The sequence below is a fragment of the Dermochelys coriacea genome, chromosome 18 (assembly GCF_009764565.3).
Source record: "Dermochelys coriacea isolate rDerCor1 chromosome 18, rDerCor1.pri.v4, whole genome shotgun sequence".
Lineage (NCBI taxonomy): Eukaryota > Metazoa > Chordata > Testudines > Dermochelyidae > Dermochelys > Dermochelys coriacea.
In genome coordinates, this window is record NC_050085.1 from 13,126,125 (window position 1) to 13,236,519 (window position 110,395).

The following is a 110,395-nucleotide window of genomic DNA, read 5'->3' on the forward strand; positions in this document are numbered from 1 at the left end:
ACAGCTAAACCACAGCTCTGCCAGCCAGGAAGCAAATAACCAGACGAAGAAACCCAGCTGGCTAGGTGGCATCCTGCCTGGACACCTTCCTAAATGTTTCGTGAATGGCACTGTTACTGGGCTCAAGGTGGGGGAAAACCAAGGCAAATTTAAAAAAAAAAAAATCAACTTTTCCTTCACCTGTGGGGAAGTAGAAGGGGAGGCGGGATGGTTATGGGGAAGACCACCTCCAAACTCAGAGCCCGAGTCAGTCATCTCTCTCGGAGGGAAGACTATGTCAAAGACGAGCAGCAGTTGGGTTAACCCTGGCGTCTGGCTTCTTTGGCACCACGAGGCATGTGGTTTGAAACCCCGTCTGCCTCCCTGCTGAACAACAATGCAAGCCGAGCGAGAGAAAAAACCCCAAATTCCCTTAAAGGAAGCCAAGGGCCAGATGTTCTCGGTTTCCTGTCCAATGCTGCCACAGCTGCCATAGCCTGTGGTTGTGGTTTGTCTGTCTATGGCTTGTATGTGAGAGACTGAAACAGCACTTTCTGGAAAGTCCCGCAGTTCTGGGGCTGATCAGCTGCACTGATACCTGACAGGCGCCAGATTTGCCACAGCCAGGGCGCTCTGTCTTGGTGGCAAAGGAAGTTCTGCTCGTTGTGTGCTTAAGCTTGTTGATGATTTTAGTGCCGGGGAGGGTGTTGCATTGACAGCTGTGGAGACCTACTGCTTGCCACAGAAAAACTTTCAACTTTTGCCCCAGCAAACCTTCAACAGACCAGGCCGCAAAAGTTCCCCTGCCCAGATGCCCCTCCCCTGACCAGCAGGGACCATCCCCGGCCCAGGAAGATAGTTCACTTTCCATGGCCATTCACTCTTCGGCTCCTTTGCTGGCCAATTTGTGATGGTGGTTTTGATGATGTGGACACCAGGGGCCAGATCCTTGACTGGTGTAAATTAGCGTAGCTTCACTGAAATCCATGGAGCGAGGCTGATTCACATCATCTGAGTCTCAGCCCCCAGATTCAGACAATAGGCCATGTTCAGTCTCATTGTATCCATTGACTTCAGTGGTGTTTTGACTAAGCACAGGAAATTGCCCATGTGAGTTGCAAGCATCACTTTGAATATTCTAATCATAATGGTAATAACTCAGTTGTATTTGGAAAGCCCCACAAGGCACTTAGGATGCTGCAAGGACAATTATAATGCAGTAATCACTATAATTAAAATGCCATGAAACACACCACACAAATCCCAAGCAATGTTTAAGAACCCAAAACTCAGCATCATAAAGCAAATAAGAGAGGGACTTAAGGTAAGAGCTGCCCTATTTGAAATACTGAAAAAGCTGATTTCTAACTTTCCAGATAACACAACCAGCAGCAGTTACAGTGTATAATAATCTTAGACTCTTCTCCTAGAAAGGAATCTGCATGGACAGTCCCCTGTGTCTGCATGTAACCTTATTGATGGACGCTACAGAGAGCTCAGTATAGGCTCAGAGTCCTAGAGTGTTGGGTAATTATTCAACCTATACACATAATAAAATCTGAGAAAAGCTCCGTTACCCAAGACCTGGACACACACGAACCTTTTCTGTTGGTCAGCTATACTGGTGTAAATCCAGAGTAACTCCCCTGATTGGAATGGAATTACTCTGAATCTCTGCTCTCCCTGACGCCAGCATAGTTGGCAACCATAATGAGCTGGTTCCAGATGGAAAGTACTCAGAAGAATGCCCGGGACAGTGACAGCCAATCCAATCAGGCATAGGCTGTCATACTACTACTTTACGGTGCACCCTTCACCCAGCTTGGTTATTCTATATGTCAGATCATAGCTCTAAATCTTAGAGCCCAGACTGGTAAGAGTGTTTGGGTGTTGTTGCTATTGTGCCTTTCCACCTCCTCAGCACTGATTTGGGCTTGACCCTGCTTGACCCAGGCAAAATTCAAAAGGAGGTTGGACTGAAAACAGTCTATGGGATGGAGCCCTTTAAGAGCTGCCATTTAAGAATAATAGAAAGAAAAATAAAATCCAGTCTGTTTCCAACGACAGAAGGAAATGGAACAAGGGGACCAACAGAAAAATCTGCTTGCACACCACCGCTTGCCACCATCCAGCTTTGCTAAGGGAACCTGGCTGGGGCTAAGCTACGCCAACAAAATGTTTTAAATTAAGGCATCTACATGACCTGACAATTCTGGTACCTGATCTGTAAAACTAAGGCTGCTTGGGGTAGTTACAGATCGTGAGCCTTTGTGTGGTATATGGGCCACCCAGCTCATTGCAGGAAAACTATTTTTCTACAGACAGCCCAATAGAGAGGAACATTAGAGATTGTCTACATGGGGAAATAAGTGTGCAATAAGCGAGTGTGTGAATTTACATCACAGCAGTGACTGCGTTAACTCCTCGTGTGGACACTCTTACTCTGCCCTACTAAAGGTATGTCTGAACTGGAGCTGGAGTGTAATTTACACTCTGGTAGACATACCTGCACTAGCTCTGATCAAGCTGGCATGCTAAAAACGTCTGTGCTGCCTGGAGCTAGTCAACCTGAATATGATCCCGTCTGAAACCCTAGATATGTGCTGGGGCAGCTAGCCAGCCCCACCGCTTGCATCATTGTGACTACACTGCTATTTTTAGTGCAGTAGTTTGATCAGAGCTAGCGTGCGCATCGCTACCCAAGCTGGAAGTTACAGCTCCATTTGAAGAGTGCCTTTGTGTGCTTTAGCTTACTACTGTTCCAAAGATATTAACCCAACCCAAAAGGCACTCTTAGTGGAGAGCAAGGGTGTCCACCCATGGAGTTAGTGCAGAGTAGTTAGTACTAGTGCACACGAGCAGCTCTGCCCCAGCAACCCAGGGCTTTTTTCCCTGTGCTGACAAGCCCTTAGTAACAGGTTTTGAAGATGGCTAGAATGAGGCACGTATTGGTTAAGCAATTTGCCCAAGGCCTTGCAGTGAGTCAGTGGCAGGGTTAAAACTAGAGCTCAGAAGTTTTTGATTTCCAGTCTCTTGTCACTCCCTTCCCATCCCCACCCTGTACAGCACACTGACAGAAAGAAGGAAAATGCCAGACCAGTAGGATACAATGAAATCAGCAAGAGGCAGTGCTGATCATTATCAGCGTCTGTGGCAATTAACAAGCACAGTCTCCTCTGACAGTAAGTTCCGGAAAACTCTCCTAAGCAATCCAAAGATGCCTCAGGAAGTGCCAGGAATGGACGTCAGCCCCATTCACTAGCATCCATCTCTGATGCCAGGACTGCGTAAGAGTTGCAGATGGAATATATCTGGCAACCATGCCAGCTGGCCAGTGCTGCGCCTATTTGCAGCTATAGCGCTAGCAGCAAAGATGGCCATCGCAGGCTGTACGCTGCTCTCTGCCTCGCTGGTGCGCTGAGGAAACATGCAGGACCTAATTCAGTGCACGTCAGGAAGAAGGATGCTTCTTTGGTAACTAGATGGATAAATGGATTCCCCTGGGAGCTGCAGCACCCCAGACATGAAAAATTCCTAGAAAAGAGAGAGAAACAGGAGTCCCTTTCAGGCAATACCCATTCCACATGTTAGCTTTTACTACACACAAAAGGCAAACCTCGGCTTTCCGCTTGCCAGACTTTCTGATTAAGGAATATCAAAGAACTAAGGCTTCTTAAGAGAATGCAGAAGCCTGTGTGCCTCCTTGTAGTGTATAGGAACAGCATAGCATCCCTTTAAATATTCTGTGAGCCCTCTCGTGGCGCTAACTGCGTTGTGTGATGTAGAAGCTGTCAGAAACCAACCAGAGCAGCAGGCTGTATCTAGCTAGGCCTGCCATGTTTGTGTATATTTAGTAAACATAGTTGCCCCATCACCCCACCCTCAGGCCCATGAGGGATTGTTTTGTTGTGTAAAGAACAAATGACACATCACTCTTCCATCTCAACTGAACCGAAAAAAAAAAATGGCAGCTGCTTCTAGCAGAGAGCAAAAGGAATGCAAATTGTCCGTACACAAAAAACAAACATACCCGTTGCATAGGAGATTCTGGCTAGTACAGTGTAGGCAGGGATTGGTCCAGGGATGTGCGCATTTCAAATTACCAGCCACACCCTATTGCCCACAATTCCTCCAGGACCCAGAGTGCAGAAACGAATTCAGAAATGGGGAGAGTCTAGGACAGTCTGCAACAAAGATAAATCAGAAGAGTGAGAGGGCAAGATTCCCCAACATATCAAGATGCCCTTTAGCCCTTGAGGAAAGATATTGATTCTGACACTTTCCACCGGGCTGTGTGTCTTGGTGTGGCTGTGGAGGGCCGACCCGGAGTGGCAGCAGTGGTCTAAATAGTTCAAATCTAGGATTGGAAGTCAGTGGATCTGGGTCCGCTTCCCAGTTCCGCCACTGACTTGGTGTGTGATCTTGGGCAAGTCGCTTCACTGCCCCGTGCCTCAGTTTCTCTACGTGTAAGATTTGTATGTATTTGTTTTTAAACACTATTTGCCATGGATGTTCTCAGGTTCAGTCTACTCATGTTTGTAAAGTGCTTGGGGATGCTTGGGTGAAAGGCACCAAACCAGGGTGGAGTGGGGTTATTATTTAACCCATATTAGCCCCTCAAGGAGCAGGGGGACTCCCTCCCCCCCCCTTCCCCTTCCCTTCCCTCGGGCAGCCTCTCCGCCTTTCTGTCTTTTATTTAATCATGGTGTAATCCTGATTAGTTACAGCCTGCTCTTTTTCCTCCACAAAGCCATGTGGGCAGCACCACTCACGCGCCGCTGTCTGCCTGAGCTCTCTGATGGTAAGCCAGAGCAGGAGGAATTAACCACTGAGCTGTCTGGCCACATCTCCAACAGGAAGCTGTTCTGCTTATGGCCCAGACAGCGGGCTTCAAGGTGCCTGCAGGAGGATGTCATTGTCTCGACATGTGGGGTAGGGGAAGGGGGGCAGCCATACAGGGAAGAAAGGGGTGGGAGAAAGAAAAAGTGCATAGCAAAAAAATAAATAAATAAAAAGGAGGAGAGGTAGGAAGAACAGAGAATCCAGTCGTTGGCACTAGCAACTTCAGAAAGGCTGAAATAAACCAGCCGAAAGGAGCAGGCTCAACCCATCCATTGACTGTAGTGGAGTCCCCCCAGGGTTGTCCCATCAGTGATCCACATTTTGTGACCATCTGAAAACCAACTCCGGCTGCAGCTGCAGCAGCAGCAGGGGCGTTGCTATGTTCCCTTGGCCCAGGCTAAGGGACTGAGTGACAGATGTGGCACGCATAGGTAGGCTTGTCGGGGTGCCGTATCACATGCATCCACATCTCCCACTGAGCATCCAAGCTGGGAGCATGATTCTCTACAGCCGTGCGCGGGCACTTGCACCGGGGTGAAGTGGGTATAAAATGCCACTATTGCCCTTAAGGGCTGGAGCCAAAGCCCCGTGAAGTCAATGGAGTTATGCCAGTGTCAGCTGAGTAGGGGACTCTGATGTAGTAGCCTCTTTTGCACTCAATTTAGCCCTCTGATGGTGAGCCACACAAGGTGCAAGGTGGGAGAGAATCAGGCCCTCAGCTGTGTGCTGAGTGTGTGCTCCTTCACACAGGTCCATGAGCAAGTGCAAGGGAGGGCTATGGTTTGCTGTGTGCTTGCAAGCAACACGTATGGATGTAAGTGTGCATTACATATGCCACAAGTGGAAATCAAAGAAGGGGCTTAAAGGGGAGGTAAGACTTGAGCGTGGCATTAATGGTGGTGTCAGCCTGCAGCCAAGCAGTCTGAATCCATTTTAACAGGGCTTGGGATTCCTGCCCTCTCCTAGTACCATGTTCTGTCTAAGAACAAGCGCACCTCTGAGCGCAGAACCAGACCTTTGGTTCTGAAAGAACTATGCAGCCCTGCATGGTACACAGCATTGATCCCAACTCCCCCTCCTGCACCCTTTGGTGCTGGATTTTAAACCTAGAAAGATCACCTTTTGATGGGGAAAGCCTAATCGTGGGGAACCAGAATGTGCATAGCCTGTGTAGTGTGCCAGGAGTTATCACCCAGGCTATCTTTGGTGGAACATTGTCTTCTAAAGGGAGAAAGAAACAAAAGGAAGACAGAGGCATAGTAACAATATAACTTTGGCCAGCTAAGCTTCTGCAGGCGGCCCAGAGCCAGCTGAGCTCTCCTGAAGTTCCCACAGCCAACTCTGCTTGTGGGAGAGTCCTGGGTCTGACCTGTCTCTAAAGGACCTCAGAGCAGCTCTGTCCTTTGAGGGCCTCAGAGGCTCCAGCTCCTACCTTTCCCATCATTGAGGACATACAGGGGAACTTACACTAGCCTGTCTATGTCATGCTGAGGAAATGATTTGCTAATGAAACATGACATTTTCAACTTATGAAGCCTACTTAATCAGAATGAACTATTCCACTTTCAAGTGGTTTGGGCTGCAATGAGCAGTAATTAAGGGGATTTTCCAGGCCTGGTCCTCTGCTTTTCAAGCCAGGCTGACTTCTCTCCCTCTCTTGTTTAGCTTGGGTGACATTTGGCCACTAGCTGTGAGCAGGTAGCACCTGTGCATCCAGCAGTACATGGGCCTGTCCTGTGCTGACTGAATTGAAGGGGGAGCTGTAAGAGGTTTTAATAGTTATGGTTCTCCCCCACCAGCTGTGTGATTTGCCCAGTGATTTACCCAAACCTACAGAAAAGCTCCTGGAGCAGATCCTGCTCTCAGTAACATCAGTATAAATCTAGAGCGTCTCTCTTGCAGCATTATAACACAGTGCCTGAGAACAGAACTGGACACTGGAGCATTCTGGGGACTACTCAGGGCCAAAATCCTGGTCATCTGGATACACTGTGCTGAATCATGCATGCAAGCACATTGTTTTGGGCGTGGGATTGACATTATCCTTTCCTTCAGACAAGGGGCTGGGCTAGGCATGGCTTTTAGGGACCTTGTGACAAGCCAGTCTCATCTGTAGACCTCACAAGGCCATCAAATCAAACCCAAATTGGAATCCAGGACTTGCTGGCCCAGCTAGGGTGCCACAGAAGGGTGTCATGTAGAAAATCTAGCATTTGGAGCAACTGTGGGATGCATGGGAGAGAGATGTATCTAAGCCTACTTCTACCAACCGATTAGGATGCATTTGATTTCTGAACTGGAGGGGGCCAGACTGGGGACACAGAATGTGAACAGACACAGAATGGTGCTCAACGAGAAGATGACGTGGGGAGAGGATTGGAACAAAAGAGAGGGGCCTACATAGCTGCTCCTAGCCATGAACAAGGCACGTAGCCTACTGGGATCTGAACTTCCCTACATACCGACTGTTGGCCAGTCCTCTTCCAGTAAGAACTCTGGCTCCAAACCCATGCCCATACTTTGTATCCCGGGCTGAGCTTTATGCCTCTGGTCCACAAAGAGAGCCAGACATGGGAGCCTGGCCTATGGTTTGCTCATGACAGAGCACAGCTGCCACTGCTCTCAAGTCCGCCCCCAGCTGTGCCTGCACGTTGTGAATAAAATCTCCACAAATGCCTGTGAGCTCAGCACCAGCCCTGGACGAAGAGAAACAAGTGCTCAGCAGGTTTCTGATAACAATGGGTGCAAGTCTGAGCCTGAGCTGCACCTGACTGTTTTACATCAATACAGAGATTTCCTCCATGCACAGCCTGTTTCCACTTAAAGGAGGGCTGGGGCCCTTTGAAGGTCCCCTATTGCAACACAAAGAGATGTGGGAGGGTCTGATTTGTGCTTTCACCTGGATCTGGGACTAACTCTCTTCAGTCCACCAACACCACAGACTTGGGCCTGCCACCCTCCCCCAGCCTTCTGACTTCACGTGGTAGCGTAGGGCTGTCAGGCAGTCATTCAAATAGGAGCCTAGGACTCAGACTTCCTGGGGTACACATCCCTGCTGCTGACTCTGCGTGAGGTCATGGCCCTGCTCTGTGCCTCGTTTCCCCACCTGTAGAATGGATATAATGATTCTTTTGCACCTCGGCGATGTGCTTTGAGATGCTACATGTGCAAGAGATGAGATTAAGGCAGTGCTAATGTGATTTTCGGAAGGGAAAGCACCCACAGCTCCCATTGGCCTGCAAAGGGAGCTGGGCATTCTCGGCACCTCTGAGAATCAGGCCATAAACTCACTGAAGGACACCTCGTACGCTGGGTGGAAGTAGACCCCAAAAAGAGTCTGAACCCAGCTGATTTGCATGAATTTATGTGAAAGCAACTGTATCTTGTAACAGAGCAGCAGCCAGTCCCTTGGGTTTACAGAGACTGCCAGCAAAACACGTGACATTAAAGACGCAATAAATGATAGAAGTAAAGGCCCCTGCAGCTGCTCCCCATTTCTGGAAACACGATCCATCACTGAACTTCTGGGCAACATGCACTCATCGCTGTTACCTTCACCAAATACCCAACTCCATCGGCTCTTCCTACGTGGCCAGGATCTGTGCTCTCATCTTTTAGCGCAGCCTCTGTGTATCTCTGTCTCATCTGTCCTCATGACTTGACCACTCTCTTGCATTCTGCACGCTGCCGTGACCCATTATTTCACTCCTGCACAGCATCTTGTGAGGAAACTGATGTGACAGGCTGGAGGACTCGAGGCAAAAGAGAAGTCGCACCATGGTGCCCCTCTGCTGGGTTTTCTCCTCTCCATGTTACAAGCCAGCAATGAGGTTGGGAATTCTCCATGCCATGAAAGACAAGGAGGGAAAGGTGGAGGAGAGCAGGACAGGTCTTCATCGCAAACGAGGAGTGAAGCTTCTTACAGTGGTATCTTGGACATTGCTGTGAATGGTTTGGGTCCTCATCCCAAGTCCATTGCAGCCAACAGAAAGCCTCCCACTTACTTCAGCGGGCTTTGGATCAGGCCCCCGATGAGCAGAAAAAGCTGTGTGGGGAGTATTTCTGCAGCCACACAGGACAGTTCAGTACCAGCTTGTTACTGAATGATGCTACTTGCCCCCCCCCCCCCAGTACAAGGTTCAGGAGCAGCCATGGTTATGGAGACCTCCTGTTTGGCCCTCGGTTCCCTCTGAATACACGGAAAACAAGACAAGAAAAGCTTGAGAGAAAATAGTGTAAACAGTAATGAAATGAAACGACGTGAAGCAAATTGAAATGGGCCAAAGCGGTGATGTTCCAATGCAGATTTGAACTTTCTTGCGTCTGACAGCAGGGTCCATTCCAGCAACCAAAGGGTCACACAGTTCTGACCCACAGCCGAAACGCCACCGAGTCTGGGGACAATCTGAATGCCCCAGCTCCAGCTGTAGGAAAAGACTTATTTTGATGATCAAACTTGCAAAGCCGCTAGACTGAGTCACAGGGATGAGACTCCCCGGTTCCCTCTAGCCACCAGACTGGGCTCATGTGAACCCCCTCACTCACTGGGAGAGCAAGCGCAACAGCAAAGGGAGCAAGGATGAGGCACCAGGCTCGAAGTCAAGCACCCTGCAGCTTACTTGCTGGGTGACCTTGGGCACATCACTTACCAACTCCGTGCCTCAGTTTCCTCTCTGGAAAAATGGGGATACTAGCATTTGTCTCCCACACAGGAGCTGAACTTGTTACCATTTGCCAAGTGGCTAGAAATCCTCCAAGGGATGTTGCTGCATGGCATGAGTGCAAAGTATTCTGACCGAAACACTGACAAGCTGAGGAAATGAAAGAGTAACCCGCAGAGCTCAGCACCTCTCTAGAACTCGACCTAACGAAGGAGAAGGCTTTGAAAGGGAGGTGAGAAGTGGGCCTATGCCAAACCCAGTGAGCGAGTCCTGGCAGAGGGAGGGCTGAAGGAATCCATTCTCTCCCCCGCTTGCCTGGTGGCACACAAACACAAGCGAGGCAGCAACAATCCCGCATGGTTGGAATAATGCGGCTCCCTGTAGCCTGTCCAACAACAGCCCAGGCGGATCATAAAACAGTCTCTCACGTCCATGTGGTTTGCGCTGCTAGGAGACAAGGCACCAAACACAACCTCACGCGGGCTCAGTAAAACCTTATATCCCCTCAAACCCGGAGTTCAGCTGAAGAATTTGCATCACCTAATTAAAACCAAGCCAAGTTTGCAAAAAAAACACCCAACCCCCCAAGGTCCCCCCCACTCCCTCTCCACAATTTCAATTACACTAAAACTTGAAAGCTGCCTTCCTGGCCTCTCCCCGGGGGTTTCCTTGCAGAAGCTTTGCTGGCAGGGCTCAGCTGCTAAGAACATTTGAAGGCTAAAGTCACTTCCTTTGCTTGGTGCCCAAAAGGCAGGTGTAGCCCTTTCTCTGGCCTTCCCAGGGAGAAGAGCAAACAGAGCTCCTGGGAAACACAAGGAGGCCTTGAAATGGTTATTCTGGGCTTGGCTGCCATAGGCGGTGACAGGGTTGTTTTTCTGCAAGGAGGAGGCGGCACTGATCTCCCCTTTACAACCCAAGATGAGCTTGTTCGGTTTATTTTGGTTCACTTTTTTTTTTTTTTTTTTTTAGCAGCTAGAATAAGGGGCACTGTGGCCAGGTGCTCTGCCAGCTCCTCCTCCTCATCACCTCTGTAAAACAATCCCCATCTTGGCTCACTCCCAACCAGCAGCCCCCTGCTCTCCCAGTCCTGGATTCCCCCACAGGTCTGCTGATGCACCTCACTGCTCCCTAGCAGCACCCCATGCTGCTTGGCCTCAACCTGCAAACCTGTCACCTGCAGCAGCCTTTCCTCTCCCAGACATTCTACACTGCTCTGCTGACTCCCCCGCACCTCCCTTGGAATGGCCCCCTACTAACCCATGCATGGGCCTCTGGTGAGCCAGACCACAAGACGTGTCAAGTGTCATGCTAGTTTTATGGCAGCTGGAGAAAACCGAGGCCAGATGAAAGCAGAACAACCCCAGCCAGAGTTCACTTCAGAGTCCCTGTGTCCAGAGGCAACTTCTCCATTTTCTGGCTTCCTAGGATTGTGTGTGTCTTGGGAAGTTCAGTGTATTAGGCTCTCATCTGGTCATTTTTTCCCTTTGCAGCAGTCAATCCGACTGTTGGGCTGGGAGGTCACTGCCAAGCAAATCTGCTCTGGCTCCCACCCCCACTCTGCTGCAGGGTGCGAGTAAGAAGTGCGAGAGGGTGAGGATGATTTGTGCAGCTTGTGTCCCCTTTTCAGCAAATCCAGATCCTGCCCATTCACTCCTTTCCCAGCAGCTGGCTAAGGCAGGGACTGGCACAAAAGCAAACTGTGACTCAGCTCAGAGGTGCTGCCCTTCATCTCAAGATCTGATCTCAAAGCACGCTGCAAACATTAATTAAGCTTCAAGGCCACCCTCAGGTAGCTGAGCCTCCTCCTTCCCATTTTATAGAGGAGTAAATGAGGTAGAGAGTCTCCCGAGCCTCCAAAGCAAGTCAGTGGCAGAGCTGGGAACAGAAGGCAAGAATCCTGAATCCTCGTTTCCTCCCCCCCACCCTAAGCACCGGGCAACGCTGCCCATCAAACCACCTATGTGAGATCAGTGTCTAGCCATCTGATTTTGCACAATGCGTCACTGGATGTTTCCCATCTATCACATTAATCAGTGACCCAGCTCCCTGGTGGGAGTTCCTCATCTTGCCAGGCCTCCTTCATCCATCACACAGCAGGACCTCCCCATCTGGTGCTGAAGAACAAGAGTGGGGGAGGCCTGTCGCTAGGTAGCATGGAGCTGGTCCAGCCCGGCCCGCCTTGAGGGCGGGTAAGTACCAGGGGAAGCATTAGAGGGGCCTTTCTTCAACTGCCTGACACCTCCTGGCTTCAGGTTTCTGACCGCTGGAAGCCTGTGTGGGGCTGGCAGTGTGTGGGCCAGGGGGCAGCACTCTTGTGAAGTTTGGAGACATTTTTGGCGGCTCACACCCTGTGATTTCTCCTGGCCCCAGTCCCACCTCTGTTTGATGTGCCAGTCAGAGTAGAAAAATATGAACTGGCCCCGAACAGTTCCTTGAGCAAGATCTATTTTTATGCGGGGGGTGGTGGTGCAAGGATTACTCACCCATTCTGAGCTGCTTTGTTGTTTGAACCGTCAGATGGATGCAGCCTGCTGGCTAATTGCTGTCCAGGCTCCCCTTGCGAGCCGCCTGGCTTGCCTTCCAACACATGGAGATGGCAGCCATTCCAGAGCGGTTAGAGTCCTCGCATTGCCCTGCACTAAAGGGCTGATGCAGTGGAAAGCAGCTGCAGGAGGGGAGTGTGCTGCCAGGACAGGCAGCTGGCAAAATAACTCGCCCTTCCCTCCCCTTTTTGCCCTTCGCATACACCCGGGAGAGAGAAAGGAAAAGGTGCCTCTACCTCAAACAGCCGGGGAGAAGCGAGAAGAGCTGGGGCTGGGTTTCCAGGAGGAGCTGCCAACTCACTTGTCCTCTTCAGGTCATGGAAGATGCGAGAGGGCGGGTGCTGCATTAGTAGCTGCAGATCTACTCTTGGATTGCTACAGTGTGGCCGGGGCAGAGCCTCAGTGACCCCTGGCACTGGCGTCCTGCCTCAAGAACAGTCAGTGCCAGCCAACTCCCTGCCCGCGACGCCAGGGATGGTCACCTGGGTGACATGCCTCCCCGCCCGCAACTCTTGCCTATGTTCAAAGCCATTGGTACCAGGCTGCATTATAGTGGTACAATGCGGTATGGTACTGGTTACATCCCCCTGGGGCATGTCTAACACAGTATATGATGCTGATGGTGCAGTGGCTACCCTACAGGTACAATATACCAGCGGGGTGCTTTTGTATGTCAGAGTAAGGCCAATACAGTACATCACCCATGAACTGCTACGGCACCAATAACGTGCATCAGTGTAGTGCTCTTATGACCTCAGGATAACACCACTACAGCTCCAAGATAGCATGCTGGCATGGTGCCCTGCCTTGGCCTCTGGCTGGCACATCAGGATAGCACTGATGTAGTACAGGCTGATACAATACAGACACCACAGTGATAAGCACAGGAGAAATATCTAGAGGGCAAGGGTGCAGCACGTCAGCGCTGCACCCCGGGGCACACATCCTGTGCCCTTGTAACATACCACTTGCTCTGCATGGGCAGTGGAGCCTGAGTCAAATCCAAGGGCTGGGGAGGGGATCTTAGTCAGGGGCATATGCTGGAATTGTGGTTTGGGCTTATAGTTTGGCTAAGTAGGCTGTGACGAATGTTCATTCCTAGTGGGTGTATCACAGCCAAGGCTTCCGGAGAAAGCAGCCAGTGGAACACAGAGACAGGTCCATGAAAGGGAGGGCCATATCCGCTGCAGTCTGTACACTCAAGAGGATGCAGCTGTATCCTCCATGCCAGACCTGTGCCTGCATTTTCCTTCATCAGTGTTAGAGAGCCCCACGCTCCCCTCCCTTCCCTGTGCAAGCTGAAGATTGACCTTCGCTAGCTGCCCCTGTGCCTGCCCTCTAGAAGGCATCAAGAGTGGGTGAGAAAGGGAATTAGACTTGTCCAGATTCATGCAACAGCCTTACCTGCCAAGATCCTTCGGTCACCTCCAGTGGGACGCTGGGGCCGCCAGGTTTAAAAGGAGAGTTGTCACAGCTTTGCTTCTGCCATCAGACCCAGGTAGATTCAGTCTTTTAGCATGATGAAAAGATCCCAGTAAGGCGCAAATGTCAGGCGAGTCCCGTGGATACCAAGTGCATCACTAAGCACAGTGAAAAGAAAAGGAGTACTTGTGGCACCTTAGAGACTAAAATTTATTAGGGCATAAGCTTTTGTGAGCTACAGCTCACTTCATCGGATGCATTTGGTGGAAAATACAGAGGGGAGATTGATATCAATCTCCCCTCTGTATTTTCCACCAAATGCATCCGATGAAGTGAGCTGTAGCTCACGAAAGCTTATGCTCAAATAAATTTGTTAGTCTCTAAGGTGCCACAAGTACTCCTTTTCTTTTTGCGAATACAGACTAACACGGCTGCTACTCTGAAACCTGTCACCAAGCACAGTGAGAGGCAATAATCTCAGGGAGGGAGAAAGAAAAAAAAAATCCCAAGGACTTGCCCTGCCATTCGCTCAGGGGATGAGAGGGGAGGAAGGTCAATCACTGAAGCTGTGGCTCCACTCCAACCCATTGTTCCGAGGGAGACAGTTGCTGGGCTTTCAGCAGGTGCTACCCGGAAAGTCCCTCGCCTCTCCTATTCCTCAGCTCTGGCTGCCAGTAGGAGTGGAGACATTCCTGAGACAGCTGTAACAGCGCCAGCTTTCTGGCTAGTTTTGCCTCACCTTCATAGAGGAAAATCAGCCAAGCCTACACATTACCAGGAGAAGGACCATGCCTAGGACTGCATGGTGCTGAGGGGGGAGATCATGCAAAAGCCAGCTGGGGGGGATTCCGAACGGTCTCTGATTTTTCTGGATGTTCCAAGCCTTCTGTGGAACCCACCTACTGCATTGATGGGCGCTGTCTTGGTCCGCAGAGAGCTGCTGGGTGTTGGGCCATCAGCCACTCTGACCCGCACAGTAACAAATACCACCCATTAGAAACACAGCTCTCTTCCTCTCCTCCATTCCTGTCTACCACTGCCCTCTATGGTGCCTCCCAGAGAGGGGGCAGCCAACTTCCTCATCTCACATAAGAAAACACTGTGGAATGCAGACCTTCTCCCTGGCTTCTGGGCCAGCTCCCTGTGCATTGCTAAGGTAGGCGGGACAGAGTCCAAAGCTTCTCCAAAGAAACTAGGAGCCTTCAGAGGACCCCCTAAGTGACTGCAACAATAAAATATGCTTCAAGGTCTTACTGATGCCAGGGGCTATACCCAGAATCCAGTTCAGCCCAGAGCTCTAGTTCAGGACTTCTACTTTCTCACCTGGACTGTAACCCAGGGAGAAGGAAGGTGAGAGACCGAGAGCTGCTCAAGAAGAAGAAGGATGACTCAGAGGTTACAGTGCTAGCTTAAGACTTGCCAGACGTGGATTCACTGCCACAGACTTCCTGTGAGACCCTAGGCTCAGATCCTCAACGGTATTTAGGTTCCCAACTTCCATTGAAATTGATTTCAATGGAAACTAGGAGCCTGGGCCTCTTTGTGCCTCAGTTCCCCATCTGTATAATGGGATTAATAGCATTTCCCTCCCTCACAGGGGTGCTGCGAGGATAAATGCATTTCAGATTGTGAAGTGCTCAGATGCTATGGGTGGTATAAGTACCTAAGAGACAGATGGGTGATTCTCTATCACATCTGTTACTGCCCTGCTGGTACAGCAGTCCTTGAAAGGGGAAATTTATGCCGAATAGGCTCCGTTGAGTGCAGATGGAATTACCAGCCTTTTCCATAGAATGCATAATTCCAAATCCTTGAGACCCTGGCCCCCTGGAAGGGGCCCAATGGGGGATCACATTTAATAGCTTAATATGCAAGTGTTGTCCTATGGCTTAAAGTGCTCTCACTCAGGGTAGCGACAGCAGGAAACAAGCCCCGCCAGATTATTCATGAATCCTTTTTGCTTCCATTTCACCTTAGAACACCCTGAACCTACAGAGAATTCTGACGGGAGAAGCAGACAACCGCAGGATAATTAAACTATTACGACAGTCTCTATCTTCTTGAGCAGACAGTTTTAAATATATTGCCAATTCTCTCAGCATGGCACATGCACTGTGCTGGGCTGTCACAGCAGTCCGGTTCTGGCTGATGTTGCTGTCTGCCTGTGCGTTGCACAGGGACGCACAGGCAGGGACACTGGTCAACAATGGGAAAGGGGCATTTTTCCATTCAAACTTCTTTTTTTAATGGAAAATTGGGGTTTTGACTAAAAGATTTCAGGGAAAGTGCCTGGCTTTTTTGAAATTTGTTGATATTTTGCCAAAAACATAACCAAAAATCATTTTTAAAAGTTTTCAGATGCTTTTTTTTTCCCCAATGAAAAATCAAATTTTTCTGCAGGGGCTGAGCTGGAGGAGAACCATTTCCTGACCAGTTCTATTGCCCACCTGCAGTTCTTGTCTACTTAGATAGTAATCCCTGGCCTGAAGAGCAGAAAAATCACAGAGCACCATGGGATACGTCCCCGCCCCAACATGGGCAGGCTAAGAAACAGCGAGGACACCATAACTCAGCTTGGCCTTTGCAGTGGAGATGCTCATGCCTGGGCTTGGCTAACCTGGCTGCCCAGACCCGGGCTAACTGTGCAGTGAAGACATATCTAGAGTGGCAAATGACTTGCCCAAAGTCATATAGTAAGTCAGCAGCAGAAGCAAGAAGGGATCCCAGATGGCTTGCTATCTGATCCAGAGCTCAGTCCACTGGACCACACTTTCTCTTTGAAATAATTATACTGAAACAGGAAAAGAGGAAGGAGGCGGCAGGGGAATGTAAGGAGAAGAAATAGTGGGAAAAATGGGGAGAGAGAATGGCAGAAAAGGAGAGGGAGAGATCCCTCATGCACGGTGGCAGATTCTAACTGTCTCACATCCTGTCTGTCTGAGCGCTCTGTCCCTTAAGGGTAGGTTTGTCTATCTGGTTTTTATAAAGGACAAATCCTATTTCAGATTGGAAGCAAACATGTTCTGCCCACAGGCTGAGAGCTGATGAAGAGAGAGAGAGCCTACATCTGTTTGAGAGCACAGTATTTTCAATTGGACGCCATTCTGGCTCCAAGCCTGCTCTTTCAGCAAACTCCATCCACTGGACTAAGCAACAAATTCCATTACTTCGATACAAATTAGTAAAGATGAGGGAGATATTCCCTCAATGCAGCATCCAGCTGACTGTTCTTTCTCTTTAAAGAACCTCCTGGGTTTGAGGGCCTTGAGCTCCCCGTAAAGAATTAGTGCTCCAGGGAAGAAATGGTTAGGAGACTGTAAAAGTGAGGAATACGAAGAACCAAAACACACAAGAAGAACGAATAAGGTTGGACACAGCCTTTGTGTGCAGGGCTAAAAGAGACCAATAAAAGATGAATGGGATATTATAAAGCTTAGGGTTCTTGGACGGGATCACTGGCTATGAACTTTTACTTGAGTCATTACAGTAACGACTCAAGTTTTAGCTCTAAGTGAACTCCCAGTACTTCCTCTTGAAGGAGATCACAGACTGTACCCTGCTCTCCTGCAGTCTATAACTCAAGAGACATCTGCTCCACCACACCTGCCTTCTACATGGCAAAGTCTTTGGCACAAAACTCAGACCCTTACATCATTAGCCATCTACAGCCTTGTTTTCTGACCCCATCACTCCAGACTAAGTCAACTGGAGCTTCAGCTGCTCAGCACCCCTGGAAGTCAGACCCTGTAGTCTAATTAAGGTATTTCTAAGTGACCATCATCCTAGCATCTAACACCTATGGAAGGAATGACCTCTTTCCCAGTGATTCACTAACAGTAGACGACTGATGGCTCGAAGAGCTGGCTGGTCACATGGTGCTGGTTTCTCCTTTTTGTCTCCAGCAGCTAAGTCACTTTAGAGGCCACCAAGAATACATTAGATACTTTCCATGTAAACAGTTGCTGTATGCGACACAGGGAGGCAGGCCATGAGCAATCCACAATCATGAATGGGAGAGGGGGCACTACCGAGACCACCTTGCTAAGATGACGTGGTCCTCAGCATGAGAAAGTCTGAGAACCCCATATCTAATGTTTGCAACTGTAAGAGTATGGACTGAATATTCCCCATTGGAGTATTTGGGGTTGCCACCTAAGGTCATGTCTAGGTGCCTGGACTCCCCTCTAATGTTTCCTAACATGTTCTCAGAAGCTGAGAAAGAAGTTGCCCATTGCAATCTGAAAGTCATTGTACAGTGCTCCCCACCTTGTACCGGGCACTTGTGTTCTCTATTGATTGTGTGTGTATGGGGAGGGAAGGGTTCCTGTAGGAATGCATCCTTTGATATTCCCCATTGAGTATTGGGGGCATTCCTCGTGTTCTGGTTGGGTTTTGTGATGACAGGGAGGGAGTCTGCTGATCCTCCCTTGATTCTTTGGGGTTCCCTTTAGTATTCCGGCAGGATTCTAAGGACTCCTTTCCATTATCTTGCTTTGAGTTCCCTTTGACATTCTCCATGTATCTTTCCATTTGGAAACCATCATGGATGAAAGCCACCAGTTCACTTCTGGAGGCACAACTATCACTGCCTACACCAAGGATGACCATTTAACTGAAGGTAGGAAGTTCCTATGAAAGCCATTTGGACAACGTGAGATGTCACTGATCAGCACAAACTGACTACTTTGTTCACATAAAGCTGCGTTCAGATGCTTTAGGGGAGCTCTGTCTAGCAAGAAGTAGACTGGGATTCTGAATATCTGCACAAGCAATCCCATCTTTTTTGGAAAGTGAGGTTTCATTTTTTAAGACACCCAGGACCCATAAGAATTCTGGAGGCCAGTTGATAATGGGTAGGCCCATGGGGAAATACATTGTATGCATAGCTAATCTACTTAAAATATCGTTGTATTATGGTTACCACATCCGCCTTCTACCCATTTGTTTCATCCACCTATTACTGCCTGTCATTAGGGCAGGAACAATCTTTTACAACATGCTTGTACAGTTTCTAGCACACTACGTCTCTGCTCCCTGCCTGGGGGGTCTTGGTGCTATTGTAATATGAACAATTACAGTACTTTAATTTGATTTATCATTCCCTTATTTCTGCAAATAGAAGGGATGGTTTCCTGTTCAGAAACAGTGAAAGGGAGCCAAGAAGTGAAAGGCACATGCAACTCCCCCCCTCCTCCTGCAATCACCACTTCAGTGCACAGACTCACAGGGACACATCCTCTCACCCACAGACTTCTCTGCAGAGATTCTAACAGACCATAAATCAGCCCCACTGTGAAGTAGCTGGAGAATAATAAAAAAACCAAAACTGAACAGCTGAGGTGCTTTAGAAAGAGAGAGAAAAGCAGCATACATCTCAGCAGAAGGGCCTGCAAATGCTTCTGGGATGCAAGAGGAAACGTAAGGAACTGCACATTGAATTTAGCAGAATGAGGACACGCGTGGTCCCTGGTTTTTTGGAGTGTTGTAGTTCGTTAACATGCAGGCAGCATTTGAGTGGGAGCCATTACTGGAGAGGATGGCTCTGTGATAATATTTACAGACCGTGTTCTTCTGCGGGCGCAGCTCTCGCCAGCTCCAGGTCTTTGTTCCAAGCAGCCCTCCTGCGGGCTGTCAGCACTGAACTCTCCAATCTGGAGTACCGAGAACATGGGTTTTAGGAAGTTGGCTGTGATCCTTTCTTAGCAGCACAACTGCTTTGCTGCACCAAAGCCCTGCCTGATCCCTCTGGGAAACACTGACCAAAGCTTGGAACATAAATGGAATTTCAGGCACTATTGGGGATTGCTCCAAGCGCTGTCTGTCCTTAAAAATACATAGTGCAATGTGTTTAAAAAACAGAGGAATTTGCTCCTGTATAATAGCCTAACACTGATTGGTGGCAGCATCTGCTGTACAAGCTTCCATCTTATAGCCCGACCAAATGCACCTCAACCTTCCCATGTAGCATCCCCTGATTTTTCAGTCCTGCATTCTTTGCTGCTGCATTTCAACCCCAGAGAGGCTGAACAAGTGTCCCAAAGCCAGCTGAGAACATACAAATGTCTCCCCTTGTAGATCGTAGACTTAATTCATGCATTGCCAACAGCCCATAGGCGTACACATGGAAAGAATGTGATTGACAGTGGCAATGCACGTCTGGATCTGTAATCCATTCCTTCAGCCCACAGTGCACTTGGGCATTTGCAAAACAATCAGAGAAAGGGGTGGATCTCTGAGCTGTACAGATGTCCAAGTAGCCAGGTGCCATTCTGATTTTAAATGGCATAGAAAAAGGAAAATTAGCAAGAGGACCCTAGACATATGAGAAATGATCTCTGCCCATGTAGAGGGAGTCTAGCCTCATGGAGGAGAAAGACAGGACTCCCAGGTTTTATTCTCCCTTCTAGTATTGACTCACTTTTTGAGCATAGATGAGTCATTTAACGTGGCTATGTGCCTCAGTTTCCCCAGCATTATAATATACGTCTCATTGGGTGTCAGGATTGCAAGCCAAGGTATTATTTTTAATGTGTGTGTGCAAAGTGCTTTCAGATCCTCCACTGAAAGGAGCTGTTAATATGCTTATTAGAAAGGGACTGGAGAGGAAAGGCTGTTAAAAGGGTAGAAATACAGCATCCTCCTAGCTGACTGGAGTTACTCGTATACATCGTAAACAGGCTGTCATTCACCACAAACAGCAGGTACCTTCTTAGAACTCTGCTGATTAGATCCCACGGTAAGGCAAGGGAGCATCAGCCTTCATTAGAGACTGGAAAAGAAAGATGCAGCACTGACAAAGACAATCCATTATTGTCCATATCCCAGACAGGCAGACGTTCCCAGAGAAGAAAGATAACCCACTGGCAAGGCCCAGCTATGTAGTTAGCACAAGGCCAGGCGACGTCCAAGCAGAAGGAATAGCCATCTCTTATTGATTGATAAGGTTTGGCTGCTTAAGATTTCCATCAGCCAACTTCTGGGGTAAATGAGTTCACTCACCCCGACACAGCAAATCTTTGTACTGGACTGTTGGCCATCATGTGCACTCGCAGTGAGAGACAGACTGGGACTCCCTTGCCCCCACTGATGAGCGGTTGCACACACAGACAGTCCCCCTGACGACAGCGGGACTATTTGTGAGAGTAACCACTCACCAAGCTCAGTGAGAGGTTCACAATCTGGCTGTGAGTTTGCACAGATTCCCTAACCCGAATTTAGCTGCCTCTCTCTAGGCAATTCCGTATAGCGAATGAGTCCTATTCATTCCTACTGTGATTACAATGAAGGTTACAGGGGTTACACCAGGGATAATGCGGCCCATTTATCCCCATTTACTAAGCAAACAAGTTCCCAGGAATTCTGCAGCTCCCTTGTGGCCCCTGCACTCCTGGGAAGGGAAGAGCAGAGGCGTGAATAACTAAGCCCCTTTAGTCAGAAAAGGAGGTGGCAGCTGCTGGAAAGGGTCCAAACCACACCCCTCCACTCCCTCTGCCAGGGAAGTTGCTCTTGGTACCAGGAGATCCAGCTCCAGTGAGGTGTGTTAGCTGCCCTGGTTTCTTATAACAGAGTTGGGAGCCAGAGTCTGCATGCCTTACGAGGATGATTACTGGCCCCTGGTGCAATTCTATACTCCCCTTTAACTCAATGGCAGCTAGTGGTTTCTACTCTTCAACCAGCAGAACAGAAGAGGAGTGGCTGAAACTATCCAGCCCCACAGCCTCCAAACATGGCAGCAATGGGACCTGCTGCTCTGGAGGCAGCACCACAAGTTCCTCTCTCATTTGCACGGGCAAGTAGAAGCCACAATTCATTGCATGTCACCCCTTTCTTCCTCAAGTAGCTTCCCTTGGCTAATGATCAATGAGCACAGTGGTATTGTCAAGAGAAGGCTGTAAACCCTTATGCATAACAAATGTGCAAGATCATGGAAGTAGGATCCAAGGGACCTACAAGATGCATGGAATGTACAAGAGTATCCTCAGCTGGGCAGGACTCTTCCCATTCTTGCATTAAATCTTGAGTTGGTCCTTGCATCATCCATGCATGATCCTTGCACCTTTGCTGGGATAGACAGTTGGGCCACAGGGACTTTAGCGACAATCACAGCAAGTGAAAAAACAGGTCCACACATAAGGAATTGTATAGGGAAGAGAACACTGGTCAGAGAAGACCCCTGCACCTCCTTCAATGCCCCAAAGAAGTTACCACTTTCATGTAGTGCCCTGTTCCAGAGCAGGCCCTTCCGCCACGACTGAGATGCCTGAACTCCCTCATTCCATTGTAAGCTTAGGGAAAAATTGCTCCAGCTCTTACTTGTCTGCAGAACATACTGGAGTTCCAGCTGTGAAGATCTGCACAGAACAACTCAATGCCTCTGCTCAGCCACAACGAAGAATTGAAGTAGCTAGAACCATTGTACTTCCGAAAACATGTGAAAAGCTGACAGGAGGAGCTGCACAGAGGAAGCCATCTGCAGCACACAAGAAGTTTCATTGGTCCCACACAAAACCCAATGATACTGTGTAGCCTTGAGTGCTATCTGTTGGCTCCTTATCTGTTAGTTATTTGTCTATCTACGGATAGAGAGCATGCTCATGAAACCAACTACCCAACACAGTGCCATTCCACTTGTTGAGAGATGGCAAAGGATGTAGGACCAATGCACCCTCTGTCTTCACACAATCAGCCCCCCCCTCCCTCCGTATCCTTTTGTTTCCAGGCTGACTCTGGCAAAAGAATGAAAAAAACCCCGAAAAACCCAGGACTTTTTATTTATGGTTGTGTCAGTGGCTGCTCCGTCTAGACAGCTGGTATTAGCATCTCAAGCCGTTCTGGAATTTGAAATACCATTTATTTACCAGGAGAAATAAAAACCCTGAGATTAAACAGTTCATAAAAATAAGTTGGGAACTGACACCAGGCCGGAGGAGACAAAAGGTAACAATGTCTAGGGCAGGCGTCTTCGTTTGTTTTGGCCACAGGGATGTTTTTACAGAAAAAAAACAAAACAAAAAAGTCAGCTTGGCTTCAGCGAAATGTCCTCTCTCTCTCCCCTCCCTGCCTTCACTCAGCTGCTCGCAACATGTCCCCACAAGGAAGCCTCGGTTCACTCAATTGAAAAGGAAGGATGGACAGAAGCAGGTCCACAAGAAGCCTGGGGACCAGCGGTCACTCTGTGTTCATGTGGAGAAAGGGACTAGGGATGGCCAGCTAATAAGTTACATGCAAAAAGAGGGGAGAGCTGGAAGCAGGAGTCCTCAACCTTCCTTATCTGCTGTGGCGGTTACAGGGCAATCCATGCCTGCCCCATTTTGGAGTGGCACTTTTGCAGGACTCTGCACCTGCCTGCCTTCAGATAACACCCCGTTTCCACTCCAGTTTACAGATCCCAGGAGGTTTCCAGTCACAGCTTTTAAAATTCAGCATGGACAGAGCAAACTAAATTTCTGGATCCCACCCTCTCCCTCTCCTTGAATGAGCAGCACAATCTCCCAGGGGAACGTATAAAGAGAGTTTGATGGAGCCACCCCATAATTTTAACAACAGGTGCAGAACTTAAAGAGGAACCACATGAAGGCATGAGACCACCCCTCTTACAAAGAGCTACGGGCTCTGTGTTGAAGCTGAAAGCTCATATTAATATAAATGACTCATTAGGCCAAACACACAGCAGCTTGGCTGGAAAATTACTCCAGTTCTCCAACGACAGGAAGATTTTAATAAGTAAAGGAGAGGCCACAGGACAGAATCACAGCGTCAGGGCTGAAACTAGCAGGGCTTTGTGCGGGTCAGACAGAGGCAAGAGTTAGCGTTCCAAAATTGAAGAGGGGGTAAAAATCTGAAAAAACTGATTGGGTAGAAAATAAGGGAGGGGAATTTTATGCAATTAATAAGTACCAGAGCCTTGAAGGTCTAGAAAGAAAGGAGAAACAACAATCTGTAATGGATCAAACCACATGCCTGCTGCAGGCCATGTTAGTGGTATCCAAGGACAGCGAGAGCAGTAATAGCCTGTAGGTGTTTTTTTTTTTTTTTTTTGTTTTTTTTATTAAAGTCTTGATAATATATAGGTTTGGAATCGAATGTGGATATTTTTAAGGCATCTGTCCCTGTGGTAACTGAGCACTCTGCTTCTGAATGCAGAGCACAGTACATGAATCCTGGATAATGAATGACACCCTGCAAGTGAAATCTGCAGCCTACTGTTTCAAAGTACTAACCTCCAAGGAAATTTGCCATTTAAGGCCAATACAGGCAGGGAGGCAACACGCACCAGGTGTTGATAAAGTGAACAGTCCTCACAATTATTTATGAGAAACCAGGGTACAGTAAATAGTTTCAGTATGTTTCTATTCATTGTTCTATTCAGCAAAGTGACTCAAAATGAGCTTTATAAAGCCAACCACTCCAGCCATACTTCAGAGCTTGAGAGGAAGGATGGTCTTGTGGTGTACTGGGACTTGGGCAATCTGGGTTTAATTCCCAGCTCTGCTACAGACTCCATGATTGGCCCTGGTCAAGCCACTTATTTCCTGGACTTCAGTTCCCACCTCCACCCTCCCTGCTGTGAAATGCAGGTGAGGTCACTTTCCCAGACCCAAAGAAGAGCTTTGTGTGACTAGAAAATTTCTCTCCCCCCCAAACAAAAGTGGGTCCAAACAAATATTTTACTTCACCCACCTTGTCTCCCTCCCCCTTGTCTACTTAGAATGTAAAATGTAGACCAAGGGTTTTCAAAATTCATTACACTGCAACCCCCTTGTGACAAGAAAAATTACTACATGACCCCAGGAAGCCGGGGGGGGGGGAGGAGAAGCCTGAGCGTGAGGGTGGGGGGAAAAGCTAAAGCCTAAGCTACACCGTCCCATGTGGGGTGGCCAAAGCTGAATCCCAAGGGCTTTTGCCCCAGGCGGGGGACCTGTAACCTGGGCCCCGCTGCTCAGGGATGAAGCTCTCAGGCTTCGGCTTCAGCCCCTGGGGCTCAGGCTTTGGCCCTGGGCCCCAGCAAGTCTAAAAGTCAGCCCAGGCAACCCCATTAAATGTGGGTCACAACTCACTTTGGGGTCCGGACTCTCAGTTTGAGAATCGCTGCTCTAGAGACTCTCTCTTACAACACACACAGACAGCACCTAGCACAATAGAGTCCTGGTCTCTTTGGAGCCCCTTGGTGTTAAACACAATTCTATATAACAAATATGCTCCTTATAGTCCTCTGGCTATGGCCACATGGCTATAGCAGCGCTCAGCTGTGTAGAGTTCAGGTATTTTCTGCAAAGGGTGATTGGATCCAGTATGGCCAAACCTATCTTACTATGGAAACACTGGTGAGTTCAGAGTCTGAAGAGCCAAATTCTGTAGTACCGAGAGGAAAGGATGTTTTCTTTTCTGCTGGACAAAACATCACATTACTGGCAGGCGTGAGCAGGGACTGAACACTGTGTCCACTTTGGCAATATCCCGAATTCCTGGACGGACACAAGTGTGTTTTTACATGCAACACGATTGCGTAATCCATCTCCCTCCACTCCCTCTGAAGGAACTTGGCAAAAAAGCATCCACGAGACTTTGGAAATTAAGAGTAGCCTGGAGCATGTTGAATCTCACTCCGTTCCTAGTGCTCCTCGGTATGGCTGCAGAGCAAACATCACACAAATAAACCAAGCCACCTTAACACTGCACAGTCTGTAGCTTGGCTGCACCCAACCTGTCAGAGGTTCAATCATCAAAGTCCAGATTTTCTCTCTCACTACATCCAATAAAGCTACATACTAAAAATCCAAGGGCCATGAACTATCTACGCCAGACAGCACCAGTGAAGAACCTGGAAAACCTTGGTTTTAGTGTTGGGGTTTCCTGGCTTGTGACCTCACCTTCTCATGGGCTCACACACAGCTCTATGCTTGCTGCACAGGAAAAGGCCACACACAAATGAGAACACAGTTAACTAACTCTTATGTGTATTCAACTCACCCATGGGTCCAGGGCCAGGCTATCTGAAATATACAGATTATGTTTGGAGTAACAGCCATTACTCCTCAACCTTGTCTGGCAGACCTCACAGACTGAAGGAGGAACAGACCCTTTCAGCACTTGGGAAGAGACATCCAAAGGAAATACCCCTGGGTTATTGGGCAGCACTCAGCCTCCAAGGAACAGTGAGCCACTGCCCAACATGGTGCTAGAGAATGCCATTGCTGAGGTGCTTGCTTTGGAGAAGAAATACAGCAGGACTCTGGCCTCACAATCATTCTTCTTTTTGCAGGGGGCAGAAAAAGTAATCCTCGGGTCCTTGTCAAATGCCAGTTTAGGCCGGCCTGTACTATGAACTGGATAGCATATTTGCTTGTGTAGGTCCTGAACTGGGGTGAAGTCCTGCTAGGACCTGCTGAATAGTACTTACTGCCCAGGCAAGAGATGATTACAGATCAGGGGCAGAAGAGATTCCCATACGAACAGGCACTATAACGAAGCACTTTGTGGCCTTCAGGACAAACAAAACATTTTCTAGAAATTTATACAGCAACACCACCCCCACTCAAGCCTATATCCCTCTGCTATTAGATACCCCAACCAGCTCTTTCCTGAACTATCACCATCTGTTGCCTGAACAGCTTGACCAAGAGGATGCCTTAAAACACTCAACCTACACGTATGCTGGGGGAAACACAGTGGTGGGCGAGTGGGGAGAAGTACTGATTCTACACACTTTTTAGAGGTAGAGATTAAAGTCCCACTGGGCTAGCATCAATGGACACTCAGAGCCAAGGCTTGATACCCAGTTACCCATCTATACTTACACAAATGGATTTTCACTTAGTTTGGTTTTCTTTCTAAGGCACTTGCACTGTTTTCCCCCCATTCTGTAATATTATCCCCATTTTACAAATGGGTTCCCGGAGGACGGAAGAAGTTCTAGACCTCAGGCCAAGCTCACAGCTAGTCAAGCAGAGCCGCTGCTCACAGCCAATTTCATCACAATCAAAAGGTTCGGCAGGAGTATGCTGACGTCAGCCAATCTTCTGATGGAAACCAGGCAGCATTCCTGCCACGTTGCCCACCTGGCAGGCTGCTGCAGAGCTGGGACCCTGGGAGCCCCAGCTCGAGCTGGGGCTGTCAGGACTTCCAAGCTCCCAGCTTATTGGTCACCCCTCCAGGCAAGCCGCCAGGCAGCTCAAGGAGCCGCATGAGTTTTGTTTAGAAAAAGTCTAAATGAAACATTTTGATTCTTCAAAAACTGGAAATTTCAGGCGGTCTCTGTTCCGCAGGAAATTCTGAAACCAGAGTTTTGTTCCAATGCAGAATTATTATTTTTTCAGTGATCACAGAATTTCCTGCCCACTGGGGATTCCAGATTTCGACCAACCCTAATATTCGGTGCTAGTTTATTTAAGGAAGAGCAGACCTAGGCCAGGCTGTTCCCACATGACCCAGTTGCCTTTACGAATGGCTGTAAGCGACCTTAACATCTATGTGATACTGTAATGCATGAATGGAGGAACGTGACTGAACCGGGTGAGTTCTGTACCCCTCGAGATCAGAACCGCAAGTGAGGCAGTAAATGTGCATTACCGTATGCTTGCGTGATGAGCTCTAGCTGGTATCTCTTAGATGCTATGTGCGTCTGTGGTTTGGGTGGGAAACAAGCATTTCGAGGCAGCAGAACAGAATGCACCAGGGCAGCTTGAACTCTGGCGGGAAGAGCATTGCTAAACAGTAAGCAAGTTGTAAACCACCAGTCAGACAAAACATCTGGCAGCTGCTTCAAATAGTTCTCTGTCTGAAGGGCGGACAAGCCTGCAACAGACTCATAAATCAAAACAGAGCCCCGGGGGGGCTTTGTGCAGCCCTAGGACGAGCCTCTCCCCCTTTTGCACCACTTTCTGGGCCAAGGAAGTTTTAAAAACAAAATAATTAAATAAATCTCCAAATATTTCCCTCTCCAATCAAACTCAAGCCAACCTTTGGCACGGGATCAAGATTATCAGTGCAGTATAAGATGGGGGAGCACACAAGGGGATCCTTTTCACTCCTAGCTTCAGAACAGCTTCATTCCCTCTATAGAGAAGACCCGTTTGCACCCAAATTGGAACATTCACTGCATCAATCAGCAGAGGAAGGCTGGTTGTGGTTAAGGCATGGGGCTGGGTCTCAGGAGATCTGCAGTCAGTTCTCAGCTCTGACACTGGATGTCCTTTGTCACTTTGTGCAAGTCACTGAATCTGTGCCTCAGTTCCCCATCTACAACAAGGAAATAGGGTTACTCCCTTTTGGCCGAGACCCTACCTTGGGTTGCCCACTTTCTAATCGCACAAAACCGAACACCCTTTCCCTGCTTCTTTTCCGAGCCCCCGTCCCTGCTCACTCCCATCTCCCTTCCCTCCATCACTTGCTCTCCCCTGCCCTCACTTTCTTTCACCAGGCTGGGGCAAGGGATTGGGATGCAGGAGGGGATGAGGGCTCTGGCTGGGAGTGCAGGCTCTGGGCTGGGACCAGGAATGAGGGGTTTGGGGTGCAGAAAGGGGCTCTGGGCTGGGGCCAAGGGGTTCAGAGTGTGGGAGGGGGCTCAGGGCTGGGGTGCAGGAGGGTCTCCAGGTGGGAGCTTGGGTGTGGGAGGAGGCTCAGGGCTGGGGAAGGGCATTGGGGTGCAGGAGAGGGTTCTGACCTGGGGCAGAAGGTTGGGGTGCAGGCACCAGTCAGGCGGCGCTTACCTCAGGTGTCTCACGGTTGGTGGGGCAGCAGGGCTAATATATCTGATGAAGTGAGCTGTAGCTCATGAAAGCTTATGCTCAATTAAATTTGTTAGTCTCCAAGGTGCCAGAAGTACTCCTTTTCTTTTTAGGAGTAAGACAGGCTCCCTGCCTGCCCTGGCTCTGTGAGGCTCCTGGAAGCAGTTGGCATGTCCCCATGGTGCTGAAGTGGAGAGGCCAGGGGGCTCTGTGTGCTGCTCACAGGCACCCCCCCCCCGCAGCTTCCATTGGCCATGGCTCATGGCCAATGTGAGCTGCAGAGCCGGCACTCAGGGTAGGGGTAGCACATGGAGCTCCTGTGCCTACAAGCCAGACATGCTGGCAGCTTCTGGGAGCTGCGCAGAGCCAGCGAGCCTGCCTTAGCCCCACTGCACTGCCAACTGGACTTTTAATGGCCCTGTCAGCAGTGCTTTTCAATCAGGCTTTCCAGTCGAAAACCAGATACCTGGCAACCTTACCCTAGGTGCGTATGTGAAACAGCTAACCCAGCCTGCTGCTTGCACTGCCACTAGGGTTGCGAACCGTCCAGGATTGTCTTGGAGTCCCCAGGAATTAAAGATTAATCTTTAATAAAAGTTTGTCATCTGATGAAACCTCTGGGAACACATCCAACCAAAACTGGCAATCCTAAACACCACAGCTACACTTCTAGTTCTATTGTGGAGCTCAGTCAGAGCTAGTGCAGGTACGTTTCCTTGAGCTGGAAACGACACCTCCAGCTCAAGTGTACACATGCACTGTGTCCCCTTTTCAGAAGCTACTATGGCACTTAGAAACCTAAACCCCACTGAAAGTCAGTAGCTCTTCAGCTCCTAAGTCACTTTTGAAAATGGGGTTTGGGAGCTATAGCAGCTGGGGGGCCAGGTGGTTAAAGGTATCTTAGGCATCTTTGATTTCAATGCATTAGGTGCCTAAATACTTTTAAGACTCTGGCCTGCGGGCATGTTTGAAAAGACTCTAAAAATGACAGTAAATCGAAATTTTTGACCCAGCTCCTATTTATCTAGGTTCCTTTCTGCCATGTGGGGAGGCTGCCTGGTGTAGCAGAAAGAACACTGATGGATACCCAGGCCTGGGCTGTATTCTCAACTCCACCCTGAATCACTATGACCTCGGGCAACCCACACCCCCTCTGCACCTCCTTGTGGATGAGACACAAGCTTCCTTTCTAAAGTAGCTTGGACATCGACAGCTGAAGCCCTGCATCTGTGCCATAGCCACCAAGGCAAAACACCCCCCTTGACTTGTTACTTCTGGGTTTGTTTGGGTTTTTTTTGGGGGGGAGGGGCAGGGGAAAGAGGTTATCAGGATACCTCAGATTCTTTCAGAGACCACCACAGAATGTCTATGGGGAGAGAAGCATCAGATACCTTGGATTGTGTCACTCAGACATCAGAGCAGGATAGACGGCAATAAAATGGAAAGGCAAAAAATTCCATGCAGATGAATGTGGTTAGTCAGCAATAGAAGGGAGGCAAGTGATATTGTCCAGCAAGCCCGGATTGGCCTTAAAGGAGGCCCTGATGCAAGTGGGACTTGTAATTTTCACGCTCCCCTTGGCTGCTGCGGGCCAGCATCCAAGCCTATGCGACAGCAGGGGAAACAGGGCTCCACTGATTCATTAGGATTTGCTAATCCGTGACATCATTTGTTGATTCCATCAGGTCCAGGCCACATCTCATAACTTTCTGCATGGTTGCTAGGGCGATGTACATAAACACTGCAAACTCCAGGCCCCGAGCAGGTCATTTATTTCAAATATTCCCAGCAGCTGGAACATGAGCCTGTTTGGGTGTCTGGAGCAGAGCATGAACAAATTTCTCAGTCTTTGGCACCTGCCCCACCTTCTGTCCCCACAACCCCAGCCCACTGCTGGGCTCCTCCCCATATAGTTTATGGCTCACTCGAGTTCACATTCCATAGAACCATTGATGGGACAGGCTGCAAGGGAGGCAAGTTTTGCCCACATATGGTCAGAAATTAATATTTCTCTTTGAATCCCTGCTACCTGCAGCATGAGAGAGATGCAGAGATTAATTGCTACCATGTGTGCAGGCTGCCTTCACTTAGCACCATTTCATTAGCGCTTTCCTTTAAGTATAAAGAAATGGCACTGAGGGCTCCCCCCCTCACTTATCTTACATTTATTTGCTCCTTGCCCAGGCCAGAAGCAGTTTCTGGTCTATTGCAACCTTGATTTGAGCACGGTTTTACAGACCCTTTCCGCAGGCTGGAGTTGTCAGAGTTTTCCTCTTGCACACACCCCACCCAGTTAGGTAGCTGGAACAAGAGGGTGCGAGGCTTCCCCAGAGTAGTAAAGGTGCGCTCAACCCCTGGCCAGTAAGTTGCATACACACTAGTCTACCAGGGAAAAACTGCAATGTCAGCTAAGGTCACTCTCTAGCCATTATAGAATGCTACAAAGGACTAGACAGAGCAACCACCCCAAACACCACAGCATTGGCATTGCAAGATGTGACTTCTGGGACCATAGAATTACCTTCTTTAGGCAGGGCCTTCTTTCCAAGACGTGAAACCTCTCCCCAAAGCCTCTGTAGTATTATTTCAAATAGTCACAGGGCACTGATCATCCCAACTGCATCCCTTTTAGTGCTTCAAGCCAAAAATCAAAGCAGAACGGCTAGGACTGGTGAAAGATGCTAGGTTAAGAGCCCTGTAGCTAAAAGGCCTCAGTGTATTGTGTGGGCAGAAGTAGTGTAAACTTCCACTCACTGCCCCTTGCAAATGCTTCAGCCTTAAACTGGAGGACCACCAGGCTGAAGAGGGTTATTCAGATTCCTCCACCAAATTAAGTCTTTGGCTTCCAACAGCCAACTGCAAGGACATCTGTACCATAGAACATCAGGGTTGGAAGGGACCTAAGGAGATCATCTAGTCCAACCCCCTGCTCAAAGCAGGACCAATCCCCAATTTTTGCCCAAGATCCCTAAATGGCCCCCTCAAGGATTGAGCTCACAACCCTGGGTTTAGCAGGCCAATGCTCAAACCAGTGAGCTATCCCTCCCCCCCAAACTGAGACCTAATGGCAAATGGTCTCAGTTCATCACCACTAGGTCTGACCTAGGTAGGAGTCAATGGCCTAGATGGAAGAGGCTCTGTGCATCCCACTACAGATTCCAGCACCATCAGGGGCATGTGCTACATTAATCTACAGGGGCAGGGTGGTGCTCTTTGGCTTTCCCACCCCATCCGAAAGACCCTCATTTAAGTGAATGAGGAGAAACAGGAATCTCACTACTTCATGTAACCCCAAAACAGCCTGGCTGGAATAGGCCATGATCTCCTCTATTTATCCAGTTCCCTTCCCTCATTCCATTTCCTCCTCTGTGCCTCTCCCAATCCTCTCCACTTTTTCTTTGCAACTTTCAGAAACCTACTCAAGTAACCCAAAGGAAAAAAAAATGTTTCCATATTTATGGTGTATTGCCCATTACATTTTGTTCATATACACTGCGATTCTTTACCCTTACACTACAGTGTGAATAAGGCACACATTTTAAAAAGAGTGAGGCGAGCTAGCCATTGGAACTTAAGGAATGAGGTGGATTCTCAGTCACAAAGTCCAAGTCAAGATTGCGTGAGTCTAAAAGATCATCTTTCCTCATGCAGAAGTTATGGGGTTGATACAGGAATCACTGGGTAAAACTCTCTCTGGCATGTGCTATGCAGGAAGTCAGCCTAGATAACAGTCCCTTAAGGCCTTAAAAAAAACAAAACGCATCTATGAGTGAACCTGGGTTCATTTTAAGGAACTAAGTACAAGGCCAGTAACAAGCCTTCCCTGCCAAAACCGCCATCTCATCTCAGAGATATTCATTCCAGCCACATGTGCAGTAGAGATTTCCAGGCATGACTGGCAGATGTGGGTCCCATAAGCATTAAGAAGTTAATGAGGTTGTCTAAACACACTGTTAGCTGAAGATCCCCAATGCTTCATGGAAACAGAAGTGCTGCAAGTCTCATACATCATATCCCCATTCTCTAGGCTTGCTTCCTGCTGCCCTTCTCCTATTCACTATTCGGAAGGAAACTACATGTAACGAGAGGGCTGCAGGCTTGAGCCCAGGTGACAACTGTGGAGACCTGAACTCAAACGGTACCTGCTGTCACAGGTGGAAATAGTGCAACACCACCATAACCACAAGCTACTAAAGGAAACTGTTGATTCTTGGAGTCTTCAATTCAAAGACTGGATGCCTTTCTGGAAGATCTGCTCTAGCCCATCACATTGTTGGTTTCAATAAAGGGGTAACAGGGTAAAACTTCCATGGCTCATGATATGCAGGAAGTTAGACTAGGTTATTTAATGGTCCCTTCTGGCCTTACAATATATTTAAAAAATAAAAAAAAAAACTGAGCCATCTCAGCCTATAGATGTCCATTATGTGCTTCTGCTAGGAAGCATGCAATGGATTGCAAGGAGCCCAGAGTCTGGACAACAGGGTGACGGGCTCCAATGGTCAGATGGAGACCAGATCCTATGCCCCAGTGCCACACTTTTCTTCCATTAGCTACAAAAAGATACTCCGGCCTTTCACCAATGCCACTTCAGAGTCCTATCCATACACCCCTGTTCCCCAGTCATCTCTACGTCTCCTCCAACACGGCCAGGCACCTAGCTTTCAGAAGGGGAGCACCACCACAAGACCACACCAGATGAGCTTGCATAAAAGCACAAGTGCAACTAGTAATGACAGCTCTGCATGTGAGGGGGGAGGGAAGAAGCTTTTCAGCCTGAAGAGCAAGGATGGTCTAGCGGTTATAGCCTTAGAGATTTGGGTTTAATTCCCAACTCTGCCACAGACTTCTTGGATAGCCTCAGAATGGGCTGTGTAAAATGGGCATAATCCATGCTCTCATCTTTGTTTGTTCTATTCAGACTAGACTCTTTGGGGCAGGTCTCTTGGTCTGTATATGCAGAAACCTGAGCACAACTGGCCTCTGATTTTGGCAGGGCCGCCCTAAGCACAAGTAAAACATGACTCCTGCTCAATATTTAATAAACTTTATTTCTGTATTGGGTTACTGAATATTATTTACAGCTGTAAAAGAGAAAGCAAAGAGTTTAAAACTGTACAAAGCAATGCACTAGGGACAGCAAAGAGACAGTGGAGACAAAGGGGGCGCTAAAAGCACAAAAACAACAGGGCAGAAGGTGGCCACTTCCCAGAAGTAGTGAAAGACACTGGTAGCATTGAAGGCAATCAAGTGAGGCTCTGTACACGCTGAATTCTCTTGTGCAACTTTGTATGTGTCCCACCCTGTAATAGAAGCTTGTATAAATCCCTACATAAAAATCATCCAGGTTACATTAAAAAAAGAAAGAAAGGGGCACTTTGCACCCCCCACCCAGTCTTGGCACCAATTCTGTGCTTTAAAAAATATACTATGCCAGTAGATTTTTTTTTTTTAAAAAGGTACCCTACAGCAGCTGTTTAAAACAGGATTATACAAACACCACAAATATATATTAAACATTTTCAACAAACTCATTTGTACCTGTACAAAACAGAAGCAAAAAAACACACATTGTTTTTCAAGACAAAAAAGAAATGTGCAAAATAACCCCAGAGAAGGCAGCTTAATAGCCTGCTATTTGGAGAGGCCAGGAGAGAGCAGCTCCTGTTGGTGTGGGAGTGGGTCCTCTCTTTTTGGCTACTGAGGTGAGAATCTTCATTTGGGATGTGCAAGGATTTTGCCTTTTTTAAAAAAAAAAAAGTCTCACAATGGTGGTTCTTCCCCTCTTTCCTTGACTGTAATTCATGCTAGTTCCCTTTGCTGTCCATGCAAAGCATCAAAAGAGCACTGTCAAGCCTCCAGTCAAACTACTTTCCATCACATCACCTTCTAGATGTCTGGCCTGCTGACATACTGTAAGGCAGAACATGCTGTTCACAACCTTCCTCCTCGGTCATCCCTCTGTCCACTAGCAGGGATGAGAGAGAGGGTCGTTCCTGCCAGAGAGCAAGGAGGAGATTATCTTGATGGACAATGGCAGACTGAAAAGCTCTGATGTGAACTACCCCAAGCAGCTTATCAAAGCAGAAGATTCCCTGGCAGATCCATTTCAGGGGCGCTAACATGGAGTGGAATATGCATGATTCAGACATGGGAAAGGAGAGATCTATGGTTGTAAAGGATCTGCAATCGACATAAATCGGTCTGGAGTGGCTCGCTCTCCATGGATGATATTGCATACCAATGCATCATGGCAGGGGGAAACTCACCACCAATGGGGGGGGGGCAGGATGGCACCTTATTTCAAAGCTACAGGTTAAAGTGAACACAAGGAAAGAGGGGGGAGATGCAGACAGAGGGGCTGCTCAATGGATTGGTTTCCCCTTCTACCACAGACTATCTGCCCCTAGCATCACAGCCAGTAAAAAGGAAGACAGACAAGATGCAGGAAAAATGGAGTGAGGGATGGAGAGTGATGGTGAAAGAAATGAGATTCAATCTACATAAAGAAACAAAAGACAGGGTGAGACAGTATCGCGACATTGACATCAGCTACATAACCACTGTATCCAAGTTAAAAAAAAGCGTTCATGTGGAGTTTTTTTGGTGTTTTCACTTCCCATTGAAGTGTTTTACATCCTTATTTTTCAGAAGGCTCCCCATCTCGTGCCATTCCACATCTAGCACCTGGCATTCGACATATTGCCATTCCCAACACTTCCCCGTCCAAGCTTCATGTACTCTCCTTCAGCCGGCGTAAGGGGCAGAATTTGCTCCTGGACTGCAGGCCTTCAAAGGATGCTCTACAGCGGTTTGCCAGGAGCTGGGAGGAAAGCAGCAAGGGATGTGCAGAGAGATTCTGCAAGGTTGTATTTTTGGGGCTTTTTTTTGGAAGCATGCAGGAATGTGATGTGACCTTCATCAGCAAAGGTCATCTTAGTTGTGAAAGAAGGATACTTGAAAACAGCCATTTAAAAGGGCATATTTGGTTTTGGCATTGGAGGAAGGTACTTGGGCCGAGGATGTCCATCACTAGTGATGACGGGGAGAGGCTGGCAGGACCACCGTTCAGTGGGTCAGCACCAAATCGTTTGCCACTGTTTCAGTTCTCTCAGCATCCTGTAGGTCATTGGTAGAGAAGGTAGCTCTTGAGGGATGCTGGCAGTGGCAGCGCTTGGATCTCGCTCAGTCGATCCTTGCCCAGAGCCAGCCGCACAGAACGCCGGCACAGGTCCATCAGAGGCAGTGGTTCGGCTGCAAAACAAAAAACCCACACGTTAACTCCGAACACGAGTTAAGAGCCCGGTGACTGCGGTGCTAGTTACAGTAGCCGATATTCTCAAGAGGAGCGTGAGAGAAACTGAGGCCCTGGCCTGTTCAGGAGCCCGACTATTCATTACCCTCAGCAAGTGAGGCAGCAGTTCTAGGTTACTATGCAGAGGGTCCCAGCAGGCCATGTAAGCTGTGAACTATCTGCAGCAAGCATCGAAGCTGATGCATGCCCTAGAAATACCAATGGTAGAGTAAGAAATGAGATCCTGGAATCCCCCATAAGTAATTAGGGAGGTGTAGCAGCATTCAGTTAAGGTGGGAGATCCCACCTTTTTAGACACCACAATGTGGGAACCTTTGCGAAAGCTGTTTAAACACAGGACTGCATCTTGTAGCATGATTTTACCATTTCTAGGTACCTCAAAGCAATGTACTGTTCTTCACATTTCTAGGCACCCCAGAAGCCTTCACATGCTTACTTCTGACCTCCCCACCCCCAAAATACAGACAGGCCAGCTCCATCAAGCTTCACAAGTCACTATATTTGCCTGCCTCAGCAGAGATTTCCCCTTTAACCTGAACCCTGATCCAGCAGCACCAGACGGGACTACACACCTGCACCCATTAGTTCAGTATCCATGTTGCAGGTTTCATAGCCCTCAACAGTGAGCCAGCTTTATTTAGAGCTCATACAGCCTGTTCTACTGGGGTGTCTTTCTATGCATCCTTGGTAGATTGGGCAAGTTCCTTGTGCTAGCACGGCATCCCCCATGGTGGGCCTAAAGAGTTCCTATTCAGTTGACACTTCCTGAAATGCAAGTGCCATGCGATGAAGGGTGCTGGTGTCCTGGCTGCTAAAGTCAGTGCTTGCACTGAACATGCATCACTGATATGAGTAATAGTTTCTCTTCTGCAGTCAACCCTGCCCACCTCCCCACCCACCCCCAAAAACCATCATTGCAGCAGATCTCTAGCCAGTTTCCCCTCCAGGGAGATTTTCCAATGAGGTAGCTCAAGACCTCAGTCTCCATCAGAGGCTAATGGTAGCCACCCTGAGAAAAATCCAAAGCCTAACATGAAGTCACCCCCAAAAAGCAAGTTGAGCTCACTTGCCTAGGTCAGGACTTCAGCATCTAGGGGGTAGATGAGAACCAAACCATCTACAAAATGTGTCCAGCAAACCAGGCTTAAACACCTATTTTTAAGGGGGCAAGCTCACCTCATAGACCCTAGAGAATGTTCCCAGAGAGTGTCCCCCACTGGGGACAGAACGTGCTCTACTGGAAGATTTGCAAGTACGATTCTTGCAAAAATGCTTTAATATTACAGAAAGGAGCAAGCGCAAGAGTGGCTGGCTTCACTAACCAGGATTAAGACCCATGAAAGGGGAAAAACAGTAGTCAAAAGCTCAGCTTCATTTTAGCTCCAAAGTTACATTTTCAGGCAAGGTTTGACTGACTCCGGCAGTACCCCAGCAATAAGGAGCTGGGGAAAATGTTTTTCATATCAAATGACTGCATCTGCACCTAGGGCTCCATACCTGTCCATGCAGCAGGGAGCTAATTCTCTAATTCTCAGGAAGAGGAGGATTTACAAAGGCCCAGTTTTCAGCACAGTGAGCACAGGAAATCGAGATTAAGATTTGATATTTTAGAGAAAGAAGATCCAAATTGCCATCTCCCTACCTCCCAGGTTACAATTCTGCTACCTAAGAAAATTCATAGCCCTGAAAAAGTTTGGGATTCTATAGGCCAAACTCAAGAACGCTTTGCATTCAGATGCATGAATAGCAAGTAGGAGATGCAATTTAGCGTGCGCAAGTGGTCACACAGACTAATACAAATTAATATTGACTAAGACTATTTCACTGCTCTCCAGAGGAAAGACTGGTTTCTTGTGCTCTGACGGAGCAGACAGCAGGAACCAAAGTTACAGCTGCACACAAGGAGAAGAATCTGAATTTCAGGAGTTTTTCTTGATGAAGTTTTTCAAGCTCATCTGGACAACACTGTAAATAAGGGTCAAAGGTTTTCAAAAGGGACTAGGCGTGCCTCAGTTTTGGGCTGTCTCACTAGACACTTAAGAGGGTCTGATTGCGGAGGAAAAAAAAAAAAGCTCAACAGGGTCTAAAAATCCAGGTTCCAGTTGGAAACCCAAAAAACAAGGACTTTGCAAATCTTGGCCAACAAATGCCAATTTTTCAGGAATTGACTACAGATTAATGCCAACTCTGGAACAAGCCAAAATTAAGCTGTTCATCCTGCTGCCAGATAGGAAGCAAAGTTTTTTTTCCCCAATTTTCTGACCCTAAGGGTCACTGCATTCATGCTCCCTTCCAAAATCATTCCAGGGAAGAACAAAACAAAACAAATCAACCAACCAAATGAACAACCCTCTTGCATCTCTCCTCCAACTCTTCTCACTCCTTAAGAGTTTTAAGATCCATTCTTCCCTTTCTGTCCAGAGCAACACTCTCAGTCAGGTCTCCCCCCACTCCATTTTCAGATTATTGTAGCCATTGCTTCCACCTTTTAGCCTCCCAATACTCATCTCAATCCATTCACAGGACAGCTTGTTACGGTCACCCTCTGCTTTCCCATGGACAAAACTGAGGTAGAGTTTTCCTAGCAGCTCGGTTAGAATCCCTTCACAGACTCCAAGGCCAGACAGGACCACTGGGAACATGTAGTCTGACCTCCTGCGTAACACATGCCAGAGAACTTCCCCGAAATAATTCTTAGGGCATAGTTTTTAGAAAGGCATCCAGTCTTGATTTCAGAATTCAGTGTCCCACATGTCAGATCAAGTTCAAGATTCCAACCTTTCCTTCCAAGGTCCTACACATCTCAGTTCCACCCCATAACACAGCCTCTCCGCCTAGCCAATGATGCCAGCCTTGTCCACCGATTGGTCTCTGCTCTTTCCACTAGAATCTACCCCTTCGTCCATGCTGTCCTCTACATATGCAAGGGCTTCCCTGCACTAAGCCCGAAGGTCCCTCTCTTTCTCTTGACATGCAGCGCAGCTGCAGTGCTGATAAATCAGCTAATTAATGGCTGAATGGCGAGGCATATGGGGACATGACTCTTTATAAGTCATTTTAAAAGGCAAAGGTGCATACTGAATTTGAGTCTCTCTACTTCCTGCTTCAGGGCCCAACCCATTTGCCCCTTTGCCTGTAAGCTCTTCAGGGCAAGGACTGGGTCTTTGTTTATACAGCATTCAGCACAATAGGGTCCCAACCCTCCTCCTCGGGGCCTGTGGCATCACTGCAATAGAAACATGCCAATGCCATGGTCTTCAAAGAAGCTTTGGATGCAAACTAATTCAGCTAAATCACATTAACAACATTAGTTTGGATAACCCAAACAGTCCCATAAAGATGACCCAGCTTCCACAGGAGCGAGCTTCTGTTGGCAGGTGAAAGGAACACCCAAAAGAACCACCCATGCTTGTATCTGAACCACTAACCCAGAGAACGCAGGCACTGCTCGTAGAGCAGGTTCATGAGCATGGTGTCATTAGACCCAGGATCATTACTAAGTACTCCAGTGCAACTACACCCAGGAGCTGTTCCATCTTGCCTGGTAGCTGATGTCTGACCATTTCTGACCCTGTTACTATTCTCCACGGTCAAGGCTAGGCTCCAGTAGCCCCATATCGAGTATGTTACATCTTGGAACCCACTCCAACTGAAGCAGAGACAGAATGTGACTGTTTGCTTGCTATGTGGAGTTCTGTGCTGAGAACTCCAATCTATATAGGCTACCTATTGGCTTCACCCCTATGGTGCTGAATGGTTTGAAACCCAGCTACCTGAGCAACTGTCTCCCCTAGGCCATACTGGATAGTAGGTGTGCTAGAGCTGGAATCCTTTCTGGCTGAGTGGTAGGGCACCATTGCCAAGAGCTCTCTATTCAAAGGCTTGATCCCATGCCCTCCAGGGTTGGGCACCCTTCAGGACCCGCTCCAAGCCAGCCTGTTTAGAGACAAGGATGCCGGGAGGAAGCAGCTGCTGCGGGGCCATCTGGTTTTTAGGTGGTAGTATTTGGCTGTGGAAGGCAGTCTATATGGAAAGCATTAACATTGTGCATTTTCAGGTTTCAGCACCAGCATCCTGAAGGGGCACCTAATGCTGGAGGTTAGACATCCAACCTTTACCCGGTGCCTTCCCCTACTTCACACATGCATCTGCCCTATGCCTGGACCGTCAGAGCTAGTGCAAGTGAAGGGCTCTTGCTCATTTGTTAGCCTGTCAAGTAAATACAAAGCATTCCCAACCATTGCCTCAAATTTAGGCCACCTCAAAATTAGACCAATCTAGTCCCATCACTGTTTAGGAGGAGAGGGATACAACCCTGCCCGTCTGCTCCTGGATGTAATTTGAAGTGCCTGTTTTGTCTTACCTACTTCTGCATGGTTTGGGACCTAGATACCTAGAAGACCAACCATCCCCAAAAAGTGCTGCAGCACCAGCTATCAAGCTTAGCTGGAAAGCTCTCTCCAACCAATGGCACCTGGAAGTGAGGAGTGAGTTTTGGGGAAAGGGTCCTGGGCCATGGAATTCTCCTCGCTGATGTGCAGGGCAAAGCCCTTCCTTTGAGCTAAGCATTTGCTTGACATGGGTCACAGCTAGGTCAATGTTTTGCTGTGATATGTACTTGAGTGGCGGGGGAGGGAGGGTCGGTCATTAGGGAGATCACACTTTCAGTGCACTGAAAGTGTAGAGTAAAAATACGTGAGTTTGGATATGTTTAATCCGCAGCTGTCCCTGTAGTCATGTAAAAGCTCAGAGCTTGCTACATACCCAACTGCACCACTGGCCAGGTTTGCTCAGAGCCCCTCTGCACTAAAATCGAAAATCAAGACACTCAATGGTAGGTGTTTACAGCAGGGTAAATTAGGAGAATTGAGACTTATCACACACACCTGCAGAATAAAATTAAAACAGGCAGGCCAAATGTTTCACTCCAATGCCTGTGACTCAGCACTAGCTCTGTCTCAGGCCAGGAATACCCTACTGCATGTAGATGGGTTGCCAGGTTTGGCTAGATAACAGAGCAGCAGAAACACCAAAGCCGGAAGATTCAGTCTCTGCAGTCCAACCTAGGTAGCAAAAACTAGGAGGAGTTTTAATGCAGAGTGAGAACAAAAATACCCCTTTCACTGTTCAAAAACATTGTGCCTTTTGGTCTGTTTGTACAACCCCTAGTACAACAGAATCCTGCTCCCTGACTGGGGCTCCCGCGGGATAGGGGGGACTACAATACAAACACCACCCATTGCCTTAATTTAATAGCTACAATGGCAAGGAGAGTCAAGTCTGCAGTATTAGGCACTTGCATTTCATTCTACAGAAGTGAACTATACTGCTTAAATAATGCAATTGTAATTAATACTATACTCAATTCCAAAAGGGCTCCATCATTGCACTGGGTGACCTTTGCACAGCTTCAATGAAGAGTAAGTATATTTACCCCCAAGTACAAGAAGAAAGTATTCTACAACACCTTGCAACAATATAAGACAGATGTTACTCTGGGACTTGGGGTGAACATGCAATCCCTTCCCTTATTAAACCTGACAAATTTCAGTAGCAGCAAACACAGATTAAGTCATTCCTCCTAATGGACTAATTCACATTCTGGTGCAATTGGGAACCTCTGTCCCAAAGAGAGGGAGGCTTCTTTTCATGACCAGTTTGAACTTGGGAAGCTTGTACTAAGCTTGGTGACCAATGGCCATCCTGAGTTTACACTGAGCTGTCAGAACTACAAAGGTTTTCCTGGCTCCCAACCCCACTTAACAGCATTCTTTAGCCTTGAAGGGAAAAGGACAGAAAACTAGTTGCTCAACAAGGTGGGGTTCCAGGCTAAGGACTGCACAGCTCCCTACACACCTGTCTGCAGAGCGAGTTTAAAACTTGTTTTCCTGTATAAAAGGTACATGGACAAGAGGTCACCTTTCAGGTAAAGTGCTACAGGATTTTGCCTCGTCCATTGGCCTAAATCCATAGTAAGGCACTGGAGACCCTGACAGTAAGGAGGAAGAGGAGAACATCAGCTTTCCAGATAGACTTAATGCAGATAGCTGGAGTCCCAGCAGTAGGTTCTCTCTCCGCATGGCTGCCCAAAATCCAGTTTCCACCCTATACACAGTCACCTAGTTGCTATCAAGCTGCATTCCTAATTTGAGGCACTGTATGCTGATGGGTAGCCAGACCAGTTGGGATTATCCTGCTATAGGGACAATCTGGCTGACTGGTAACTGCACCAGATCCACTCAGAAACAATACTGCTCTTTCCAAAGACAGCCCATCAGAAGAGACTAATCTGAAGTAGAAACCCCATCCTCCCCCAAACCCTTTGCTGCCCTAACAGACCCTGTGTCCTAACAGTAATTTCAGTTTACACGAGCCAGAGTTTTCAGGTACCTAGCTATTGGGAAGGGAGTGTGGATATGCGGTTCAATCTCTTTAGCGGGGCTAGGAAGGCATGCAGAGACCTGCATTTTCAGAACAAGCTGCCGAGGGTTATACTCACGATCAAGCCCGTTCAAGTAGCGCATGCGTATTTCGCAGTGCCCCCACACTGCGCTTACAACTGGATACAGTTTTTTCCCTTTAAGTCCCCGAAAAGCAACACCCATGTATTGCCCATCTACAATGAAGCTCAAGGTCCCATCATCCATGTCCAGGACCACCAGGAAAGAGTCTGGCACAATGAAAGTCTCATCCGGTTCTAAGAAGGCAGGGTAGGTTTTACTCGGCTGGTTCTTGCCGTCATGGTACAGTCTGTTCCGCCCAAGGTCCCAGCCCCAGGATTCATGGTTATTTCCTATCAGGGTCGTGTACCCTACAGAATGCAAGGGTGCGTCTGACGTAGCCACTCCTACCACGGCATGCGTGCCCCGCTGCCTCATGGCCCACGTGATCTGCCACACATGCAGTCCCCTTGTATATCCAACTTTGCCTCGGATGGCATCTGTGCTCTGAGCCACCGGATGCCGGTGAAATATTAGTTTGTCGTCCTCTTTCACAAAGACATTCAGCGAGCGGTCGTCGTTGTTCCACGAGTGCAGCAGCTGGACCTCGTATGAGACCGGAGGCATATCCAATAGCAAGTCCAGGCGCGTGGGCTTGCAGTAGTCTAGCCCCTGGAGCTCCTGCTTGAGTGGCCTGTATGCAGGGTCTCTCATATCCACAGTCTTTATCCCGCCAGTGACCTTCTGACCCATCTTGTGTTTTGAATTCACGTGTTTAAAAACTCCCAGGGCAAGCTCATCAATTACCCTCCCGCTGTCATTCAGCCCTGCAGAAGAGGTTGCTAGGAGACCTTAACAAGATGTGCACTGGTCAATATTGCCTAATGGAGGGAAAAGAAAAACAAGGAGGAGAGAGTTAAACATTAGCACGCAACCTGTAAACAAGATTTCCAGCACCTGGTTGTCTGGGCAAACAGACCAAAGGTCACACTTAAGTGGTCACATGCACCCTGCACAGACAGACAGGACCACTACACACTGGAAGGTGCAGCGTGTTCTAGAGGGAACCTTTAAGTTCTGTCTACACTGCAGGACTAGGTGTGACTGCAGCATACATTGACCTACCTGAGCTAGCTTTAATCTAGCTAGTGAAAGCACCAACAGCAGTGAAGCCACAGCAGCACAGAGGCTTAAGCCTGTCTGGGACCCTGGATACTTACCCAGGCAGTTAGCCAATGCTGATGTCTTTGCTACTGCAGCTTCACCACTATTGGGACTTGCGCTAGCTGAATTAAAGCTGTCTCAGGTCCGTCTCCACATGATGCAATTTCACCTCTGACTGCAGTGTGGACATACTGTAAGCGCTGGGAGTTTGCCAGGCAATTCAGGTGGGTGAAGTTTAAATTTTTCCAGCTTCCTTATTAAGCACACCCAGCCTCCCACGAGCTACAAGGAGGACACAACTCTACGTACTGTGATGTACGATGCACAGAGAAACCCAGACTTTGACCTTTTGTGATGTCATTAAAACATTGACAGGTTTCAGAGTAGCAGCCGTGTTTGTCTGTATTCACAAAAAGAAAAGGAGTACTTGTGGCACCTTACAGACTAACAAATTTATTTGGTAATACTCATCTTCAGTGATCGCTCTCTTGTTAGTGTGTATGGTAACACCCATTGTTTCACGTTCTCTATGTATATAAATCTCCTCACTGTATTTTCCACTGAACGCATCCGATGAAGTGAGCTGTAGCTCACAAAAGCTTATGCTCAAATAAATTTGTTAGTCTCTAAGCTGCCACAAGTACTCCCTTTTTTTTTTAATTAAAAAAAAACACTGAAGTTGTGGTTTTCCCTTGGGTTACATGGACCAGACCATGATAAAGCTTTTAGACACAAGGCTTCTCTAATACGCTGCCTCCCCATAGGTATCCCCTGCATTTAATCCCCAGTCACTCCTGCTGAGTACTCTATTGTATGCTGCATACATAGGCACAAAAGTTACAGCTTGATACAAGGTACTGGCAGAGAAAGAAATTCCTTGATGGCCCTGAACAGGCAATTAGTTGTAGCAGATGCAGCTTTTAGCAAGCATAGCCTTGCTTCATCTCAGCCCCAACTGATACTCTCATAGATGCAAGCTGCACGAGACACCCCAGCCACTGCCAGGACCATCCACCTGTGTGTATCTTTCCAGATACTTGTAAAGGCCCTGGAATTACATTCCAACTGGACAACAGTCAAAGCAATCTCTACAGTTGCCCAGAAAGGAGCCAACACACACAAAGCATTTAACATTCTGCGAAGAAAAATCCCTGAACAGCCCCAGACAACTACTGCAGCTACTTGAGCCCTTGTAGCAAAGCAATTCCCAGAGGTATGCCCAAGTTCAGTTGCCTTTAGTGCCTAGGAGCAGCTTGCTTTCATCTTGCAGGGTGAGACTACTTTGGTGGGAGAACTGAGCTTGCTTATTGGGACTTGGTTACTGAAGCTTAAAGGCAAGATTACTGCAGGTTCGGTATTTAGCTTGTTCTTAGCCGCACAAGCCTCCTGTATCCCGACCCCCTGGTATTATTTTGCAATAGATAAGACAGAACCAACCTCCAGACAGAGGCAGTCGCCACTAAATAATAAAGGTGGCTGAAGACTATCCCAATCTGTGAAGATGTCTAGCACTTGCTGGGATATTACAAGGCTGGCTGGATAAGCCTGCTGTCTATGCTACCCTGCAGGATTTTCGCACTTTGGGTCCCACTCACTGGTTCAGTAAGGGTTGAGAGCATAGCAGAGGAAGCACTCGCTCATGTGAGGTGGGGAAGTGACTTGCATGGATTTCCCTGGAGTAGCTATAGCTGGCCAAGGGCGCCGGATCCAGCCTTCCTTGGCTGGCTGCCGTAGGTGACAAGGCTCTGGGGTGGGAGGGAATCCTCTGGGCTCTAAGCACCCTCTGGAGAAAAGATTACACAATGCAAACACACAGGCCAGGTTGGCTCGTTGCTCTGGTACAGCCTCGAATAGCTTTTCCTTCCTCAGCTCCACACTGAAACGCGGCTCCTGAAAAAGCTTTAAACATGGCTACTTCCCAACAGCAATAAAGCTATTTCAGTGATCACACAAGGGAGAGGCCAGGCAGTAAGGGAAAACCCCAGATGGCTACAAACCATTCGCTGAACAGTGGGTAGAGTTAAAGAGCGTACCCTCCGCTGGGACAGGTCTGGAGAGGGATCTGTCGCCCGGGCCCCCGGCACTTCCCTAGTCCGACCCCTCAATACTGTGAAGTACCTTGGAAGCGTCCTGATTTTGCAGAGCTGAAGGAGCAGGCAAACAGGCTCGGCCCAGCCTCAGGAGGCCCACATTCCAGCAACGCTTGGCAGCAGAGCTCCCATTGAGTTACTGGAATCCAGACAGCAGTTACAAAAACCCTTCTTGTACATTTAGTCTCAAATTCTCTGCATCATTGGGGCAGCTGCTCTTCCCAGGGAGACAGAAGCAGACTCAGAGTCTGGAGAAAGGAGCAGGATTCTTCGCACAGCTTAAGTTTCCTTCCAAGGTTCAGACACTAATTTCGAGAGGAGCCAATCTGCTTAGAGACCAGCTACCTTCGTGCACTGCTCTGTGGCCTTGTGTCCACCCAAGCAAATCTGCTCTAACTCAGCTACACAAGCAACCCTCTGTTTATGAGCCGCCAGAGCAGGGGCAGCTATTAGGAAAATAAAAATATGGGAAGGGAGGGAACAAGCTTTCTAAGAAAAAAAAAAAAGTGTTGTTTTAACATTTCCTGGAGTGAGGCAATCACCCAGAATTCCTGTCAGCTACAGTCACAACGGTTACTCATGACCAGGACCTCATCTGGCATGGAAAAATCACGGTGCATGAATCAGATCTTGTATAAAAATATATAAGGTTACCGGACATAAGCGGCAGGACTTCAGTTAGAGGCAATGGGGGGAGGCTGTAACGTGCATAAGCATCACCATGGACAGACTGATCAGCTTCCTCTAAGCTTTATGTTAACAAAGTTGCCGAGACTACTCTGCTATTTTAGGTGCCTGTGATGCAGGGGTTGCTGCAGTTCTGTGGCTGTTTGCCTAGTTTGTGACCCCCCCACAACACCCCCCACGGTTTGTCAAGCTTTCTGACACTAACCAAAGTTCCACCTCCAAGAAGTTAGTGCCACAGCAGTACAGCTGGCATAGTACACTGGCTATGAAGATCTTACACATTCTCTTCTGCCTTGGACCAGCGAGCTGAATGTCAGACTCTTGGAGGTGTGCGCTTAGGGAACAAACCACTCCCAACCAAGCCTGCCCTAGTCTGTTAGACAGTGATGGAAGAAAAACCAGCTGCCTCTGAGAATGGTTTCCACCTTTAGATGCACAACCCATTTTCTGCTACTGCTTTGCAGAGGCCACATGCTTCACCATTTAAGAGACCGTGTCAATGAAACAACAAGACCTATCCTACATCTCAAGTACTATACTGGGCTCTCGTCAGGGACCTCTGCTCTATGGGACAGAAGTGCTTTTACAAACTCCAGTCCTGTAGACCAGGGCTGATAACATTGGTAATAAAAAACAAACAAACTTCTCAATGCTTCTCTTTAAAATACGTGCCTATTCTTCGCAGGAATCTCATTTTGATTATTTTAAAGCATTCCCCAAATAGGTCCAGAAGTTTCACAACAATTTATGCGAAGTCCGAGAACAAAGTTGAACTACTACACTCCAGACAGGCTATGAGGAACCCCACAGATTCACAGACATGCCCCACCCACTCCATTCTTCAACCCTCTGCGCTCTCTTGTCATGAGCTGTGCAGTGCATGATAAATGTTAAAACCTGGGCCATCTGAACAACCAGGAGGAGAAGTTCTCAGGAAGAGAGGCTCTCACCCAAGAGGTCCTCCCACCAGCTCTCCCTGCGCTGTCTAAAGCCAGAGGACTGCTCAAATGGCAGTGTTATCACATAGACGAGTCGTTTCAGGTAGTCACATTCCAAACCACAGGGGGCTTTAAAAGGTCAAATCCTACGACAAACTTCACCCAGAAGCTAAGTGGGAGGCAGTGCAAGTCTGCAGAGCATTAGCATACATAGGCTCTGCACAAAGCTTTACAAAGGGGTACAGAGACACTGCTGGTGCCACTGCCCCAACCCCACCTCAAACTGCGGTTATCGAGTTTGCAGTAAGTCCTGCCTGGAGCTCTCAAGGGTTAAAGCCAATATTAAAAGACGTATTGAGGAAAAAAAAGAACCTCTCCACTTGGTTTGTCTCCACTTGCTCTGGGACCAATAATGTCGCCAAACATGGAAGCAGCAGGAGGGGATGTTTGGCCCCCTACAATGCACTCACTGCATGGAGCCCTACAGCAGGGTCACACTGGCGTCAGTGCAGACAAGAGATTGGCACTGAAAAGGTACCAAGCCCTGCAGAAAGGGAAAAGCCAAAAGGCACCTCTAGCCAGCTCTGAAAGGTTCTGGACAATTGAAGTTGAAAGCCACGCACAGCTGCTCTGGCCTCTGAGCTGCAAAGCAATGGACGACACCTCCCAGATCACCAGGCGCAGAGGTCCCAGCATCTTTTCTCCATTTCCTGGCTTCCCATGTAAGTTTTGCTCTATGGTTGTTGGTTTGAGGAAGAGTTTACTCTGGCTCACTCTCTTCCCACAGTATTTACACAGAGTTTCTATGGGGGAAAAAGGTCAGGCATCTATAAAGCACCCAGAGCAGGAGGAGAAAGTCCTAGCACCACCCCAAAGAGCTTAGGATCTGGAGACCCCATACAAAGGGGCAGCGGGAGAGGAGATACTGTGCATAGCCACTTAAATCATTCTTTTAAAATCTTGGTTAACTGCCTGGTATTACCCTTGTCATCATTCTTTAACCCTGGCTTATGTCTTAAAAAAAAAAAAGGAATCTGATTTTGCAAGTCCTTTTGGTTTGTTTTAGGGACTAAGTCAACACTGTCCCTCTTCCTACTTGTTAGAGACCTGGAACTCATCACGACCAGAGCACTGGACTGGCATGTGGAGTCCTGGTTCTAGTCCCAGCTCTGCCCCCAATCTGTCCTTTGGGCAATTGACTCTCCTCTCTCTCTACCTGCAATTCCCCTATCACTCCTTTGTTTTGGCCAAGGCCTCACTGTCTGCACAGTGCCTAGCACAATGGAACCCTAGTTTCAACTAGGGCTTCTAGAAGTAGATCTACACACCTGCTGACACGGGCCAGCGGCAGGTGGGTGTTTGCCATGTAGACATGCAAAAGGGCTACTTCAATTCAAAGCGACAATAATCCTTCCTTTTCTCAGCAGTCAGCACCATCCAGGAGCTCAAAACCTCTGTTACGCTGGACTGAAAGTGCAGCCAACTGTAGTAATACTTTAACCTGAAGGGAAAGCACACTACTCAAGTTCCCCTGTGAAACTAGTGCAACTGAAATCTGCACAACAGTTTTAACTTTCTGCTGAGATCAAAGCTTATCAGCACTGTTTTTATTCTAAGTCTACTCACAAAAGGGGATCAGAGGGCAACCTCAGGGGAGAGAGTCCTGCTGCTGCTTCCCCAATGCACAGACACCCCCTGCACTCAGAACATCTCCGGAGGCCCAACTACTGCCGCCAACAATCAATCAACTCTTTGAAACAGCAAGCTCACCTACCTGCCAGAAAGAGCCTTTGCCTGCTGCCCTGGAAGCCAGTCGGTGTGCAGCAAGCACTAGCCAGCCCCAGAACTTGGCTTGGCATCTGCTAAGTAGCACACAGGGACTGCTGCATTAGTAACCCGGTTTACGCTAGTTTTGAAGTGTTGCAAGTCAGCCCAGCAGACATGGGTAGGCACAATCATCACTGCCCGGCACTAGTTTTTGGCACTGGTTGCTGCCCCTCTTCAGTCTTGACTCACAGACCACAAAAAGAGGTTGCCTGAGGGGGCAACTTCCCCCAACCCCACTCATTAGCAGAGGCAGCTTGACGAGGAAGGTTCAGTTGCTGGAAAGGCTGTTACAGTCCCTCTGCAGAAAGTGAAACTGCCTTAGCATGTGAGAGGAGGAGGAAAGCAATAGAGAGATGGCACATGTCCTGGCAGACAGACTGAGCATGGAAATCCTCTTCCAGAACAGAGGCCCTGACAAGCAGCTGTATTCTACAGATCTGCAGGGGATGGGGAGAACAAGCCTCTTTACAGCCTAACAGAGCAGTACTCCGCCAAAAGCAATGCTGGCAACCCATGTTCCTAAGCCAAGCACCAGATTCTTCTGCAAAGTTATGGACCCTATGCCTACAGACTTCTGCGGCTACATCCCAGTTCTTCTAGATGCTGAGTGAAAGATGTACCTACCCTCATTCCTCTAAGAGAGGTCTCTACTACAGGTACGAGGAGGAGTATCTTTTCAGAAAGACCCATTTTATGGCACTGCTAGGATCTGGAGCAGTTTAAAAGCCAGCTGTTCTACAAGATGGACTTTTTGGAAAACCCCTGCTCAGAAGATGGCATAGGAACGGTTCTCCCAGCAGCAGCTTTGCAAAAGGAGTGCATTTTGGGTAGCACGTGAAATGCACTGCAGGCATCTCACGTGCTGTGGTTCGTTCTCCAACTGTTCAATTCTCAAAACACAATCATAGCAGGGTTGTGAACTTGAATGAGCCAATGCCCTGAATTAGCTAAGCCCACCCTTGCACCCATCAATGTCTCCATAAAACCACAACTGAGGAACCACCTGTAGGAATCCAATCTCCAGGTTAAGTTTCCACTCTCATCCTACCCAACGCAGCTGTTATAAATATAAAGGGAAGGGTAAACACCTTTAAAATCCCTCCTGACCAGAGGAAAAACCCTTTCTCCTCTAAAGGGTTAAGAAGCTAGGATAACCTTGCTGGCACCTGACCAAAATGACCAATGAAGAGACAAGATACTTTCAAAAACTGGAGGGGGGGGGGCGGGGGGAGAAACAAAGGCTCTCTCACAGTGTGTGTGATGCTTTTGCCAGGGATAGAACAGGAATGGAGTCAAAGAACTTAGTAAGTAATCTAGCTAGATGTGTTAGATTCTGTTTTCTTTAAATGGCTGAGAAAATAAGATGTGCTGAATGGATATTCCTCTTTTTGTGTCTTTTTGTAACCGAAGGTTTTGCCTAGAGGGATTCTCTAGGTTTTGAATCTAATTACCCTGTAAGGTATTTACCATCTTGATTTTACAGAGGTGCTTCTTTTACTTTTTCTTCTATTAAAATTCTTCTTTTAAGAACCCGATTGCTTTTTCATTGTTCTTAAGATCCAAGGGTTTGGGTCTGTGTTCACCTATGCAAATTGGTGAGGATTTTTATCAAACCTTCCCCAGGAAAGGGGGTGTAGGGTTTGGGAGGATTTGGGGGGGGGGGGGAGGGAGAGAAGAGATGTTTCCAAGCAGGCTCTTTCCCAGTTATATCTCTGTTAGACGTTTGGTGGTGGCAGTGATAAAGTCCAAGGGCAAAAGGTAAAATAGTTTGTACCTCAGGGAAGTTTTAACCTAAGCTGGTAAAAATAAGTTTAGGGGGTTTTCATGCAGGTCCCCACATCTGTACCCTAGAGTTCAGAATGGGGAAGGAACCTTGACAACAGCCATGAAGCTCTGCAGCTAGCAACAGGAAAGTCTTGAAGCACCCCTACAACCAAGGAGGAGATGAATAATTCATAGCTTCCAAGCCAGAAGAGACCACTGTGACCACTAGTCTGGCCTCCTGTACAACACAGGCCAGAGAACTTCCCCAAAATAATTCCTAGGGCAAGACTCCTGGGGGCGGGGGGGAAAAATCTAATCTTAAACTTCTAGTCAGACTCTGAAGCACTGTGGTCATCAGGGGAGTTCTGCACAGCAGCCAACAGCTAAGACGAAGACATCTGCTTTGTTGAAGGTTTGTACTCAGGAAGACATATTTGGAAGAAAGTGGTTTCCTGCTCCTGCCAGAGATACTCCCCTGGATTATACAGGCCAGCTGCAAGTGTCAGTTAAGTCAAACTCCTGGATGGAATGTTCGTATCGGCATTTGCTAGGGGTCTCGGAAAGGCCAAGTCACAACTTAAGATTTTAGGGGAATCCCACATCGAAGTTCAGCGGATGTGCCCAAAAGGTCACTAGATTGTCAGCAGCTCTCAAGAAAACTCAGATTCCTCGCCAGTGCCAGCTGCAAATCAAGCAGCATGTACAGACACAGCATTTTCTCAAGGCTCTTAAAAACAGCCTGCTTCAGTGAAGGCAGATTCCAGCCATTCCCTCCCCACAGCAACAAAATCTACACTAGAGGGACAGCTAAGTTTCAAACTGTGCGATTGTTTTTTAAAAACAAAAACAAAAAAAAAAAGTGGCATTGTCAGACCAGGGCTCCGTCTCATTTGGCATTTATCTCCAACACTGGTCAACAATAGGCTTTTCAGAGGAAGGTTCTCTACTCCTTGCAATGCCCTATTTATGAGGAAGTTTTCTCCTAACTATCCCCAGGAATAGCAATGGAACTCCTACCCCATACCCCTCAAATCCCAAGGCCCAGGGATAAGCAGCTCTGCAGAATGACTTCTAAGGAGCAAATTTAGCCGCTCTATATTCTAGAAGGCACCTTTTATAGAGAGATATGGGGAAATAAGGACATGGGGATATTTCAGCAAGTTTGCCATAGCTAGGTCACGGAGTAGGTTTGCACTGTAAGTAGCGGCAGGATCCAAGTTGGCGGCAAAGTGAACTATTAGAGACCTTTTCCCCAGGATACAGCCCTGGCTGTTTAAGATCACATTAAACTGATACTGCACTACGTCTCTGCCAGAGTGCAGAGAAATGTAGCCAAAGCCCCTTTCCATGTCCCCAATTTGCAGCTGCAACCCTGACCTTCCCCACACCTCTCCCCTTTGCTCCTCTCCAACATCCTGCTGATCGAAAGCATTTGATATGAGAGAGAGAGAGAGAGAGAGAGCGCGCGCGAGCGCACACGAGACAAGAATTGCCAGGCAGTCTTACAAATCAGAGAGCTGATCTAATGAGCTCTGTTTCCTAGTATACCTTGTGGTGTCTAAACCACCCTCGGTGCCACAAGCCAGACTGTCAGATGTCCTGATGCTGACTGCCAGCGAGAGAGTTAATCCAGCCATCTGTCCACAGCTCTTTCTGAAGCTAGCAATGTCTACAGATGGATTGCAGACATACCTTGTTTTAATGCAAGGGTTGCAGACAGGCTATATTGGGGGACATAACTCACTGAATATAATCCTCCTCCTTGTCACTGAAGAGTAAGAGCCATAGCTCTGAACTCCAGACAGACTCTTTTGCAGGAAAGAGCACAGAAGTTGTGGTCTGGCGGATCCGGCAGCATTGAGACGGCACCTGCACATCGTGTTACACACGGATTTTCCTGTCCAGTATTTTCCCCCTTGCTCCAAGGCCAGTCGCAGGCAGCAAAAAGACGGGTGTCTGGAGCATCCCAGCTGTTACACCTTGGAGAGGGAAGTTAGGAGGTGCAGAGAGAGAACAAGGTGTCCTTGCAGTAATTAGGCAATTACACAGAACTATTCCTCCTCAAAGCGCTTTGCAAATGTTAGTCATCAGCCTGCCCATGCTGCAGTGTAAGCATTTCACCGATGAGGAAACAGTCACAGATTTAAGTGATTTGGCCAGGGCCTCAGTGTCAATCGCAACATTTGGTGGCATGACAACTGATTCATGTTCTTAGGTGCAAAAGGGACAACTGACTGTTTCAGAAAGTAGATTGGCTAGATCAAGTGTCTGCCCCAGACAGGAGAACAAGCTTTCCGAGCACCTAAGCTAGCATCATTTGCCATAGTTTGTCAAAAGGCAGAACTAGACGTCAGGAGCTCCTGGTTCTGCCCCTCGTAGATGGGTGGTTTTCTAAGCCAAGCCCTTTGTGGACATTTAACACACCACAGAGCTGATGCAGCTGCTCATCTCCTCAGTAGGAGCACTGAGGGGGCAGAGTCCACTAGGACTGAAGTTCATTGGTAGAGCCACGTGGAGAGAGGCTCACAGGTTGGATCTGCAGCCCCTCATGCCAAAGTCAACAACTCAGGGGGATGGAAGTCGATGGAGTAAAACCAGGGCCCCAGAGCGCAGTACTTTCCTCTAAAGGGCCCAGGCATTTCAGAACCTCTCAGTTATGGTTTCTTATACCCACACAATATTTCCAGGTCCCATACTGGGTCAGGATTCAAGAACCACTTGCCAGTCAGTATGATATGGGCACAGAGCCAGTGAGAGAGGGGAGGACTTCCCCTCTTAGGAATCTCCCCTTCCTTCCCCACATACCTACCCTATTCCGGAAGCTAGCTTTTCTAGCACTGCCAGGACTTGAAAAGCTTGCGCATGCCTCCCCCACACCGCTCAGTAAGGGCTGTGCCAGGCTCGGCTCACGTCATAGCTAGCAAAGATCCGAAAGCCAGAGCTTAGCAGCGCTGGAAAGACTGGTTTGGGCAGTTGGGAGACTATAGTGAGTGGCACCAGCCATGCTGTCATCCAGGTTATTAGCAGAGCCTTGTTTTTTATCACCTTTGTCTTTGGAGCCTCTCCCTGCTCTTACAAGCTAACCTCCACACCTCCCGGTTCAGACACATGCTCAGCACACAGGACAAGCCTGGCTTTAAAGACGCTTTTTTAAAAGCGGGGCGCTCAGGCAGGCTTGTGTCTCTATGGATGCTGCATCACGGTGCCTGTGTCCTTAGGCTGGAACCTCTGAGGCAGGGGTTCTGTTGTGTATTTGCATGGCACCTTGCCAGATAGGATTCTGGTCCAGGCCTAGAGCTCCAACATGCTCCTACACCCCCACAATAATAATATCCTATGCATAGCTGCTCCACTTCGCAGCAGACAGTCATAGTTTAGGCCTGGCCAAACTAAGAACTCACAGAGACCACTAGGTTGATACCAATTGCATCATGTTTTTTTGATTACAACTGACAGGTCTGACACACACCCAGCTGGTGAGCTAAGCGGGTGAAAGACTGATCCTTCGGGGCCACGTCAACTTTCCACTTCTGGGGTGGTGCACTTAAGCCATCAAGGAAGAGTTGACACATTACTAGATTTATTGAAATGGCTAGTCTAGCTCAGAGCAGCTGTTCTGACTTGGAAAGCTTCCCGTGCCTGTGAATAAAGGAGCACTTAGCAGCAGGTGGGTAGCTTCCCTACCACTGACCCTCACCTCCGACAGCTTGTCACTGGTTTCTTGCCACTCCCCTCCAGGAACACAGCCAGCTGGAAAGCGCAGTCTCTGAGACAGCTTTCGGAGCTGCTCTTTTGCAAGAGCCATCGGTTAAATGGGCCTGAGACAAACAGCAGGAGAGTGTGGGTGGAATAAAGAATCAGGCAGCCCTGTAGCAATGGAAAAATAGATAAGGGCAGGGATGCTCCCCTAAAGTTAACACCAGTAACCTTTTGCCATACTTATTGGGCAGCAAGCTGACAGAGGCTCTCAGGTTAGCCCCAGTTCCAATATGTTTAACTTTTCTGTGCCTGGACTTGGGAGCTTCCGAACAGCTGGTGCCTTCTACACCCTCCCTCCAACAGATTCCCCCCTCAGTAAGAAATGTCTAGCTGATTAACAATTCCGCACATCAGGTTTCTCTGAACCCAGGAGCTGTCATATCAGGACAAGCTGCATTTTAAAAAAGGTATTTCCCTCTGCTATTAAGCCACCATAAATTTAAAATAGATGTTTACCTTTGGAGCTATTTGCATTAAAGAAACACACCTAATCCTTAGCCAAACCAAGCTCCCCTTACACAGCCAGGGCCCCAGAGTCTAATTTAGTCCCGCTTTACTTATTCATAACCCATGCAGCAGTCCATACAGCCTGTGTTTCTCTGCCTAAATGACCTTCTTTAGTTGTGTCATTAGTTGGATAATCATATCAGTTTGACACAGTGGGGAAGCCAAAAGTTTCTATCACTATCCAGAGTTTCTGTTCCCATATCAGAAGCTCTTTTCTGCCGAGACAGTATGGGCCAACAAAACAAGCCATCAGGATGCAGGTTTTCGTAACAGCACTCTCCTTTCCTCTTGAAGCCTGTTAACACCGAGTCACCGTGGTTTAATGGTGGCGGTAATCCATGTGAAAGTTGCACAACATCATCAACCCCATCCTTCAAGTGACAGTGGGGCAGACAGATGACTGCTTGAAAGCCCAGGAGACAGACAGAAGCAACAGTTTCATGGGGGGGTAGATTGTTCTTGGGTAGAAGGAAGTGGCTGGGTTGATAGCAGGGACAATTACAGCAGAGGCAGTGGTGAAACTTAAGGCTCCCAACACCCCTGTGTGCAAGCTTGCCCTGCCGTGGCAGCACTAGCTAGTAACAGTGGAGTTGAGTCTCTATTCCGTTCCATTCTTGGCCATCTGCCACGCCTGCTAACCAGTGTGGACGCCTAGAGTATGTCTACACTGCAACAACAAAAACTCACGACACAGAGCCTCAGAGTCCAGCTCCACTGACTAAGGGCTAGTCTACACTGGCAACGTGCATTTATCTGCCTAAATGACCTGCTTTAGTTCTGTGTCATTAGTTGGACAATCACATCAGTTTGAGACAGTGGGGAAGAGAAGGAAAAAAACTTTTCTATCACTATCCAGAGTTTCCTGTTCCCATATCAGAAGCTCTTTTCTGCTAAGACAGCATGATGAGCCAACAAAACAAGCCATAGGGACCCAGTTTTTCATAACAGCACTCTCCTTTCCTCTTGAAGCCAGTTAACGCTGAGATGCTGGCCGCATGGCTTGTATAGTTGGGGCAGAGCGCTGGGAGAGCCCTCTCTCACCACTTTAAAAAACCCACCTCCATGAGGGGCACAGCTACCAGTGCTGGGAGCATGGCTCCCCGCACTAGAGCGCTGTCTATGCTGGCACTTTACGACGCTGAAACTTGCTGCACTCGGGGGGGGGGGGGTGTTTTTTTCCCCCCACACCCGAGCAAGAAAGTCGCAGTGCTGTAAAGTGCCAGCATAGACAAGCCCTTTGGCTTGCCAGGCTAAAATTTGCAGTATAGATGTTTGGGCTTGGGCTGGAGTTTGAGCTCTGAGACCACCCCCCGCCCCTCAGTTTCAGAGCCTGGGCCACAGCTGGAGCCCAAACATCGACATTGCAATATTTTTAGCCCTGCAGGACATGTCCGCTGACCCTAGCCAGCCGCGGCCATCCTGTGGGTCTTATTGCAGTGTGGACGTATCCTTTGTGACTAGAACTAGGCAGAAGTCACTCACTCATTTTCAGACAGACCTCTGAACAGCAGCTGGACGGCTACTGCTAGACACTACAAACCCTGGCTGGATCTGAATAAGTAACCAAGATTTTTCCAGTTACCAGGATCTTGTAGAATGACTGAACAGCTAGAGAGCAGAGGCAGGTCTCCCCCTTGTGCCTCAGCATTCTAGGAAATTAATTTTCCTCCTTCCCTTACAAAAGGGCCAAGCAAAGGTGCATTCCACACTAGCACCCCAGCTACACGGTTCCCATGCTGTTCTGGTGAGTTGTTAGCATGACCAAGACTAGAACCCAGGTCTCTCCTCCATTGCCTGCTGTAGCCACTAGATGACGCTCTCCAGTTCCAGGAGTCAGCGCAGATCTGAAAGACAGGCCTGCAGAACAAAGCCGAGAGCCCTTTCACTGTTAATGCCTTGTTTGGCCTTTGTTACCACTTGTTTCGAGAACACAGCAAGTTTGTCAGGGATTGAACAAGGCAGCCTAGCACAGGACAGGCCTCCGATCCCCGTGACAATCTGTACTAGTCAGCCACTGGAACGCTGAGGGGGAGAATCAAAGGCTGGAAAGGAGTGTGTTTGCTCATATATACTGAGGCAACAGGGCCATACAGACATTTGGAAAAAAATGTTTTTGTGCTGAGCCAGAAGCTGCCAAGCCTCCTGTGTGTATGGGTGAGGCTTGAGGAGCGGAGAGAATTTCCCTATGACCCAACTACCTTTACATTCTTTGGGAGCATCCAGTTATCTGAGGATCAGCCATTCCCTTTAAGATTCCGGTTGCTTTTGGAAGAAGTCCTTTGCACCCAAAGCAAGGGGACAAAATTTAGTTTCCAGGTTAAAATGTTTCACACAGCTGATGCTGCCAAGGTGAGTGGATCTTGCAGAGGATTCTAGAAAAACCATGACCCCCTAGCTACAGAAGTGTAGCTGAACACATCTAGAATACCAGGTCATCCTAAACTACTAGCCTGGAGGCTCCTCCAACACGACAAAAGCCACCACTAGCTAGGACCTGGAGCAGGGCAAATGCTTAGTAACACCCCCCCCTTCACCCCACTAGGTTTGAGCCATGGTCAATGTAATACAATTGTAGATACTGTACCTATGTCAAACCTAACAGTCCTCCAGCAGCTGTTGCACAATGCCAGACACTAGCCACTCTGCTCACAATTGTAAAATCCACCGCCCAGGTGTCACTGAAATCAGAAATGCCCCATCCCCTTTACAGCTTCACAAATTTTTGAAATGCCTTTTCCTGATTGTCCAGTTTGGTGAGCTCACCTAACTGCTTTCCATTGTTGTGTGCAACTGCTCAGCTGACCCTGATGGCTACAAGCGCCAGATGTGCTCTAGCTTGGAAAAGACAGGATATTGGATCCCCTGGGCCTGTGTGTTGAAGAGGCTGTGCAAGCACTGCTGTGGACCAGCTGTAGAAATGTGGACATCTATGAGCAGGTTGCACAGGGGATGCAGACGAAGGGACCGGCAGCAGTGTCTTGAGAAGGCAAAGGCGCAGCAGCAGGCAGACAGACCAGAAAGCCAGGGAGACCTACAGCTGATCCAGTGCCAAGCTGCAGGCCTGCTGCTTTTACAAAAAGTGGAATGCCACACTTGGCTGAGACCCCAATCATCCCGCCCCCCCCCCCACACACACACACACAGAGCGGGCACCTCTGGGAAGCCAGAGTCACAGGCCCCTGGTGTGAACAGCAAGAATGAGAAGAGGGGACAGGCAACCAGAAGGTCCAATTATGCTTCAGGCCAGGACCTGTTTGAGACTCCACCACAAACCAGTCAGTTGAGCACGGGTGAGACGGATGCAAGGGAAGGAACTTGGGGTGAATGTATTTCCTGTTACAGTGATGGCACCTCCAAAGTTAGCAAGACAACTAGCTACTTCTCATGAATGTACTCCTATTAGGAAGAGGTATTGGGACAACAAAAGTAGAGTTATCTGCTTTTCATGCAGGTGGGTGTGGGGGGGGGAAGGGAAATAGTGGAGCAGTTCATGTACTGTACAGGGATGTCCCTGGAATCTTTGAGCTCTCTTTCAGTGAAACGTCCACGGAGATACTCTGCAATCCTTTCCCAAAGGTTTCTAAGGCTGGCAGCCTCATTTCTTCCTTTGCAGTGGGACACTTTCCCATGCCAGCTGGGGCTTACTGCAATGGTGCCTGCTGAAGTTAACGGGTTAGCAGCACACAGGCATGGCCAGCTTTGGGATGCCAGCTGCAGCTGTGCTTGTGTTACCCTCAGGAGTGAGAGATCAACTAAAAACACAACCGAAGGTGGGGAATGATGCCAGCATTCTGTGCCTTTGCTCTGTAATTATAGTTTCCTGCAACTGAGCAATTCCCTCCCAATGTCCCTCACCCCGACTAGCCACACTCGCCGTGGCTGGAGCAGAGAGTGGACCATACACAAGCAGTCTGACACAAAAGTGTCCATAAACACACCTTGTTTAAAACTGTAGGGGAGCAAGGGAAGGGAGCTCTGAATCTTAGCTTTCACTTTCTGTTGTGCCTATGCAGGCAGACAATGGTGCCCGTGTGTTTTATATGTAGCTGCTGATGTGGCCTTGAGGAGGTTTTTCCACATCTGCAGAATGCCTGAGCCAGATGAGGAGGAAGACAACATGTTCAGTGAGGTCCTGCAAGCCAGGGCTGCATCAGACCAGGAACAGAGAGCCTGGAGGATGAATATTGCAGACTGTATGGAGAAGGAAAGAGTGGACAGGAGAAAGGCACTAGGACATAAATGAGGCTTCTTTGGCAGCCAACACAAATGCTGCAGAGACTCTTGGGGAGCTACAGGTTCAGTCCCAGGCTCACTTCCCTTTGCAATCCATGGAGAACTCCAGTACAGCACCTTCCCCTGCCCTTATGACTGCATATTGGGGGACATTAAGGACCACCACAGCTTCACATTCACCCCTGCTCCCAGGTGAGGGTAAGTAACTTAAAGGACTTACTGTTACGCAAGGCTGGAGTCCTGAGCAGGGGGGCGGGACCTCAACCAGAAGGAACAGGGCCTTTCAAATCCCCAGGGCCCAGGGCTCCAGCTGCAATAGCAGCAGCTGGGAACCCTGGGCCCTTCAAATCACTGCCCGAGCCCCATGGTAGCAGTAGCGGCAGGAGTCCCAGGGCTCAGGTTGTGATTTAAAGAGTCTGGGGCTCCAGCTGCTGCTGCTACCCTGGGGCTCCAGGAGCGGGGCTCTGGTGGGGATTTAAAAGGTCTGGGGCTCTGGCTGCTGCCAGGAGCCCTGGGCCCTTTAAATCGCCAGCCTGGGGAAGCTGCCCCCTGCTGGTATAGTCAGCTGTGTACTGGCGCTTGCCGATACTCTGTACCATACCAGCTTACTTTCACCTTTGCCGGTGAGAGCCACAGTAAATGTATGTGTAGCTAAAATAGAAGCTGACGTTCCGTCCTTCTTTAAGCTCTGTTCCACGAATTTGTTAAGATTTTAACGCATTTGCTTTTAACTTGCACAGAGTTTAAGTGGTTTTGTTACTCAGTAAAACTATTATTTGGAAAATAATTCATTTTTATTAGTTCCCAACATATGCTTCAGAACAGCTGGTGGTACTTGTGATCATACACTTTGACACAACTCATAGGATTGAGTATAGGGGGTAGCTGTGTTAGTCTCTGTCCACGGAAAGAGCAAGGAGCCAGGGGAACCTTAAAGACTAAACAGATTTATTTGGGCATAAGCTTTTGTGGGTAAAATACCCACTTAAGATGCATGGAATGAAAATTACAGATGCAGGGATTATTATACATGAAGAGAAGGGAGTTACCTTACAAGTGAAGAACCAGTGTTGACAGGGCCAATTCAATTAGGGTGGATGTGGTCAACTCCCAATAATTGACGGGGAGGTGTCAATTCCAAGAGAAGGAAAATTGCTTTTGTAGTGAGCCAGCTGCTCCCAGTCCCTATTCAAGCCCAAATTAATGGTGTTAAATTTGCAAATGAATTGTAGCTCTGCAGTTTCTCTTTGAAGTTTGTTTTTGAAGTCCATCTGTTTGCTCTTGGAGAGGAAGAGGATGTCTGTATCTGTGAGAGTTGTGGGTTGGTTTTTTTTTGTTTTGTTTTTTAAGGAGGTTGACTGATTTCCACTCACAGGAATAGTGACAGTGTAATCATACATGTGCACCAACCACCACAAAATTCTTAAAAGGCCCCCAAACAAACGGCCAGGTACAGCAGCACCACCACAATGCATTATTATGGCTCACCGTTCTCATGCTCTTCCAAAGCCCCCTTGAGCTATATAGGTCCATGCTGAGCTCAACAGCCCTTGTACCTGGCTATTCAAACTCAGCTGATAGCTGCTCCACCTTTGCCCTCCACCACAGCAGCAAATTTCCCCCGCCCCCTTTGCGGAGATGTTATGCAGGACACAGCAGGCAGCTAGAACCACTGCAATTTTTTTCTCATTCAGATCCAATCTTGTGCCCCTTCAATCTCCCAAAAGAGCATTGTCATTCTGAACCTGCTGAGCAAGTAGATGGCCATTTCCTTGGTGCTGTTGAGGTGGCCAGTGTATGCTTTCCTGAGCCATGGAATAAAGGGTAGGCTGGGTCCACCAGGATCATACTGGCATTTCACCATTGCCAACAGTCATCTACTGGTTGGGAAAGAAAGTCCCTGCTTGTAGCTTTTGAGCAGTCCGGGACTCTTAAAGATCAGTCATGCACTTTCCCTTACCAGCTAGTGTTAATGTCAATGATGCATCCCCAGTGATCCACCAGCACTTGCATAACCATAGAAAAATAACCCTCCCTGTTCATGTACTCTATGGCAAGATGTTCTGATGCCAAAATAGGTATGTGCTTGCAACCTATCACTCCACAGGAGTTTGGGAACCCCACTGCTGCAAATCCATCCATTATATCCTGCACACGGCTGAGAGTCACAATCCTGTGTAGCAGGAGATGAGCAACGGCCCTGCATATTTGCAAGACAATGGCTCCTCTCAGTGGATTTTCCAACTCCAAAATTATTTCCCTTTGACCCGTAGCAATCTGCCATTGCAAGTTTTCACAGCATGACCACCACTCGCTTCTCCAGTCAGTGCAGCTCTCATTCTGGTGTCCTTGCATTGGAAGGCTGGGGCGAGCTCGGCACACGTATCCAGGAACATGGCATTGCGCATCTAAAAGCTCTTCAGCCACTGCTCGGCATCCCAAACCCACATCATGATGCGATCCCACCAAGCAGTGCTCATTTCTTGGACCCAGAAACGGGCACACCTCTTGCAGCTGCTCCGTGAATGCCACTGACAATCTTGAATGGATTCTCATTCCGTCCCACAACAATCTGACCTCCAGGAAACAATCAATCATTTTCCACGTGGCTCTTCTTGCATCTCTGCAAATACCAGAGGATTGTGTCTCCTGTATTTGTAATGCTCTTGACAATAGGGCAGAGCTGATCAGGCTCCACGCTTCTGTTGGAGATAACGAACCAGTCCCATACAAGGTTCACGGGTTTGTCAAAATAGGCATGAAAATCACAGGTGGCAATCTGGGTGGAGAAAGCTGCATCATGGGAACTTGACCCCCTCAGTCCCAGTCATCCCTTCATGATGCATTTCTGACCCACCAGGCACTGCCAAAACTTCAAGTCAATGGGCTGGATGATGGCAAGTTGCATACTGGGATACCTACCCATGGTGCACTGCATTGTGCATCAAAACAAGCACCCTGATGAGCAAATGCATACCAATGCAAGGCTCCAAGCATGCACATACACGAGCAGTCTACTAAACTGACAGCTTTACGCCTATGTGACTTGCACTGGCAAAAGTTGGTGGTGTAGACATGCCCTCAGTCTGACCTTTAAGTGATGTCAGAGACATGACTACGGGTCTGCATCCAAATTCAAACCTCTGCCTCCAAGGCTGGGACCTGCAGGAGAATGAAGTGACTGGATAGACTGCAGAATATTTTTGTGACCAGACAAAGGCAAGAAGCCCTTCAAAACTTTTGGGGTGACAGATGTATCTAAGTTCAATCTTAGAAAACAGAAGAGTAGAGACAGTTTGCTCACCTACATGTTTTATCTTCAATTTTGTATTTTAACTGGTGCAGTGTCCCCCTATAAATGCTGAAGAGAGTCACACTCATTCTCCATCACCTTGCTTTCCCCCCGGGCACTCAAGACAATCCCACCTTACTCTCCATTAGGCTGCTTTATCCTCCCACCCCAACTAGTATTTCATTCAGGGAAGCACTCGACTGACATTCCCGGCAGAGCGCTCCCATTCTCCACCTCCTTGGGTGTTCCGCTTTGGCTGCAGACCAAGAAGCCTTCCACTGGCTTCTGCAAGCAGCAGTACGTCTGGAACAGTGAACATGCACTTTTGCTTGTTCGTGCACAGCCAGAGGTGTCACCGTTGCAGCCCTTAGCCAACTCAAGAAGAGACAGAGAAATGGTTCGGTGCTGGGAGCAGCCGAGCAGGATTCAAGTTAGAGGAGCAGTAAGTCTGTTCCAACAGCAGCTCCATATGTACAGGCAGACCGTCTTCTGGATGGAAAATCCCTACAATCTGAGTTGTTTCAACAATACTAAGACTGCCAAACTGTAACCTCCTCCTTCCTCTTTTCATTTAAGCTGTGTTAGCCAGGTCACAAGCACTATTAACCAAAGAGCAAAAATCCCCCACAATGAAGCAATATATTACTCAGCCTGTTCCCTTCTAAGGCTTTGTTGAGTCTGACACAGCTCCAGTAAATGCTTCTACATCAGTAAAGTCTCTGTCCAAGGGGAAGTTATGGCAAGGATGCTTGGGCCAAGTCTGGCCACCTATGTCCCTCAGTGTGTGAAAAATCCATACCCCTGAGCAATGTAGTTAAGCCAACCTTATTCCTGAAAGGCTTCTTCCATCAACCTAGCTACTGCCTCTTGGGCAGAGGTATTCCCTTTGCTGATGGGAGAACCCCCTCCCCTCGCTCTAGTGCGTGTCTTTACACAGACATGCTACAGCAGTGCAGCTGCAATGCTGAAGCATAGACTTAGCATTGACAATGCTGCTCAGCTGTTTAGGAAGGCAGCATGGTCTGAAAACAGCTAATTCCACTTGATCTATTACAGCAGGTGCCCCTCCACACACACACACCCCCAAACCTTCTCACCTGCTCTCCTGCAGAAAGAGGTCAGGGGAAATTTTGAGGAGCATAAAGGGGGCACTTCCATTTATTGGCACTCTGTGCCAAGAGGCCCAATGAGCGACTGGGCCACAAAGACTGAATTCCCACCCACACCTCTACAAGGGGTCTCTCCAGGTCAGAACAGAGGCATACTGGGTCTGCATCTGTTTGTGCAATCTTGAATCAATTACGCATTTTCTGAGGCTGAATAGGGGACATTACTCTGCAGGATTAGAAGGCACAAGCAGCACCTTCAACTAGCTGCAAAGAGATGCGAGGTTGCCTAGTCAAAGCTCCGGAGTGGGATCAGGAGACTGGGTGCAAGTCTGCGAATCCCAGCTCTGCTGCTGCATTGCTGGGGCGAGGGGGAGAGAGCAATTTCCCCCCGTCTACAAAATGGGTATAGTGATATGACCTCCTTTGTGATCTATGGATCAAAGCATTGTATAACAGCTAGGTATTCTTAAATGGGGTGAGAGGAACTTTGATACAGGTTCTTCCTCTCAACCCTGAGCAACGTCCCTTCTTAGGAGGAATTAGACTCCTCCTCACAAGAGGAAGATACACAAATAGATAGATACAGATCTATCTAGATAGATAGAGAAGGTGCCTGTAGTTGGAAGACTAATCAACTCCCTTCCACTAGCCTCTTGAGGCCAGCAACAGCACACTCACTACAGTTGATTTGCTCTCTCCTTCCCATCCTACACTCCCAAAAGCCACACTTCAGATGTGAGTTTGTTACCATTTCTCTTTTCCTTCCTTTCCAACCTTAAATTCCTTTAGGAGGCCAACACTGAGCTTTTCTGGCTTCACCAGTCTCCGGTGTTCACACCTTGCTACTTGTGTTCAGTAAATGGACACTCAGTTTTGTCGAGTGAGATCTAGGCCAAGTCTCTCCAGCCTTGCTGGCCAACTGCGACTGTAGGTTCACACTCATTACAGGGGCTGCTCTGGGTTTGATCAGATCCGAACACAAAAGGTGCACTGGTTTTAAGAACACCTTTGGTTAAACTAGTGTTGATAGCTGGTTCTGCACTCTTGTTCTGAAAACTGGCTAAAGAGGATATAGCTAAAATTGGCTTGTTACAAGCCTTAGGCAAAGTCAATTGAGCTACATATATTGCAAATGAGTGCTCATGCAGATTTGCACCTGAATAACCAAATCTGTTTTAATCTACACCTTTTGTTATTACAGTGCAAGTTTGAACGTAGAACAATCACTTGGCTGAACCCAGCCACGGCAAGCCCATGTGTTTATTAAATGGTCAGGAGAGGGGGTTATAGATTGAAATAAAAGAGTTCCTGTACACATGAACAGCAGCAGGTTTCAGGAACTATAAAAGAACTACTCTAAATGAACAGTTAATGATTTCCCAATTACCTGCGGAACTTAAAATTAGAATGCTTTATTAGCTCTGTGACAAGCAGCTGCATGCATTGAGAAAACAAGCTGTTAAGTCAGACACCAAGATCATCATTTTAGGATGGAGCATCTCTAGGATACATTGAACAACTTTCGGGAGCTCTGCATAGTGGATACTTCTTCGTTGCCTTCTAAAGAAGATTGAGACATAACAGCAGAAGATTAAGAGCATGTTTGACAGGAAGTGGATAAAGTGATACATTAAATTCAACTTGCAGTCCACCAAGACTACCCGACAGGCAGCACCTGACCCCCATACATAACAGCATCCCATGTCATCAGCATGCACTGAAGGTTTCTCCACACTGCTCCACCAGCAGTTTAAAGATAGAGGTTACTTGTGCTCTGCTCTTTCCCTATGCATCCAACTTAACATGCTAGTCTCTCCCCTCTGTTGGGGATAGCTGGTAGCCTTCTGGTGGAAAGCCGCCAATTCTGCCAGCGAGACTGCTGGGGGTGGGGTGCGGTAAGCAGCAATTCCATTCCAAGTACAGCCAAAATCCCTTCCCGGCAGCAATGGGATAGCCCTTCCATACCGGGTTTCTTTCTCCCTGTGCCAGCACAGGTCACAGAGATTGAGAGCCTGACCCTTTTCTGGATTCTCCTTGCTACTATCCCAATAAGCTACTAATAGTGTATCCAAACAGGATATGTAGTGTGGTACCCAGGCACCTTGAGGTTCCTATCTCTCTTATCCCCACCCCGTCCCCAGTGAGGCAGGAAATACCTGCCAAAACCTTATGGTATATAGAACCAATTGACCCAGGACAGTTGGGGGCATTTAACTGCTGTACGGAAGTACCCTCCGAGTTCTCCAGGATGGGCCTGGTTAAAGATCTTTATTTGGATAGACTCAAAAAGAGAGACAGCTAGACTGGGAGCCTGACACTAGTTTTAGCTCCCAGAAACGCAGCATGAGTATCAAGCCTAGAACTGCTTCCTCATTACAAAGAAATGCTTCCCACTTATTAGCAATACTGACTTACTGAGTAAGACAAGACTGAGTTGTGTGATACACAAGCTTGCAGAGTGCATCTCTGGATAAATAAGGCTATTCAGCTCCGGGGACAAGGTTACTGGAAGAGTCAGAAGAACCTTCTGTCCAATCATATTAGTCTGTTGTCCATCTGTGATCCCACCTCCTCCTTTTATACAATATGTCAATGCAGCTGCACTGAGTTTTTAAAAAAAGGACCACATCAAAAATTTAATGGCTAAGCTTCTCACAACCAATGCAGCTGCCACTACAGCCCTAGACAGGAAGAGATGCCAAGCTGTACCGAGTGTTTGTAATAGGGCCAACTGTCCTTGGAGGAGTGAAAAATAGACCTTGCTCCCGCTGTGACCCAAACACTGGAACCCCATTATGCTTAGAGAGCTGCTAGTCCACTAACCCATTAAGTTCTCAAGCCACTTCCACACAAAGATGCTTCTACATCTTTGCTTATTCTCTCTGCTGGAGTCTTCCCCGAAGTGGAGAAAAATCATTGTTAGCAAAGGTCAGTAAAAGGCTCTATACTGTCCTCTCCCCCACACCCTCCCGAGCCACATAGTCTTTAGCAGGGATCAGTTAAAGCCCCCAGCATTCAGCCAAGCAGAAACAACCTCCTGATTCCAGGGCATGAGGACTCAGGTGTGGGAAAGAGATGAAGGGAGGCACTGTGCAAATATCTAGGAGACTCAATCCTTCCAGGACTAGCCTGTTGTGAGAGAGAAGAGAAAGGACCCCACTGTCTGACGGTAAGGCAATCAGCATGACCGACAGGAATTAGCAAGACTAGTACTGGAGGCAATCGTTATGAATCAACAAGGCATTTTATTTATTTGCAGCCAATATCTGAAGTACCCCAAAGCCAGACAAAAACCGAGGAAAGTCCCTCAGATAAATGGTCTGGATAGTTGAAATGTCACGTTACAACATCACCACCCCCAAACAATTTGTCTGCCCATTGTTTTGGGGCATGTGGGAGGAGGAACACATGAAAGCTTCCTTCTGGGAAACAAGCAGCCAATATCCCGGAACAGAGCCTAGGCATGCAAGAGGTCAACATCTGTTGGCATACTGCTGATGATACACTGTATAGCTGCCACTCCTCCTCCCCCCTCCAATGCCCCAAATCTCCTGCTGCCAAAGCTTTTAGCTATCCTGCAGAGAGGGTACGTCTTCACTGCATAAAAGAGATGTTCGGAACCCCAGGGCATGCAGCACTGAAGACAAGGGACCTTGGCTTTTTACTTGTTAGCAGCTAGAGTTCAAAAGTCTATAGGGAGTCTGGTGTTGAACACAAGCAGCCTCATCTTTGGTGCTATTTTAACCTGAATGTTCTTTACTTGGGTTTTTTGTGGGGGAGGAGGAAGGGGACAACAATGAAGACATACCCCTAGCGTGGTCAAAGCAAGCCACCTACAAATAAAGTCACAGGACAACTATCAACTGCTCCGTAAGCTCAACATAGCAGCTTCCCCTTAAAAATATATGTTGCCATAGTCCATAGATGTATTTGAATGCATGACAGCGCAAAGCCACCTTCCCGTGTGTGTATGATTTCGTTTTGAGCTAGTCCAGTTAGGGCATGTCTATGCTTCAATTAAAAGCCCCAGCTAACCTGTGCCAGCTGACATGAGCTTGGGCTAAGGGGCTGTTTAACTGTAGTGTACATGTTTGGGGTCAGGCTGCAGCCTGAGCCCTGGGACCCTCCCACTTCACAGAATCCCTGAGCCCAAACAGCTACACTGCAATTAAACAGCCCAAGCCCAAGCCAGCTGGCACGGGGCAGCCAAGAGGTAAAAGCAATGTAGACAAACTCTTACAGCCCACTGAATCACAACAAACCAGTGAATTTCACTTGCACCCGATACATGAGCTACTTGCTTGGGCAAAATTGCACTAATAGGCCAGGTGCAAATAGCCGAGAGCAAAGGTGTAAGGAGAAGGGTATGTATATGGGTATTCCTGAGTGGAGTTTCACCATATGCCAAGGTCAGATACACCAAGCTTTTAAGGATCCCCTCCAGGGTGTTTGTCAGGACCACTTATCCCTCTAAGAAGTCATTGACAAAAAGTGATGGCAGTGGTCTCGGGGGGGGGGGGGGGAGAGAGATTAGCCTTGTGTCTTGCTTCTCTGATTCACGAAGGCCCAAAAGGATGTCAGATGTTTGCTTACACTAACCATTCAGCTTCTTCCTGCCCTGAAGTCTATGGACACTGAAGAATGTGCAGTTTCAACAAACCCCATGAGATGCAACAGAGTTGAGTAACCGAGGGAGTGATTTTTAAAACAGCTTCTGTTCACGCCAATACTTAACACAACCCCCCTTTTGCCAAGTGCTTATTAAGGAGTCAACACACTTGTACATGCAGTTAAAGTGCGAGAACTCACCCGCCCACCCCCAGGAGAACTTTCAAAGCCTGGGGAGACCACTTGATATTCCTGATGTTACTAATCTTACAAAAACTTGGGGGGGGGAAGAGGTTGTTTTTAAAGAACGCTAAGACCATCATGCAATACGTAGTGACATTTTCTAGACCAACTAGGAGATTTAGAGACCCACTCATACGAACTGGGGGAACAACCCCCCTTAGGCCACTTTGAAAAAAAGAGGGTACAAACTCCATTTTAAAAAGCAAAAGCCTTTTACAAGTCACCTTTAAAAAGTAGGATACCGGTTTTGGTTCATGAGCCAGGACTCTAAGCTGCAGGAGAACAGTCCTCACTTCTGGTCTGTGTCCTTAATTCATAACCAATACTAGTACATTGGTAAGGCTCTGTGATAAGTAAAGAACTGCTGGGTTGGGGAGCGGGAGGGAAAAAGAGCCGAGCCACTCAATGGCACATTAAACACTAGCTTTTGAGCCATGGCATAGGGTCAGGGAAGCAGAGAAAGGAACCTAGCAAAGTTTCCCAGTAGTAGGCATGCTGGACAGCATCCCCAGCTCTGTCCTGTGACTCAGAGGGTTATCTCACCAATAAAAGGAAAAACGTGCTCAAGCGTTAGAGTGCCTCCTGGTAACAAGCCTACCCACGCACATGGCACTATAAAGCATGAAGCTGAAAACATCCACCTCTGTGGACAGTGCCAGCCCTATTATACAAGCAGGGACAAGTTAGACAAGTGACTTGCCCACAGCTGCAGAGGGAGTAAGCTACAGAGCCGGGACTAGAAGCGGGATGTTACCTTAGGCCTAGCCACATGTTCAGCCCATGCAGGGAAACCAAACAGGTCCACCAGATAAGATGCACTCTTAGCAGGCTTGCAGCTACAGGTCACTTCACTGCCACAGTTAAGAAGTCTTCTCAAGATTGCTGTTCATCTGTCTGGCTTCCTATCACAGTTGTGCTAGGGAAGAACTCCAGGCTGAACCACACCAATGGCATACTGGTAGCATCATTTTTGCACTACCGCCTAGAATCAACTGGGAGGTGAACAAGTTGCAGGAACAGTCAGTACAACATGTGATGTTCCTCACACCAACACTTCCCCTTTAACCCCTCATTTTCCAGCCTCTGGCTCAAGCTGTACCTGCCCCTAGCAAAGAGGCAGCATTCTGCAGAGCAGTCAGTGAAACAGCCAGGCGAAACAGACTATGAGAGTTGAAACTTTGGCCTAAGTGCGGTCCCAGTTGCTTTGTAGGGTCAAGTTTGTTTTTAGGGCGGGGGCTGACCACCACAAGGCTCACCTTGCTGCAAAAAGGACATTTTATTACCAAAGCTGTCTGGATGGGGAGCTTTGAAATACTCCCTTCTCCCTCCACACAAAAATCCTGTTAAATTTAGCTTTGCAACCAAAACAAAATGAAAGCAGCATCTGCTTGGGAGAGATGAACACAAGATAAAAGGTGTCCATGACAGAAAGCTGGCTGCAGTCTCATGTTTTCTTTTCAAGTTTGAGTTGGGAAAGAAACGTAACAAGAGCTATGGAAAAACCCTGTCCAAATCCAGCAACACAGCCGGAAGGGAAAAGGCAATTATTCTTCTCCAACAGCATCAATGGCCAGGCAAGGTAAGAAGTGGAGACAGATTCAAACTTGCTGTACCCACTGGTGCCTATAGCTCCTCTGCTTCCTGGGGTCTGGAGAGATTTTCCCAGCCCCCAAAATAAGAGCAGTTTCCTAGGGATCTCCCTCAGCAAAAAGGAAGTCGAGTTTCATATGATGGCAGGGTGCTCCAGAATTTTTTTTTTTTTTTGGCATGGAAGGTTTGCAACCCTGCCAGTAAGGAAAGGGAAAGCACTGGCATCTTTCCTCAGCCTAGAACGGCCTGTTCTTAGAGGAGAGTGAAGTTAGGATCATCATGGATTTGCTGTGACATGACAGAATATAGTATTTAGACACTGCTGAGGTCTCACTGTGGTCAAACCCAACACTGCAGTATGAATAGACAAAAAGTTGCCCAGCTGCAGATACACAGTGACATAGCAGCTGCTACCCACTCCAGGGAGGGGCCATCACCCCTTACCCTGCCGCAGCCCAGCTGCCAGTACCCCCTTGGACATACAGCGCCCCTAGTTACAGGTTAATCCAGCACAACGGAGCTTGTGCTTGTGCTACTAGGGGCTGATTGAGAAAGCCAAGGTGCCTTAAGAACCCAGGATTTTACACATGGCAGGCTCTTGTGAGGGGCGTTTAGTGGACTTGGTGCAGCCTCCCACGGACAACCCTCCACCACTACATTGGTCACCCTTGTTGTCAAGTCTCAGCAGAGGTTCCCAGGACTGAATGGGCCAGCGAGACCCAATGCTCATCCTTAGAGGTGGTTGCTGCAGAACTAAAACAAGTGGCAGGGCAGGACAGGGCAAGCTTACCCTGTCTATGATTTACTGGTCTCCAAAGTCCAGCATTTCCTCTCCACGAGCACAATCACCACTCAAACACTCTTGCTTGCTGATTTTGCCTGCACTACTACTATTTTTGTATGGAATTTGCAAAGCAATGGGCTGGGATTATAATTGAACCTGGAGATTCAAAAGCCATTCTAATGCTTCTGGGATAAGTAGGTAGGTCTGCCTTCCTGTAAGATTTAATGGGGCTGTTGTCCATGAGGCATCCTGGCTACCTGAGAGGTCAGGCCAGGCTGTTTCCCTCAAAAGTTTCCACGGCTGAAGAACTTGGTACAGGTGTTCCCTCACCTTTCATAGCATGAACTACCTTTTAGTAGAAATTGTCACATGGACCTCCCCCTCCAGCTTCTGTTGCTTCTTATCCCTGAAGCAGCTCCAGCAGTTGCATTTGGAATGTACTCATTTCTCATCTTCACAGTATCCAGCAGTCAGAAACAAGGAGAAGTTAAAAAAAGACTACTAAAGGGGGGGAGGGATGTGATAGAGGTCTATAAAATCATGACTGGTGTGGAGAAATTGATAAGGGAAGTGTTACTTAATCCTTCACATAATACAAGAACCAGGGGGTCACTCAATGAAGCTAATAGGCAGCAGGTTTAAAACAAACATCAACCACCCGTGGAACTCATTGCCAGGGGATGTTGAAGGCCAAAAGCATAACAGGATTTTTTTTTTTTAAAAGTAAAAATTCATAGAGGATAGCCAAGGACAGCTGTTAGCCCAGATGATTAGGGATGCAACTGCATGCTCTGGGTGTCCCTAAGCCTCTGACTGTCAGAAGCTAGGACTGGATAAACAGGCGATGGATCACTTAGTCACCCTATTCTGTTCATTCCCTCTGAAGCATCCAGCACTGGTCATTGTCAGAAAACAGGATACTGGGCTAGCTGGACGCTTGGTCTGACCCAGCTTGACCGTTCTTATGTTCAACACTACGTGGCCAGCCTACTCTCAGTCCATCTGCAGCATCTATTGAAAAGGTACACGTGCCCCTCCCATTACCAGAGTAGCAGTCAAAGTCTACAAAGCATTTGAAAATTACATATGTGGGAACCAAACAGGATTCATCCAGATGTAGCATAGACAAGTGCTGAGCAGTTCTGTCAACGTTGAGATGACTGTCATCTCATAGCACACTGGCGCAAATACCACTGCCAGAATACACAGAAGTGACAAGTTACTCCACAGCATCTCATGGGCTGCCCTATTGAGTAAGAGGACATTCCTGAGAGAACTCAAGACTATTTAAAAGGCAGCTTAGATTACCAGCGTACTGGAACATACACAGAAACTCCCTTGCCAAGCATGCTGGGCTGATACCTCACTAGAGCTCATTGGTCCTTCATTAATCAAAGAGGTGGTTGAACCCTGTGTTTACCAGAATGCTCCAATCCAATTATTTTTACATGGGAATATGGCAGGCAGTACACACACCTCAGTGAAGATCACAGCTCTGCATGGCCATCCGGACTCATTAGATAAATACAGGACTCCTTTCACCCTACCCTGAGAGGCTTATGAGAATGTAATCATGTTTGTCAAGTGCTTTTAGTAGGGTGGGGCTACAAGAGTGATTAATTTGGATTCTTACATCACCTAGCATTGCAAAAGGATTAAGCTACCACATGGTCAGTGACAAGACAGCTAGATTTGTCCATTTGTCTAGGTGGTTTTTTTAGCTTTGCCAATTTAAGTAGTTTTATGCAAAGCAGCTTGCATCACAGGACACAAGCAGAGCTCAAATTTGCATGTACAAAAAAACTGAAAGTACCGATTCAACTGTGCTTCCCTTAGTGGGTAAGTCTACATTGGAAACACTACAGCCGCACAGCTACAGTGCTGCAATTGCACTGCTGTAGCGCTTCAACATAGACCATCACTGCAACGACGGGAGGGGGTTTTCTGTCTCTGTGGTAAATCCTGTTCCCCTGAGAGGCGGTAGCTAGGTTGACGGAAGAATTCTGTGTCAACTTAGCAGTCAACATGGGGACTTAAGTCAGCTTAACTACACCGTGCAGAGGTGTGGATTTTTTACTCACCTGAGTGATATAGCTGCGTCCATGTAATTTTCTAGTGTACAGCAGCCCTAAGTCTTCACTCCAACATAGTCCAGAGGGATCTGCTTGTCTGACAGCCCTCCCTCATCCACAGAGAGCCTATTAAGACTAGTTTCAGAGTAGCAGCCATGTTAGTCTTTATTCACAAAAAGAAAAAGGAGAACTTTGACACCTTAGAGAAGGTGCCACAAGTACTCCTTTTCTTCCCATTAAGACTGAGGCCTGGACTACACATAAAACTTAGATCACTAAGCTATGTCACTCAGTGGCATGAAAAAGTTTATTCCCCCCCTCCCTGTGGATAGATGTCACTCAGGCTTGTCTACATTTATCGGGGGATCAATACCCGCTAAATCGACCGCTGAGCTTCTCCTGTCAACATCTCGTAGCGTGGACCCCACGGGAAGTGGGTCTAAGCTACGTCTATCTGAGTTACACTATTCACATAATTCAAATTGCGTAACTTAGGTTGAATTTCCCCTGTAGGGTAGACAAGGCCTAAGCCAACCTCAGCCCAGCTGTTCAGACTCTGCTAGCTCAATGGAAGAATTCTTCTATTGATCCACCTACTGGCTCTCAAGGGGGTGGATTTACTACCCTCTCCTGCTGCTGTCGAGTCTATGCTACAGCAGCACCGTACTTGTAGCATAGGAGATATCTAAAGAGGAGAAAGACCATGGGCCTGATGCAGCTCCCACCGAATTGAACGGCACAAGCTCTAGATCTAGATTGCAAGACATAACAAGTACTTGCCTCTCCAAACCCCTTCAAGTCAGCATTAAGCTGTGCCCAGCTTGTTAAATTATTTAAGGGAGTTCTAACTTAGGCTTCCCCACATGGTGCATTCCCTATACCAGTTTAGGTAACAGGAGCACCACCCTAGGGCAGCAAACGTGAACTGTGTAACTTGACTGCATTACTTGTAGCCATGTCAGTGCCAGAATAATAGAGTGACAATATGGTCCAATAAAAGACCACCTCACCCACCAACTTCTGCTAGTGAGAGAGACAAGCCTGAAGAGCTGAGGAAGAGCTCTGTGTAAGCTTGTCTTTCATGAACAGAATGTGGACCAATAAACAATATTACCTCACCCACCTTGCGTCTCTAACTTCCTGGCACTTACACGATGATACCATCACAGCAGACAACTTACTGTACACACTCCTTTGCATAACCTCATGCAGTCTTATATCAGCTGGTTAGAAGACATTGCATGCTAAGCACATAAGCAAATTCTTATAGCCTTCTTTTCCTTACAGGCTTTTTGGGGGGTTACAGTGGGAAGAATGCCTGGCAGTAAGATTGAAGACCTAAAAAATGGCCATATTTTAGACACTTGCCTAGGGTTAAAGGAAAGTTGTTCCAGCCAACCTAGAAGTAGTCAGAAGTGAGGGCTAGTGAAGTGGTCAGGAAGAGCAAAAGATTGTAGGAACTAGAGTTAGCTCACACTGGATGTTTGAGCTTGTTTTTCCCCTGTAAATTTTAAGTGCAGATGAGGCTTACTTGTGGATTTCCTGTACTGAAACGTATGCATGCTTGATAGGGAAATTAAGACCAGAGTTTAATTAGCCTTGTAATACATAGACTGATGGTATAGATTTTGTTTAGCTACCTGCCAAGACAGTCTCCAGTGAAGACAGGCTGCTAGTGCACATTGTCCATAGGGTAATTAGCAAACAAACCTTTGCCTACATAACTTCACACAGACCTCCCCTCCTTTGTGGGCAGGGAATTTTACTTCAACCCTCCAAAATAAAAATAAGAGAACAGTTTCCCCAAAACACATGGTCAGATCTTTTTCATGCTGCATTGTGGAACTTTAAGAACTAGCCTGCCACTTGCATTTTCACATTCCAAGTGCACCAACAATACCTCAGGGTGCTGTGTTAAGTGGTGTTTAGATGAAGCCTCTGAAATGAGCACACACACCATGCCCTCCCTGGGATTCCAGTGCAGACTAAACTGTGGGTCTCCTCTTAGAAAGGACAGAATTCCAGTACCTGTATTAAGCTAGCTGCTTTATGCCACAACTGTTCCAACATGGCTGTCTGAAACCTTTCCATCATTACCAATTCAAAAAAAAGCTAGCCAAAGCGAGAAAAACAAGAGTGTCAAAGAAGGCAAGTATGTTAGACAAGAACCAACCCCAAATTCTCTTTTTTTGTTTTTAAAAACACACACAGTTCAAAGGCAAGGCAAAAAATATCCATAGTCAACCTGTCTTCTCATATTCATCTTAAGTCCTCATAAATCAACATACCCGCTAAGTAAACATTTAATACAAATGTTTATATAGTCACTTACTTCCTGGTGAACCAAATCATTTGAAGTGGGCCATGGAAAGTTCATGACATCAGTGGAAAGCTTCCAATTAGGAGACCAAGTTTAAAACATATTAAGGGCATTTTGGGCTCTTTAAAGAAAGCGGTGGACATGGAAACAGCCAAAAAGAGACCTGCTGTTAAGCAAAGAGTCATTTTTAAAACTGATTCCTAGGACCAAGTGAGGAATTTAGACCAGGTCTTGTGTTCTTAGTCCGTACTTCTGCAAGATGAGTAAACAGCACGACCTGATGGATATGCTAGGTCATTAGGTTCAGGTTTCTGTCTTTATTAAGACCAGTTGAGGGGCTCAACAAGCCAAGAGGTTTCATCCACCCAGAGCACACTGAAAGTTTATCCATTTTCAAGTTGCCACTGGTTGAGAAGCATCCACTCTAGATCAAAAGCTTAAAGTCTCTTGCCAATCACACACACATTTCAGGAGCGTTCTCCATCAGGACTTCTTACTAGGCTACATCAGCTCTGCAGTACAATAGTTGGCACAGATGATTTTCCCCAGTTTTACAAGTCTGCTACCTGGTCACAGCCAGATCACAGGCTTGAGTAAAGGGATGTGGTTCCCCTCCACCCTCAAAGGAATTAACACTTGCCAAAGCAACTTAGACAAGTTTGCAGTAGAGTTCAGCAATCCTCAAGAAGCCACAATAGGGACTACTGGACAGAGAAGGGGCACTCTTACCTCTTAAGTGGAAAAAAAAAATTAAAAACATCAGTATTTATAGCCTTTCTAAAAACTGAACTTACCCCAAGCTAAGTGTGACAGTCTGGTGTTTGAGGTTAGGGCAGACTTCCGCATTTGCTCTCAAACTTCTTTGGACATGATGGAAGCCTATCAAGTTAACATACCTCTTTCCAGCCAGATTCCTACAATGAACTAGCGCACTTTCAAGACATTGACAATATCAATTTTATTGTTATTCAGAGGTTGTCTCACTGGGCTGAGGTTATTGTCTGCCAGCTCTTCATTTCTAGTTGTATCTCTCACAGTGAAGAGCCCAGAGGTAGTTGCTAGTAAGAGATGCCGCAGGACTGGTTCTTTAAGACACCCATGTGTTAAGAGCCAGACTCACCACCACAGTTGCAGAGTGAGAAATGCTACTGGAGTGGGGGGAGACAGCCTCAGTAAGCCTACTCAACAGCTGGCAGAGAGGAAAGGGGACATCCCGGCCAGCCTCCACACAGACAGCTGCCCAAGCAAGCACAGTGCTGGTCTGGAGCCCTGTCAGTGCAGCACACCCTTTGTCAGAGGGACTCTCGTAGGCACTTACAACAGCCACACTTACAGTGCTAAAACTTTTTTTTGCTATTAACACCACGCACAGAATGGGACACCTCCCCCACATCCCGATTCCCAGCTGTCATCATTACAGACAAGGAATAGTTGGGGGTTTTTTAAGTGCAGAATGATCACCTTTGCTTTTGGAATGTGACCAAGGGGTTATCGCCTAGGACAAGTCTTTAATGATCATTACATCCGACAGGTGCGCTCTCTCCTGTTAAGGCATCTGGCATTGGACACTGTCAGAACAGGACACTGGGCTAGCTGGACCATTGGCCTGACACAGTATGGCAATTCTTGCCCTTAAGGGAATTCACAGCAGACAAGCTTGGAGTCATGGTCATTTTTGGCAATCCAGTCACTGCACTGTCACATGCAGATTTAGGGCGCCCTTAAGAAAAGCATGGCTTCATGTACTGAAGTGTACTAAAATATTAGACCTCAGTCCTCCAGTGCAGGAGGAGTCCTGAATTAGCCTTATTGCCCTGATATTGTAGTAGAGAACACATATTTTAACAGGCAGGGAAATAGTGGCTAGATCCTTGGGACTTGGAATAAAGTTTGGCTCCACTCATTAGAATTTAACATGAAAGGAAGGGGTGGCAGTGTGGCCTAGTAGATAGAAGCACAGGACTGGGACTCAGTAGACCTGGATTCTATTCCCAGTTTTGTCACTGGCCTGCTGGGTGACCTTGGGCAAGTCACTTTGCACCGTGCCTCAGTTTCCCCATCTGTAAGATAAAAAATAACGCTCCTGAACACCTAAGCTGCTTTGAAATCAACTGATGAAAAGCACTTTAAGACTCGCTGTCATTACTACTCCAGGAACTATGCCTCCAAAGCAACACTGTACCAGCTTGAAAGGTGCTTCCAAGAAGGGGCTGTATGAAAAAAGTTCATATAAAGTGGTAGCCTGAAAAACTACAAAGGCCTTTTTAATCACCTGAGACTGATTGTGTGCCAGCAGCACAATAATCTATAGCAAGTGGATCTTGAACAGAAGCTTTTAGTTCAGGAGTGGATTCACTAAACGATTTCTGGAGACTAGCAAATTGATAGTTGTCTAATAAGTCTCAACATTGTGACTTGGGGCCTTTTTAGATGAACACCCCCTTGTTTAGATGTTTGGCTTCAAGGGAAGCCAGAACTTGGCACAGATCTATTTGCAAGAGGGGAGCTGGGCTAGAAGAACTGAAGCTTGGGGGCAGTAGAGTACTCACATCCCAGCCTCCTCCTCAAAGAAGAAAAGGATGCATCCGATGAAGTGAGCTGTAGCTCACGAAAGCTTATGCTCAAATAAATGTGTTAGCTTCTAAGGTGCCACAAGTACTCCTTTTCCTTTTGCAAATACAGACTAACACGGCTGCTACTCTGAAACTTCCTCATAGAATCTTTCCCAATCGCCTGACCCCAAGTCAGAATTAAAATACCCTGCTCCAAGCCAAGCGAAGAGCTCTCTGCTAATGCAAGTATTTAGAGATTGGCAAAAAAAGGGGGTGACCCATTATGAAAGGCAGGGTAACAGGTGCAAACCAGACACACCGTAGCATCTGCCGCCCAAGCACGGAGCATCTGTGCCAAAGCAGAGCATGACGAACTTCTGGCTGACAGCTTTAGAAGGTCAGTGGCAGCATCATTCAGGAAGTTTGCTACTAACAGAGTAGTAACCTTTGCAATGTCTTTTCTGTGCTCCAGCTGGGACACCGGTCTAATTTGGGCAGCCACTTTTAAGTGCTACACGAATAGGCCTATTACATAGTGGCTTTCCAGGAGACTGCCAAACTGCTCTCAGTCTGCAAAGATGAGCTGCTGTCAGTTCATCCCAGCATCAAACCCTCCACCACGGGAATATGGCTCTCACACAAAATGCCCTGAACCCCATCCCCTCATAGCTTTGATCATTTCTTGATCATTCTAAGGAGATCTTCACCCCAGATGATTCTGTGTATATGCAAATGTGGTGGATTGGCCAACTTTTATATTCGCCTTACAGCCAAAATGGTTAATTTCAGTGGTCTCAAAGCCCCCTCTTTCACTGCTGACGGCCTGCCACCTGCTGGGCCATTTGCCTTGTCTGCTAAGGGCTCATGGGAAAACCTGTGTTAGCAAGTGGTTCAACAGCACAATATTGGCACATACAAGATTTCACCTGATTCTTTCATGGGTGGCCCAACCGTGCCAAGAGAAAAAGATTGCACGACACACACAATAGGACATTGAAACAAATGCTACTGCAGGGGCCTTCTGCTGTTTGATTCTAGATGCTTGGGAGGACCCCAGGGAGCCAACCAATCAGGTGACCAAGGTCTTGTCAAGACTAGGATTCAAGGCACGATATTAGCATGTTAGCCAGTGTGCACCAACATGTTTGAGAAGTCAGTGTAGAAATGGGACACTACTTTTACACACGCTAAACTGGTCAAGTAAAGCCTATCGGGGAGCTTACGAGCCAATGTGACCAGCTTCACAAGCTTATGTTGCCTTGTTCTACCTATCCTAGGTTCCTGAAACACATTGGCCAATGTCTCACCACGAATCCTAGTCTAGGCAAGTCTTCAACTGCATCTGCTACAGCTTAGTTACATTTGTCTTCCCCCTCCCTCCCCCAATGAATATTGATAGGGCTAATCTGGAATATAGTGCTCTTTCCTGTCATCTGGAACAGGACATTCCCTTAACAATCATGGCCCTTTTGAGTGGTCTGCCGGGAAAACCACTTCTGCTTGAAGCTGTTTGAGAGCAGGATGGAATCTTGAGTTGTGTTTGGCTCTTCTGTGTTTCCTGATCAAGGACATTAAAGAAATCAGAAGGATGTTGTTTATTGCCAAGGAAGAAGTGTCTACACCAGACACTTGGTGTTTAGAATGCCCAACATGACATGGAGTCTACATCACCATGTCCCTGGAACACGTCTATACTTCGATATCCCATCAAGCTCACCTTCACTCCCCCCCTTCCAGGGGACCCACGGGACTTGAGCTTCAGCAGGGGCTCTCACTATGGCTTGCCACTCTCTCACCCTAGCATCCGACAAAGGAGTCCTTTCTTGATGGCAAGAATTATCTCAGCCAGTCCTCTAAAGGGATCCCAAGCTTGCCCTCACCCTTAGTAACTATCTAGTGCCAGTCCATTCCCTACCCTATCCAGGGGTGGCAGAACATGGGGACCAGTGGGCCATGGCCCCACCACTTTTTACCAGCCATAAGGACAAGCAATGGGTGGGAAGAGGCAGGACAGGCAGCAGCCCAGGGTAAGAGATAGTACAGGGGGGCAGGCCCACATTTTGGGAGCTGGTGGATCCCCCTCTTTAAGGGAGCTTCAGTAACTAGAAATTCCCCCTTACCCTCCAGCAAGGGCAAGCAATCATTTGACCATGTTCCCCAGCACGATAAGCAGTGAGCTGAAGAATTGCTCCTGGAGTTACCTTGCTGCTAATGGAACATTACAGCTCACTTAGTCTGTGGTCATCAGCCCTGCTCTGACTAGCCTGACTTACACATCCCTTGTACCACTAATGCTTTTGCCCACAGTAACGTGAGTAGGCTTGTCCTGCAGCTGCTCAGAGGTTCCTAGAAATGAGACAGTCCTTGTCTGGTCTCCCAATTCAGCTTATCCCTTGGCTGCTTGGCCAAGTTTTTTATTTCTTGGCCTGGGTGCGGCCTGGAATCTCACAAATCTACTTTGGGTGTACTTTTATTTGGGGATTAGGCTAGTCCAAAACACCAGAACAGTCCTTCCCTAATCAGCTCGGGTTGTGAGTGGTTTGATCCCGACTACCTAGGGAAAAATGCTTTCTAATGAGTCCTCTTACAAGAAGGCTAGAGGAGATTAATCTAGCAGCTTTGTTTTGAACCACTGGCATACAGAACCATTCCCCCACCCACCCACCCACACCCCTGCAGAGGCAAAATAGACTGATGTTTACAACTGCCTCACTCTGAAGCACTTCAGAAATTGAAAAGAAGTACTTGTGGCACTTTAGAGACTAAAATTTATTTGAGCATAAGCTTTCGTGAGCTACAGCTCACTTCATTGAATGCATCTGATGAAGTGAGCTGTAGCTCACGAAAGCTTATGCTCAAATAAATTTGTTAGTCTCTAAGGTGCCACAAGTCCTCCTTTTCTTTTTGTGAATACAGACTAACATGGCTGCTACTCTGAAACTTCAGAAATCACAATTTCTGTATACTGAGACAGTCATAGTCAGGCAGCTCACAAAGTGGCTGACAGCAGCCTATGCACATCAGTGAAAGGCTATTCTGATTGGTTACTCTTCCGGGACATGGTTTCAGTAAATTTGCTAAAACCAAACAAAACCAAAAAAAGTTTCACAGCTGTCCCTAAGTATAGTATTCACAGTTGGAGCAGATTACAGGGACTTAAAGTTGGTCACATTTAAGATTTGCCTTTTGAATTACAGGCATGTAGAAATCTCTTCTTCCAACAAGTGGCAATTTACTATCTTTCACCAAGGAGCGGCTGGAATGCAGGCACGTGTGCATGCATGCATACACACCCTCTCCCCCAATCAAATTTTACCCTTAGCATATCCCATGTACTCCTTTGTGCCCCCATTTTATGCATTAGCTTCCTTTGAACGTAGTCCATTTAAACCAAGTTCTTCTGACCAGGGGCCTGCCTTACTCTGTATCCAAGTCCCTAGCACTGGGGCAGGCAAGCTGTGGCTCCGGAGCCACATGCGGCTCCTTGTACTGGCTCCAACTTTCCAATGTGCCAGGGAGGTGCTCACTGCTCAACCTCTGGCTCTGCCCCCACTCCACTCCTTTCCCTGAGCCTACCATGCCCTTACTCTTCCCCCCCCACCCCAGCCTCCTGCATGCCACGAAACAGCTGATCAGGAGGTGTGGGGAGGGATAGGGAGGCACTGATTGGCAGGGCTGCCGGTGGGCAGGAGGCACTGGGAGCAGGCAGGAGCTGGTGGGGAGCTGCTGACATTACTGTGGTTCTTTGGCAATGTACATTGGTAAATTCTGACTCCTTCTCAGGCTCAGGTTGGCCACCCCTGCCCTAGCACATTCAGAGAGCTACGTAGACACAGAGCATACAGGGGCAGCTCTATCAGGAGAAAGAAGGGTGCCAGTTTGAGGCTTGGTCTTCACTTCTTCTGTTGGTAGAACTACGTTGCTCCAGGATCTGGATTTTCCCCTGAGCGACAGAGTTGTACTGATCTAACCCCTGGCCTAGACAGCACTATGTCAATGAGAGGGCTTCTGCCGTCCACATAGCTACCGCCTCTTGGGGAAGTGGAGTACCTACACCAACAGGAGAAGCTCTCGTGTCAGCAGCAGGATTGCAAGCATAGACAAGCCCCAAGTGTCAGTCTCTGCAATTACTTTTACCAACATTCATTTTTATTGCTGGTCAAATGAGGCTGAGTCACTGGCTTTAGGTGCCTGGGCACTTATGAAAATGCTACAGAAGTTAAACCAGGTCACACTTGGGATGATCACATTATTGAGCCCACCCCCCACTAAAACTAGAACCGTACCTCCTTAATGAGATGCTGTTCAACTACCCCGGGCTGCTCCCATCACCGGCTCGACATTCTGAAGGCACGTGCTCCACTGGGATTGGACAAAGGCAGGGGCAGTGGAACTAATGGTGTAGCAGCTTAAAGTAGTAATAGTGTGACTTCCATAATATTCAGGGTTTGCAGTGTTGCTCAATGGCTTTCAACACCCCTGCTAAAAAAAAAAAAAAAAAAATCATCGTTCCAGCATCCTTGGTCTGGGAGTTTAATCAGCAGCTTGGAAAGAAAATTTAAATTCTGCCTGGCCCAATTTACCAATTCATCCCTCTTTTGGTAGGGACTGCAAATATACAGTCCTGGGGCCCGACTGCTCTGTGCCCCTGCAGATTTAACCAACTGAATTGTGCACAAGTTGTACAACCTGAGCTGAAGCCTCACTACCATGAGGTCCTGGTAGGCTCTGGAATACACGAGTTAGAAAGTTGGGGCAAGTCAACATAAAGTTGCATTGTTTTAATTAAAAGATACCCTGATTTCTGTTGAAACAAATCTCATTTTAGCTTGGCTCAGCTTATTAGGAATCTCTTTCAACTAACCCAACAATGCCACTCAAGCCAGAGATGAGTCCACACAGGGGTTTGCAGCAGTTTAAATGAGCAAGCTTTTTTAAAGACAGATCTTAAACCAGCGCTGCTTTCTTGTGCAGAAAAGGGCTTGGTCTCTTCCTTCCCTTGCTTATGTTGTATGTTGACAATTTGTGGCTTGAGTTCGCTTTAAAACAGTCATCCCTAGAAGGAATATTGCACAGTTACTAACTGGCTTTGTACATTTATGGTGTCAAGGCCCCATTTGGAATCTCCTCATGATATAGATTCTTGACATGGCAACACGCCAGAGATCCAAAGAAAGCACCTCTGGCATCAATGCAACTGCTGCAGAACAGAAGACTTATCAAATTCCCTTCCCAGCCTGGAAGAGAAAGCCCTTGCTTGGCAACTCCATATTCTTGCACATAGCCACCTTCTGCCCCAATGCCCTCAGATAAGAAGCCAGCATGTTTGTACATTTAGAAAAAAAAAAAAAAAAAAAAAAAGAGTAAAATCCCATTTCCATCCCAAGATTATAAAAGTCCTAACAAGACAACTTAATATACTAGCAGGGCTACCATAGTGAGCTGCCTGCTTCTGCAGTCTGCTAGCAGAGCAACAATCTAAAACTCAGAAAATTTAAAAAAGAAGGAGTTTGTTTTATTGCCATTACAAGAGAGCCCTGTTGACTTCTAACAATGTGCATGCAGATGCCAATTTCTGCATGAAGACTGGGAAAAGCATCTCATCTCAAGAGCTTCTTTGGTGCTCCATTTAATTAGTCCCAAGACTAAGCAAGCTTCACATGTGAAAGATCTCTGAACAACACTGAAGTTGTGAGAAAATAGTGGGAAGAATTTTTTGGATGTCAGCTGGGAAAGAAATAGAGCCAGTAGCACACTGTTTTTTCCTACATCTGTGAAGGGGAAGATATCCCATTTCTGAAGCTTGTTTATATTACAGTAACATCCACAAACCCCCAAAAGGGACTGGGCCGCTCGCTGCATTAAGTTCATAAGCACGAGGGCTGTCCCTGCCCCACAGAGCCTACAATTGAGAGCAAGTAGGATGCACCAGATCAGAATAGCCACAATGCACAAATATATTAAGGATGGCCTATACCGTTCCACCATGAGTCAGGAAGGAAAGCAACCTGACCCTGGTAGGGTCTGCAGCTGAAAGCCATCCTCAGATTATTTCCAGAGAACATACAGCAAAGATTCCTTCTACGCTCAGGAAAGAAGAAGCTGGAGTGTTAAGGGATGCCCTCCCGTCCCATTCAAAGCTATGTTGATGTGAAGAGGGAACAGACGGCACACCAAAGTATAGTGCAGCACCAGATCAATCCAGACTGTCCCACTCTCAGTGGAGAGAAGCTGCATTTCCTTTATCAAATGTTTCATTTGATGGTAACCCTACTACTGGTGCCAAGGTCCTGCTCACAAGGCAGCTGTTCATCAGTTTTTATGGAAGCCTGGGTTAGAATGGCAGGAACTGTACACATGATATATTTTAAAACCCAAATTATCTTCCTTTAGTATGCACGGAGAGCTGAGAGATGGCAAGAAGACTTTTCCCAGAACAATTTCACTTGCTATTGACATCTTCCAAGAATTAATCTATTTTTACATTTTACATATGCTGCTTATTTTTTGCATCTCACTCTGCTTAGACAATGAAGAGGCTTCTAAACCAGTTTCACTTTCAGGTTATCATGCACCAGCACCAATAGCCCAGGGTTTGCAGTGCTATCCCCGTAGGGGAATGCAGCACATTGAAGTCCAGAGAAAGTCTCATTTTCACTTATTTTAAAAGTTAAGTAAATATTTCTAGCAGAATCCTGTTTGAGAGAGCAAAAGTGCCTTCATATTGGGCCTCACCTGCTTATCAGGGGCCCTTCTGTTGCATGGCCCAAAAGGCAGGGAACAGAGCTGTTGCAGAGCTGGTTTCCTTGGTTGTGTCTTTTGAAGCCCATCAGTCCCCTTGCAAACAAGGCTAACTTCATGAAGTAAACCTAACAGAAGTCTGGGTCTAATTTTTGCAGGGCTGTGTGTGAAGTGATACAAAACATCAGCCTAACGTGGCAAACGAGTCCAAATCAAGGGAAGTCAATTGTTAAATTATGTAGTCAGAGGCGAATGGGCCACAGGGGATGGATCACTTGAGGGATTATCTGTTCGTTCTCTCTGGGACAGCTGGCATTGGTCACTATATGAAGACAAGATACTGGGTTAGATAGATCTCTGGTCTGAGCTAGTATGGCCATTCTTATATTCTAATAGTGCAGCCCTGAGAAGCGCAAGGCATTTCACAATAAAGACTAGCAAACCTAATACCCAGTCCCCCACTTTGGTCAGTGCTCTCGATGTCTTTCTAGCTCACTCCTTAAACTCCATGCTGTGTAATTCAACTAATATTAGGGCTTGACAGAATTTGTTGCTGTTTTTTTAACCTAATTTTGATGGACAACATTGATGTTTAAGTTCTATTTTTTATCGAGGTAAGTTTTCATAGTTGCAGGAAGTTATGGGTCAGACAAGACTAAAAAAATAAAAAACTTTATAAACATTAACAGTTTCAAAAATCACATCAAATATACTAAGTAAATATCCTTAAATCAAACTTTAACAAGTTCTCAAGAAGCATTCTGCTTACTTTGCCCACTTGTGAGTTTTAATTATCAATGGACTTTTTTCATTGGCTTGCGTGTACACAGTGAAACTGATGTTCACTGACATTTACTGATAGAAATCTAATCCTGCCAAGCCTCGTCATATTGTATTTGTCTGAGCCAGTCTGCAAACATTTCAGCACAGGCACTGGACATGCTGGCCCGGTCTACATTTACAAGTTTTACTGGTATAACAATTTTGGTTATGGATGGTTTTAAAGCAAATATTTATCCTGCTAAAAGCTCTAGGATGGATGCCATTATAATAGCATAAAGATAACTTACATACTATAGCATAGCTTCTTCTACCTCCTTAACCAGAATGAGTTATACCAGTACAAGCACTTACTCTGGTTTAACTGCTAGAGCTGTCAGAATAGCAGATTTTTCAGTTTCCAGGGGGAAAACTGGAGGGGGAAATTGTGTGTCAAAACTAAATTTTTTTTTCAATCCCCAAACCAATTGTTGTTTTGACTGAGCTTTATGTGCAAGTGTTTAGACGTTTCCTTTAAGTTGAAGTTAATTCCGAATCACTGACATTTTTTAAATTTTATATTTTCTGACCAAAACAATTTAGCAGAATTGACAGTTGGGGGGGGGGGGGGGTGCTGAGCAAGAGAGGAGGTTTGTCAAAAAGTTTTACCCTGCTCAAACGACTTCATCCACACTGGTGGTTTTGTTGCCCCCCACCACATGAACCACAGCAAAGCTTTCTAGGGTAATCAAGGCCCCTGATTCAATCCCATTTAATTTTTTTTTTTTTTAAATACACAGTAAAGGGCCTAGTTTAAACTCTACCCCAGACTGACAGTAGGGGTTAGTTTTTTCTAACGTGACAGGTGTTGGCAATACGATTGTCGTACTACAGTAACTTACCGCAACTGCCTGTGGTAAGGGTGGGAGAAAAGCATATTGAACTGTTGCCACTGCATAAGTTTGAACAGAAGCCAGCATCCAAATCGTGCCCAAGAGGCATTAAGGAAGATCAGAGGCTTTTTTTTTTTTTTAAGAACAAAAAATAAAAAAAACCATGACAATATTCACAGGCTTCTACAAACACAGGCCGATCACTCAGAACCTGCAGCCAGTTTACTTATTTATAAATCGCATCAACTTTATCTTGCTGTGTGGGGGGGGGGGGAGGGGAGTTCATTTCAAACATGATTTTCTCTATACATGAAAATTGGGTTTTTTCAACCAGCCAGCCATGCACAGACCATAAAACAATCAGGAATAGGCAGAGCACATGAAAAATGGCTTCTCTACATTTTTATATTGGGCTTATGCAGGAGATATGTGCTTGAGTGGACAGTCAGTACAATGGCTGGATGTTTACAATAAGCCAGTCAGAGAGGCATGTGCAATAAAGAATAATGAAATTATTCCTTCAGAAATGAACAAACAAGAGCTTTTCCTTGCTAGTTTAGGATACCATTCTCTAATTAAAACACTGAGAAACCAAACTTGTGTGCCCACACCCACTTTCCTATCTTTTTCACCCAGTTGTTTTTAAAATAACTTGGTGGACTTCCGTGTCCCTTCCACATAATTTCCCATTAGAAATAGTATAGTTCTAATTCCTAAAATGTTTGTCTCACCCTGGCATTTCCACATACACCTCCATGAACAAGGTAGTTCTCCATATTATTGGATGTGAAAGTTACAAGCAGCTGACTCTCCAGATATTGGAGAATGGCAGAACTACTCCAGCCAACATAAAGTTTCCTCATGTTACACAACAAGCATTTGATGCCACTAGATTTTATGAGCCTAACACAGGAAGAAAACCCATTAATTTTGGGGATCAGAGTCACTAAGCTCTGGAGGGATCCTGAGTTTTAAGATGATAGATCATACACACAAGGTTGCATTAGATGCTATTCCTCTGGGAATGTGCTTGTAAGAGACAAGGGGTGTCAGCCAGGAGTGCCCAGCCTGAAGGCACTGCTACTGATCTATCAGAATCACGACCAAATGGGGAAAAGGAGGAAGAACGAACCTTCAGGATGACAACAGCTCAACCATCCTCTGAAATCAGGGCCTTCTTTTAAAAGGAAGGGAAATGAGGAGTGGTCCAAGCTTTCTGGTTAGATGAGTAACAGTAACTCAGATGTTGAGTTTTGCAGTCTGGTTTAAGACTTCAGATTTTTCTTCCACTGGCTAATGGCTGGGGATTTAAGTTCCACTTTCCTCCCTTAAGATGAGTGTTGAACACCAGGAAGTGCAGGCCCAACAGCACTGGTTACATCCATGCAAACACTGAGCAAGTTTGCAGACACCTGAAGCCAGTCTCACATCTCCCTTTCTAGTTCAGGCTATCAAGGGCTGATGGTGCAGTGGTTCTCCAACAGAGGCTCAAACTCAGTGCAGTTGTGACCCAAGCAACATATGAGCCAGGAATTAAAAGCTACGCCAGGATTTATACGTTCTGCTTATCAGCATGTTTGCTTGAGGCATCAATCCCAGTTTCCTTTCAAAGGAAGTTTATTGTTAAGGCTTGCACTGAGTCAGAAGGTTTCGAGCATTAAAAGAAACATGTTTCAGTCTTCAGGGCAGCTATTTTGCAGCTTAATAACGAGGCTGCCACAGAAACTCACCAAGTCATGCTGATGACTCATGATCCACAGGAAAGGAGAGGGCTAGAAGGCAGGTGACATCCAAGAAAGCCTCTACTGCAAGTATCCTTGCTTATCTCCTCTGAATGATGTCAGGAACACATCCAAAAAAAATTCCTTCCCGCTTCTGACTTGCCATGACCCAGCGTCCAGAAATGAGGGTGGAAAGGCTTCCGGCATGCACCAGCAGTTCCAGGCAGCATGCTCTAGCCCCAGTGCCCAGCTGCTGCATTTCCAGGGTGTCAACAGGATTGATTCATTTCCCCACCCAGTCAAAATGAGTCCACACATCATGAGAAATTGCCCACCAAAACCAAACAAACAATGCTGCTTCCTGCATTAGCCAGAAGGCAGCGCCGTGCAAATCAGTATCATATGAACTTCAGTCCTCACAACAGCCTGGCTCAGCAGATTTCTCCTTCTGTAAAGACAGGGCTGACGCATTAAGGGACCTGTTCAAGGCCGCACAGCAAGTCAGAGGTACAGCTGAGATTAGCCTATAATTCCTCCTGGCTCCCAGCCCTGTCCTCAATCCACTAAACCACACTCCCATGGGGCAAGCTACTGCTGCCAGAATGCTACAAGCATCAGTGGCCAGAGAACCCTGGACCTAAACCCGATCTCAGGCAAAGCACCACGCTGCGAATGTGATGGTCACTGGCAATTGAGTGACCATCTCTCTCATGCATCTGTCTGTCCCTTTAGCAGCAGCATCCCTGACCTCCCTCCACATACAGGGATTCTTCCACTAACGAAACCGCTCTTATAAACACATGCTCCCCTTCCAGATCAACAGCACACCAGGAGCCAGTTTGCAGGCAGCCCGATGGCGCAGAGGACTGATGATGAGTTATGCAGCATTTCACCTTTAAGTCATGGCTTTATACCCAGATTGGTAGGAACAGAGTTGTTACTGTACTGTAGCTTTTCACTGAGTTTGGCAGCTGGGGGAGGTGTCTCAGCCCAGCATACACCTTTAACACCAGTCAGCCTTGTTGGGGAGAGATCAAGGATGTCGAAGTAGCCTTTGTCCCCTAGAAATGATCCTTCTAGGTCAGGGCTGAGGAAGCTCATGTTGCTGCAGATGGAATAGTGCAGAAAATGGCATCATCAATCGAGCCCCTTTCAGCAGCATTAAAATCACAGATTTAACCCCTCCAATATTCCACAGACTAGAATCCTAGCCCTGATCATACATCTTTGAAAGAGTACTGTAAGCTGAACTCGCATCTCTTCACTCTTAGAGCACTCCTGGAGAGTGAGGCTGGCGCCAGCCTCAACAGCACTCATTTGTTAACTCCAGTAGGGTTTGCCTCAAGATTGTACCAGAGCAGCATTAACATTTTAGTTTCCAAGACTGCAGAATTGTTATGACTATAGTGGGAGAAGCTAATTAAAGTCTAACTACTATGGAACCTGCCACCACGTAAACCTGTCACAATACAGACTAACTGCAACCGACATTTCATCAGAGCCAGGAAAACCTTAAGTTCAAAGGGAGGTGAAGCCTGTCCACTAGTCGGACCAAAAGCAACCAAGTCTAGAAGTGCCACCAACTCCCTGTATCTCATTCCAAGCAAGTCTCAGTTTCCCTCTATTCCAGTCAACCAAGCTGGACAACTAGGTGCAACTTAGGATCATCTTGATAGTGAACTTCTAAACTCCTTTGTATACTAAACAGACAAACTCTTCGCTCTGCACAGCCTACACTGGTCAGGAAAGATACCCCTCTAGCTTATCTGGGACACACAACACTGGAGCCAGTCATCCGCTGGAGTGTAGTTTGCAGGAGGAATTCCCTCTTAAATCTAATCTACACTGAAGTTAGGTGGACATAGCTATGCAAGTCCAGAGGGTAAGAAACACCCCCACAAGTGCCATAACTATCCAGACCTAACCCCAAGGGCCCAGAATGATTCTGTTGAGTTAGCTACTGTCACTTGGGGAGGGGGTGTTCCTAAACAGCCCGAAAAACCCCTTCTTCTAGTGCAGGCTGTGTCTTGGCAGTGTAGACATACCCTGAGTTACCTTGCAGCACCTCTGCCAGTAAAGTTATACAAGTGCATAATTGCATGCTGCGAAGCAATATTATAGGCTATTTCGGCACACGTGTACTGTGCAATGTAAACATACTAGATAAGTTCGTGGGAAAACACCAATTCTATTCAGCATGGATAATTAGTCTACTGGACCATGCTACTTCTAAACACAGAAATGGAAGCCAGGACCTCCCGGCAAACTAATCCTGGCTGGGCCAACAGCCCCCCCAATGCTCCAGACCCACCAGTTAAGTCTGGAAACAGACAAGTTTAACATCCGATAGATATCTGCCTACCTCACAGATTGTTGTGAAGCGGTTTATACAGAACGCATGCATACACAAGCTAACTATTAAATGCTACCGCTGCACCTTTCAATCAATCAAGGATCCAAGTCTTTTACAAACACTGCCACAACCCCTCCTGTGAAGCAGATACACCAACCCCTTTTTACAAACGGGGAAACCGAGGCACAGATTAAGTGACATTCCCACGGTCACACACCACGGCAGAGCCATTCCCAGGAAAAGAAATCAGACATCCTGGTTCCCAGTCACAGACGCCTAACGCTGAAAAAATTAAGTAATTCTGTGGGCATGTTTCCTCCTTTACATACCAGATGCAAAGCCACGTGTAGCGCAAGGCTGCATTCTTTGGATCCTAGTCATTCCAGACACCCTAGAGCTCTCCTCTCCTGCCTCTGCAGTTAAGCTGTGAAAGAGCAGAGCCTTCTCAGTTGCTAAAGGAAGGCACCACTTCCAGAACCCCTGGTCAGCGCAGCAAGAAGCCTGCAGGAAAGGGGAGAGTTCAGACAAACATGCCGTGTCACGGTTCAGGGCAACTGCACCCATATTTCCCCCTCTATGGCCCAGCAAAGGAACCTGCACTAGGTGCCTGGCTCCTCTCGTCTCCTCCCGCGCTTCTGACTGGCCTGTTTCCAGGCTGCACAGTTGCCTGCCTACACTGTGAATCCCCAGCAGTTCTGACTGCACAGCAAGGCTGCTTGGCCTTCCTTCCTTGGAGGCTATGAACAGTGCAATTACCCCAGTTACCACACAGCCCTTTCTAAGCATTATTCTTCATGTATCAGCATTAGACAAGGTACATTAACAATAAAAACCTACTTGCAAGCTGATAGCTTGCCAGAGATCACCCCTGACTCCAGCAAGGGCTCTGGGATGTGGAACGGGTCCTTCAAACACCAAGCCCTTCTGAGGTCATAAGTACATAACCGTCTTGGCTCAGAACAAGCACGGACTTGAATCTGAGAAGCACTCTTATCCAGTTTGAGCCTCCGAGTTTGTCCGCACATAACAGGTGATCAGCAGACAATGGAACCTGCTCCCTGAGAAGAAACCCAAAGGACTGGTCCAGAGATAAGAAGTTACCTTCCTGGCCTCCCAAATACTTCAAGTATCCCACTTTGCTTGGTCTGTCTAGCCCATTGTTTCACAGAGTCCTTTGAAGCTCATAATACTTCCCAAGGGTTTACACTGGTCACATCTCCTAGATGTAAAAGGATAAATGGACACAAATCAGATGTCAAGAATTATAACATTCAAAAACCAGTTGGACAACACTTCAATCTCTCTGGTCACTATTACAGACCTGAGTGGTTTCCACCAAATGCATCCGATGAAGTGAGCTGTAGCTCACAAAAGCTTATGCTCTAATAAATTTGTTAGTCTCTAAGGTGCCACAAGTACTCCTTTTCTTCTTTAGACTTGAGTGGCTATCCTTCAACAAAAAAACTTCAAAAACAGACTTCAACGAGAGACTGCTGAATTAGAATTAATTTGCAAACTAGATACAATTAACTTAGGCTTGATTAGAGACTGGGAGTGGATGGGTCATTACACAAAGTAAAACTATTTCCCCATGTTTCAGAGTAGCAGCCGTGTTAGTCTGTATTCACAAAAAGAAAAGGAGTACTTGTGGCACCTTAAAGACTAACAAATTTATTAGAGCATAAGCTTTCGTGAGCTACAGCTCACTTCATCGGATGCATCCGATGAAGTGAGCTGTAGCTCACGAAAGCTTATGCTCTAATAAATTTGTTAGTCTTTAAGGTGCCACAAGTACTCCTTTTCTATTTCCCCATGTTATTTCTCCCCCCAACTGTTCCTCAAACTTACTTGCTAACTGCTGGAAATGGCCCACCTTGATTATCACCACAAAAGGTTTTCCTCCTCTCCCCGCTGGTAATAGCTCTTCTTAAGTGATCACTCTCCTTACAGTGTGTATGATAAAACCCATTGTTGCATGTTCTCTCTCTCTCTCTGTGTGTGTGTGTGTGTGTGTGTGTGTGTGTGTGTGTGTGTGTGTGTGTAAGTAAATCTCCCCACTGTATTTTCCACTGAATGCATCCGATGAAGTGAGCTGTAGCTCACGAAAGCTCATGCTCAAATAAATTTGTTAGTCTAAGGTGCCACAAGTACTCCTTTTCTTTTTTCTCCTAGAGAAGTTACACACAATCCTACAATACAAACGTTTGCATTTTCAATACAATGAGTTCCTAAAACACAAACTTAATTCAATAAAGTTTGTCCAGCATATTGCCAGGTGTGTCACACAGGATTTTCCCCAGACTAGAAAGGCAGGTACCCACAGGCAGAACACTGGTCAGAACGGTCTGAAATTTACTTGGCTGAAAGGCTGACCTGATGAACTGTTTGAGTTGACTAAATGGCTGTACACTTAACCTCGATCTATTTGAGATGGTTGGACAAGCCAGAACTAGGAAACGTAGGTTTAAAGCTCACTGGACTCAAGCAAAACAATCAAGTGTTTGGAATAGTAACTTGTTACCCTATACTTCCAGCTGAGGAGAAGTCAAGCAGCATGTCTGTGACTAAGCAAGAGCTGGAGAGGGGAAAAAAAAAAATGTGCACATCGTGAGTCAGTACAGTACTCTGAATAGCATCCCAGCTTTTTGTGGGAAGGGGTGTCCGACACTGGAAGAATGGCCCTGTAGTTAAGGCAGGGGACTGTGGAGTTCTGAGTTCAATTCCCAGCTCTGCCAGAAACTTCCTGCGTGAAGTCAAGCAAGTCACTTACTAAGACAGTTTCCCCTCTGAAAAAAACAGACTTCCCAACCACTCATATTTCTGAGGCAAGAGGGGCCATGCAGACATCCCCTTGACCGTGGTACTCTTTCCCTCCCCACAGAATGGCGACAGAGCATTTCTACCCATTAACAGCTTATTTTTAAAGCTTGCTCTGAACAGGACAGAGCTGGCTTGCAGCCTATTTTAGCGCTCTTCACCCCTTCACAACCATGTCCAAGGTTCAGCAGAGAGCAAACTGCTTGCCCAACATGCGCCAGAGGCCTCACGAACTGGGTAATATATAGACCCACTGCATTTTGGTGGAGTTACTTCATTCAGCTGGAGCGAGCTAGCTGCCAGCAGAACCTCCCACTGAAACGCAGACCTTGTCCTCGGTTTAATGGCTGTTCGGCTGGAGCAACCTGGGTGTACGTGCACTTCAGTTTAGGGGTGGCTTATTTCAGCTTAAATAGATTCCTAACTGACTTAACCTAAGCCAAACTAAGTGTGTCTACACAAGGATTTCTAAGATTTAAGTGAAACCAAAGGAGCATTCTTGTTAAAACAAAGTCTCAGTGATAAGATTAAGCAATATGGAGAGAGAGGGGAGCATCCGTATCACGGCTTTTACTGCAGTGGTAAATGGCTCCCTGATCCGGGCAGCCTCCCACCAACCAGGCTATTTATAGCTGATGAGTGCTAAGTGAGCTGCTGAAGGCAGCAGTATCCATTAAGGAGAGAGGACATCCATATGAGCCCTCGCTCTTGCTGCTGAACCCGATAAGGTTAACAAAACCCCAGAGGAATAGAGAACTGTCAGAGAATCTCAGAAACACAAGCAACACTCAGGCCCTGGCTTACACACTATCAGACCAACAAAGACACATGAAATTCAACCATCTCTCTCCACTCCGTTTCAAATTCCGGAGAACTATTGTTGCAAAATGCTATTATCCCTATTCAGCTATCAGCCTGCACCCAGGACATTCCTTCCCCAGCACAGTTTGCTGGGGCTTTGCTTCTAACAAAGGACATCAAACTATAAATTTTTCAGTGGCTCCAGCCCTGTGCCCCACCACAGACTAGTATTTTGAATGAAGATCTAGGCTAATCATAAACCAAAAGGATGCAAGAGGCCCTGACTGAGGAAGCTCTTTGTGATGGAAAGTGAGAATAATCGATCCATCAGGATAACTTGAAACTGGTCAATGAGTATGGCTCTTTCCATTAGCCTATAAATAAATGATTGCTAAGTAATCAAGCAGCTGTAACCTTGTCTGGAACTCACATGTGACCAGCTCTGCTGGAAATAACTCCCTAAATCTTTAAGATCTCGGTAGAAGGAGAATGGACTTATTCTCACTACTTTGTTGCTTGGTGGCTAGAAGGAGGAATGGCCATTTTTTATTTTAGTATCCAGAGAACACAAGGACTGTTCATCAAAATGAAGTAAGGAAGTGGGTTCCAGGAAACTTGTGTCAATCACAATTATCCATGGCTTTATCTACTCTTGTACTGCTTTAACTACATCAGTACAGTTAAAGCAGTACCCCAATGTGGGCAGTTACAGTAATATAAAAAGTGATTTATTCCAGTTAAATTTATTCCCCCTTCTTGTGCCGGAATAAATTATACCAATTTTAGGCAATATAGCTGTGCCCATACTAGGGGTTGTACAGGTACAACTATTTTGGTCAAATGAAATGCACACCACTAACCAAAATAGATATGCTGGGAAAACTGAGTTTAGACCAGATCTTCACTTCTGCCCATCCCCTCCCAATAGAAGAATAAAAGCCCTCTGACCTAAAGGATGCTTTAAATATACGAGAATCTTCTTTCCTTCCCACCATGCCCCTCTCATTTAGGAACAAACCCTGGGCAGTTTCAGTGCTTCAGAACCCACACTTCAAGGAGGCTACAAGTCCCCAAGTTAATACAACTCCAGCTCTGCATCCAGATGTTTTGGGAGGCAGTTATCTAAAGTCCTGTTTGAATTACCATCATGCACACGCACACGGGACAGCTGTACAACATGTCTCCCAACCCCCCCACTTACAGCTACACTGCCACGGCTATTTAAGAAGATGTACCAAGGACAGCACCTATTGTCTTGAGGTTCCAATGCCTCTTTCACAAGGACCAAGAACCTGGAAGCCTCTCTGATCCTCATTCAACTGAGGAAATTGTTTGTACTGTGACCACATGGCACAAAGCAGCCTCCTTCCAGCCAAGAAATGAGAGTTCACAATGTGGTTACATCAGGACAAAGCAAGACACACCGATTTGGCAGAGGGCGGAAAGGGAGATCCTCACAGGCCTATGGCCAAGTATACTAAGGAGCACTTAATCAACCCAGTAGTGAGATGCAAAGCACACTAAGCCTTATAATTCGCTCTAAGCTCTTCCCCATCTTCATTTGGATTTGAAGAATTGCAACCAAGTTTATAGTGTGGTAACAGATAGGGCCATGTCAGGGGAATGTGACATGTGACCCCAAACCCAAGATTAGGCATATAATAGCCTAATGCAGATGTTCCAGTTTCCTTTCTTGTATCATATACAATGTGGAAGCTTCCTAGTGTTTAATTCCCCTAAACTTGCCTTAGTGCACATGCTGTCTGCTGGATAGTCTTCTATGAGATCACATGGATATGCAGGACCTACTGCTTTAGTCTACCTTGGCTTTAAAAGCCACTAAGATTGGACTCTGACCAAAGGGAGAGAGGCATTGGAGCAAGCTCCAACAGTAACTCAAGTTTCGCTTTCGGCCTTACAAGCACAGATTTGCTTGAACATAGATTTGCCTATGTAGTTTCACTTGAAAAGAAACGTGCCAGGCTACATTTATGCATCTCTCCCCAGTCACTGAATTGTGTTGGTTAACATACGAGGAGAAGGGGGGCTATTAAAATGGCTACTGATTTATACTAGCCTAAGATGTGCTTTAGAGGGCAAAGTGAGTTCGTCCCTACAAAAATAGAGAGTAAATTCCAAACAGAGGAAGCAGCATGAAGAGTCTAAGCTGAAAAAAAGCCATGAAACCTGAGGTCGTCTTTACTGCAAAAAGCGAAAGAGTTTTTTACATCAAGATAGCTTGATGGAAGATAGTGGAAGGAGGTTAAGTAGGGTTGACCTCAACTTGCCATATCGAGGTAACTACCTGTGCCTTGTCTGCATTGGGATTTTACATTGTTTGCTTCCTTTGACGCAAAATAAAAAGCCACACTCACCCTTTCTGCAGTGAAAGCACAGCCTAAGAGGCAGATATCAGCAGGAGGAAGTTAGCAGAGATTGTGCAGGGCCTTGAAAGTAAAGGACAGGAGCTCAAATCTGATGTGGTAAGGGGCCGGAAGCCTGTGCAGCAGACTGTTCAGTATTCCGAGCGTGGAACATCTGCACCAAATCTGGCTGCGTGCCATTCCTGATTTTGCTACGAAAGGTTTTTGCTTTTAGCAACAGTATTTAGTGCCCATGTGTGTAGTTTGTACAATTATTTGTAAATTGAGAAAGTCAATAATGCCAAACTTGCACATTTCAAAGTGAGCCCAGGGATCCTGGCTACTAGAATCCAACCCCTAATCACACACTGGAACTAGGTGTTCTGCTGTTTTGACACAACTGCACACTAAAAAAAAAAAAAAAAAAAAAAAAAAAAAAGGTCTGTGGTCTTAAATATCCCATTACTGAAGTTCTCATCCAGCCTCAGCGGTGGGTTAGTTTTTTTCCAACCCCAAGTTTCAAGACTTCCTTTTTTGTTTTTAACAGTTTTCTGTTGCATTTAATTCAATGACCCACCATAAGTTGTCCCTAGAAACATCCTTTCTACACACAAGTCTCCTTCAATCATGCCGATGCCAAGATCTCCAGCAAGCCACTCAGCTCAGATAGGTGGGTCTCACCAGTACAAAAAACTTATTAGCTACTTACTTTGGAAGTCTGTTCCTATACTCCTCCCACAGCAAAAGGCATGGTTTGATAGAGCAACGTTTCCTGTGGCATTAGTGGAATGGGCCAGTAGGCTTTAAGATAACTACAATCATCTGGCAAGAGTTTGCCCTGGGTTGGTTTCCATTCCTGTTCCAAGGTCCTCAAGCTTTTGCCAGACTTTGGCCTGCATCTCAAAAATATAGTCTCTTGGACAGACCCACTTGCAATAGCATGTGTCACTCCCCCATTTGCCCATGTGCAATAGCATAACATCCTTGTGGTAACTTCAGCAATTGCTTACATGGAAGAGCAACATTAGGGAAGTAGTTTGCTGTGTAATACAACTGTACTAGCTGGAAGCGAGTCAGCATGTTGACACAAGCCAACTCTGAAGACCAGCAGCAAGAACTCTACAGACCACGATTTGGAAGCCTCCGTTCTCAGACACTTATTCACTTTTTATATCCCACGAGCATTACCCTTGATTGCACAATCTCTTCAGGAGCTCACCATGCAACTGGTGTCTAATTAGTGCCCTGCCCCAGCCCTTTACAGGAGCCAGTAGTGGGAGAGATTAAATAACTCTCCCATTATTAGTCTGTTCACATGAAGAGCAGGGCTGCCCGTTTGACAGGTCTCCATCTTAGGTGATGTATAGGTCAGGAAAATTCGTATCAAATCAATCATTGCAATCCATGCTGTTAGGATCTCTAGTGGTACTACTGCCCCTACTACAATATCAGTGCAAGCTTCTCCTGTAGCTATTACACTGTTGTGACTTACCCCTTTAAACACTGGGTGTCAACTGAACTGGTGCAGCATCTACATTAGGGCTTTGCACTGGCATAGCTGGACTGAAAGAGCCTGATGCATGCACATTGGCACAGATTTCCCTCATTTAACCAAGCCCTCAAGGACTGGGAGCAACTCTCTCATCTCATCCCAACCCCTGTCTTTTTCTCACATGTGAGTAGTTGAGCCCTGCTTTTAGGCTGGTTTAGAGTTCCAAGTCAGAACCTACTTCCATCCTTATTAACTTCATCCAGCTGCTCTTGAAGTAAGTGCTACTGATGCAGGAAGAGCACAGGTAAGCACTGAGTACTCCAACCCCTCACCATATCAGCCTACCACATGAACCTAGACCAGCATGTAATAGAATCATAGAATATCAGGGTTGGAAGGGACCCCAGAAGGTCATCTAGTCCAACCCCCTGCTCAAAGCAGGACCAAGTCCCAGTTAAATCATCCCAGCCAGGGCTTTGTCAAGCCTGACCTTAAAAACCTCTAAGGAAGGAGATTCTACCACCTCCCTAGGTAACGCATTCCAGTGTTCACCACCCTCTTAGTGAAAAAGTTTTTCCTAATATCCAATCTAAACCTCCCCCATTGCAACTTGAGACCATTACTCCTCGTTCTGTCATCTGCTACCATTGAGAACAGTCTAGAGCCATCCTCTTTGAAACCCCCTTTCAGGTAGTTGAAAGCAGCTATCAAATCCCCCCTCATTCTTCTCTTCTGCAGACTAAACAATCCCAGCTCCCTCAGCCTCTCCTCATAAGTCATGTGCTCTAGACCCCTAATCATTTTTGTTGCCCTTCGCTGTACTCTTTCCAATTTATCCACATCCTTCCTGTAGTGTGGGGCCCAAAACTGGACACAGTACTCCAGATGAGGCCTCACCAGTGTCGAATAGAGGGGAACGATCACGTCCCTCGATCTGCTCGCTATGCCCCTACTTATACATCCCAAAATGCCATTGGCCTTCTTGGCAACAAGGGCACACTGCTGACTCATATCCAGCTTCTCGTCCACTGTCACCCCTAGGTCCTTTTCCGCAGAACTGCTGCCGAGCCATTCGGTCCCTAGTCTGTAGCGGTGCATTGGATTCTTCCATCCTAAGTGCAGGACCCTGCATTTATCCTTATTGAACCTCATTAGATTTCTTTGGCCCAATCCTCCAATTTGTCTAGGTCCTTCTGTATCCTATCCCTCCCCTCCAGCGTATCTACCACTCCTCCAGTTTAGTATCATCCGCAAATTTGCTGAGAGTGCAATCCACACCATCCTCCAGATCATTTATGAAGATATTGAACAAAACGGGCCCCAGGACCGACCCCTGGGGCACTCCACTTGACACCGGCTGCCAACTAGACATGGAGCCATTGATCACTAATTAGTACCTTCCCTTCCCCTCCCCGCCACCACACACAGAGGAAGAAGCTGTTGCTACCCTCTTTGTTGCAATTTGGGGGGGCCAGGATAGCTCAGTGGTTTGAGCATTGGCCTGCTCAACCTAGGGTTGTGAGTTCAATCCTTGAGGGGGCCATTTAGAGATCTGGGGCAAAAATTGGGGATTGGTCCTGCTTTGAGCAGGGGGTTGGACTAGATGACCAGTGAGGTCCCTTCCAACCCTGATATTCTATGATTCTAAATGCTGCAACGATGAATGAACAGCATCATATCAGCTAAAGAATCAGCTGCATTTTCTGCTACATTTACAAGACAAGCAAGACCTCCAGGGCAAGCAGCCCACATCTTTGCACGGGGCAGGAGACAATGGGGACACTGTCCTCAGCAGCCATGCTTCATTTCACTTTTAAAAACTCATGGAAAAGTGTGACAAGAAGTACAATACACTGCGGTGTTAGACCAGAGACCAGATAAAAGAAGTGGAGACAAAACAGAGTATTGAAAGTTAAAAAGATTGTCAGTCATAATTACATTAGGTTGAATGCATGCTTTATGGGATTTTTTCCTCAACAGTTCTGGGGGAAATGTTGAACAATTTTACTCCCCTTCCCCCCATGAACTATGAATCAAACACTAATACAAATAAAGGTATCCTCAGGGTCCCCTATAAATACCACTGAACTATGAAAATAAATAAAAACTTACTGGATTAAATGCAACTCCTTGAACTTGAAAATTAATCAGTTTATGCAGCATTAGTGCCACAGTATGCAGCAGCTTATGTACAAATCCATAGGGCTAGGAATTCCAGTGTACTAACTGGCTCAACTACAAATCAAATGCCTTCATCAACTCCTAACCAGCCCATTTTAAAGTGCACCATTTATAGCTTACTGGTGGGAGGGACTAAATACTACAACTCATTTTGTGCCCATGATCCATGTGAAGCCACCTGACTCCACAGGACAATGCACCAGTACAGCAAATTAGTTCCTGGAAAACCAGACCACAGCTTAGACACATCCAACATATTGGATCCAAAAAAACAAACTTCCAACCACATAAGGCACTTCAGTGATCTCTGAAGAAACGGAGACAATGCACTAAGCTGCACCAGCACAATCCCCCTCCAGAGGAATACTCTGCTGTGAAACAATTATGATTCCTATTGCCTCTCCAATATAAAAAAGATGAATGGGCAGAAGGAGGGAGGAATAAATTACACCTCAATATGTCAATCATCTTAGTTCTTGATAAAGCCAGAACAGCCAAGACACGGCTAGGCAAGTTGATGGAGCAGTTCGGTGTAATTAGCATTTAAGTGTCACCCTATGGGGGGGGGGAAAAAGAGTATTCCATGTATCAATTTTTAAGTCCCTCTTGAAGGAGGCATTTACTTTTAGATTACTTTATAAGAAGTGGAATAGTTCCATCTTATTCCCAGTGCATTTCATATCAACTGGCTCCGCTACAGGGCTGTCCCTCTCCTTCCCCCACCCCTACAATTGTCATCCCCCATCTCATTCTACAGTCCCATGTAAACAGATCCCTGGTTATAGTGAATGGGAATTCCGCACATGGACTGCTCAGAGGATCAGGCCTTCAACCTGAGGCTATAAATTAGAGAGAAGAGGTGGGTGAGGCAATCTCCTTCTATCGGTTAAAAAGAGAAGCTTTCAAACTCCAAAGAGCTGTTCTTCACATCTGCTCTTTCAGCAATAGAAGTTAATCCAACAAAAGGTATTCTCTCTCTCACTTTGTCTCTTTCATAGCCTGGGACCAACATGGTTACAGCAATGCTGCAAATCTATACATTAAACAGTATTTCTCTCTTACAGAGCCTGCAGGTCACATTCTGAATGGATGAGTCAAAAAAACAAACAAACAAACCAAAAATAAATAAATAGATATATATATACACACACACACACACACACACACACAAATAATTTAAAAAAATCAACCCTTCCCCTCCCCAAGCTGTATCTGTCCTGCATTGCTGATAGGAGTAAAAAGCTCAATTCCTCCTCAGGAAGGTTGATAGTAAAAATGACAATCATTTAGAGCTTGTCTATACTTGCAAGTAGTGTTTCAAGTGTAGACAACTACACCAGAAACAGTAGTGGGGAACCTCTCTCACAATTCTCCCATAGACCCAGCCCTGTCTACTTAGGGGCTAAGGTTGTTATAATTATGTCTCTCAGGGGTGTGGATTTTTCACATCCCTGAGGCATGAGCTATGCCAATGCAAGTTCCCAGTGTAGAGCAGCCCTAAGTCCGACCCAAAAGGATGCTTTAAGCAGGAGAGAAGATAGACCTTTTACAATGAACACTTAGTTTAGGTGTAGCTCATGAGGTGTCAGGTTGTTCATTTGCCATTGGCTCAGTCAGGAAGCTACAAATGCCAAATAAACTAGGCGACCCCACCCCCATCCCCCCAAAGAACTCTGAGAAAGCTCAAAAGCTAGTCTCTTTTACCAACAGAAGTTGGTCCAATATTACCTCACCCACCTGGTGTCTCAAATTAACTGCATTTCATCTTTACTTGTCAAGAGTATTTGGTCATGGAAATGACAGACACCAACTATTTAGGACCAGGCTGAAGTCTTCTTATACTACCAAGACGACCATGTTGTAAAAATAACCACGTTCAGCAGACTTGCAGGGTGTGCTCCACAGACCATTCAGAGCAGCACTGTAAGGCATACACTTAATAAACAAACCAATTTCCTTAGTTAGTTTAAATTCTTTGAATCGACATTATCAGTGTTTGCCTTTCTCTCTCACACACACACACACAGCAGAAGATGACCTCTGGCTGTTAAACATTTCCTTGCATCCCGATCACTTGATTTTCTGATAAAGGAAATCAAGCATTTGCCCAGGTCCCCAGCTGACAGCTCTGTGGACAACTGGCATTTACCATTAGCCCAGCTAATCTTAACTAATTTTCATCTGAAAAGTAACAGGTTTCAGAGTAGCAGCCGTGTTAGTTTGTATTCGCAAAAAGAAAAGGAGGACTTGTGGCACCTCAGAGACTAACAAATTAAAAGCTTATGCTCAAATAAATTTGTTAGTCTCTGAGGTGCCACAAGTCCTCCTTTCCTTTCATCTGAAAAGGACTCTGCCATTCACTTTTGCCCTATGGTGAAAATGCTACAACAGCTCCTTTAAGTTGCACAAGCAAGGGCATAAAGCGTAGAGGAATCAGAGTTGCATATTGTTTAGTTTTGGGTTTTTTTCTTTTCTTCCTCCCCCCCCCCCTTTATTTTAAAAAAAAAAAAGACTTGCATGGAGCTAGTTGAGTTACTAGAAGAAAGAAAAACAAATCCTTCCCTGCGAAACTGGAAGAGGGAGGAAACCCCCACATCCCAACTAAGTTTTCCACAGCCAGCGCTTGCCCAGCAGCTGCATCTTGAGGCGCTGCGGGGGAGGGCGGAGAAGAGAAGATACTGACTGTTGGCAAGGGGAGGAGACGGAGCTGGAAAGGGGATTTACCCGCTCGGCCGAAGCGCCGCAGGTGAGAGCTCCCTTAAAGCGGGGTGTTTTGGGGGGGCGGCGGCACACAAGCGCGGTACTTGTCTCTACCCCCGTGTGGGCCGCTCGACAGGAAACCGAAGCCACAGAAGGTGGGAAGCGAGGACCGGTCCCGAGCCAAGTTTCCATTAACCCCCTTCGCGCCGGAGCACGGAGCCGACCGGCTCTACTCCGCCTTCCCCGGGCTGCTAACGGTTTCCCCAGACGGGCAAGGGACGCCCCCGTTACTCCACCCCGCCCCCCGGACCCGCCGCTCCAGCGGAGGCCCCTTTCCCGGCCGCCGAGCCCCCCACTCGCCCCGGCCAGCGCCCTGCCAAGCAGCCGGTGGCTTGTCCTGGGGGGCCGCCCGCGGCCGGGCCGCTGCACGCCAAGGGCGCCCGGGGGAGGCTCGGCCGGCAGCCGCTTGCCCGGGGGGCGCCACCCCCCCCCCCCGAGCCCCAGCCCAGGGAGCCCCCGCTTCTTACCATGCGAGCCCTCCTCCCCGGGCAGGGCTGCCTAGCGCGCCGGGACTCGGCAGCGGGGCATGGCAGCGTTGGAGGCCAGGCTCTCCCCGCTCCGGGCTCCGCCGGGGGTGAGCCCTCCGCGGTCCTTCGGGGGGGGGGGGGGGGGAAGCTCGGGCAGGTTTCTTCGGGGGTCCGCGTCCTCCCCGGGACGCCCAAGCGACTGCGGGGGGGGCAACCAGCCCCACCCCCTGGCACGCAAGCCCGGCTCCTCCCGGGCCGCGCCCCCCGCCCAATGTCAGGGCTGGAGCCGCGCTCGCCGGGCTCCTGCTGGGCGCCAGACGCGAAGAGCTCCGGCCGGCCGCGTCACATGGGCCAAATAGCTCCCAGCTGCCGCTCGGCACCGCCCCGCTCCCGGCCCCTCCTCTCGGCGGGGCGGGGGGACCCGCCGCCGCCGCCGCCGCCGCCGAGCTCGGGAGCGGGAAGAGCCCTCGGCCCGGGCCCGCTTCGCTGCGCCCGCCCTTTGCAGCGGGGCTGGGCGCGCCGAGGGGAGAAAAGCCGCCCCCGCTACAGAGAGCAGGAGAAAGTTTCTCAAGCAGGGGTTCCCCGCTGGGGGGCTGTGGAATCCCCTTCATGGGGGGGGTGTTAAGAGCAGGTTGGACCAACAGCTGTCAGGGATGGTCTAGGGCTAGGCTTACTTGGTCCTGCTTCAATGCAGGGGGCTGGACGGTTTTCTCAAGGTCCCTTCCTCCAGCCCTAGGTTTCTATGCTTCTGTGAACTGGGGGGTAGGATGGCGGGCTAAGAAGTGATGTACATCCAGATTCTTACTGGATTGTGGTGGTGTCTAAAAGGCCATTGTACCAGGCACCCTACAAACCGATACGGACCAGTTTGCAACCCAAAGCGCTAGATCCTGTAAACACTTGCGCACCCCGCTTAACTACACGACTCTGAGTAGTTCCACCGATGTCTTGAGGACACCGCTGGTAGCAAAAGTGGAGCACATGCGTAAGTGTTCGCAGAATGGGGGCGGCAGTGCATACTGCCGGCCCCAAGCATTCAAAGGCCACAAGTCAGGCCCCATAAAATCAGAAAAATGGCTTAAAAATCATGAGATTTAAAAAATAATACACTTTCTCCTATTTGACCTTTCGGGTTACACTCAGGACACATTTTCAAACCTTTCACTCTCGCCATGAAGGCGAGAAGCTTACTTTAAAAAGGAGGCAGAGATTCTTGCCTACTCACATGATTCCAGGAGTTGGGATTTTGAGAAAAATACCAAATAGAATGAGAGTTGGCAACACTTGATAAGTTTATGGAAGGGATGATATGAGAGGATAGCCTAATTTTGGCAATTAATTGATCTTCAGCTATTAGCGGTAGATATGCCGAATGGCCTGTGATGGGATATTAGATGGGGTGGGATCTGAGTTACTAAAGAGCATTCTTTCTTGGGTGTTTGGCTGGTGAGTCTTGCCCACATGCCCAGGGTTTAGCTGATTGACATATTTGGGGTCGGGAAGGAATTTTCCTCCAGGGCAGATTGGAAGAGGCCCTGGGGTTTTTCGCCTTCCTCTGCAGCATGGGGAACAAGTCACTTGCTGGAGGATTCTCTGCTCCTCAGAGTCTTTAAACCATGATTTGAGGACTTCATTAGCTCAGACATAGGCTAGAAGCTTCTTACAGGAGTGGGTGGGTGAGATTCTGTGGCCTGCGTTGTGCAGGAGGTCAGACTACAGGATCATAATGGTCCCTTCTGACCTTAAAGTCTATGATTCTGTGATTCTAACACTGCAGGGTAAAAATTTCTACTTGTCTAATTCCTTACCTATGTTACAAATAACACCTTAGGTTATTAATGCACAAAGCATTTTGTTTTACTATTTATACGCTTTGTTTATTTTTATTTATTTGTGGACAAATAAACCTACTTCCACTTTTGTTTGTGAACTGTCTAGTCGTTGCAAACACTTTAGTGGAAGGTGTATTTTAAAAAACCCAGTTTAATTAAAAAATAAATCATGAAAATAATTCTATTGGTTTTAGGTTCTCCGAAAAGGAAATTGTGGGACAAATTTTACTTGATGGTCTCCTTTTAAGAGGTGCATTTTCAGTATTCCCAAGCGAAAGGTCTGTTTGTAACCATACGATTTAGGGCTGTGAACTTATGAGTTCTCATAAATTAAGCAAGCTTGAACTTGATCAGTATTGAATGGAGCACCTCCAATGGCCACTTAGGTGGTGCAGGAAGTGGTCTGAATGATTCAGTAGGTGGCACTCTGCCATCCGAGTCAGTATCAAACCAGTGCCCCATCCTGGTGCAGAAGGTGGTGGATTTTGAGTTGAGACATTCAAATCCGGTCCTGACCGCCTGTGGTCATTAAAGATCCCATGACACTTTCCCCCAAAAAAGCAGTGTTAGTCCTCATGGCTTGGCTACATTGGAAAGGCCTGATTCTCATCTATGCTCAGGCATCTTTACACTGCAGAGCCTTCGTTTAACTAAGAATCATACTCAAGTTGTGTAACTGGGTTGTGCCTACCTAAATACAGTTTAAGTTAGAACACTTTGTCTCCTGTTAGTTTTCAGAGTAGCAGCTGTGTTAGTCTGTATCTGTAAAAAGAAAAGGAGTACTTGTGGCACCTTAGAGATTAACAAATTTATTAGAGCATAAGCTTTCGTGAGCTACAGCTCAAGTGAGCTATAGCTCACGAAAGCTTATGCTCTAATAAATTTGTTAGTCTCTAAGGTGCCACAAGTACTCCTTTTCTTTCTCTTGTTAGTGTTGCTGTGCTCTTTTTAATGATGACTGAAGTTCAGAAGCGCGTAAGGGGATTCTTTTCTGTGCACATCATAGGCTTGTCTTTGCTGCAAAAAAGGAGGAGGTTTTCACAGTGAGATAATTAACATTAGCTATCCCACTATAAAATCCTAGTGGAGACAAATCACTATAGCTTTTACTGCAAGGTGAGTTTAGGAGTATAGTACATTTACATGACATTAAGGTAGTTATTCTAGCGGCCTAGTAGGACCTGGGAATTTAAAGATAAAGCACAAAATCCTTTAACATGCTATATTGCAGGAAAGAAAAGGGAGAAACAAATGTTAAAAATATATAGGTAGGTGGCATTTTGAAAACCACTTTGTGTTGACTTGACTCTTCCCCATTTAAGTCAATGGAAGTTTTCCATTCATTTCCGTGGCATCACTGAGATGATTTGAAAATCCCACATACATACTTTTTCCCCTGTGTGCTTTTTATTTGAACAGGTGGTGGGTCAAGCCCTGCAGTTCCACACTCAGCTGAAGTCAGTGGGAGTTTTGCCTGAAGAAGGAATGAGTAGGGAGTGCAAGATTTTGCCCTGTGTAACAGCTCCAAGTTTAGCCAGGACTGCAGTGACAGCCCCTGGGCAAATCCTTCTTTGTCTGGGAATCAATTCTTTGCAGCTGTTAAAGTCTCTTGTCCTGCCCCACATGCATTACACATCTCAATGCAGAAATTTCTGCTCAGAAAATTGTGGCATGGATACTAATGCTCTGTACTGTGGCTATCTTTATTTTGGTATTTAAAAACACCAATACCACTCTAAATCATTCTCATTTACACTGAGGCTTCTTTACACCATTCTGGCAGCGTAGATGTCATTAAATTATGTTACACCTACTTTAAGGCTTATTTATACTATCAGAAAGATGTCAATGGGATCTTAATGTAATGCATATCTGACCTATGGAAGTTAACATAGGCTGACATGGCCTTGTAACCCAGAAAGGGGTAGTTGTGTCACCTTCGGCTCACTGTTTAATTTGTTATTGGAATGTCGTGCTTGTGAAAGATGTTGGATCAGGACTGAGGTCTTTGGTTGGCCCCCAGCATAAATACAGCCAGGGCAGCAGCAATGCCAGTTTCCCTGCAAACCTGACCTGGAGGTCCCACATGTTGCACTGAGCAGCTTTCTGTTGGACTCTCCTGATGCTGCCAGTGAAGGTTCCACTGACCGTGTCCGCTAGAAGCCTACCACCTCATTTCACATAAGCCACCAAACAGCCATCAAGAGGTTAAAACTTTTAATACCTACTACTGACTACAGATCAAATCTCCAAAGACCCATTGCTTGGGGCGGGGGAGGGATAGCTCAGTGGTTTGAGCATTGGCCGGCTAAACCCAGGGTTGTGAGTTCAATCCTTGAGGGAGCCATTTAGGGATCTGGGGCAAAAATCGGGGATTGGTCCTGCTTTGAGCAGGGGGTTGGACTAGATGACCTCCTGAGGTCCCTTCCAACCCTGATACTCTATGATTCTAAGTCCCTATCGTTTACAAAGAGCCTGTTGGGGTTACTGATGCTTAACAGTAGGGAGTGGGAAAGTCCCTCTTTCACTGCATGTGTGTTGTGCCCCAGGGGAAGTACAGCTGAGGCAACAGAGTGCTGCAGCACCATAGAGGGGAACCATGCCCCTGCGTGAACTTAAAAGCTCTTGCATGGAGATTCCAAAGGAGCCCGTAGCTACTGCTCCCTTGCTGCCTTGTGAACCAGGGTGAGGTTTGCACCTCCCAACTGGAAACACCTTAAAAGGGCCTGGTTTTCAGAGCGGGGGCACTCAGCAATGTGGGCATATCAGGCCCCTTTTAAGATGTTGAAAGTTGGACAGCCAATATCACTAGTCACTTTTTAAAATGTAGTACCTTATATGTAGAAGGCACTGTAATGCTTAGCACACGATGTGAAGTCAGCATGCCAGGTTTGTCCACTGATTTTCAGTGGGACCTTGGACAATTCGTGCTTTTGTCACTTGGCCCAGAGCCTCAAAGGTGGATCTTTAGGTGCCTACCCCCAATGGGTAGAGGCCTGCAAATAGCCGCTTTATATCCACAGACCATGTTTGTGGCTCGGATGTGGATTCAAATTTTGTATCCATGCAGGGCTCTACCACTGGGAGTTAGGCAGCTATATTCCTTTGATGATTTGGGCCACTGAGATTAGGGTGTTGCAATGCATTCCACATGGGACTAACTTTTATATCCATTCCAAAACTTAAATTGATGCAAGATGCATCTCCTCACTTACCTTGTGGAGGGCCCATTATATCCCTGGTAAGTAAAGAAGTATTCTTTTCAAAGTGAGCTATTAAATGACACGTCCTAGGTCATATACAGTCTGCACCAGACTGGGAAATTGAGCACAGGTCTCGAGGCCTGGTCTGGCTCCTTAATAACCACAAAACCCTCCCTGCTCTCAGTCTGAAAGGGTACTCCCCAGAAAGACCAAAGGTAAAGCAGTTGGCACCAGCCTGGAAGGGGGAATGCTGTAGCAGTTGACGTGCAAAATAGGACACTTTTCCATAGGACTGTCTGAACCAGCATGCAGAAAATAAGCCCCTACTCTGTGGGAGAACTTAAGTTTCTTTCTCGTGAAAATGCACCATGCTGCCTCCATGCTGACCCTTGTAAATGTCACTTTATTAATTATTACCTTCTTTCAAGACACCCTATTCTTAGTATCTGGCCTCTGAGCATGGATAGACTGCAAGAGAACACAGCAGCCAGATGAGGCCTCTTATTCTGTAGACAATATGGGCTAACTTTTCCTCTGATTTACACTGGTGCAACCACACTATACGCTGGGCTACGTGGATGTGATTAGCAGGGCTACATTCATGTGATTAGTAGGCTCTCTCAGCCACTCCCATAGCCATGCTGGGCTCCTTCATTGATTCATCCTGTAACCAGGACTCAGAAGCCTGCCCAAAGCTGCGGGATAAATTCTGCTGACTCACAATGGCAGGTGCAGCATGTTAACTTCAGTGATATAAGCAAGTAGGGGGGCAGCCCTGTAGTCATGGGTGGGTGTAGAGACAGAAACAAGGTCTCCTAGGATACTTGCTCTTTGAGTCCCAAATAGAGTCAGGCCCCACAAGGGGGTTGAGTTTACCCTTACCTGTCACGTATACATGTCATATATTTTCAGCAAGGTGGACAAGCCACATGCTGCTACTGAGAAGAAAACCAGGTCCTGTGTCTTCAGCTCTGAAGTCAAAGACAACCCTATAGAAGGCTTTATCACTATCCCCTTGTGACCTGTTTTGCAAGTTTCCTCATTCTGAGGAATTGTCTCACAACCTTGGACGTCCTTTTGATGCAGTTCCTGGCATATGAAGGTCTCCTGCTGTTTCTAACCAAAAGATACTCTTATCTCTGGATTAACAGCTGGGAAGGCCCAGGGTGTTCTGTTCCAGGGGGTCTCAGCCAGACAGATATTAATGCATATGCGAGCTAAACACCCTTAATCTGACCTGCTCTTTTTGTGTTCACTTGGCTGTGATTTGCAAATTGCTGGAGAACTGTTACGCATGGGGTGGTGATAGAAACGTACAGCTCTAGCTTTTTGTTACAGATACAGGAAGGGTACAACTGCAGGGTAAGGGGAGCAGACAGACGGAGGAAACACCAGATTGCAAACAGTGAAAATATAGTTCTGGAACATCTGGCCAGTCCCTTCTGAAGATGGACACCTTCTCTGGGAGCAGATGGGACCTTGGAACCTCTTTCTAGATGACATTCCAGCTTCCACAGAATTGGTCTCAGGTGCAGTTTACTTTTGTCACATTTAACTCTCCTGCATCCTCAAGGGCATGAAGATACTGAGTTATTTGCTAGAATCACTCATATTCACATCCAACCAGCTCCTAAGAGAGGAGTCTTTTTTGTTTGTTTTATTTTTAAATCCCTCTACATTGCAATTTTGAATGAAAAAAATGGAGGAAAGGGATAATTGACCAATCGTATTGCCCACTGACTTAAACTGAATCTGCTTGAAGAGCTAGACTCTGCCTTGGCTGGGGAGTGGACCCTGTTGATTGAACAGGCCTTCTCCAGCTCTACCCATGGCCTAAGCCAAGATTTTTAAAAATTATTACTTCTTTCGGGTACCTCAATGTTTAGCTTTAGGCACCTTAAAAGGGCCTGGGTTTTTAGAAAATGCGAAGCATCTGTCTTGTGAGAATCAGGCCTCTTTAAGGTGTCTCATGTTGGCATCCCAAAATTACTTATGGTGTTTCCACCTCAAGCACAGCAAAACAGGCTGTGAGGTTAGGTCCCAACTTGGGGGGCTGGCCTGTGGGAGGGGCTAGGTCCCAGGGCTGCAGGGAAGAGACTCAGCTCTCGGAAAATTACATGAGGTTTGGAGAGGTCTGGGACTGGGATTGGTCACCACTTCCCCATTAGCTGATATACGCCCTTTGCACACCACGTGCATGCAGAGCAGTACCCAGGTGCCAGCCAGGCAGCTGCGGTGCACTCCCAGCTGCGAACCGCCCAGCCAGTAGTTAAGATCGTTGCATATGCATGGAGCAAAAAACCTGGCAAATGACATTTTCTGTCAACCAGCAAGTCCCTGGAGAAGCGAATCAAAACCCTGCCTGGTGGCAACCCTATTCCTCCTCGCTTTTGAAAGCATTGGCCCAAATGCTTCTACATGATTTATAGAGGTCCTTTTGCCCTGCGGGAGTTACTCCATCAGCAGGAGGCTGGGAGACTGTATCTAAAATAAATCCCAGCACTTTGCCTTTTGGCTCCTGGTGTAAAGAGGCTGCAGCCCAGCA

The 110,395-nt window shown here is 47.2% G+C and overlaps 1 protein-coding gene across 4 annotated transcripts; it reads right to left on the reverse strand.

The window, feature by feature from the left end:
• Window positions 1-33,204: 33,204 nt before the first annotated feature.
• SPSB1 (splA/ryanodine receptor domain and SOCS box containing 1) lies at window positions 33,205-103,202 on the reverse strand. Of its 4 annotated transcripts, XM_038377017.2 has the most exons (4): window positions 102,816-103,144; window positions 81,754-81,949; window positions 41,988-42,809; window positions 33,205-35,427 (listed from the first exon to the last, which is right to left on the reverse strand). In XM_038377017.2, the coding sequence occupies exons 3-4, from the start codon at window positions 42,679-42,681 to the stop codon at window positions 35,300-35,302; spliced, it is 822 nt and encodes a 273-aa protein (XP_038232945.1). In that variant the 5' UTR covers window positions 42,682-42,809; window positions 81,754-81,949; window positions 102,816-103,144; the 3' UTR covers window positions 33,205-35,299. The 4 variants fall into 4 exon arrangements, with proteins under 4 accessions (XP_038232945.1, XP_038232944.1, XP_038232951.1 ...); XM_038377016.2 differs by lacking the exon at window positions 81,754-81,949 and having other exon boundaries at window positions 102,816-103,202; XM_038377023.2 differs by lacking the exons at window positions 81,754-81,949; window positions 102,816-103,144 and adding an exon at window positions 48,582-48,949.
• Between the last annotated feature and the right edge of the window lie 7,193 nt (window positions 103,203-110,395).

What these genes read in the sequence shown, in the direction of transcription:
- SPSB1 (XM_038377016.2), bottom strand. Translation starts at nt 42,681, where the DNA reads ATGGGTCAGAAGGTCACTGGCGGGATAAAGACTGTGGATATGAGAGAC. An exon ending in CTACTTGAACGGGCTTGATC is followed by an intron (nt 35,428 to 41,987) that starts GTGAGTATAACC and finishes TTTGTTTTGCAG; the next exon opens with CCGAACCACTGCCTCTGATG.